The sequence below is a fragment of the Coffea arabica genome, chromosome 1e (genome assembly GCF_036785885.1).
Source record: "Coffea arabica cultivar ET-39 chromosome 1e, Coffea Arabica ET-39 HiFi, whole genome shotgun sequence".
NCBI classification, from domain to species: Eukaryota; Viridiplantae; Streptophyta; class Magnoliopsida; order Gentianales; family Rubiaceae; genus Coffea; species Coffea arabica.
The window spans coordinates 2,340,191-2,473,376 of NC_092311.1; the positions used below are offsets into that span (position 1 = coordinate 2,340,191).

The 133,186-nt window shown below is 36.8% G+C and overlaps 4 protein-coding genes, 2 long non-coding RNA genes and 7 other non-coding genes across 17 annotated transcripts; 10 read left to right on the forward strand and 3 right to left on the reverse strand.

Moving 5' to 3' along the window:
- Positions 1–4,326: 4,326 nt before the first annotated feature.
- On the forward strand, positions 4,327–4,849 carry LOC113696564 (uncharacterized). The gene is made up of 3 exons (XR_003449735.2): positions 4,327–4,424; positions 4,527–4,599; positions 4,706–4,849. It is a non-coding gene; the product is annotated as an uncharacterized lncRNA (long non-coding RNA).
- A 7,429-nt stretch (positions 4,850–12,278) lies between these two features.
- Positions 12,279–14,819, reverse strand: LOC113690613 (protein FAR1-RELATED SEQUENCE 5-like). The gene is made up of 6 exons (XM_027208609.2): positions 13,521–14,819; positions 13,173–13,253; positions 12,934–13,005; positions 12,661–12,768; positions 12,479–12,547; positions 12,279–12,350 (listed from the first exon to the last, which is right to left on the reverse strand). The coding sequence occupies exons 1-6, from the start codon at positions 14,817–14,819 to the stop codon at positions 12,279–12,281; spliced, it is 1,701 nt and encodes a 566-aa protein (XP_027064410.2).
- A 159-nt stretch (positions 14,820–14,978) lies between these two features.
- Positions 14,979–15,493, reverse strand: LOC140007049 (uncharacterized). The gene is made up of 2 exons (XM_072049745.1): positions 15,423–15,493; positions 14,979–15,330 (listed from the first exon to the last, which is right to left on the reverse strand). The coding sequence occupies exons 1-2, from the start codon at positions 15,491–15,493 to the stop codon at positions 14,979–14,981; spliced, it is 423 nt and encodes a 140-aa protein (XP_071905846.1).
- Positions 15,494–21,922: 6,429 nt separating this feature from the next.
- On the forward strand, positions 21,923–21,996 carry TRNAV-AAC (transfer RNA valine (anticodon AAC)). The gene has a single exon. It is a non-coding gene; the product is annotated as a tRNA-Val (tRNA).
- A 251-nt stretch (positions 21,997–22,247) lies between these two features.
- On the forward strand, positions 22,248–24,377 carry LOC140007053 (F-box protein At4g22280-like). The gene is made up of 3 exons (XM_072049749.1): positions 22,248–22,801; positions 24,033–24,151; positions 24,241–24,377. Exons 1-3 carry the CDS (start codon positions 22,248–22,250, stop codon positions 24,375–24,377), a joined length of 810 nt encoding a protein of 269 aa, XP_071905850.1.
- A 9,801-nt stretch (positions 24,378–34,178) lies between these two features.
- Positions 34,179–34,252, forward strand: TRNAV-AAC (transfer RNA valine (anticodon AAC)). The gene has a single exon. It is a non-coding gene; the product is annotated as a tRNA-Val (tRNA).
- A 12,063-nt stretch (positions 34,253–46,315) lies between these two features.
- Positions 46,316–46,389, forward strand: TRNAV-AAC (transfer RNA valine (anticodon AAC)). Its single transcript has one exon. It is a non-coding gene; the product is annotated as a tRNA-Val (tRNA).
- An 18,768-nt stretch (positions 46,390–65,157) lies between these two features.
- TRNAV-AAC (transfer RNA valine (anticodon AAC)) lies at positions 65,158–65,231 on the forward strand. The gene has a single exon. It is a non-coding gene; the product is annotated as a tRNA-Val (tRNA).
- An 8,124-nt stretch (positions 65,232–73,355) lies between these two features.
- On the reverse strand, positions 73,356–73,462 carry LOC113719270 (small nucleolar RNA R71). Its single transcript, XR_003454808.1, has one exon. It is a non-coding gene; the product is annotated as a small nucleolar RNA R71 (small nucleolar RNA).
- Positions 73,463–84,519: 11,057 nt separating this feature from the next.
- Positions 84,520–87,415, forward strand: LOC140007784 (uncharacterized). Of its 5 annotated transcripts, none has more exons than XR_011815243.1 (4): positions 84,520–84,682; positions 84,789–84,922; positions 85,367–86,832; positions 86,938–87,415. It is a non-coding gene; the product is annotated as an uncharacterized lncRNA (long non-coding RNA). The 5 variants fall into 5 exon arrangements; XR_011815245.1 differs by having other exon boundaries at positions 86,086–86,832; XR_011815244.1 differs by having other exon boundaries at positions 86,117–86,832.
- Positions 87,416–93,419: 6,004 nt separating this feature from the next.
- Positions 93,420–94,220, forward strand: LOC140007057 (uncharacterized). Its single transcript, XM_072049756.1, has one exon. The coding sequence runs from the start codon at positions 93,420–93,422 to the stop codon at positions 94,218–94,220; it is 801 nt and encodes a 266-aa protein (XP_071905857.1).
- A 3,743-nt stretch (positions 94,221–97,963) lies between these two features.
- TRNAV-AAC (transfer RNA valine (anticodon AAC)) lies at positions 97,964–98,037 on the forward strand. Its single transcript has one exon. It is a non-coding gene; the product is annotated as a tRNA-Val (tRNA).
- Positions 98,038–123,561: 25,524 nt separating this feature from the next.
- On the forward strand, positions 123,562–123,635 carry TRNAV-AAC (transfer RNA valine (anticodon AAC)). The gene has a single exon. It is a non-coding gene; the product is annotated as a tRNA-Val (tRNA).
- Positions 123,636–133,186: the final 9,551 nt, after the last annotated feature.

Sequence of the window (133,186 nt, forward strand, 5' to 3'; positions counted from 1 at the left end):
TAGGACATACAAATGGAATGAGCTCCCAAATGAGTTGGTAGCCATGAATGCAGAGGAAGAATTCTTAAGACTATTCGTGGCATTTTGTTGTGGATGTCTACTGGCTCCAACCACTAGAGCCGAGCACAAAATAAAGCTTTGGAACTGTACGCAATTGGTTGATAGGGTAGCCAGATTGAACTGGACTGAGTATGTGAGGATCGTACTATGCAATAAGGTGCTAGAGGTGCAAAAGAAAAGTGAAAAGCAGCACCAATACGTTGGCGGTTGTATCTTCGTTCTGCTGGTAAGATTAGACAGTTGTAGTCATGACGAAAATATGCTGTAATTGTTACACAGTGCACCAGAGAGTCAATTAGTTTTGCGTGCCTTCATAACTACTGTCTGTATTTCCACATTTTATCGAATTCAGTGCGATGGATTGATTAGATTATGCTCAAATGAATGCGTCTACGATGATGTTTTAACAGTGTGGTCAAGTTTATCTACAGTTGAATTAATTGCTGTATTGTATTGCAGATTCATTATCTTGATCGGGTACAAATACTGAAGCATAAAGTGTCGAGGACTACTCCGCGAGCTAAGGCATGGACAGATGCTCTGATCTCTGAAAGGGATGCACTTGAGATTAAAAATCTTGGAGCTTATGGAAAAGGAAAACTGGTAAAATGTTATATATTGTTGACCTCATTTCATATAAAAGGTAGTGGTCTATGTAGTGCATGGCTTTGCTATTGAAATGGTTGGTTTAATTTGTTGTTAAAGATTGGACAATATGATCCGGAAGATAATGAATATGATGGGCAGAGTACTGAACTACCCCCTGATTTGGTAGGGATGCTGATGAACAGCGGGCACGCCGATATCGGTGTAAGTGGGTCTGTTCCATGATTTAATGAAATTTGTTGTTTGATTAGACGTAATTACTGCATATTGTAAGAAACATTATTGGTTATTGATAGGCCTATCAACTTCATTCATGTTGTAGTATCATGTTAATATGTGATACCAATCCCAATATTACATCCCTGTCCAGAGAGTTATTAAAAATTAAGTCACATGAATGGAAATACAGAAATATAGTGATGTCTTGGCCAATCATGTTATAAATGTATGAAGTTTCAATGATCCCGGGTGACCATTTTATTTTTTAGTATATAAGTTATAGTTATAGAACCTATGGCCGCAATTCAAATGTTAAATTAAGAACCTTTGCGTAAATGTACTATTGTATATGCCTGTATTGTATTCCATTGTTGAGAGCATGTGGCTCATTTATGGATTGATAATTTCATCATCTAACTGCAGGCTGAGCTAAATGAGCTGTATAACATTGCTGTTAGTAGCCAACGAAGGATATTGAAGATTGCAGAAATCCTCTCCTCTCAGCCGAGAGCAAAAGCTTCCACTTCTGGGCCTGAAGCATTGGACAAAGGAAAAAAACCTGTACAGGAGGACTATACAATGCACAAGAGTCCTGATACCGAAGAAGAGCTGGAATTTCAATCTGCCGAAGAAGGGGCCAACGACGAGGATGATGATGCTGAAGAAATTGATGCGGAAGGGTCTGATGAAGACGAGCATAATGCAGAGCAGGCCGAGAAAGACGATGCCAATACGAGGACAAATATTGAAGGTATCCCAGACCCAGAGCTGAATGAAGATGTAATGGACGTGGAGAATCCAATTCCTACCTCATCAGTCGTACCCGATAACATCAGTCGCGGATTGGAACAAGGGACCACCATGACAACAACTGCGCAGGGAAGCATTATACAGCTTCAAGAGCAAGAGCAGGAGCAATACAGGTCAAACGTCATAGAACCTGCCGAAGAGGGTCAATGTACGGTGCAACCACCTTTGCACGCTACTGCATCGACGTCACATCTGCTTGAGCAAGAAATACCACGAAGGTTGCGATCATATGGTCGAAAGCGGAAAGGTTGGTATACTGTTATTATTCATAAGGTTCTAATTCAAGTAGTATGACTGTAACATCTATTATCATATACGGTAACTGTGTTTATACCATCATGATGGTCTGAACTCTCGCTTGTCATCATCAAAAACTTGTTAGGCATACTGTCATACCCTGTCCGATGTGAAACACATATGAAGTTGATGTAACAAACGTAATTAGGCATATTATGAAAGTATGACTTTATTCATGTTAAGAAGTTAGTGTGTTTCGAAAAATGGTAGTTACATTGCGGTGGAAAAATGTTACAAAATAGTTATTGAAAAGTTACAGTGTGTTTAAAAATTGTTACCAAAAAATTTGGTAACTTATAGATTAAAAATTAGTATGTTTGAAGAATGTTTACAGTGTGCTTGAAGTTTGTCACAAAATAGTTACCTGAAAGTTACAGTTTGCTCTATTGAATACAAAACTCCATATTCGGGGATCGTTAGTCTCGGAATTTATTTTACATTATTGTACAATAGTTACCGGAAAGTTATACTGTGTTCGAAAGCTGTTACGAAATAGTTAATGGGGAAGATGCTATTTCATAATTAATGCAAAGTCCGTAATTCAAGAATGTTAGTTACGAAGTGTTTGTAACTTGTTACATTAGTGATTATTTAGACGAAAGTTGAATGTTATTGAAGACTGTTAGTCATTATAATTAATAGATAAGTTACAGTTTCTAAAATTAAAACATAACTCCATATTAAATGATGGCTGTTTAAATGTGTGTTTGTAGGTTGATACTCACTTATTTATTGGTCAAAGTGCATTTGAAAACTCTTAGAAACAGTTAATTTAGCATACTGTTATGGTGTGATTGAAGCCTGTTACAAATTAGTTATTGAGAAGTTATAGTGTGTTTGAAAATTTATCACAACTGTTTGAAAAGTGTTAGTTACAGTGTGTTTGAAGAGTCGTACAAATAGTTCTTAGGACAGTTACATTGCATTTGAAAAATAATCGATTGGTGTTTGATGACTGCTAATTGCATTGTGTCTGAAGAATGAAGCAAAATACCTTATAATTTGTTAGACGACAACAAATGAATGTCATATGAAATGCATGTTATTTGCCTTTTGTAGGAGGCCTTGACGTTGAGGTGAAGCACAAGTCTACACGTGCAACAAAGAAGAGCACCGTTCTGCGGTCAGCAGAGTTCATTCTACCAGCACCTGTGACAGTTAGCCTATACGAAAAAAATGTGGCTGCATATGCATGGGATCCGGACCAAAATCCCAAGTAAGATTCTTGACAAAACTATTAATTCGATCTTGTGATCCATTCACTACAATAAGTACGCGTGTGGTTCATAATAAGATGGCATAGAAAAACAGATTGAATATGGATGAGATTCGAGTTCATATACATTAGTCAGATTTTCGTGTTTTGGAGTAGGAGTAATAATTATTAGTAAATCGTTTAATTGTGTCTTGGATGTGATAGGGACATACTTGTTCAAATGTATCAATTTTCGCTGACTCGGCTTGACTTGAAGACACTGGAAAATGGCATGCATGTGTCTAATCGGGTCAGTAGTTCATTACTTTTAGTGAAAAAGTTTGATTATGTATCTATTGATTGGAATAGTCATACGTAAACTCACCCAAGCAACACTCAATTATATGTTTTGATCACCATTTGCCATTGATTAGGTGATTGATATGTTTGCCCGTCTCATGAATTGGGGTGGAAGAACTGCCAAAATTAGAAGCTTGAACGCTACATCGTAGAACCTGTTGCAGTTGTGAGTTTGAAATTTGGACTGCATCCTACAGTTGTGTTAAAGTTTTTCATCATCATATCTGAATTGGTATTACGATCCAACGCACCATTATTAATGTCTTCTATGCACCTTTCACTCGGCTATGTTATTGGTTGCAGGAAGGAATTTTAAAAATGGGAAAATTCGACAAGCTCTCTGATGCCAGCTTATCAGCTAAGCTTCTAAAGCTCTTCAAGGTTCGCAATAACAATACGGGGGTTGATCCTGCAAATTGTGATTGGGTATGCAATTATCAGTTTTAATCCAAAACTTCTTATGTGACTGTTGAACATTCAAAACATGTGTGAACTCGGTTATGTAGAATGACCTGTCTGACCTTTTTCATACCTCATTTGGCGCAGATACTTGTGCCAGTATGCATAGAGGGGTCTTGGTTTGTGTACAGCTTTGGTGTCTCAGAGAAAGAAGTGCACGTGCTAGACCCTGATAGCAATCAAGCAAAGAGCAAAGACATTAGTGTACTGAATCGACTGGTATGTTGGACAAATTGCTAAATGCATTACACGATATGACAGTGACACATTAGTGGATTGTAATCAGTTTTACATAATCTTTGGTGATATAGAAACGTGCACTGGGTTTGGTCGTGGCGGCAAAGTTTGGCAAGGAAATTGACTTCTCCAGTTTCGGATTTTCTGTTGCCGATGTCCCTCATCACTCACCCAACAAAGTGTAAATAGTTTGACTTCTCCCGTCATTATTGTTAGAGCGTGTACTAAGTTTTTTGTCCAACATATATACCATAACTGACTAATGAGAAGACAACGTGAACAGGTGTGACAGTGGTGTTTTCGTTATGACATTCCTAGAGCATTGGAGCGGAAGGTTGGCTGTTCGGCTTACAGAGGTATTACAATTGATATCCCTTTTCTCCCTACAATCCATCTGAAATTGATTTAATGCTTGTTACCTCGACACTCAACTATACTAATTCCTACCTCTTGTGCTGATAGGAAAATGTTGGCAAGTATCGAGTGCTATACACAGCTCGATTGTGTAACTCAGCGGAGAACTCAAAGTTTCCGGACAGCTTCGCAAACCTGCAAGTACCTAAACGGGCGCAGTTGAATGTTGGTAATGCCTGATTTATAAGTATTGATGACTGGGAGAGAAGGAAGTTCACAAAATTGCATTTGACATGTTTTTGTATATTATTACGTGTATATGACAGCTTTTGGATTGCTGTAACTAATTTTATTTTGGAGTCTACTTAGAAGGACCTTTCTTTTGAGACAGTAGTTTTGTTTTTCTGGAGACATTAGCATCAATACTGATTAGCAATTTGTATCGTGGTGCTGTTTATTTATCATTTGTGGCCATAAATTATGAATTTAATTCAGGTTTTCTGTTGACACTAGAATAATGTCAGTAATAACATTAACGGAGCATTAATTGGTTCAAATGTGTCGTGACTCTATGGTTCAAAGATGCTCGTCGTGACTCTGTGCCAACTATACTGGAACCTACCATGAACAATGTGTAATTATAGAACAAGCGCCCAATTGTAAGGCTATTTGTTCGTTATGCAATTGGATGTAACTTGTCAGTAAATAATTGACATATGAACAAGTCAGTAAATAATGCAACGATTCATTTGACATGGGTATATACAAGTTGATGGGTATATACACCAAATACTTTAAATTTGACAAGTTGTACGCTGAAAATAATAAAGGGATTGACCCTCATCCAAAGGGAGAAAAGGCAGGGACGGTTACCCTCTGTGACAGTTAATGGCCAAGATTTGGCTAACAAAATTTGTTAGGGTCAGAATTTAACGTGTGCTACTCTTGTAACTGATTACCAACAAGGGGCCACCATGACAACAACTACACAAGGAAGCATTATACAGCTTCAAGAGCAAGAGCAGGAGCAATATGGGTCAAATGTCATAGAACTTGCCGAAAAAGGTCAATCAACGGTGCAACCACCTTTGAGCGTCAGTGCATCGACGTCACATCTACATGAGCCAGAAATACCACGTATGTTGCGGTCATATGGTCGAAAGCGGAAAGGTTGGTATAGTTATATTATTCATAAGGTTCTAATTCAAGTAACATGACTGTAACAGCTATATACACACACGGTAACTCTGTTTATACCATTATGCTGCTACCTATATGGGTCTGAATTCTCGCTAGTCATCATCGAAAACTTGTAGGTATACTGTCATAACACACCAATGTCAGCTGCATATAAAGCGGACCTGACAAACTGAATTGAGCATAATAATTAAGTATGATTTTATTCCAACCACATCCAGATAAGGCTAATGTCATATTAAGCTAATTGGGAAGTTACAGTATGTTTGAAAAACCGTTAGTTACATCGTGTTTGAAGATTGTTATAAAATAGTTATTGGGAAATTACAGTGTGTTTAAAGATTGTTACGAAAAAAATTATTTTGGAAGTTACAGATTAAAAATTAATACTGATACTCCGTATTTGAAGACTTTTTACAGTGAATTTGTAGTTTGTTGCAAAATTAGTTATTGAAAAGTTACAATTTGAAAATTAATACAAATTTTCATACATGAAAGCTGGTAGTTACAAAGTGTTTGTAGGTTGTTACAAAATAATTATTGGAAAGTTACAGGGTGTTCAAATACTGTTACAAAATAGTTATTTGGGAAGTCACAGTTTCAAAATTAATACAAAACTTGATATTTGAAAACTGTTAGTTACGATGTGTTTGGACGTTGTTACAAAATAGTTTGATTATCAATTTATTTATTGGATTAGTGATACGTAAACCCAATTGTAACAGTCAATTACATGTTTTGGAAACTATTGGATATTGATTAGGTGATTGACATGTTTAGTCGTCCCATGAATTGGGGTGGAAGAACTGCCAAAAGTAGGAAGCTGGAACGCTACATCGTTGAACCTCTAGCAGTTGTGAGTCTGAAGTTTGGACTGCATCCTATTATGTGCTAAATTTTTTCAGCATCATATTTAAATTGGTATTACGAACCAACACCAACACACTATTACTGACGTCTTCTACACTACTCCCACTCGGGATACCCAAACACATAACCTAACAAATTGGGAGTTACTCGCAAAATTTGTATTAATTACCATAAAAGTACACCCAAAAAAATGTATTCATTATGTGTACTTCGGGTTTTGTGTTTGTTTTCAAAAAACATGTTACTTATTCTATACTTACTAATTCTCCAGAATTATGTTACTACTAGCTAGCTTATATCGTTTCTTGCCACATATAAACTCCCACCTGTGTGTTGGTCCGTGTTAGCTCCTGATCGACACACAACCACTACTTCAACAGAAGGTTAAAACACAAAAGCTTATGTGGCCCAAAAGGAGTTTTAGATCGTTGAAATGTCTTCATCGAGCAATTTTGGTGGCGGATCTACTGAGTTAAGGTACCAATATCGGTACTGTCACTGTGGAAAAAGGGCTGGGCTGAAGATCGTGGAGTCACAGAAACCAACGAAGGGGTTGCTGTACTTCGTCTGTGAAGGAAAAACTTGTGCTTTTTTCGCTTGGTGTCATCCAATAGGGAGGAATCATGAGCAAGTTCAGGCTAACTACTGCCCTCCCTCACCTAATCGACAAGCAATAAGTAGAGAAAGCTCCTTCGACAGTCCCGGAACAGTGCAAAATGAACCAAACTCTTTCCCGTATCATGTGCACCGAATCGAACAAGATATTCGACAAATGAAAACCTTCATGACGATATCGGTAGACGGTCGTCTTTCTGTTGCTCCTAATAGCAATTTTTCGCTGACAGCACTTTTAATTTTTCGACCCATATGATATGAACTTCGCCTGTAGTTTGTCGGAGATGTATCCTCTATAGGCAAAGTTACACTGACGTCCTTGTACTGTTGACTTTTCATTTTGGCAGTTGATCTAGAAGATAGAGTTAACAGTAGATGCAGTCGTATAGTTGAATGAAACTGGTGAAGTCACATTGAAAGTTTTTTGTGAAGTTATATGATTGCTCTTTTATCTGAAATCACCTGTGTTGTTCAATTGTTTTGTGTTAATGACTCCAACTAATTGAAACTATGAATTGTATAATGATGCACAAATGGTTACCTTAATTGTAAATTGTTACAATTCGTACGTTCTTACTTACAGCTTTGTTCGTCCTAAGTTACAACATTCAAGGAAATTAGTTGTCAAATTGAAAATCTTTAATAAAGCATCAGGAGCAGAAGGAGGTGCTTATTCAGGTACTATCACATTGTGGGTCATTGAATGACCAAGGCCATTCAGTTTTACACATCTGACTCTGGGCCAAAAAACTGACATTCATTGTGAGATTTTATGCACAATGTTTTACGTATTACTGTGTATGCACATTGTCGAAATTAAGGTCACTGATGTGTAACTCTGTATTCACATCGGTACCCTTAATGTTGCAATACAGGTCTTACCATGATAAAAACTGTAAAATTTATTTTATTTTCTGATGCTGATTAGTGACACGACGTAACACTTATTAAGAGTATCGATACTAAAAATATAGTTCAACATTTTGTCCATACGATTGACAAACTGTTCATATATTGTTACAATTTATAAGTTCTTATTTACCTCTTTGTTCGTTCTGAGTTACAACATATATAAAATTTCTAGTCGAATTTGAAATCCCCTATAGAGCATTGGAGCAGAAGGAGGTACGAACCGCTCATAGAGGTAGTAAATTTGGGTCATACACTGACCAAGGCCATAGAGTGTTACACATCTGACTCTTGGCTAAGAAACTGTTGTTTTGGGCTGTCATACCTCCCTGTGACAGTGTAACTGTGTATGCACACAGTGAAACGTACATGAATCTAATGTGTAACTCTGTATATAGGTGCTCTCTTAAAAGATGGTGTACAGGACCAAAACATGATAAAAGCTGCAAACATGTGTTGAAGTCTGTAAACGATTAGCAACAGCACGTAACACGTATATTCACTGTCGGTACTACAAATCTGGCGCTTTGTACGTAACAAAACTTATCCGACATGGTTCAGGCACTGCATGTGGGTCTACAGTCTCTTCTCCCGTGATGTACTAGTTGCCCTCATATGCGTTCGGGAAGATCTCACTATTTTAATGAGATGTTCGAGAAGGTCTCGCTACGCAATGTTTTGGGGTTCAAAACGATCATCGTAACTATTCTCAATAGATACTTAATAAAGTGTCTAAGAAATTTAATGTGTCAGTGGGAGGAATTATCGTTTCTGCCAAGGGCAATAGCACAAACAAGAGAAGAGAAAAGGTTCATCGAATATTAACTAGTTGTATTATCACTAGTTGTAATATCGGGGAATATCTAGTTGGAATATTATTCAGTTTTAAATAGAGCAGACGAAAAGCTGCTGATTGCAAATTCATTAGTTATAATAAATTGTAACATACAGCTAACTGGTTGTAACGCAATCCGTACATAGTGAAATGTACAGGTCACTGATGTGTAACTGTTTATCCACATGACCCTTAATATTGGTGTACAGGTCATTTCATGACAAAAGCTGCATAATTTGTTTTATTGTCTGAACAGATGTGACACAGTTCAATGGCATGCATAGAACTCTACAACTTCCACTGCCATGACAAAATTGTTTGCCCTGGAATGCATTGTCCAGTGATATTTTAGCACATTGTTCGGGTCCGACGGACTATAAAAGGGCGCGAGTGCAGTAGTATATCCCTCAACAACAAAAATTTTTCCGTCCACCTTTCATTTTAAATTACTTCACACTTCCCATATCATTCTACTGAAGGGTGGCAATGAACCCTGCCTGAAATTTATTATTAATATTCTTCAACCCGCCTCTAACTTCAATTGCAGTGTCATCAATAGAGGGTTCACACAAAAATCAAGTTCTTGGGTGCCAAATAGCAGCCAGTAGGTTGTATGATGTTCGAGAAGATCTCGCTAATTTAATGAGATGTTCGAGAAGGTCTCGCTACATCAATTGTTTTGGGGTTCGAATCGACCATCTTTATGTTCTCATTAGACACTTACTAAAGTGTCTAATAAAATTTTATGTGTTGGGGGGAGGACTTGTTGTTTGTGCCAAGTGCAATTGCACAAACAAGAGAAGAGGAAAGGTTAATCGGATATTAACTAGTTGTAGTATCACTAGTTGTAATATCAGAAAATTTCTAGTTGTAATATCACTAGTTTTAACTAGATAAGACGAAAAACTGCCGATTGCAAATTCATTAGTTGTAATGAATTGTAACATATATATAACTAGTTGTAATTCAAAATGGTACATGGCGTAATCAAAATTTGTAGTATTTTAAATATTAGTTACCCTACTTTCAAATTACTTGTCCCAACGAAATATCATGTTCTTCTGCGAAACTGTTACTTATTATGTGGTCACGTTGAACCAAGTCGAGCCGCCAATTGTAAGTTCATTTCTGTACTGAAGGAGTACTACCTATTGAAGTGCCTGCAATACTATCTGTAATACTTATCATTAATACAATTATAAACAAATTGTCTAAGTTTTAACATACAAGCAAATGACAAGGTGCCTGTACAAACACATCAATAAGCAGTAACAGCTTATTAATTTCTTGTAATATACATATGCTGGTTGTAACTTCTTGTTACACTTGAAAAGTAAGGTGACTGACGTATAACTGGGTATTCACGACCCAATTGTTGTTGGAGTACAGGTCATGATCCAATCGAATTGAACCATTATTTCATCCACACACTATACATTTGACCAAACCTTGAGTCTATTCTCTCGTTAATAGGTGGTTGCCATGCCTTCATCTACTCACCCAGGAGTACTATCCCGTAGAGAACAGCATGAAAAGACGCAGCAAGCAGTTGGTCAAGTTGTCAGAGGAAACCATTTACTATGCATGATCTGAAACAGGTGCTCCGTTAAAAATTACTATCTCTTTTTTTCTCCCACCTATTTCTTTATCAGTAGATCCTTTCTTTCATACAACCAAAAAGTAGTAGGTATCAGCATAGTCATGCAATCCACAAACGAAGGATCTCATACAAGCTCACCATCAAATGTTCGGCAAAAAAGACGAAAAGTATCGTTGGGTCCAACAAATGCCATCGGCAAGTACGAAACACCAGATGGGAGGATTTTATATGGTACCAAACGCGAGTTCAAGAACGCTCCACTTAACACCAACAATTCTCTGGGACTAGCTGGTCACATTTTTAAAAATACCGTCAATAATCATCTACAGTCTGGCTATTCCGTTATGGACCATGAACCCATATGGGAGCCTGTTCGTGAGCGAAGAATGGAATTAGAGGTATTTTGTCGCTGGCATGGCCTCCGCGTCCCGAGAACAAGGTCGGCGGATCTTGTTATAGGACCACAAGCCAATGATGCAAGCGTATTACATAGACTACAGCGAGAAGTTATGCAGATGGAGCGTAGGCTTCACAGGTTTCACGAGATCCAAGCCGCAAAAAGACATGGTATTGGAAAACATTTTGATGTTCAGCACATTTTAGCAGATCCCATGCTTATATCCGATCCGGACCTATCTGATTTTACTGAATCAAGCGACGATGACTTTCAAAGGTACATACCCCATTGTCTAATGCATGACGGCGTTCCCAGGTGTTGTATGGGATACAACTGATAACAAGGGATGTAGTTCAATGTTTGTTTGGGTAGCGGTAAAACTATACTCATTATAATCTCTACTCAAACAAATTGCTTACCATATTTGGATATTAATCATGCCTGTTACTCAGTCGTAACTAGTTGAAACGTAACAGTAACAGATCCCTAACTGGTTGTAACCCATTGTGTACTGTTCGTTCCTCCTTTTTGTTGCATTGTAAAACTTCATTTTAACGTTACAAATTAGTTCTCCAAGGAATCATTTTCTTATGCGCACCTATTACCAACATGTGGTCGTGACCTGATTTGACCATAATTTAATTAACCTAAAAACTTGCAATACCAATTGATGTGCCTGTGATATATCATGTCAATGGTGCACTAAATTCGTCAAGCGATGCAAAACAAATCGCCTAAATGATAATGTTTTATAAAAATAGCCCAATAATAATTCGAATTTATCATCATAACAAAATCAAGACAATTTAGACTTTAGATTGTGTTATCTTATACATCGTACCTTTGACGGTGCGATCTATGCCAATAAATATGTTATTAAGGTATGCAATTGAATGTAGTAGAATGATATACATATCACGACAATCATTCAACTGTTATGGTCGATTTAGTGAAAAATATCCGATCACAAAAAATACGTTCAATTCTATTGTAAAATTGTTACTTCAATTTTCTACCAACTTTATAATTTTCTAACAATTTTATACAACCCAATACAAACTATTGATGACTACTAATACTAGATGCGATTACAATTGTAATCCACTTGTCTAAATTTGAAAAGAGTGAAACATCAATGGTGCCTGTATAACCTCGTCAATAAGTTGTAACAGTTTATTAACTGCTTGTAACGTACATATGCAACATTCTCAGGTTGGGACAACCACTTAATGTCTCGTTCAAAATGTATAGTTACACATCATTCACCAACCTCATTCTGGGGGGAGGCGACGTCAACGCGTAGTTGCAATCCCTGTGTGTTATTTCTTCCCTGAAATGCGTAACGATGGCAAATCAGCAAATATTATTAATAAAACATACGATTAATGATATACGATGTCCAAGTCTCCAATTAATAACATTACATAAATATGTGCTGTAACGATAAAAGTTTGTCACCTGAGGTGATGGTGCAAATACATGATATGCATCAACATCACAGTATGTTGAAATTGCCCCACGCTCCTCCTACATTATATAGTATAAGTAATCGACTGTCAACAAATCATTACCAGTGCCTATATTGCTCACTTATAAAGTTAAATTGGACTAGACATTATAACAAAAATGATATATCAGACCATTAAGACATTTCTGATGGAGTTATGCTTGAAAAAAATAGAAAATCTGGGATGCATCCATTCTATAGGGACACTTGCAGGAGGCCCCTGATTAGCCAAACGGTGGACCTTGGAATAATAAAAAATAATACGTTATTAAAGCGAGCATACGTTAACTACATAATTTGCATGATTTGACAGCCTTCGGGAGCCCACCGTTACAATTAAAGAAAAAAAGGTAGCTCTACTACATGAACAAGAAGGTTTTATTTTAACTACTAAATGTATGCATACCGTTTGACTTTCATCGATATCGGGAGCAACAACATTTGGAGGGCCATTCACTGTCTGACTCATTGAATGCATCTACAAGTTTCGTATGGGCCAAATCATTGTATAAGACAAACAAAATACGTATATCAGGAGGGATGACGGCCGTAACAACATTATCACACAATGTAACATCAATGTAACTATTTATACTGTTAGAAACATCCAAATAAAAGTAAGAGTCATGTCCATTTTATACTAACCGAAACAGAGTCAGTAGATGAACGGCATCTCATAAACATGTATTCCTCAAATGAAACCGATGTCGGCTCCGATTCTGAAACCTACAGTATTGACACGGCAATAATATTATTTCATAATGAATGTTACCTAAACTTTAGTTAATAGTATAACAATAACTTAATTTTAGCATAAATGTTCCCCAAGTACCAAAATTTGATCCATACTGTAGTCTGTGTAGTTCTTGATAATCTAGATTTTCTTTTTACTCTATCAAATTTATCGACCCAACTTCGCATCACTCTACTTTTCTTCCCACCGCCTCATTTTTTAATGCCTCTTGCGACTACTGCCTCCCCCATTTCATTTACAATTTCAATTTTATCTCGTTCCTCCATATTCAGATTTTTTTGATTTTGCAAAGGTTGCTCTTCGCTTTTTGAGAGGAGGAGCTCAACTCTCTTTGACAAATCGGATATGACAGTGATTGCTACTTTGCTTGTGTCCTCCGACATTGCTGCTCGAGTTGCGACCTTAATCATGGCTGGAGCGAGCTCCCGATAACGAGTTGAAATCATTACTTTAGGATCAGCCACAACTTCCTGTCCTCGCCGATCAAAACAGTCTCCAGCCCGAGCTCTTTTTGTCCATCGCCTCTTAATGTATTCAGGAGGAATTATTTTTATGCCCACGGTATCAAACACCTTCAACGCGTGCCCACATAAAATGCTTTCATTCTCGTATTTTTTGCAACTGCAATGTACACTTAGATCATTCCGATTGAATACTACTATTCTTTCAGGTCCTCCATCATACCTCATGACCGCAAACTCCACAAACATCGCTGCATCTTGTTGTCTCAATATAACCATAGCTGTTGACTCGCCATATTTATTTTGGAATGCAACAAATACGGTTGGTGAATACGTCTCTGATACATGCACAAGCATAGGTGTTTGCCTTAACCCTACTATGGGGAGCTTTTGCCTCATTTCATATTCTACAATCAGTTCATTATGTCTCTTTTCATCAACTACCCGATTGAAATGTCTAAAGAACTGCACAAGGTCATGATCCAGTTTCAAATGATTTTTAATTGCTGCATTTAGGCTTTCGCTGAGTTGGGTGTTTCGCATTCCCGCGGTCCATTTTTTTTTCATCATGCACCTTGCCCATTTATCACGAATTTTATACAACCCGGAGAGCCATTCATTATTTTCAAGATTGTGTTTCTTCACCATCGCCTCCCACACCCTATTGAATTGTTCCATTTCTTCAAACTCATACATGCAGGCACCAAACATGTATGGAAGATCACTATTTTCCTTGTAGTGATTGCCAAGATGTATCATAAAATTACGCCTCATGTGAAACGTACATAGACCGTGAAATGTTTCAGGCATAACAACTGAAAGAGCGGCTGCCATGGCATGATCTTGGTCGGTTAGTATGGTACTTGGACGCTTTCCGCACATTGCTTCTAGAAATGTACCAAACACCCATTTGAAAGAATCTATAGTCTCATCATACATAAGGGCAACACCGAATATCACAATTTGCCTATGTTGGTTAAAACCCACAAACACTCCAAGTGGTCGGTATTCTTTATTTGTTTTGTAGGTTGTGTCGAATGTGACTACGTCTCCAAAAAATTTGTAGTCAATTAACATTCCTGCATCAGTCCAAAAGATATTCGTTATCTGCTCTTCACAGTCCAGCTGTACGGCATGAAAAAACTATGGATTCTCGAGTGTTTGCTCTTGAAAATAATTCAGCATGCTACCTGCTTCTCCATATTTCAAACTCCTTTCCCGTCGAGTACGAAGATATCATTTCAGGTCTTCCCGAGTATATCCCACATTTCCCATCCCACCTGCCTCCTTTCCCATAAGCTCATGGCTCTGTTTCAATGAAAGCCCAGCGTCCTCGCTTATTTCAGTTTGGAATCCTTGAGCCTCGCTCACTTTTCTTTGTGATGGCATCATGTGCGCACATTGAGCAATGTGCAACTCATGTTTATGCTCTAAAACAAGATCATGCACACGGTACTTCATTGTTCCTCTAAACAACACAATAACCATTTTAGCTCCACACCTTGTTTTCATCGGAGCTCGTGTCCTCTTTGGCATCACATCACCTTCGTACTTGCGTTTCACACCTTCCTTGCAGCAACTATATCTTCTAGACGTGGTCACGCCGTCTTTGTCTTTATTCAGATAGTCTTTATGTAACTAAAACCCATTTTAAACGCATATTTGTTGTAAAACTTGTACGCATCCTCTTCGCTGTTGAACTCCATTCCTAACTCAGGGGTCCCATCTTCTGCCAATTTGCTGCAATCCATTACTTCTGATCCTGCCAATTATGCATCAAACACCCTAATTTGCAACACTTCATGAATTGTATGTACATAAACGACAACATAAATGTATATTACCATTCATAATGTGTTATGAATCATACATTACTCGTATACCAAATTCTATTATTACGCTATCAATATGATTAATGATTCACATCATCTTACTTTTACTCTAAGACAATCTGTGTACAAATACAACTCCATGTACACTAACTTATACGGATTGTAATGTATTGGTCACACGATGTAAGTCTATTTTAACTGTATGTACATCCACGCTGGTGATTATATTTTGATTCTAGATTCTTTAGCTCACTGGACCTTATGTCATTCGTTAATGACAACCGCATAAGCCAACTCCGCATTTTCTACTATTTCTATATTTTGAGGGCCAAACAATCACTTTCTACTCATTGTAATATATTTTTTACATCATGTAATTTACTTACAATACAAGGTTCACCCATTTATTATTCACATATATGTCTTTTCCTCAGTTTCACCTCATTCAACTCTATACCTCTATTTTATACACACTACACGGTCAATAGAGGGACAAACTAATATTACTCCATGAGCATGGACCAATTACTAGATGCACAATGATTCATATCAATTGTAATACGGTGGCTATAACATGTAACTAATTTACAACAAGATGTACATTCATTCACTTGTTAAATGTGACTTTGTTTCTCTCATCTTTCCCTAATTCTGTTCGATGGTTTACTTGAATACATACCCCTAGGTCTTCCAAAAACTACTATCCCTTTACAGTTCATCACTGAAAAACTAAATGGTCACACACACAGATACGGTACATATATTTAATATAGTACAACTTCACTATTCTTGTATCATCTTCATATTATGTCTTCAGTGACTCTAATTTCATCCTTCATTTAACAGATGTGCATTTGGGTGACAAATTATTGGCCACAGTTACTGACATGGTTCAGTCATGTTACCTTGGTCTGCTAATACGCTTCACGTTTCACCGAAGTCGGAGAGCGTAGCTGCATCTGCTATTAAGTTGAAGGACAAAATCTGGCTTCGTGAGATTTTGTCCTTCCTCTGTTTGCTTCTACCTTACCGCCTGCCTTGTGCGTATTCAAAATAGATACAATACTCTTATACCCAGTTGAAAACCACAGCTGCTTCTGCTATTCAGTTTTCCGTCCAAACTTTGGCTTCATCTCTATTTGCTTCTACCTTGCCGCCTGCCTTTCCACTCACTTTTCTGTCAATTGCTATTTTCATCAGAGTAGACTACACTCACTTCACCTAGAAAGAGCTAGTAAGTCGAATTTCACTCGAACTTCAGCTTTCTACCTTCAGTGAGCGGTCGGTCAGACTGTCAGAGTAGAGCTCCTTCAGAAGCACGCCAAGACTCTTCCCTCAGTTTTGTTTTCTGCGGCTAATTCAAAATTTCAACTTGAATTTCAAAATCTACTTCTCTTCCGTTTGCTCCGTTTGCTCACGTTTGAAAGTCAACATTTTTTTATTTGGAACGGTGCCGTTTTTCTGCCCTGCTTCAGCCTTGCTGACTTGGCTTATTTGTCTCCTCACGTTTTTTATTGTGAGGAGACCGTTCAGGAGCGATCGTCTGAGGACCGCTCCTGCCCCGTATTCCCTTTCTAGCGTTCTTAACTAATTTGAGTGGAGGACGAAGATCATCAGAAATTCGTCATCAACTTGAGAAGCCTGATGAAATGGGGCTGATAATCCGGTGGTCTTGTCTTCTCAATTAGCTGACCCCAGATGCAATGGCCAGTTAGCCACCAGTCTACAAACTCTTGCAGGTTCTTCTGTGTTTTTTTTGTAATTCATACATTTTTCTTTTAAACTTGCTAATTTAGCTTTATGCATCGATACTTTGATGTTTAATGCCCTGGATCCCTGAGCTATTTTGAGAAATTTGGATAGAAAAGAATCCCATTTGGTTAGTTTGAGGAAACAATCAGTCAAACAATGACTTGTGGAGACAAAAAATCTAGTAAAAGAAGAATTGGAAAAATTGAAACGCCAAATCAAGAAAATGATGATGGTATTGATTGGTTGAGTGCCCTTCCAGATGATTCTCCATCACATTATGTCCTTTCTGTACACGAAGGATGCTGCAGCCACTTGTATTTTGAGGTTCCTATCCTTTGTCTCCATATTAATGGACTACCAGAGCCTCATAGGGCTGAGGATGATAGTGCCAAGTGAATTGATGATAGTGCCAAGTGAATTATGCAAGCAAAAAACAGTTGAATCAGAGGTCCAACAGGGTGCCACCAATCATACCACAAGTGAGTCATCTGCACATCTCCTACTACGATTTGAATGCATTTCCTGGCAATGGACCTCAACTTTTAACATCTTCCAGGAGAAAGAGGAACAATTGGTAGTTGGAGCTGGTGTAAAATTACGAACTTGGTAAATTCGTAATTTTACCTACAATAAACAATGTTTCCATATTTATGAACAGCCACCAATAACACATCTACAACTTCTCTGAAACTTCCACCCTACTTTTTGCAGAATGGTAATTCTTTGAAGAAGGTGTCTCTTTCTAGACAATGGCAATGTTTGAAATCCTTGTCAGAGGATTGGAATAGGATATTGTCGTTCAAGAAAGCCTCAAAGCTTTGATAGGTTTACCAGATTGTGCTCAACAAAAGAATTTGGAGGAGAAGTTGATGAATTCCATATGCAGTCATGAAAATCTCCTAGTAAATTATATCCATCTCTCTTACATGTCCTGCACCTTTTCATCCTCCTGATAACCAAGAGGAAGAAAAAAAAAAAAAGAGTCTCCAACAAATAGTTTTGGATTTTGTGTCTATCTTTTAAAGATTTTGTGTTAGGGGAGGTTTCCTGGTTGTTGTTTCTAACGATTGTGTCTTGAGATCATTTACATATGACCAGTTATTTCAGAATTTTATTGTTAAAAATTGAAAGATGTTTGAACTTGTGACAAGGATCAAATGTCATCTGATGTTATTGCTTATGCTTTTTCAGGTGGCTTGGTACATCACTTGGAAGCGGAACTGGAATTTCTTGTAATATATACAATTTTTAGCTGAACTGGATCATTTGTACCTGGAAAATAAAGAATAACATGGTTATATCTGCTAGTGTTATTCGAGATGATAGGTTTTAGCTTATTTCTATTTTCAATGAAAAACATGTTCCTGGATAAGATCTTCATCATTTGGAAACTACTTGACAAGTATAGTGGAAGTGAATACCCTCACAATTTATTGGCAATGTTAAATTGGCACTGTTGGATTGGATGATGGATACTGCAGCAAGGTCACAAGGCTCAATTCAAGATGTATTGTTTGTAATAGATATCAATAGCCAGAATTTTTGTGAGAAAAGGACTCATTTCTTTCTTTAACAAACAAAAGACATAGATTAGTAAAAAAAATTTCAACCGATGAGTTTACAAGGGCTCAATGATATACAATTTCTTAGGTTCTTCACTTCTTCTCCATGGAGTTAAGAACTTTAGTTGATCCTATAATTTCTATAATTACATCAAATCAAAGAGCCAAAAAATCATTAATCCTCAAAAAGTTTGAGAGCTAAGAACTTTAGCTGATGCTAATCAATCAAATTTCAACAACAAAAAAATTCATGATTAAAAAAAATTCAAGATTAAAATAATAATTGCCACCAAATCATTGTCGCAACCCAAAAGATAGTAGTAAATCTGTTTTAGTTTTATCATGAAGATTAGTCAAACTCTGCAGCAGATTAGAAAAAAAATTAGTGAAACACACAAGTTACCAAAATCAATCCAAAGATTACTTGAAAAGGAATGAGTTCAGTTGACTAAAGTGGTTTACTATTTGTTTTTCTACACACATTCATTAATGAGGATGGAGAAAGATGGAAAAAAATTAAGTAGATTGAGGATGAATAGTTTGTCTTTTTTGTTCTTTGTCCCCCCTTCTTAAAAAATAATTGCCAATTTTGGTTTAACTATTTCAAGCTTGGATTAAATATTTATCAAGACTGAACTAAAACAAACATTTTTCAGACAAACTCGAATTGTTTGAATTTTTTACATATAAATTTATACAACAATGTTAATTGAGCCAAAGTTCAAACAGAATAGAGTTAATTCTATTTTGCGTCTTTCAACTATATCCAAATTCTCTCTTTAGTACTTAAATTTTAAAATGAGATATTTTAGTTTTCAAACTATAAAATTGGTCTAATTTAGGCATACAATTTGTCCTGCAATATAAGATGAGATACTTTAGTCCCGTTTTAGCTTCAAACGGGATAAATTTTATATTTCAATTTTAGAGTTTAAAGAGTTCCATCTCAGTACAGTTGAAAAATGCACATCACAATTAAACAAAAACAAGTCACGCTATTCATGCTTTGTTTAATTAATTTCCAAACCAAGTTCAAACGAAATTCGACCAAGTCAAGTTAAATCCAACTTCGAGCATCAAGTACATTGGCTCGACTTTCAACTATAAAAAAACTATGATAAATGGTGCAAATTTAGGGGGGGAAATGTGACTACACCCATAGTGATATGTTGCATTTTTTTCATTAATTTTATGGTTATTTCCCTCTTTTAGTTTACCAAATATTGCATTAATTGATAGATTCTACTTATATTTGGTATTTTATACTTATTTCAAGAGCGGGAATGAAAAGTGCATAAATGAAGATTTTCTAGTGAAAAATATCTGATGGTTGCACATGGGCACGCCTAAGTTCACTGTTCAAAGCCGGAAAGTCGGGATTGATATTGGGCAATCTCCAAATCCGAATCAATTTCCTAATTTGATAGCTATCAGGACCTTCTTGATTTTGCGGGATCATCCTTCAATGATTGGGAGAATTTTTAGGAAATTAAATTGTGATAGGAATCTTTTTAGGAAGTTGATTGGTATCAAGATACCAACCAATTAGGAGAAAAAATAGGGGTTATTATTCAGCAGACATTAGCTCTCTTTTGAAAGGCTAGAGACGGAAAAGAGAAGCAACAATTCCTGTCTTTTTATTTTACCCTTGTGGCTGACCTTTGGGAGACACAATTGAAAAGCTCTTCTCAATTATTTCGCACGGCTGGTTCTCCATTAATGGAGAACTAACTTCTTAATTCTAGTCAAGGGACATCTGAAGATTTGGTTCGACACTTACTGTGAGATCTAAACTATTTTAACTGTTTCCTTCATTTATTGGTATTTATATATTTTCTGCTTTTAATTGTTATAGTTATTGTGTATGATTGAATAGTGCGCAATATTTAATTATTAACGTAGTCTATTTTGCTAATTGGGGGTAGTTGAATCCGTAATTGTTCGATTACTTCCATCCCGGTAGCAACTGGTGTAATTGGATTTATGTCAGAAAAACATACGATCTCACTTAAACAAACCTTCGTAGCGTATTTGTTAGTTAGGATTGGATTTTTCTAAATCTTAATGCAAACCAAAAATTAAATCCTACGGTCGTACCTAGGGTTGTTTCCGGATTAGAGAAATAGTTACGGTCGTATCTTAATTATCAAGAAATTAAGGAAAGACTGGTTGTTTACCGCGTGTATGTCAACTATAACCAATCTATCGATAATTGTTGGAATTATATTTGCATCGATGATCAGTTGCATGAGCCATTTCTGAAGTGTACATGTGGCTAGAGTTTTCCCAATTATTTCTGTAAATTAGTTATTTTTCGCATTTAATTTATTTAGTTAGTATTTAATTCTAAAACCCCCTTATTTGTCTTGACTCGAAAGGAAACAAACTTTTCTCCAGTCCCTGAGGAGACGACCCTGCTTGCCACTGTCTACAAGTTAGTAAATTTTGTCAGCTAATTAATTCTGGTATATCGGATTAAACAAATTCTTCGGGAACAGAGTGAATCAAGTAACCCATTGCATACCTAGGGTCCCTGTTTCAGTACCTAGAATTGATTATTGACTGCTTTTGGTGGTAGTTAGGTTTTATTATTATTATTGCACAGGCTCAACAACCTGTCACATAGAATACGGGGAATAAAGTGCAATAAACCTTTTATAACTTCAAGTCTTCAACAAGTCAGACGGCCTGATGAAATGGGGTCTGTTTTCTCAATTAGCTAATCCCAAAAGCATTACCCACAGTCAATTACAGGTTCTCACTTTTTTTTGGTTAAATTTTTTCCCGTGGTGTAGTTGTTAAATAATATGCAGGTTTGCTTCTCCCTACCTGGAAATCAAACTGACAAAGTCAACGCATCATATTACACAAGACTAATATACTAATAAATTTCTCGGTAATTAAGTTACTTGACCAAAAACACGCTTTTGTTATCTCAATTATGATTCCTTAAGAAAGTACTAATTCCGTTTGTTGAAAAAAAAAAAAAAAAATTATGATTCCTTAAGAGGATAGGACTGCCGTTCAAACGTCTGGTGTCGTGGTGTAGTTGGTTATCACGTCAGTCTAACACACTGAAGGTCTCCGGTTCGAGTCCGGGCGACGCCATGTCTAACAACATTTAGCCCAAACTACTTTTGTTTTGGATCCCTTCCTGACAGAAGGACCAACTATTTGTGACCTTGCCGAGTGATTAAACCTAAACCTTTTTATTCCCTTTGTGGCAAATAGTAAAATTGATCGTTTGAAATCTTTGAAAATACACCATTATGCCATGTGAATTGTGATTCAATTTGGCCCAAGAAAATGATGGTATTGATAGGTTGGGTGCCCTTCCAGATGATGTTCTCCAACACATCATGTCCTTTGTTGACACAAAAGATGCTGCAGCCACCTGTGTGCTATCCACTAGATGGAGAAATCTTTTCAGCTGGTGGAAAGATTTCAGATGGAGAATTCCTGTTCTCCATCTCAATATTAATGGACCACCAGACCCAGTTCTTGCATTGGATGATAGTGATGGAGAGTTCTCTGAATCTTTGAGTATCGGTTACAAGGTGATTCTACAAAGAAACAGGTCTCCTATTAGAAAATTGAGTGTCTGTGCCGAAGATAGGCTGGTGGAAAGATTTCAGATGGCGCTGGAATTCTTTATATCTGCTGCACTTCAGTTTGACGTTCAAGAACTTGATATTGTTGTGTCCCACAGTGCTACAGGACGATTGTTTCCTATAGAAATATTCATTTGCAAAACTCTGGTAACCGTCAAACTATCATGGCAAGTGAATCTTCTTGTTCCCAGTTCAGTTTTTTTGCCAAATCTCAAGGTGTTGCACTTGACAGGACCTGTGGGATTAATAGATGAAAATTACTTTCCAAGACTTATTCGTGGTTGCCCATCTCTTGAAGAATTGTATTTAGTTTTCCATAGTTTTGTCTGTTATAATTGAAGTGGTTGATTTATCTAGTCCTTCATTGAAAAAACTTAAGACTTGCTAGTTTGGGAGGACGCTACAACTATGTAATTGAGTGTAACAGTCTTGAATATCTTGAAGTCAGCGGTTTTGGAAATCATAAGTTTATGCTAAATGTCCCGAGACTGAAAAGATTTGGTGTATGAAATTGATGCTCAAAGAGTAGCGTTCATTCAAGAACTGAAGTCTCTTGTTAGAGCCACAATTTCATTGTCGCATCACGACGCAGAAGGAACTGAAAGTGGCTTGTTATTTCGTAGTCAGCAGGCTTTTGAGCTTATTAATTGGTTACAAAGTGTGAAGTCACTTGACTTATATCACCACTCCCTGCAGGTATGTATGCCTTCATTTTACTTCTTTCTATGTCTCTTCTTCTACACATTCTGTTGTTTTTCCCTACCAAAAGTGCTGCAGCCAGCCATGTCAATCCTGTCCAGCAAATGGAGATTTCTTTTCACTTCACTTTCCGATATATATCTCATGTTATATAATTAGTATAAAGGCACCAAACATGACTGTGATTGGATGGTTCTATAATCCTTTAGATTTTGGGATAGAGTTATTCAACCATGAAAAGGGGCTTCTTTTAGAAAATTTTGTCTGTACCTGGCAAAATTAGATGAAATTCATAGATTCCAAATTGACCGGTTAATTGCTTCTGTGCTTCAAATTAATGTCAAAGAACTTGAGATTTTGGTGGGAGACTAGAATAGTGGAAACTACCGTAGTTTTCCGTGCCGAGCACTAGTTAGTTTGAAAACAAATAGGAGTTTGGATTTGATTATTGCTGAATTGGTTTCTTTACCAAGTGTCAAGGTTATGCACTTGGAGGGCTTTGGATTTGTTGATTAAGGCACTGTTAATAGGCTTATTCAGGGGTGTCATTTGCTTGAAGAATTGTTTCTGTTGGTCTCTTCACCGTACCCAAAATCTTTATTTCTTGACTCCTCCTCTGAAAACTTTTTCCTCTCTGCCTTTCTGGTGTCCTTAGTATAGTAGAGATGTTTGCTATTACTGCAAAGTCATCCAATCCTGAACATTCATCCTATTATGTGAGTGGAAAGCATGAAGTTGGTATAGATGCTGCAAATCTTAAAAATTTTGACTAGAATAGTGAATCGTGTAGATTTTATTTGAAAACTCAAGTCTTTCTATGCAAAAGTATTGCAGGTTGGATCTCCCAGTTGTCTTGGGAGGAAAATTGATTAACTTCATCAGCATGCTCTTAAATTTGTTGGGGCGCATGCAGGTCGTGAAACCTCTATTTTTGTCTGAAAACATTCTCAAAGGTCTGAAAACACACAAGGTTTCCTTATATCTTGTTCATGTAATTTGGCTTTGATTCTAAGCTTTAGAGAATTTTCCTCTCATGAGTCAGACATTGTTAGAAGCTTTATACTTGACATTACTTCTTGTTCGCATGCAAGCTCTCTACTTTTTGCAGCGGTTGGCCATTTTTGCATTCAAGCTTTAGTGCTTGAAGCTTCTGATTATGATATTGCAGATATTCTCTGAATTTGTCTCCTCCAAAATCTAATCCAATATCATAATCTGGATTGTTCACTTAATTGTGTTAGATTCTAGAGATGGCTCGTACGGATTTTAGAGGTGACTCGTATAGACTCTAGTGACGTAGCACTTAACTCTACACGAGATTTAATTCTTCCACTTTCTTGTGTAGTCCAACCCAATATCATTGACTTAATTTCACTCTGTGCAAAGACTACATGAGATTCGCTTTAATATCATAATATCAGGCCTAGGGCCTAGGGCCTACAGGCTCAAAATGCAATCAAAGTCTCAACAATTAACTCCAACTTGGGATATCCATTTTAGGCTAGCAAGGATGGAGTCTAAATAGTTGGATTTGACTGTTAAAACTCCGGTGACTTCTTGCCCTGTGCATCCAGGGTGTGACATATATAGATCTCAATAAATGTACTTAAATGGTAGGAATCAATTGTTGTGGAGCGTAGGCCGGTCAATTTGATACTCAAGAGTTGCATTGGAATGTGAGTTTTGCTGCTAGATTGGTTCTCTTCATTTATTTATTCTTTGTCAAATTACAATAACTGCCTTGATAGTAAAATTTATTTCACAATCTAACAGGGCACAAATTGTATACAGGCATTTTCTTTTGGCCACTGGGTGCACCTGTACCCACTTGCCAAGACGTACGCCCCCACTGATCAAGAGTATATTGTAAATTCATTACTGAATCTAAGCAAAATATCTACCATGATCATTGCTTGTAGGCGGTTGAAGGAAACTAATATACGGTGTTTGATCATTTATTGGAGTATCAATAAAAGGAATGACAATGCATATTGAGAAAAAAGGATTATATATAAAGAAAAAGATACAATGTTCTGTATTTTTGCTCAATCACACAAATAATCAGCCATGAGAGGTCTCTATGATTTTTTCCTTGCCAACTTTTCAAAAAATTACCATTTGATGGAGTTTAAGCATAACGCAGGCAGGCTCCAGTAATTCAGTAACTACTCTGCTAGTCTCCTCGCACTTCAAACAGTAAAAAAAAAATTATGTACTGAATACTTAGACAGATATCTGAACCTAGCATTGCTAGCAAGCAAGCAGCTAAGGACGATCTTTGGCAACAAATAGGCTGAAATGCCCAGTGAGAGATCAAATCTGACCACAAAATCTCTCCATATTGACCATTTACATGAGTAGGAGAAACTAGGCTCAAATCTCGCTATATGTAAGTTTCTACTTGTAGTTAATCTTATCCTAAAAAACAAAAAACAAATTGAAATCCGGTGAGTTTTTATGCCTGTTTTTGTAGGCTACATGTAATCTTATAAAACCCTAGGTTGAGGATTATCAAAGACTTCAGGAGGGTGTTAATCAGAGGGAGGAATATGGGAAAACATCATAGGAGTAATTGCAAAGGAGGATAATAATTGTAGTATATAAATGCAAAGGAGGACAATAGGAAAAGTATATAAATGCAAGGGAGGTTGATAATTGTTAGTATATGTATATACATGATAGATTAGGTGAATTTTATATGTATACATTTCAATAGGCACTCGTTAATTAATGATCTGTGTAATGAGTGTCCAATGGGCACTTATTAATATGGACTTCGTGTGTTCATATTTTGAAAAAATAATATTAATTAGGGAAAGCATAGAAATGCAGTATAGGATAATAATTTGTCAATGTATAAATTCATATGGTAAGTTAGATGTGATTAAAATGTACTAACAAGTACACATTAGGCCCCCATTAGAAAAAAACCTTTTATTTTACATCAATGGACAAATATATCACTATCCACAAAATCTCACCCCGTTAATCGTGCGCTTCATCCAGTTTCTCGACTCCGGAGTTTAGGGTTTAGGGTTTAATCATCAGCTTTTAATCATCATTGCAATTTAATCATCAGCTTTTTATTTTTGTATATTGTACATTGCCTGATCTGAATAATGGATTATTGAACAAAAGAAAATAAAAAGTTTTAGTAGATTTTTTTCAAACTCTGATGGGCAATGGTCCAGGCGACACTCCCAGAAGAACTGCAGAATGCATGCAGAGGGAGAAGATAGTTAAAAAGATCTCTTGAGACTGCAGAAGGCATGGACGAGTAATGGATAAACATGGGATGTCTGTGGCATCATGGAAAAGTCCAAATAATCAAGTACCAAAATATCAACATATCACCAAATTATTATTCATTATAATTTCACAATTGAAACTTATAAAAACAATCAAACAAAAGTTATTTGAATACAATCCAACATGATGAAATAAATACAACTAAAGTAGTCAAGTTTTCACTTTTGGCATAAATACAATCACTAATTTATTATTGTGCTTGTGCTTTTTTTTTTTTAAAAGAAAAAAATGTTATTGTATTAAGTGTAATTAGGGACTTAGTATATATGTATTAGTAAATTTAGTATAACCAATTAATAATTTGTATTAGTACACATATATAATTATTAGTATAATTGATAATATCAATTATATTACATATATTAATATACATTATATAATATATATATAACTAATAATATCATTATCATAAGTTTGTAACTAATTAAATTACATATTAAATATATACATATATATTTTATATATTTATTTTTTTAATGCGGGTGGCGGGGCAAGAGATGAGGCGGGGGTACACTCCCCTGCCCCTGCCCCATTTCTAAGTGGGGGGAAATCGCCCCCTCCCCCTACATTAGTCCCCCGCGGGGCGGGTGACCGCCATCCTTTGCTAAATTGTTAACAACAAATGTACCGCTCAGTAACTGGCGATCGAAGCCAGGAATATTGAAGAGATATATATATATGCATAGGGGTTCAGTTCTAGATACTTGCTCTTATATACCGAGGAAGAATATCTAAAGATAAATAGAAACTTTACCTGAAACACACACTCACTTTCATTAAAGAGGGAAAAGATGTGTAGCCAATTTTAAATCTTACTATTGGAGGCGGCCATCTTCCTAGTTCATTGGATTGAATGATAAACGGAAAGAAATAGCATTGGTTTACTTTTATGTATTGGAGCGATATGTAGTTTACAATGAAGAAAAACTTGCCAAGGGCTTTAAACAGGAATGGCGCTTCAAAATAAATTAATGATATCATACCAACGGAAAAGCTCTTTGGTTGTTGCGTTTTGTGAAGTATATTTAAGGAATAGAACCATGGAACGGGAACTAGTTGTCAATCTGGTGTTTGGTGTTGGTCTTAGTACAATATTAGTTGAAGTGCCAATTTTCACAAATTTGTTCATATGGTCAAGTATCCGGGATGATTTAGTATTTCAGTCATAATTCACATTTTGAGACTATTACTTTAGCTAACTAATCTACCATTCTTACATTCATCCACCATTTCGAAGGTTTTGTAGAGCAATTCTGACAAAGATATGGTGCCTTTAGCGTTAGGCAATCGAGCAAGAATGTCAAAAACAAAAGCTTCTTTTGCCATGCTCAAGAAATTTAAGGAATCCTCGTTGGAGGTTTTCCATAGACATTCAAACCTTTTGACGATTAAGATTTACCAATTTGATGAGTACTAGCTTTTACTTCAATTTCTTTTTGGTTACTAATGGTGATTTGGCAGCAATCGACCTTCTCTTAAAGCCTGCATTTCCATCCTCAATAATACCAGCACTTATTTAACCCCAATAGCCATACATACATCTAGCACATTTCTTTTGGTACCATTGAAGCGTTTCCCAGAAACACATTAGAACTAGTGAAAGAAAAAGAAAACAAATGCGTCCCACATCCAAGAAATTCTATCTTTTCGTCACATAATAACCAGATGCCTAGGTGCAACTTGCCGCCGAGCTTGGTAGCGCAAGCTTGTGACCCGAGGGGGGGCATTAATGTGTTGGAACATTGGATTGGCCCAGATGGTAGGCCTTGTGGAGCTACTCACCGGCCTGCCCATTCCAAGCGGAGAGCTGAGCCACGTAGTCTGAGCGGAGGCTTGGACCACTTGGCTCCTAAAGTGGAGGGCACTGCGTGAGGCTGGCGTTGACAGAGCAACGAGAACTTCCCGCTCCTCGCAGTGGAAGGATAACGGGCTAGAGCTGCACAAGTCCACTAATTGGACCAACACTTTTTGAAATTTTTTTTTTGAAATTTTCTAAAGGAAAAGTTGCTAGATTCTGCAGTTTGTCAATGCAATTAGCATTATTACACTTCTGCAATTTTATTTTTCTCTTACATGTTAGTGTCGCGAATCTTGGGTCAACCTAAACATGAAGAAAATAGCTGTGTCACAGATACAGGGCATGGATAGTGCAGTTTTGGCATTAGAACTTACTGCTCTTTAGGCTTTTTCTTTTGTATCTTGGTCTTATGGATAAGCTTTTTCCTCAAGAAATAGTGTGGAATTTCAGCTTGAGTTTACAGGACATCAGATAAGATTTCAGAAATTTAGCCCCTGTTTGTATATCCACTTGCTGATCTGCTAACACAGAGAGTTGGCTACTTTGCAAGGTTCTATGTCTTGGCTTCTTTTCCTGTTTCCGTCATTTTAGTTGTATTCTTTTGGTTGAAACCTGTAACTGCAGAAATCTAGAAAATCTGGATGCCGACTGCAGAATGACGACTTTGTAACTAATTAGGGCAAGCAAAGCATGGGGGGGGGGGGTTATGAAAAGTAAGAAAATGGAAAATGTTTAGCATGACAATCCTTCTGTGATGGTATTGTGACGCATGGATGCTGCTCACTGCCTTCTTCTTGAACAGAATGAAGTAATGTGCATCTAAAATGGATGCAGTCTAATAGTTCCTTAAAGGGGCCCAAATGTTTAATCATGATAGTAACGGGCATTGAAAGATTGGTTCTATGAGATCATAGCATTAGGTGGTTTTCATTTGAATTTCTCCTCTAGAGAAGTTGAAGGGTATTTGAGGTGGATATGTTGCAGAATAAGCATTTCTTGATTTTTTGTACTAGCTATAACATTTTGTGTTCAAGTCTTATTATCTTCTATCAATTATGGCCGATAGTTCATTATGGGGTTGCTAGTGCTTGTCTATCACTTCTATTTTCATTCTAGGAATAGAAAGCATGGGGCCTCAAGGATCGGAAAGCAATTAATGTTGCTCAAAACTGTGAATGATACTCAAGGAATAAAGGCTTTTAGAAGGTTAACCTAATATGAATGTGACATTATTGATACTAGAAGTTGGGTCTCTAGAGCTTGTATTGCTCCACATAGTGAATCTATCTTGTGAAAGATCAACTAGATAACTGGGATTTTGGAATTCCTTAAGAAGAAGGTGGCTTGCATTATGTGCATTTTCCAATTTCATTGCATTTTAACCTTGAGGACATTAGTGCGCAATTAAGGACAACAAAGTGGATAATTGATTGTTGTTAACAAAAATACTAGTGAAAAAGTTTGGGATTGGTTGTTGTTAATAAAAATAAAATAATTTAAACCTAATCAAATAAATAAGACATTATGTACACATGATAAAAATGTAAGATGTCGACTTGACAGAACATAAGAATATCGAACTCAGCAAATCTATTATATAGGGAACTAAATAGCATTTTATTATATATAGTAGTGCACGGGTCCTGTTTATCTTCAAGATTTTGTTTTTAGATGAACATGGATACAAAAGAACCAAATAACAAATTTTATTAAATATTTTAAAATACTAAATATTAGACAAACATTGGAAACTAAATGATAAGAAATAGTTACTTCTACAAAATATATTGATTAGTTCTCAACAAATCTTACCTCGATTGTTTTGTAATTTATACAAATAGTTACTTCCAAATGGTAACTATTTGATTAGGCATAATAAATACAAATGGCGGAAACTAATAAAATGATTGAAAATTGTTATAAATAAAGAGGTGAAAAAGGAAAGGGATTAATTATGGATTTTTCTAAGGGGTGTCCACCCTTAGGGTACTGGTTAGCACACTTAACATTTATCTAACCTACCATATATGTATACATATATTAATAATTATTATCCTCTCTTGCATTCATATACTTTTTCAATTTAATTTTTCCTATCCTCCTTTGTATTTATTTACTTTTTTCAATTAATCTTATATTTTCAAAAAAATAACACCTAAAATATATTTTAACGAGTGCTCTATGGACACCCATTAGACAGACCGATTAATTATAACCAAAAAAAAAAAAGAATCAAAAGCATTAAAAAAAACTAATATTAAATATGTCCACATGGCAAATAGATATATAATGCACTTGGCAAAGGTTAGAGTAGCCAAATCTACAACCTTCCAAAATCGTAATTAAACATCCTTATATATATGTGTGTGTATGTGCATGTATATATGTACATATGTATGTATGTATATGTATATACGTATGCATGTATCATATGATATAATATGTGATATATGATAATACAAGTAATTTGGTTTGACTTTCAAATCGTACAGTTTCTTTAATACTGTATTTTTTATGGTTGTGGGATTCATCTACAGAGAAAGTATGGGGAATAATGTGCAAGTAACCTTTCGTATGTTGAAGAAATCAAAGGCCTTTCTAGGTATTAACTCTATACGGAAAAGAAGTGAAGTGAAGACGGGAATATTCCATTACTCCTTTCTAGCGTTCTTAACTAATTTGAGTGGAGGACGAAGATCATCAGAAATTCATCATCAACTCGAGAAGCCTGATGAAATGGGGCTGATAATCTGGTGGTCTTGATTTCTCAACTAGCTAACCCCAGATGCAATAGCCAGTTGGCCACCAGTCTACAAACACTTGCAGGTTCTTCTGTGTTTTTTTGTAATTCATACGTTTTCTTGTAAAATTGCTTATTTAGCTTTATGCATCGATACTTTGATGTTTAATGCCCTAGATCCCTGAGCTATTTTGAGACATTTGGATAGGAAAAGGACATACGGCCATTGCAGCTCCTCATTTCAGCCTTTTGGGTGCCTGTTGATCATGCATTTCCTTTGCACGGCCAGATGGAGGCTGAAAAAGGACATAGAAAAAGTATGTGCCCAATGGATTCATCAGCAGCTGAACGCAAAGTACATCAAGCATCCACTGGCATCCCCCATGTCAACAGTCCTTAGTGGCTAATCTGTTCTTACAGGCCAGCCACAATACGAAAGTATGTCTCAGAACGTGCTTTTCTCCCCGCACCATTTTGCTCCAAAAAACAGAAGAGTCAGGATTAGTAAACTGCTTGTGTGCAGATCTAGCAGTATAGCATCCTTTAGAATCAACAATCCAAGTAGCAGCATCAAGTTGGCCTGGCACAGGAACCAGTGAAGGCGGGGTAGCAGTTACCAACTGCACTACTTCCCCTGTGTACCTTCTACCTGTGGGCCAAGCCCATGCACCATTGTGAATAATAGAGGATGCTTTGGCATTTTCAGAGCTTCTGAACAAGTGAATTATGCAAGCAAAAAACACTTGAATCAGAGGTCCAACAGGGTGCCACCAATCATGCCGCAAGTGAGTCATCTGCCCATCTCCTACTACGATTTGAATGCATTTCCTTCCAATGGACCTCAACTTTAACATCTTCCACCAGTTCCAGGAGGAAGAGGAACAATTGGTACTAGGAGATAGTGTAAATTTACGAACTTGGTAAATTCGTAATTTGACCTGCAATAAGAAATGTTTCCATAATTTATGAACAGCGACCCATAACACATCTACAACTTCTCTGAAACTGCCACCCTACTTTTTGCAGATTGCTAATTCTTTGAAGAAGGTGTCTCTTTCTGGACAATGGCAACGGTTGAAGTCCTAGTCAGAGGATTGGAATAGGACATTGTCGTTCATGAAAGCCTCAAAGGTTTGCCAGGTTTACCAGATTGTGCTCAACAAAAGGATTTGGAGGAGAAGTTGACGAATCCCATAGGCACTTGTGAAAATTTCCCGGTAATTTATATCGATCTCTCTACATGTCCTAGGCATTTTCATCCTCCTGATAACCAAGAGGTTTCCTGGTTGTTGTTTCTAACGATTGTGTCTCAAGATCATTTACATATGACCAGTTATTTCAAATTTTTATTGTTAAAAATTGAAAGGTGTTTGAACTTGTGACAAGGATCAAATGTCGTCTGATGTGATCATGCTTTTTCAGGTGGCTTGGTACATCACTTGGTAGTAGAACTGGAATTTCTAGTAATATATACAATTTTCAGCTGAACTGGATCATTTGCACCTGGAAAATAAAGCATGACCTCTGTTTGACTGACATGGTTATATCTGCTAGTATTATTCGATATGATAGGTTTTAGCTTATTTCTATTTTTTAATGAAAAACATGTTCCTGGATAAGATCTTCATTATTTGGAAAAATAACACCCTGTTTGGTAGCTACTAGACAAGCATAGTGGAACTGAGTACCCTAACAATTTATTGGCACTGTTGGATTGGATGATGGATACTACAGCAAGGTCACAAGGCTCAATTCAAAATGTATTGTTTGTAATAGATATCAATAGCCATAATTTTTGTGAGAAAAGTAGCCATTTCTTTCTTTAACAAACAAAAGAAACAGATTAGTAAAAAAATTTCAACCGATGAGTTTACAAGGGCTCATCAATGATATACAATTTCTTAGGTTCTTCTCCATGGAGTTAAGAACTTTAGTTGATCCGATAATTTCTATAATTACATCAAATCAAATCGCCAAAAAATCATTAATCCTCAAAAAGTTTCAGAGCTAAGAACTTTAGTTGATGCTAATCAATCAAATTTCAACAACAAAAAAATTCAAGATTAAAATAACGATTGCCACCAAATCATTGTCACAACCCAAAAGATAGTAGTAAATCTGTTTCAGTTTTATCATGAAGGTTAGTCAAACTCTGCAACAGATTAGAAAAAAAAAATTAGTGAAACACACAAGTTACCACAATCAATCCAAATATTACTTGAAAAGGAATGAGTTTATTTGTTTTTCTACACACATTCATTAATGAGGATGGAGAAAGATGGAAAAAATTAAGTAGATTGAGGATGAATAGTTTGTCTTTTTTGTTCTTTGTCCCCCCTTCTTAAAAAAAAATTGCCAATTTTGGTTTAACTATTTCAAGCTTGGATTAAATATTTATCAAGACTGAACTAAAACAAACATTTTTCAGACAAACTCAAATTGTTTGAATTTTTTCCATATAAATTTTAAAAACAATGATAATTGAGCCAAAGTTCAAACAGAATAGAGTTAATTCCATTTTGCGCCTTTCAACTATAACCAAATTCTCTCTTTAGTACTTAAATTTTAAAATGAGATATTTTAGTTTTCAAACTATAAAATTGGTCTAACTTAGGCATACAATTTTTCTTGCAATATAAGATGAGATACTTTAGTCCCGTTTTAGCTTCAAACAGGATAAATTTTATATTTCAATTTTAGGGTTTAAAGAGTTCCATCTCAATATAGATGAAAAATGCACAGCACAATTAACCAAAAACAAGTCACGCTATTCATGCTTTGTTTAATTAATTTCCAAATCAAGTTCAAATGAAATTCGACCAAATCAAGTTAAATCCGACTTCGAGTATCAAGTAGATCGGGCCCTCGACTTTCAACTATAAAAAATTATGATAAATGGTGCAATATTAGGAGGGGAAATGTGACTACACCCAAAGAGTACGGGGAATAAAGTGCAATAAACCTTTTATATTTCTCCCTACCTGGTAAGCAAACTGACGAAGTCAACTCATCATATTACACAAGACTAATATACTAATACATTTCTCGGTAATTAAGTTACTCGATCAAAAACACGCTTTTGTTATCTCAATTGGTTATTCCTTAGGAGAATAAGACAGCCGTTCAAATGTCTGGTGTCGTGGTGTAGTTGGTTATCACGTCAGTCTAACACACTGAAGGTCTCCGGTTCGAGTCCGGGCGACGCCATGTGGAACAACACTTAGCGCTCAAACTACTTTTGTTTTAGAAAATTGAGTGTCTGTGTCGATAGGCCGGTGGAAAGATTTCAGATGGCGCTGGAATTCTTTATATCTGCTGCACTTCAGTGTGACGATTGTTTCCTATAGAAATATTCATTTGCAAACTATCATGGCAAGTGAATCTTCTTGTTCCCACTTCAGTTTTTTTGCCAAATCTCAAGGTGTTGCACTTGACAGGACCTGTGGGATTAGTAGATGAAAATTACTTTCCAAGACTTATTCGTGGTTGCCCATCTCTTGAAGAATTGTATTTAGTTTTCCATAGTTTTGTCTGTTATAATTGAAGTGGTTGATTTATCTAGTCCTTCATTGAAAAAACTTAGACTTACTAGTTTGGGAGGACGCTACAACTATGTAATTGAGCGTAACAGATCTTGAAGTCAGCGGATTTGGAAATCATAAGTTTATGCTAAATGTCCCGAGACTGAAAAGATTTGGTGTATGAAATTGATGCTCAAAGAGTAGAGTTCATTCAAGAACTGAAGTCTCTTGTTAGAGCCACAATTTCATCGTCGCATCACGACGCAGAAGGAACTGAAAGTGGCTTGTTATTTCGTAGTCAGCTGGCTTTTGAGCTTATTAATTGGTTACAAAGTGTGAAGTCACTTGACTGATGTCACCACTCCCTGCAGGTATGTATGCCTTCATTTTACTTCTTTCTATGCCTCATCGCCAAATAGGTGGTATTGATAGTTTGGGTGTTCTACCCAACTCTCTTCTTCTACACATTCTGTTGTTTTTCCCTACCAAAAGTGCTGCAGCCAAACATGACTGTGATTGGATGGTTCTATAATCCTTTAGATTTTGGGATAGAGTTATTCAACCATGAAAAGGGGCTTCTTTTAGAAAATTTTGTCTGTACCTGGCAAAATTAGATGAAATTCATAGATTCCAAATTGACCGGTTAATTGCTTCTGTGCTTCAAATTAATGTCAAAGAACTTGAGATTTTGGTGGGAGACTATAATAGTGGAAGCTACTGTAGTTTCCCAGTATTTGATATCTATTCCTAGGATGTTTCCGTGCCGAGCACTAGTTAGTTTGAAAACAAATAGGAATTTGGATTTGATTATTCCTGATTTGGTTTCTTTACCAAGTGTTAAGGTTATGCACTTGGAGGGCTTTGGATTTGTTGATTAAGGCACTGTTAATAGGCTTATTCAGGGGTGTCATTGGCTTGAAGAATTGTTTCTGTTGGGCTCTTCACCACAACCAAAATCTTTATTTCTTGACTCCTCCTCTGCAAACTTTTTCCTCTGTGCCTTTCTGGCGTCCTTAGTATAGTAGAGATGTTTGCTATTACTGCAAAGTCATCCAATCCTGAACATTCATCCTATTATGTGAGTGGAAAGCATGAAGTTGGTATAGATGCTGCAAATCTTAAAAATTTTGACTAGAATAGTGAATCGTGTAGATTTTATTTGAAAACTCAAGTCTTTCTATGCAAAAGTATTGCAGGTTGGATCTCCCAGTTGTCTTGGGAGGAAAATTGATTAACTTCATCAGCATGCTCTTAAATTTCTTGGGCGCATGCAGATTGTGAAATCTCTCTTTTTTTCTGAAAACATTCTCAAGGTACAGCATGGTTTCCTTATATCTTGTTCATGTACTTTTGGCTTTGATTCTAAGCTTTAGAGAATTTTCCTCTCATGAGTCGGACATTGTTAGAAGCTTTATACTTGACATTACTTCTTGTTCGCATGCAAGCTCTCTACTTTTTGCAGCGGTTGGCCATTTTCGCATTCAAGCTTTAGTGCTTGAAGCTTCTGATTATGATATTGCAGATATTCTCTGAATTTGTATGTGGAAAATTTTGCTGAGCTTACTTGAAAGTGCCCCAAACCCTGAAGTACTTTTCTTCATAAAAATGAGTTATCGTGATTCGTGAGCCTTACTTTTGATTTTGCTTGCTCTATGGTTTAAAGATGATGTCTAGAGCTAGAAACATTTTCCAGTGGGTGCACAAAATTAACAAGAATGTTTATTTAATCCTTCTAAAGATATAGATGTCACGCTCACTCCCTGGACTTGTGGGTCCAAGATGTGATCAGAGTTTCAATAGTCAAGTTCAACTATTTGGGTTTCATCTTCGCTAAATCAAAATGAATATCCTTAGTTAGATTTGACTGTTGATGCTTTACTTAAGTATTGGTGTACAACACTTTATTTTTTAGATATGGAATGGGATATTATATTCACCCCTCCATTTTAGAGTTTGTCTCCTCCAAAATCTAATCCAATATCATCATCTGGATTGTCCACTTAATTGTGTTGGATTCTAGAGATGGCTCGTACGGATTCTAGAGGTGCCTCGTACAGACTCTAATGACGTAGCACTTAACTCTACACGAGATTTAATTCCTCCACTTTCTTGTGTAGTCCAACCCAATATCATTGACTTAATTTCACCCTCTGCAGAGACCATATGAGATTCGCTTTAATATCATAATATCACGCCTAGGGCCTAGGGCCTATAGGCTCAACATGCAATCAAAGTCTCAACAATTAACTCCAACTTGGGATATCCATTTTAGGCTAGCAAGGATGGAGTCTAAATAGTTGGATTTGACTGTTAAAACTCCGGTGACTTCTTGCCCTGTGCATCCAGGGTGTGACATATAAATCTCAATAAATGTACTTAAATGGTAGGAATCAATTGTTGTGGAGCGTAGGCCGGTCAATTTGATACTCAAGAGTTGCATTGGAATGTGAGTTTTGCTGCTAGATTGGTTCTCTTCATTTATTTATTCTTTGTCAAATTACAATAACTGCCATGATAGTAAAATTTACTTCACAATCTAACAGGGCACAAATTGTATACAGGCATTTTCTTTTGGCCACTGGGTGCACCTGTACCCACTTGCCAAGACGTACGCCCCCACTGATCAAGAGTATATTGTAAATTCATTACTGAATCTAAGCAAAATATCTACCACGATCATCGTTTGTAGGCGGTTGAAGGAAACTAATATACGGTGTTTGATCATTTATTGGAGTATCAATAAAAGGAATGACAATGCATATTGAGAAAAAAGGATTATATATAAAGAAAAAGATACAATGTTCTGAATTTTTGCTCAATCACACAAATAATCAGCCATGAGAGGTCTCTATGAATTTTTCCTTGCCAACTTGTCAAAAAATTTCCATCTGCTGGAGTTTAAGCATAACGCAGGCAGGCTCCAGTAATTCAGTAACTACTCTGCTAGTCTCCTCGCACTTCAAACAGTAAAAAAAAATTATGTACTGAATACTGAGACAGATATCTGAACCTAGCATTGCTAGCAAGCAAGCAGCTAAGGACGATCTTTTGCAACAAATAGGCTGAAATGCCCAGTGAGAGATCAAATCTGACCACAAAATCTCTCCACATTGACCATTTACATGAGTAGGAGAAACTAGGCTCAAATCTCGCTATACGTACGTTTCTACTTGTAGTTAATCTTATCCTAAAAAACAAAAACAAATTGAAATCCGGTGAGTTTTTATGCCTGTTTTTGTAGGCTACTTGTAATCTTATAAAACCCAAGGTTGAGGATTATCAAAGACTTCAGGAGGGTGTTAATCAGAGGGAAGAATATGGGAAAACATCATAGGAGTAATTGCAAAGGAGGATAGTAATTGTAGTATATAAATGCAAAGGAGGACAATAGAAAAAGTATATAAATGCAAGGGAGGTTAATAATTGTTAGCATATGTATATATATGATAGATTAGGTGAATTTTATACGTATACATTTCAATGGGCACTCGTTAATTAATGATCTGTCTAATGAGTGTCCAATGGGCACTTGTTAATATGGACTTCGTGTGTTCATATTTTGAAGAAATAATATTAATTAGGGAAAGCATATAAATGCAGTATAGGATAATAATTTGTCAATGTATAAATTCATATGGTAAGTTAGATGTGATTTAAATGTACTAACAAGTACACATTAGGCCCCCATTAGAAAAAAAACCTTTTATTTTATATCAATGGACAAATATATCACTATCCACAAAATCTCACCCTGTTAATCGCACGCTTCATCCAGTTTCTCGACTCCGGAGTTTAGGATTTAGGGTTTAATCATCAGCTTTTAATCATCATTGCAATTTAATCATCAGCTTTTTATTTTTGTATATTGTACATTGCCTGATCTGAATAATGGATTATTGAACAAAAGAAAATAAAAAGTTTTAGTAGATTTTTTTCAAACTCTGATGGGCAATGGTCCAGGCGACACTCCCAGAAGAACTGCAGAATGCATGCAGAGGGAGAAGATAGTTAAAAAGATCTCTTGAGACTGCAGAAGGCATGGACGAGTAATGGATAAACATGGGATGTCTGTGGCATCATGGAAAAGTCCAAATAATCAAGTACCAAAATATCAACATATCACCAAATTATTATTCATTATAATTTCACAATTGAAACTTATAAAAACAATCAAACAAAAGTTATTTGAATACAATCCAACATGATGAAATAAATACAACTAAAGTAGTCAAGTTTTCACTTTTGGCATAAATACAATCACTAATTTATTATTGTGCTTGTGCTTTTTTTTTTTAAAAGAAAAAAATGTTATTGTATTAAGTGTAATTAGGGACTTAGTATATATGTATTAGTAAATTTAGTATAACCAATTAATAATTTGTATTAGTACACATATATAATTATTAGTATAATTGATAATATCAATTATATTACATATATTAATATACATTATATAATATATATATAACTAATAATATCATTATCATAAGTTTGTAACTAATTAAATTACATATTAAATATATACATATATATTTTATATATTTATTTTTTTAATGCGGGTGGCGGGGCAAGAGATGAGGCGGGGGTACACTCCCCTGCCCCTGCCCCATTTCTAAGTGGGGGGAAATCGCCCCCTCCCCCTACATTAGTCCCCCGCGGGGCGGGTGACCGCCATCCTTTGCTAAATTGTTAACAACAAATGTACCGCTCAGTAACTGGCGATCGAAGCCAGGAATATTGAAGAGATATATATATATGCATAGGGGTTCAGTTCTAGATACTTGCTCTTATATACCGAGGAAGAATATCTAAAGATAAATAGAAACTTTACCTGAAACACACACTCACTTTCATTAAAGAGGGAAAAGATGTGTAGCCAATTTTAAATCTTACTATTGGAGGCGGCCATCTTCCTAGTTCATTGGATTGAATGATAAACGGAAAGAAATAGCATTGGTTTACTTTTATGTATTGGAGCGATATGTAGTTTACAATGAAGAAAAACTTGCCAAGGGCTTTAAACAGGAATGGCGCTTCAAAATAAATTAATGATATCATACCAACGGAAAAGCTCTTTGGTTGTTGCGTTTTGTGAAGTATATTTAAGGAATAGAACCATGGAACGGGAACTAGTTGTCAATCTGGTGTTTGGTGTTGGTCTTAGTACAATATTAGTTGAAGTGCCAATTTTCACAAATTTGTTCATATGGTCAAGTATCCGGGATGATTTAGTATTTCAGTCATAATTCACATTTTGAGACTATTACTTTAGCTAACTAATCTACCATTCTTACATTCATCCACCATTTCGAAGGTTTTGTAGAGCAATTCTGACAAAGATATGGTGCCTTTAGCGTTAGGCAATCGAGCAAGAATGTCAAAAACAAAAGCTTCTTTTGCCATGCTCAAGAAATTTAAGGAATCCTCGTTGGAGGTTTTCCATAGACATTCAAACCTTTTGACGATTAAGATTTACCAATTTGATGAGTACTAGCTTTTACTTCAATTTCTTTTTGGTTACTAATGGTGATTTGGCAGCAATCGACCTTCTCTTAAAGCCTGCATTTCCATCCTCAATAATACCAGCACTTATTTAACCCCAATAGCCATACATACATCTAGCACATTTCTTTTGGTACCATTGAAGCGTTTCCCAGAAACACATTAGAACTAGTGAAAGAAAAAGAAAACAAATGCGTCCCACATCCAAGAAATTCTATCTTTTCGTCACATAATAACCAGATGCCTAGGTGCAACTTGCCGCCGAGCTTGGTAGCGCAAGCTTGTGACCCGAGGGGGGGCATTAATGTGTTGGAACATTGGATTGGCCCAGATGGTAGGCCTTGTGGAGCTACTCACCGGCCTGCCCATTCCAAGCGGAGAGCTGAGCCACGTAGTCTGAGCGGAGGCTTGGACCACTTGGCTCCTAAAGTGGAGGGCACTGCGTGAGGCTGGCGTTGACAGAGCAACGAGAACTTCCCGCTCCTCGCAGTGGAAGGATAACGGGCTAGAGCTGCACAAGTCCACTAATTGGACCAACACTTTTTGAAATTTTTTTTTTGAAATTTTCTAAAGGAAAAGTTGCTAGATTCTGCAGTTTGTCAATGCAATTAGCATTATTACACTTCTGCAATTTTATTTTTCTCTTACATGTTAGTGTCGCGAATCTTGGGTCAACCTAAACATGAAGAAAATAGCTGTGTCACAGATACAGGGCATGGATAGTGCAGTTTTGGCATTAGAACTTACTGCTCTTTAGGCTTTTTCTTTTGTATCTTGGTCTTATGGATAAGCTTTTTCCTCAAGAAATAGTGTGGAATTTCAGCTTGAGTTTACAGGACATCAGATAAGATTTCAGAAATTTAGCCCCTGTTTGTATATCCACTTGCTGATCTGCTAACACAGAGAGTTGGCTACTTTGCAAGGTTCTATGTCTTGGCTTCTTTTCCTGTTTCCGTCATTTTAGTTGTATTCTTTTGGTTGAAACCTGTAACTGCAGAAATCTAGAAAATCTGGATGCCGACTGCAGAATGACGACTTTGTAACTAATTAGGGCAAGCAAAGCATGGGGGGGGGGGGGTTATGAAAAGTAAGAAAATGGAAAATGTTTAGCATGACAATCCTTCTGTGATGGTATTGTGACGCATGGATGCTGCTCACTGCCTTCTTCTTGAACAGAATGAAGTAATGTGCATCTAAAATGGATGCAGTCTAATAGTTCCTTAAAGGGGCCCAAATGTTTAATCATGATAGTAACGGGCATTGAAAGATTGGTTCTATGAGATCATAGCATTAGGTGGTTTTCATTTGAATTTCTCCTCTAGAGAAGTTGAAGGGTATTTGAGGTGGATATGTTGCAGAATAAGCATTTCTTGATTTTTTGTACTAGCTATAACATTTTGTGTTCAAGTCTTATTATCTTCTATCAATTATGGCCGATAGTTCATTATGGGGTTGCTAGTGCTTGTCTATCACTTCTATTTTCATTCTAGGAATAGAAAGCATGGGGCCTCAAGGATCGGAAAGCAATTAATGTTGCTCAAAACTGTGAATGATACTCAAGGAATAAAGGCTTTTAGAAGGTTAACCTAATATGAATGTGACATTATTGATACTAGAAGTTGGGTCTCTAGAGCTTGTATTGCTCCACATAGTGAATCTATCTTGTGAAAGATCAACTAGATAACTGGGATTTTGGAATTCCTTAAGAAGAAGGTGGCTTGCATTATGTGCATTTTCCAATTTCATTGCATTTTAACCTTGAGGACATTAGTGCGCAATTAAGGACAACAAAGTGGATAATTGATTGTTGTTAACAAAAATACTAGTGAAAAAGTTTGGGATTGGTTGTTGTTAATAAAAATAAAATAATTTAAACCTAATCAAATAAATAAGACATTATGTACACATGATAAAAATGTAAGATGTCGACTTGACAGAACATAAGAATATCGAACTCAGCAAATCTATTATATAGGGAACTAAATAGCATTTTATTATATATAGTAGTGCACGGGTCCTGTTTATCTTCAAGATTTTGTTTTTAGATGAACATGGATACAAAAGAACCAAATAACAAATTTTATTAAATATTTTAAAATACTAAATATTAGACAAACATTGGAAACTAAATGATAAGAAATAGTTACTTCTACAAAATATATTGATTAGTTCTCAACAAATCTTACCTCGATTGTTTTGTAATTTATACAAATAGTTACTTCCAAATGGTAACTATTTGATTAGGCATAATAAATACAAATGGCGGAAACTAATAAAATGATTGAAAATTGTTATAAATAAAGAGGTGAAAAAGGAAAGGGATTAATTATGGATTTTTCTAAGGGGTGTCCACCCTTAGGGTACTGGTTAGCACACTTAACATTTATCTAACCTACCATATATGTATACATATATTAATAATTATTATCCTCTCTTGCATTCATATACTTTTTCAATTTAATTTTTCCTATCCTCCTTTGTATTTATTTACTTTTTTCAATTAATCTTATATTTTCAAAAAAATAACACCTAAAATATATTTTAACGAGTGCTCTATGGACACCCATTAGACAGACCGATTAATTATAACCAAAAAAAAAAAAGAATCAAAAGCATTAAAAAAAACTAATATTAAATATGTCCACATGGCAAATAGATATATAATGCACTTGGCAAAGGTTAGAGTAGCCAAATCTACAACCTTCCAAAATCGTAATTAAACATCCTTATATATATGTGTGTGTATGTGCATGTATATATGTACATATGTATGTATGTATATGTATATACGTATGCATGTATCATATGATATAATATGTGATATATGATAATACAAGTAATTTGGTTTGACTTTCAAATCGTACAGTTTCTTTAATACTGTATTTTTTATGGTTGTGGGATTCATCTACAGAGAAAGTATGGGGAATAATGTGCAAGTAACCTTTCGTATGTTGAAGAAATCAAAGGCCTTTCTAGGTATTAACTCTATACGGAAAAGAAGTGAAGTGAAGACGGGAATATTCCATTACTCCTTTCTAGCGTTCTTAACTAATTTGAGTGGAGGACGAAGATCATCAGAAATTCATCATCAACTCGAGAAGCCTGATGAAATGGGGCTGATAATCTGGTGGTCTTGATTTCTCAACTAGCTAACCCCAGATGCAATAGCCAGTTGGCCACCAGTCTACAAACACTTGCAGGTTCTTCTGTGTTTTTTTGTAATTCATACGTTTTCTTGTAAAATTGCTTATTTAGCTTTATGCATCGATACTTTGATGTTTAATGCCCTAGATCCCTGAGCTATTTTGAGACATTTGGATAGGAAAAGGACATACGGCCATTGCAGCTCCTCATTTCAGCCTTTTGGGTGCCTGTTGATCATGCATTTCCTTTGCACGGCCAGATGGAGGCTGAAAAAGGACATAGAAAAAGTATGTGCCCAATGGATTCATCAGCAGCTGAACGCAAAGTACATCAAGCATCCACTGGCATCCCCCATGTCAACAGTCCTTAGTGGCTAATCTGTTCTTACAGGCCAGCCACAATACGAAAGTATGTCTCAGAACGTGCTTTTCTCCCCGCACCATTTTGCTCCAAAAAACAGAAGAGTCAGGATTAGTAAACTGCTTGTGTGCAGATCTAGCAGTATAGCATCCTTTAGAATCAACAATCCAAGTAGCAGCATCAAGTTGGCCTGGCACAGGAACCAGTGAAGGCGGGGTAGCAGTTACCAACTGCACTACTTCCCCTGTGTACCTTCTACCTGTGGGCCAAGCCCATGCACCATTGTGAATAATAGAGGATGCTTTGGCATTTTCAGAGCTTCTGAACAAGTGAATTATGCAAGCAAAAAACACTTGAATCAGAGGTCCAACAGGGTGCCACCAATCATGCCGCAAGTGAGTCATCTGCCCATCTCCTACTACGATTTGAATGCATTTCCTTCCAATGGACCTCAACTTTAACATCTTCCACCAGTTCCAGGAGGAAGAGGAACAATTGGTACTAGGAGATAGTGTAAATTTACGAACTTGGTAAATTCGTAATTTGACCTGCAATAAGAAATGTTTCCATAATTTATGAACAGCGACCCATAACACATCTACAACTTCTCTGAAACTGCCACCCTACTTTTTGCAGATTGCTAATTCTTTGAAGAAGGTGTCTCTTTCTGGACAATGGCAACGGTTGAAGTCCTAGTCAGAGGATTGGAATAGGACATTGTCGTTCATGAAAGCCTCAAAGGTTTGCCAGGTTTACCAGATTGTGCTCAACAAAAGGATTTGGAGGAGAAGTTGACGAATCCCATAGGCACTTGTGAAAATTTCCCGGTAATTTATATCGATCTCTCTACATGTCCTAGGCATTTTCATCCTCCTGATAACCAAGAGGTTTCCTGGTTGTTGTTTCTAACGATTGTGTCTCAAGATCATTTACATATGACCAGTTATTTCAAATTTTTATTGTTAAAAATTGAAAGGTGTTTGAACTTGTGACAAGGATCAAATGTCGTCTGATGTGATCATGCTTTTTCAGGTGGCTTGGTACATCACTTGGTAGTAGAACTGGAATTTCTAGTAATATATACAATTTTCAGCTGAACTGGATCATTTGCACCTGGAAAATAAAGCATGACCTCTGTTTGACTGACATGGTTATATCTGCTAGTATTATTCGATATGATAGGTTTTAGCTTATTTCTATTTTTTAATGAAAAACATGTTCCTGGATAAGATCTTCATTATTTGGAAAAATAACACCCTGTTTGGTAGCTACTAGACAAGCATAGTGGAACTGAGTACCCTAACAATTTATTGGCACTGTTGGATTGGATGATGGATACTACAGCAAGGTCACAAGGCTCAATTCAAAATGTATTGTTTGTAATAGATATCAATAGCCATAATTTTTGTGAGAAAAGTAGCCATTTCTTTCTTTAACAAACAAAAGAAACAGATTAGTAAAAAAATTTCAACCGATGAGTTTACAAGGGCTCATCAATGATATACAATTTCTTAGGTTCTTCTCCATGGAGTTAAGAACTTTAGTTGATCCGATAATTTCTATAATTACATCAAATCAAATCGCCAAAAAATCATTAATCCTCAAAAAGTTTCAGAGCTAAGAACTTTAGTTGATGCTAATCAATCAAATTTCAACAACAAAAAAATTCAAGATTAAAATAACGATTGCCACCAAATCATTGTCACAACCCAAAAGATAGTAGTAAATCTGTTTCAGTTTTATCATGAAGGTTAGTCAAACTCTGCAACAGATTAGAAAAAAAAAATTAGTGAAACACACAAGTTACCACAATCAATCCAAATATTACTTGAAAAGGAATGAGTTTATTTGTTTTTCTACACACATTCATTAATGAGGATGGAGAAAGATGGAAAAAATTAAGTAGATTGAGGATGAATAGTTTGTCTTTTTTGTTCTTTGTCCCCCCTTCTTAAAAAAAAATTGCCAATTTTGGTTTAACTATTTCAAGCTTGGATTAAATATTTATCAAGACTGAACTAAAACAAACATTTTTCAGACAAACTCAAATTGTTTGAATTTTTTCCATATAAATTTTAAAAACAATGATAATTGAGCCAAAGTTCAAACAGAATAGAGTTAATTCCATTTTGCGCCTTTCAACTATAACCAAATTCTCTCTTTAGTACTTAAATTTTAAAATGAGATATTTTAGTTTTCAAACTATAAAATTGGTCTAACTTAGGCATACAATTTTTCTTGCAATATAAGATGAGATACTTTAGTCCCGTTTTAGCTTCAAACAGGATAAATTTTATATTTCAATTTTAGGGTTTAAAGAGTTCCATCTCAATATAGATGAAAAATGCACAGCACAATTAACCAAAAACAAGTCACGCTATTCATGCTTTGTTTAATTAATTTCCAAATCAAGTTCAAATGAAATTCGACCAAATCAAGTTAAATCCGACTTCGAGTATCAAGTAGATCGGGCCCTCGACTTTCAACTATAAAAAATTATGATAAATGGTGCAATATTAGGAGGGGAAATGTGACTACACCCAAAGAGTACGGGGAATAAAGTGCAATAAACCTTTTATATTTCTCCCTACCTGGTAAGCAAACTGACGAAGTCAACTCATCATATTACACAAGACTAATATACTAATACATTTCTCGGTAATTAAGTTACTCGATCAAAAACACGCTTTTGTTATCTCAATTGGTTATTCCTTAGGAGAATAAGACAGCCGTTCAAATGTCTGGTGTCGTGGTGTAGTTGGTTATCACGTCAGTCTAACACACTGAAGGTCTCCGGTTCGAGTCCGGGCGACGCCATGTGGAACAACACTTAGCGCTCAAACTACTTTTGTTTTAGAAAATTGAGTGTCTGTGTCGATAGGCCGGTGGAAAGATTTCAGATGGCGCTGGAATTCTTTATATCTGCTGCACTTCAGTGTGACGATTGTTTCCTATAGAAATATTCATTTGCAAACTATCATGGCAAGTGAATCTTCTTGTTCCCACTTCAGTTTTTTTGCCAAATCTCAAGGTGTTGCACTTGACAGGACCTGTGGGATTAGTAGATGAAAATTACTTTCCAAGACTTATTCGTGGTTGCCCATCTCTTGAAGAATTGTATTTAGTTTTCCATAGTTTTGTCTGTTATAATTGAAGTGGTTGATTTATCTAGTCCTTCATTGAAAAAACTTAGACTTACTAGTTTGGGAGGACGCTACAACTATGTAATTGAGCGTAACAGATCTTGAAGTCAGCGGATTTGGAAATCATAAGTTTATGCTAAATGTCCCGAGACTGAAAAGATTTGGTGTATGAAATTGATGCTCAAAGAGTAGAGTTCATTCAAGAACTGAAGTCTCTTGTTAGAGCCACAATTTCATCGTCGCATCACGACGCAGAAGGAACTGAAAGTGGCTTGTTATTTCGTAGTCAGCTGGCTTTTGAGCTTATTAATTGGTTACAAAGTGTGAAGTCACTTGACTGATGTCACCACTCCCTGCAGGTATGTATGCCTTCATTTTACTTCTTTCTATGCCTCATCGCCAAATAGGTGGTATTGATAGTTTGGGTGTTCTACCCAACTCTCTTCTTCTACACATTCTGTTGTTTTTCCCTACCAAAAGTGCTGCAGCCAAACATGACTGTGATTGGATGGTTCTATAATCCTTTAGATTTTGGGATAGAGTTATTCAACCATGAAAAGGGGCTTCTTTTAGAAAATTTTGTCTGTACCTGGCAAAATTAGATGAAATTCATAGATTCCAAATTGACCGGTTAATTGCTTCTGTGCTTCAAATTAATGTCAAAGAACTTGAGATTTTGGTGGGAGACTATAATAGTGGAAGCTACTGTAGTTTCCCAGTATTTGATATCTATTCCTAGGATGTTTCCGTGCCGAGCACTAGTTAGTTTGAAAACAAATAGGAATTTGGATTTGATTATTCCTGATTTGGTTTCTTTACCAAGTGTTAAGGTTATGCACTTGGAGGGCTTTGGATTTGTTGATTAAGGCACTGTTAATAGGCTTATTCAGGGGTGTCATTGGCTTGAAGAATTGTTTCTGTTGGGCTCTTCACCACAACCAAAATCTTTATTTCTTGACTCCTCCTCTGCAAACTTTTTCCTCTGTGCCTTTCTGGCGTCCTTAGTATAGTAGAGATGTTTGCTATTACTGCAAAGTCATCCAATCCTGAACATTCATCCTATTATGTGAGTGGAAAGCATGAAGTTGGTATAGATGCTGCAAATCTTAAAAATTTTGACTAGAATAGTGAATCGTGTAGATTTTATTTGAAAACTCAAGTCTTTCTATGCAAAAGTATTGCAGGTTGGATCTCCCAGTTGTCTTGGGAGGAAAATTGATTAACTTCATCAGCATGCTCTTAAATTTCTTGGGCGCATGCAGATTGTGAAATCTCTCTTTTTTTCTGAAAACATTCTCAAGGTACAGCATGGTTTCCTTATATCTTGTTCATGTACTTTTGGCTTTGATTCTAAGCTTTAGAGAATTTTCCTCTCATGAGTCGGACATTGTTAGAAGCTTTATACTTGACATTACTTCTTGTTCGCATGCAAGCTCTCTACTTTTTGCAGCGGTTGGCCATTTTCGCATTCAAGCTTTAGTGCTTGAAGCTTCTGATTATGATATTGCAGATATTCTCTGAATTTGTATGTGGAAAATTTTGCTGAGCTTACTTGAAAGTGCCCCAAACCCTGAAGTACTTTTCTTCATAAAAATGAGTTATCGTGATTCGTGAGCCTTACTTTTGATTTTGCTTGCTCTATGGTTTAAAGATGATGTCTAGAGCTAGAAACATTTTCCAGTGGGTGCACAAAATTAACAAGAATGTTTATTTAATCCTTCTAAAGATATAGATGTCACGCTCACTCCCTGGACTTGTGGGTCCAAGATGTGATCAGAGTTTCAATAGTCAAGTTCAACTATTTGGGTTTCATCTTCGCTAAATCAAAATGAATATCCTTAGTTAGATTTGACTGTTGATGCTTTACTTAAGTATTGGTGTACAACACTTTATTTTTTAGATATGGAATGGGATATTATATTCACCCCTCCATTTTAGAGTTTGTCTCCTCCAAAATCTAATCCAATATCATCATCTGGATTGTCCACTTAATTGTGTTGGATTCTAGAGATGGCTCGTACGGATTCTAGAGGTGCCTCGTACAGACTCTAATGACGTAGCACTTAACTCTACACGAGATTTAATTCCTCCACTTTCTTGTGTAGTCCAACCCAATATCATTGACTTAATTTCACCCTCTGCAGAGACCATATGAGATTCGCTTTAATATCATAATATCACGCCTAGGGCCTAGGGCCTATAGGCTCAACATGCAATCAAAGTCTCAACAATTAACTCCAACTTGGGATATCCATTTTAGGCTAGCAAGGATGGAGTCTAAATAGTTGGATTTGACTGTTAAAACTCCGGTGACTTCTTGCCCTGTGCATCCAGGGTGTGACATATAAATCTCAATAAATGTACTTAAATGGTAGGAATCAATTGTTGTGGAGCGTAGGCCGGTCAATTTGATACTCAAGAGTTGCATTGGAATGTGAGTTTTGCTGCTAGATTGGTTCTCTTCATTTATTTATTCTTTGTCAAATTACAATAACTGCCATGATAGTAAAATTTACTTCACAATCTAACAGGGCACAAATTGTATACAGGCATTTTCTTTTGGCCACTGGGTGCACCTGTACCCACTTGCCAAGACGTACGCCCCCACTGATCAAGAGTATATTGTAAATTCATTACTGAATCTAAGCAAAATATCTACCACGATCATCGTTTGTAGGCGGTTGAAGGAAACTAATATACGGTGTTTGATCATTTATTGGAGTATCAATAAAAGGAATGACAATGCATATTGAGAAAAAAGGATTATATATAAAGAAAAAGATACAATGTTCTGAATTTTTGCTCAATCACACAAATAATCAGCCATGAGAGGTCTCTATGAATTTTTCCTTGCCAACTTGTCAAAAAATTTCCATCTGCTGGAGTTTAAGCATAACGCAGGCAGGCTCCAGTAATTCAGTAACTACTCTGCTAGTCTCCTCGCACTTCAAACAGTAAAAAAAAATTATGTACTGAATACTGAGACAGATATCTGAACCTAGCATTGCTAGCAAGCAAGCAGCTAAGGACGATCTTTTGCAACAAATAGGCTGAAATGCCCAGTGAGAGATCAAATCTGACCACAAAATCTCTCCACATTGACCATTTACATGAGTAGGAGAAACTAGGCTCAAATCTCGCTATACGTACGTTTCTACTTGTAGTTAATCTTATCCTAAAAAACAAAAACAAATTGAAATCCGGTGAGTTTTTATGCCTGTTTTTGTAGGCTACTTGTAATCTTATAAAACCCAAGGTTGAGGATTATCAAAGACTTCAGGAGGGTGTTAATCAGAGGGAAGAATATGGGAAAACATCATAGGAGTAATTGCAAAGGAGGATAGTAATTGTAGTATATAAATGCAAAGGAGGACAATAGAAAAAGTATATAAATGCAAGGGAGGTTAATAATTGTTAGCATATGTATATATATGATAGATTAGGTGAATTTTATACGTATACATTTCAATGGGCACTCGTTAATTAATGATCTGTCTAATGAGTGTCCAATGGGCACTTGTTAATATGGACTTCGTGTGTTCATATTTTGAAGAAATAATATTAATTAGGGAAAGCATATAAATGCAGTATAGGATAATAATTTGTCAATGTATAAATTCATATGGTAAGTTAGATGTGATTTAAATGTACTAACAAGTACACATTAGGCCCCCATTAGAAAAAAAACCTTTTATTTTATATCAATGGACAAATATATCACTATCCACAAAATCTCACCCTGTTAATCGCACGCTTCATCCAGTTTCTCGACTCCGGAGTTTAGGATTTAGGGTTTAATCATCAGCTTTTAATCATCATTGCAATTTAATCATCAGCTTTTTATTTTTGTATATTGTACATTGCCTGATCTGAATAATGGATTATTGAACAAAAGAAAATAAAAAGTTTTAGTAGATTTTTTTCAAACTCTGATGGGCAATGGTCCAGGCGACACTCCCAGAAGAACTGCAGAATGCATGCAGAGGGAGAAGATAGTTAAAAAGATCTCTTGAGACTGCAGAAGGCATGGACGAGTAATGGATAAACATGGGATGTCTGTGGCATCATGGAAAAGTCCAAATAATCAAGTACCAAAATATCAACATATCACCAAATTATTATTCATTATAATTTCACAATTGAAACTTATAAAAACAATCAAACAAAAGTTATTTGAATACAATCCAACATGATGAAATAAATACAACTAAAGTAGTCAAGTTTTCACTTTTGGCATAAATACAATCACTAATTTATTATTGTGCTTGTGCTTTTTTTTTTTAAAAGAAAAAAATGTTATTGTATTAAGTGTAATTAGGGACTTAGTATATATGTATTAGTAAATTTAGTATAACCAATTAATAATTTGTATTAGTACACATATATAATTATTAGTATAATTGATAATATCAATTATATTACATATATTAATATACATTATATAATATATATATAACTAATAATATCATTATCATAAGTTTGTAACTAATTAAATTACATATTAAATATATACATATATATTTTATATATTTATTTTTTTAATGCGGGTGGCGGGGCAAGAGATGAGGCGGGGGTACACTCCCCTGCCCCTGCCCCATTTCTAAGTGGGGGGAAATCGCCCCCTCCCCCTACATTAGTCCCCCGCGGGGCGGGTGACCGCCATCCTTTGCTAAATTGTTAACAACAAATGTACCGCTCAGTAACTGGCGATCGAAGCCAGGAATATTGAAGAGATATATATATATGCATAGGGGTTCAGTTCTAGATACTTGCTCTTATATACCGAGGAAGAATATCTAAAGATAAATAGAAACTTTACCTGAAACACACACTCACTTTCATTAAAGAGGGAAAAGATGTGTAGCCAATTTTAAATCTTACTATTGGAGGCGGCCATCTTCCTAGTTCATTGGATTGAATGATAAACGGAAAGAAATAGCATTGGTTTACTTTTATGTATTGGAGCGATATGTAGTTTACAATGAAGAAAAACTTGCCAAGGGCTTTAAACAGGAATGGCGCTTCAAAATAAATTAATGATATCATACCAACGGAAAAGCTCTTTGGTTGTTGCGTTTTGTGAAGTATATTTAAGGAATAGAACCATGGAACGGGAACTAGTTGTCAATCTGGTGTTTGGTGTTGGTCTTAGTACAATATTAGTTGAAGTGCCAATTTTCACAAATTTGTTCATATGGTCAAGTATCCGGGATGATTTAGTATTTCAGTCATAATTCACATTTTGAGACTATTACTTTAGCTAACTAATCTACCATTCTTACATTCATCCACCATTTCGAAGGTTTTGTAGAGCAATTCTGACAAAGATATGGTGCCTTTAGCGTTAGGCAATCGAGCAAGAATGTCAAAAACAAAAGCTTCTTTTGCCATGCTCAAGAAATTTAAGGAATCCTCGTTGGAGGTTTTCCATAGACATTCAAACCTTTTGACGATTAAGATTTACCAATTTGATGAGTACTAGCTTTTACTTCAATTTCTTTTTGGTTACTAATGGTGATTTGGCAGCAATCGACCTTCTCTTAAAGCCTGCATTTCCATCCTCAATAATACCAGCACTTATTTAACCCCAATAGCCATACATACATCTAGCACATTTCTTTTGGTACCATTGAAGCGTTTCCCAGAAACACATTAGAACTAGTGAAAGAAAAAGAAAACAAATGCGTCCCACATCCAAGAAATTCTATCTTTTCGTCACATAATAACCAGATGCCTAGGTGCAACTTGCCGCCGAGCTTGGTAGCGCAAGCTTGTGACCCGAGGGGGGGCATTAATGTGTTGGAACATTGGATTGGCCCAGATGGTAGGCCTTGTGGAGCTACTCACCGGCCTGCCCATTCCAAGCGGAGAGCTGAGCCACGTAGTCTGAGCGGAGGCTTGGACCACTTGGCTCCTAAAGTGGAGGGCACTGCGTGAGGCTGGCGTTGACAGAGCAACGAGAACTTCCCGCTCCTCGCAGTGGAAGGATAACGGGCTAGAGCTGCACAAGTCCACTAATTGGACCAACACTTTTTGAAATTTTTTTTTTGAAATTTTCTAAAGGAAAAGTTGCTAGATTCTGCAGTTTGTCAATGCAATTAGCATTATTACACTTCTGCAATTTTATTTTTCTCTTACATGTTAGTGTCGCGAATCTTGGGTCAACCTAAACATGAAGAAAATAGCTGTGTCACAGATACAGGGCATGGATAGTGCAGTTTTGGCATTAGAACTTACTGCTCTTTAGGCTTTTTCTTTTGTATCTTGGTCTTATGGATAAGCTTTTTCCTCAAGAAATAGTGTGGAATTTCAGCTTGAGTTTACAGGACATCAGATAAGATTTCAGAAATTTAGCCCCTGTTTGTATATCCACTTGCTGATCTGCTAACACAGAGAGTTGGCTACTTTGCAAGGTTCTATGTCTTGGCTTCTTTTCCTGTTTCCGTCATTTTAGTTGTATTCTTTTGGTTGAAACCTGTAACTGCAGAAATCTAGAAAATCTGGATGCCGACTGCAGAATGACGACTTTGTAACTAATTAGGGCAAGCAAAGCATGGGGGGGGGGGGTTATGAAAAGTAAGAAAATGGAAAATGTTTAGCATGACAATCCTTCTGTGATGGTATTGTGACGCATGGATGCTGCTCACTGCCTTCTTCTTGAACAGAATGAAGTAATGTGCATCTAAAATGGATGCAGTCTAATAGTTCCTTAAAGGGGCCCAAATGTTTAATCATGATAGTAACGGGCATTGAAAGATTGGTTCTATGAGATCATAGCATTAGGTGGTTTTCATTTGAATTTCTCCTCTAGAGAAGTTGAAGGGTATTTGAGGTGGATATGTTGCAGAATAAGCATTTCTTGATTTTTTGTACTAGCTATAACATTTTGTGTTCAAGTCTTATTATCTTCTATCAATTATGGCCGATAGTTCATTATGGGGTTGCTAGTGCTTGTCTATCACTTCTATTTTCATTCTAGGAAAAGAAAGCACGGGGCCTCAAGGATCGGAAAGCAATTAATGTTGCTCAAAACTGTGAATGATACTCAAGTAATAAAGGCTTTTAGAAGGTTAACCTAATATGAATGTGACATTATTGATACTAGAAGTTGGGTCTCTAGAGCTTGTATTGCTCCACATAGTGAGCCTATCTTGTGAAAGATCAACTAGATAACTGGGATTTTGGAATTCCTTAAGAAGAAGGTGGCTTGCATTATGTGCATTTTCCAATTTCATTGTATTTTAACCTTGAGGACATTGGTGCGCAATTAAGGATAACAAACTGGATAATTGATTGTTGTTAACAAAAATACTAGTGAAAAAGTTTCGGATTGGTTGTTATTAATAAAAATAAAACAATTTAAACCTAATCAAATAAATAAGACAATATGTACACAGGATAAAAATGTAAGACGTCGACTTGACAGAACGTAAGAATATCGAACTCAGCAAATCTATTATATAGGGAACTGAATAGCATTTTATTATATATAGTAGTGCACGGGTCCTCTTTATTATCTTCAAGATTTTGCTTTTAGATGAACATGGATACAAAAGAACTAAATAACAAATTTTATTAAATATTTTAAAATACTAAATATTAGACAAACATTGGAAACTAAATGATAAGAAATAGTTACTTCTACAAAATACATTGATTAGTTCTCAACAAATCTTACCTTGATTGAAAGTTAGAAAAAAAAAAGATTGTTTTGTAATTTATACAAATAGTTACTTCCAAATGGTAACTATTTGATTAGGCGTAATAAATACAAATGGCTGAAACTAATAAAATGATTGAAAGTTGTTATACATAAAGAAGTGAAAAAGGAAAGGGATTAATTATGGATTTTTCTAAGGGGTGTCCGCCCTTAGGGTACTGGTTAGCACACTTAACATTTATCTAACCTACCATATATGTATACATATATTAATAATTATTATCCTCTCTTGCATTTATATACTTTTTCAATTTAATTTCTCCTATCATCCTTTGTATTTATTTACTTTTTTCAATTAATCTTATATTTTAAAAACATAACACCTAAAATTTATTTTAACGAGTGCTCTATGAACACCCATTAGACTGACCGATTAATTATAACCAAAAAAAAATCAAAAGCATTAAAAAAACTAATATTAAATATGTCCACATGGCGAATAGATATATAATGCATTTGGCAAAGGTTAGAGTAGCCAAATGTACAACCTTTCAAAATTGAAATTAAACATCATTATATATATATATATATATATATATATATACACATGTCTGTGTGTATGTGCATGTATATATGTACATATGTATGTATGTATATGTATATACGTATGCAAAAACTTGACGTGCGCGGAGTATACATATACAATTAAGCTCATCCTAATCAAGTTTTACATTTATAAACTCCTAAACACCCCACACGCGATTTATCGCAAGTATACGAATCGTGAGCGAGTATAGGGTATTAAGGGTCGATCCCACAAGGAAGATTGCAATTACCGGTACTACTAAAGCTTCTCTATTATTTAGACTATCAATGAATTATAACAAATTTTACCTACTCAAATTATACAAAATAACAAATGAAAGCTCCTTGGGTTGTGGTATCCCTAACTACTCATGCAAGTGCTATATTTGGATCATTGAATACTACATCTAGGCTAATTATGGTGTAATTTCCTTATGCATTTGAATCCTACTTTCGTAGTGAATCAATTATACTCATAACTAATCCATACCTATTTTCATAGTTATGAAATTAGCTACAAGTTCATTTCTTCAATGAAATTACATGAAATGAATCACTAAAAACCACATAAGTGCACCTCTACTTTCGTGAGTGTACTCCCTATGTTTAGCACTTCTTGAACTAGTGTTAAATCTCAATTTTCATTGCAGAAACAACACCTTAGATAATCACAATTAATGGTACCAGATTAATCATGATTTCAAGAGCTAAAGTGCTAAATAACTTGCTCAAATCATAGCAGTCAAATAACCAAATAATAAACACTAACAATTATAGAAAGTTCAACCAAACCCAAGGTATAAACTTTAGAAACACATAATGAACACAAAATCCAGAACTTGTATATTAACTAAACTTGGAATCAAATACAAAAGATAAAGAGTTTGGAAGGAATACAACCCTTGTCACATGAGCTTTCTTCCTTGCCTTCTTCATCCTCCATCTTCATCCTAATCTAGATAATAAACAAGAATGGAAAAGCTACACTACTCTATACTAAGCTAAACTAACATTAGGGAGATGAAAGAGCTACATTTCTGCAGCTTCAAGCTTTCTCCCGTAGCTCTCTCTATTTTTCTGCTATGAACTCCCCCCTCTATTTTTGCAATGCATTTTGGCTCTTTTATGATGAAAGGTGGTCAAGAAATGAGGATTACATCTCCCTTTTACAGCTGGGAATGTTTCTCACATGTCTAGCATCCAATGTGAGTTGGTGGAGGTGAAATTGATTTTTTACGCGTACAGAGCAGCCTTTTCTGACCAGTGATCCGAGCTGCTACAGTACCTCGGATCCGTATGGATCCGAGCTCGGATCCACTAACCCAGAAACAACCGAGGGTTCGGATGAATAGTGGATCCGAGTGTGGATCACTTGCTCTGTTTTTGGCCCAACTTCAACCAATCTTTTCTTGATGTTAGAGGCTGAACCAGCTCTTGACCAAAACATAAAACTTGTAGCCCTTTGAGTTAGCTTTCCAATGCATCAAGAATCACCTCATTTGGATCTGTGTAGGCTGAGAAATGACCGAAATACCCTTGCCTGCTCATTGCCCTGTTCCAGTTTCGACCAGTAGAAATTTGCTATTGTAATTCGGCATTTTGACCTGGAAAACCTTCAAACTGGATTTAGATGTCTTAACCAAAGTTGTAGATCTATCTCTTATCTTCAAATGGGTTCAAGAATCATCCCAATCCGATCATTGTAACTCAAGTTATAGCCGAAATACGAAAATGTGTCAAAACTGTCAAAATACACAAAATCCAAGTAAAAAGTGATAAAAACCTCATTTAATCACTTAAAAACATTTATTCACCAATTATAGCCAAAATGATTCATATTCTTCCAATAATATAACCAAAGTGACTAAAAATAATATAAAATGTCATACAATTATTACGTAAATTAGTCACTTATCAAACTCCCCCACACTTAAATCATTGCTTGTCCTCAAGCAATTCACACATAATCAAATGCAATGATTCAAGAGGTGAAACAATATATGCACTTTGTCCAATTTAATTCCTCAAGACTTGGAAAATAATTATTATATAATTATTCAATTTACACTAAATACTCATAATATCAAGTAAAGGAAAGATAATTATACCCTAAATTCAACAAGTTAAACTTAATCTCTTACCCTAACCTAATTTCACAAATAAGCAACCCACATAGTCGATTTATAGCATTCCTCCTCCTATAATCATCCTTTTCTCAAAATTTTACATCTAAGAGGGATTTATTCATACTAATTTTACTTAATTAGTGAGAATGCCTTTTTACGCGAAAATCGACACTTTTAGGTGAAGATTCCCGGTTACTCAACATTTCACTTATTCAAGTTGCAATGCATACTCTTAATTCAAGTACCTTTTTACGCGAAAATCGACATTTGTAGATGCCAACCCCCGGTTACTCGGTACAAAAATCATTGGAGTAGAATAATTTTTTCTTTCTTTTCTTCTTTTTTTTTTTTTTTTTTTTTTACTAAAGGACAATAAATAGATATTCCCTCTTAGAAAATATATAAGACTAATCAAAGGAGGAGTATAACCTTTTATCAACTATGTCAATCACTTACTTGCAAAATTAAGTAAAGAGAAGAAATCTCATTAAACATGTAAAATTATAGGCATAATTTTCCTCACTTTACCAAATATACTTTCTAAAATGTAAAAATTCTAATTGCATAATAACTATTTCCAAGTTAAATGAGGACTAAACCTTCCAAAATACACATAAAGTTTCAACAATTGGAAGAATAAAAACATTTAAAGTTGGAACAAATTAGCCCTTTTTGAATGAAAATGCAAAAATTTGAAGAACTTTTGGGCCATAGTGACATATTGGACAAGATGTTAGACAAATTTTGACGGAGTTTCCCCATATAAATGGAAGAAAACTCCCTGCCAACAAACCCAATTTCAGGCAAATTATCCACATGGCAAATAATTCAAACACAATTCCAATATTTCTAAGCATTTAAATCCACAAAATATCATCACATAGCATTAGAATGCAAGTTCACATATTTCCTCCCCCACACTTAAACTTCACATTGTCCTCAATGTGAGAAAAGGAAAATAAAGAAAGAGTAAAAGAAAATACTCCCCTTATGACTTGCGCAATCCGAATCCATGTCCAAGTGATGAATTTCCAACTTTACTTGAAAGAATGGAGACTTCAATTAATGCACCTTGAAAAAAAAAACAAAAATACAATTCTTAAGAATAAAAGCTTGCAACCAACAAGAAGAAAAGTGGAGTTGAAGGAGGAAAAAGAGGGAAGAATGAAGAAAAGTGGTCCGAGGCTTCGTTTGGAAAGGATCCGAGGTCGTTTTTGAAAGGATCCGAGGTCGGATCATGATAAGTGAGCTCGGATCAAGAAGCTCAAATTTTTTCTGATTGCAGAAGTGGATCCGAGGCCTCGGATCCATATGGATCCGAGCTCGGATCAAGAAGCTCGAAGTTTTTCTCTGATTGCAGAAGTGGATCCGAGGCCTTGGATCCATATGGATCCGAGGCCTTGGATCCATTGAATCTGCACTTATTGCAGAATTTTTGCAATTTTCAGTTTGACCTCAATTCTTCAAAATACACCCTAGATCATTTCTATGTCAAAATAAATCATTCACGCACATGTAAAATGATCTAAACATGCATTCTAAACCTCTTTAATGCATCAAAATTCACAATTACTGAAATTGAGGTATTGAGATCTTTGATCAAACTTCGCCTTTTTCACCTCATTTGGTCACTTTTGCATCTTTTTCCAAAACCTACAAATGAAAAATAACAAAATAACTCAAACTTATACTTTAAACATAAAATCACTCCAAAGTAACACCAACTTAAACAAGCATTGGGTTGCCTCCCAATAAGCGCTTCTTTAAAGTCAATAGCTTGACTATATCACCTCATTTTTCAAGGAGGCTTAGTTAACGAATAATCCACCATTTTAGGCCTTGGTGGATCATTGTAAGGTGACTTAATAGAAAAAGCCACATGAACTAATGATCTGAGAGATGGAAGTGACTTACATATTCCAAGTGTTCCATAGATATTACCTTGAATATGCACCACTTGAGAACTTACCAAAGGAAATGTCATGAGAGTATCTTGGGCAGGAATACCTTTAGAACCTATACTTTCAATGCACTCCTCAAGAGGGGTGAAAAATGAGTCATTAAAACTCACCTCTTGAGGCTCAAAGTTAGTTCCAAAGATATTATCATGTGAAATGGACATTTGCTCATTGAAACACAATTGAGATTCATCATTTTCATCAAAATGCAACCCATTTTCACATACAACATTCCCATCATTCATGCTAGGATCATTTTGCACATTATTAGAGGAAATAACTTCACACAATGCATTCAATTGCTCATGTATTCGACCAAAGTGAGAAGCTAATTCATCTATTCTTTCCTCAATCCTATCAAAACGATCGGAAGTTGCATTTGCTAGCTTTTCTATTGCTAAATCAAATTGATTAGAAAAATTTTCTACAGCTAGCTCCCAAGATGCATTAGAATCATTAGCTAATGGTTCACTTTCTAACTCCCAAGGTAGAGGTGTATTAGCTAACTTCTCTATTGCCAACTCCCAAGATGGTTTTGATTCATATTGGACACTTTCAGGTTGGTGATCATAAAAATATGAATTATCACTATAAGTACATTGATTATTCCAACCATAAGCAGGAGAATTGCTCCAATTAGCACTATATTGATCAAAACAAGGATTGTAATGCTCTAATTCATCATAATAATCCACATTTTGTGCTTGCATACATGTATTAGTAGCATGATAACCTCCACACAAGTCACAAATCACATGATAAGAATTAAAAGCATTAACATTCCTTCTCTGCTCAATTTCATGCATCATGGTGTCCATTTGAACTTGTAACTTAATTACATCAAATTTTGCCTTTAAGCACCTTAAACCATCTTCAAAAGACATACATTCAGTAAATTCTTGGTTACCTCTATTAAAGGAGCTTTGCACTTGGTAACCATCCATTACCAATCTTCCACTTCTCAAGCATTGTCCTCCAAATTGTCCTACCCTTCTCATCACCTAAAATTGCTTTTAAACAACTTAAGAGCAAAATTAGTAAGAAGAATAGGTGATAAAACACATACACATAAAAAATTCTAAAATGACAGAAAATAACATTCACACAATAACTAATAAAATGTCTAAACTAATAAAGTTACTCTTCACACCGATATTGCCAAATCTTCCCCGGCAACGGCGCCAAAAACTTGACGTGCGCGGAGTATACATATACAATTAAGCTCATCCTAATCAAGTTTTACATTTATAAACTCCTAAACACCCCACACGCGATTTATCGCAAGTATACGAATCGTGAGCGAGTATAGGGTATTAAGGGTCGATCCCACAAGGAAGATTGCAATTACCGGTACTACTAAAGCTTCTCTATTATTTAGACTATCAATGAATTATAACAAATTTTACCTACTCAAATTATACAAAATAACAAATGAAAGCTCCTTGGGTTGTGGTATCCCTAACTACTCATGCAAGTGCTATATTTGGATCATTGAATACTACATCTAGGCTAATTATGGTGTAATTTCCTTATGCATTTGAATCCTACTTTCGTAGTGAATCAATTATACTCATAACTAATCCATACCTATTTTCATAGTTATGAAATTAGCTACAAGTTCATTTCTTCAATGAAATTACATGAAATGAATCACTAAAAACCACATAAGTGCACCTCTACTTTCGTGAGTGTACTCCCTATGTTTAGCACTTCTTGAACTAGTGTTAAATCTCAATTTTCATTGCAGAAACAACACCTTAGATAATCACAATTAATGGTACCAGATTAATCATGATTTCAAGAGCTAAAGTGCTAAATAACTTGCTCAAATCATAGCAGTCAAATAACCAAATAATAAACACTAACAATTATAGAAAGTTCAACCAAACCCAAGGTATAAACTTTAGAAACACATAATGAACACAAAATCCAGAACTTGTATATTAACTAAACTTGGAATCAAATACAAAAGATAAAGAGTTTGGAAGGAATACAACCCTTGTCACATGAGCTTTCTTCCTTGCCTTCTTCATCCTCCATCTTCATCCTAATCTAGATAATAAACAAGAATGGAAAAGCTACACTACTCTATACTAAGCTAAACTAACATTAGGGAGATGAAAGAGCTACATTTCTGCAGCTTCAAGCTTTCTCCCGTAGCTCTCTCTATTTTTCTGCTATGAACTCCCCCCTCTATTTTTGCAATGCATTTTGGCTCTTTTATGATGAAAGGTGGTCAAGAAATGAGGATTACATCTCCCTTTTACAGCTGGGAATGTTTCTCACATGTCTAGCATCCAATGTGAGTTGGTGGAGGTGAAATTGATTTTTTACGCGTACAGAGCAGCCTTTTCTGACCAGTGATCCGAGCTGCTACAGTACCTCGGATCCGTATGGATCCGAGCTCGGATCCACTAACCCAGAAACAACCGAGGGTTCGGATGAATAGTGGATCCGAGTGTGGATCACTTGCTCTGTTTTTGGCCCAACTTCAACCAATCTTTTCTTGATGTTAGAGGCTGAACCAGCTCTTGACCAAAACATAAAACTTGTAGCCCTTTGAGTTAGCTTTCCAATGCATCAAGAATCACCTCATTTGGATCTGTGTAGGCTGAGAAATGACCGAAATACCCTTGCCTGCTCATTGCCCTGTTCCAGTTTCGACCAGTAGAAATTTGCTATTGTAATTCGGCATTTTGACCTGGAAAACCTTCAAACTGGATTTAGATGTCTTAACCAAAGTTGTAGATCTATCTCTTATCTTCAAATGGGTTCAAGAATCATCCCAATCCGATCATTGTAACTCAAGTTATAGCCGAAATACGAAAATGTGTCAAAACTGTCAAAATACACAAAATCCAAGTAAAAAGTGATAAAAACCTCATTTAATCACTTAAAAACATTTATTCACCAATTATAGCCAAAATGATTCATATTCTTCCAATAATATAACCAAAGTGACTAAAAATAATATAAAATGTCATACAATTATTACGTAAATTAGTCACTTATCACATGTGTCATATGATATAATATGTCATATATGATAATACAAGTAATTTGGTTTGACTTTCAAATCATACAGTTTCTTTAGTATTTTTTTATGGCTGTGGGATTCGTTTACACCTATGTTTTTAAACTCAGACCGGACTTGCCGGTTCGACCGATCGAATCGGGAACCGGCCAAGTGTTCGGTCCGAGTTATGCTAAAAAATCGGGTAAGTAAAAATCCGGTCAAATCGGGTTTGACCGGGTTTTCCGGTTCAATCATCATTTAAAAAAAATAACTCAAAGTTTTTTAATATTATGTTTTGGCCCCTAGATTGTTAAAAATTATTAATATACCTAATATTTTATACTTTATCAATGTTTTCTTAAAGCTTGGTTTTATTTTTCAATTAAGTCCATAATTTTAATTCTAAACTTGTTAATGATCATTAAATAATATAAATTGCTACTTGATTATTCTAGTTTCTTTGTATTTTCTTGTTAAATATATTTGAAACATCAAATATATATGAATATACCATTATTAATATTAACGTGTTATTAAATATTTTACATATAATATTTTAATTTTTAAATAATTTTTATTTATGACATCATCCGGTTCAATCCCTATCGAACCCGATTGAACCCATTAATTCCTAACCGAGTCGATACCCGGTCCGGTTCTGAAAACATAGGTCTACACAGAAAGTATGGGGAATAATGTGCAATTAACCTTTCGTATGTTGAATTATCAAAAAAAAAAAAAACCTTTCGTATGTTGAAGAAGTCAAAGGCCTTTCTAGGTATTAACTCTATAAGGAAAAGAAGTGAAGTGAAGAAGGGAATATTCCATTACTCCTTTCTAGCGTTCTTAACTAATTTGAGTGGAGGACGAAGATCATCAGAAATTCGTCATCAACTTGAGAAGCCTGATGAAATGGGGCTGATAATCCGGTGGTCTTGTCTTCTCAATTAGCTGACCCCAGATGCAATGGCCAGTTAGCCACCAGTCTACAAACTCTTGCAGGTTCTTCTGTGTTTTTTTTGTAATTCATACCTTTTTCTTTTAAACTTGCTAATTTAGCTTTATGCATCGATACTTTGATGTTTAATGCCCTGGATCCCTGAGCTATTTTGAGAAATTTGGATAGAAAAGAATCCCATTTGGTTAGTTTGAGGAAACAATCAGTCAAACAATGACTTGTGGAGACAAAAAATCTAGTAAAAGAAGAATTGGAAAAATTGAAACGCCAAATCAAGAAAATGATGATGGTATTGATTGGTTGAGTGCCCTTCCAGACGATTCTCCATCACATTATGTCCTTTCTGTACACGAAGGATGCTGCAGCCACTTGTATTTTGAGGTTCCTATCCTTTGTCTCCATATTAATGGACTACCAGAGCCTCATAGGGCTGAGGATGATAGTGCCAAGTGAATTATGCAAGCAAAAAACAGTTGAATCAGAGGTCCAACAGGGTGCCACCAATCATACCACAAGTGAGTCATCTGCACATCTCCTACTACGATTTGAATGCATTTCCTGGCAATGGACCTCAACTTTTAACATCTTCCAGGAGAAAGAGGAACAATTGGTAGTTGGAGCTGGTGTAAAATTACGAACTTGGTAAATTCGTAATTTTACCAACAATAAACAATGTTTCCATAATTTATGAACAGCCACCCATAACATATCTACAACTTCTCTGAAACTTCCACCCTACTTTTTGCAGAATGGTAATTCTTTGAAGAAGGTGTCTCTTTCTGGACAATGGCAATGTTTGAAGTCCTTGTCAGAGGATTGGAATAGGATATTGTCGTTCAAGAAAGCCTCAAAGCTTTGATAGGTTTACCAGATTGTGCTCGACAAAAGAATTTGGAGGAGAAGTTGATGAATTCCATATGCAGTTATGAAAATCTCCTAGTAAATTATATCCATCTCTCTTACATGTCCTACGCCTTTTCATCCTCCTGATAACCAAGAGGAAGAACAAAAAAAAAAAAAAAAAGAGTCTCCAACAAATAGTTTTGGATTTTGTGTCTGTCTTTTAAAGAATTTGTGTAAGGGGAGGTTTCCTGGTTGTTGTTTCTAACGATTGTGTCTTGAGATCATTTACATATGACCAGTTATTTCAGAATTTTATTGTTAAAAATTGAAAGATGTTTGAACTTGTGACAAGGATCAAATGTCATCTGATGTGATTGCTTATGCCTTTTCAGGTGGCTTGGTACATCACTTGGAAGCGGAACTGGAATTTCTTGCAATATATACAATTTTCAGCTGAACTGGATCATTTGCACCTGGAAAATAAAGCATAACATGGTTATATCTGCTAGTGTTATTCGAGATGATAGGTTTTAGCTTATTTCTATTTTCAATGAAAAACATGTTCCTGGATAAGATCTTCATCATTTGGAAACTACTTGACAAGTATAGTGGAAGTGAGTACCCTCACAATTTATTGGCAATGTTAAATTGGCTTTGTTTAATTAATTTCCAAACCAAGTTCAAACGAAATTCGACCAAGTCAAGTTAAATCCGACTTCGAGTATCAAGTAGATCGGGCCCTCGACTTTCAACTATAAAAAACTATGATAAATGGTGCAATATTAGGAGGGGAAATGTGACTACACTCCAAGAGTACGGGGAATAAAGTGCAATAAACCTTTTATATTTCTTCAAGTCTTCAACCTTTTATATACCTTTGAAGTTTTAACTCTGCTAGTCTGTAGACGATTTCGAGAAGAGAAGTGAAGTGAGGAGAGGGAATATTCAATGACGCCTTTCCAGGGTTCTCAACTAATTTGGGGAGACCGAAGAAGATCTATCAAAAGATTCATCGTCAACTTGAGAAGCCTGATGAAATGGGACTGATAAATCAGGCGGTGTGTTTTCTCGATTAGCTAATCGCAAATGCATTACCCACCAGTCTACAGATACTTGCAGGTTCTCACTTTCTTTGGTTAAACTTTCTTTGCTTCTCCCTACCTGGAAATCAAACTGACGAAGTCAACTCATCATATTACACAAGACTAATATATAATTAAGTTACTTGATCAAAAACACGCTTTTGTTATCTCAATTATGATTCCTTAGGAGGATAAGACAGCCGTTCAAACGTCTGGTGTCGTGGTGTAGTTGGTTATCACGTCAGTCTAACACACTGAAGGTCTCCGGTTCGAGTCCGGGCGACGCCATGTGTAACAACACTTAGCTCAAACTACTTTTGTTTTAGAAAATTGAGTGTCTGTGTCGATAGGCTGGTGGAAAGATTTCAGATGGCGCTGGAATTCTTTATATCTGCTGCTCTTCAGTGTGACGATTGTTTCCTATAGAAATATTCATTTGCAAAACTCTGGTAACTGTGAAACTATCATGGCAAGTGAATCTTCTTGTTCCCACTTCAGTTTTTTTGCCAAATCTCAAGGTGTTGCACTTGACAGGACGTGTGGGATTAGTAGATGAAAAATACTTTCCAAGACTTATTCGTGGTTGCCCATCTCTTGAAGAATTGTATTTAGTTTTCCATAGTTTTGTATTTATCTAGTCCTTCATTGAAAAAACTTAAGACTTACTAGTTTGGGAGGACGCTACAACTATGTAATTGAGCGTAACAGCCTAAAAATATCTTGAAGTCAGCGGTTTTGGAAATCCTAATTTATGCTAAATGTCCCGAGACTGAAAATATTTGGTGTATGAAATTGATGCTCAAAGAGTAGCGTTCATTCAAGAACTGAAGTCTCTTGTTAGAGCCACAATTTCATTGTCGCATCACGACGCAGAAGGAACTGAAAGTGGCTTGTTATTTCGTAGTCAGCAGGCTTTTGAGCTTATTAATTGGTTACAAAGTGTGAAGTCACTTGACTTATATCACCACTCCCTGCAGGTATGTATGCCTTCATTTTACTTCTTTCTATGTCTCTTCTTCTACACATTCTGTTGTTTTTCCCTACCAAAAGTGCTGCAGCCAGCCATGTCAATCCTGTCCAGCAAATGGAGATTTCTTTTCACTTCACTGTCCAATATATATCTTATGTTATATAATTACCATAAAGGCACCAAACATGACTGTGATTGGATGGTTCTATAATCCTTTAGATTTTGGGATAGAGTTATTCAACCATGAAAAGGGGCTTCTTTTAGAAAATTTTGTCTGTACCTGGCAAAATTAGATGAAATTCATAGATTCCAAATTGACCGGTTAATTGCTTCTGTGCTTCAAATTAATGTCAAAGAACTTGAGATTTTGGTGGGAGACTAGAATAGTGGAAACTACCGTAGTTTCCCAGCATTTGATATCTACTCCTAGGATGTTTCCGTGCCGAGCACTAGTTAGTTTGAAAACAAATAGGAGTTTGGATTTGATTATTCCTGAATTGGTTTCTTTACCAAGTGTTAAGGTTATGCACTTGGAGGGCTTTGGATTTGTTGATTAAGGCACTGTTAATAGGCTTATTCAGGGATGTCATTTGCTTGAAGAATTGGTTCTGTTGGGTTCTTCACCATACCCAAAATCTTTATTTCTTGACTCCTCTGCAAACTTTTTCCTCTGTGCCTTTCTGGCGTCCTTAGTATAGTAGAGATGTTTGCTATTACTGCAAAGTCATCCAATCCTGAACATTCATCCTATTATGTGAGTGGAAAGCATGAAGTTGGTATAGATGCTGCAAATCTTAAAAATTTTGACTAGAATAGTGAATCGTGTAGATTTTATTTGAAAACTCAAGTCTTTCTATGCAAAAGTATTGCAGGTTGGATCTCCCAGTTGTCTTGGGAGGAAAATTGATTAACTTCATCAGCATGCTCTTAAATTTGTTGGGGCGCATGCAGGTCGTGAAACCTCTCTTTTTGTCTGAAAACATTCTCAAAGGTGTAGCATGGTTTCCTTATATCTTGTTCATGTAATTTGGCTTTGATTCTAAGCTTTAGAGAATTTTCCTCTCATGAGTCAGACATTGTTAGAAGCTTTATACTTGATCTTACTTCTTGTTCGCATGGAAGCTCTCTACTTTTTGCAGCGGTTGGCCATTGTCGAAAATTTGACCACTTTAGAGCTTGAAGCTTCTGATTATGATAGTCCAGATACTCTCTGTACCTGTACGTGGAAAATTTTGCTGAGCTTACTTGAAAGTGCCACCTACCCTGAAGTGCTTTTCTTCATAAAAATGAGTTATCGTGATTCGTGAGCCTTACTTTTTGATTTTGCTTGCTCTATGGTTTAAAGATGATGTCTAGAGCTAGAAACATTTTCCAGTGGGTGCACAAAATTAACAAGAATGTTTATTTAATCCTTCTAAAGATATAGATGTCACGCTCACTCCCCAGGCTTGTGGGCTCAAGATGTGATCAGAATTTCAATAGTCAAGTTCACCTATTTGGGTTCCATCCTCACTAGTCCAGAATGAGTATTCTTAGTTAGATTTGATTACTTATACTTTACTTAAGTATTGGTGTATAGCACTTTACTTTTTCGATTAAGAATGGGATATTATATTCACCCCTCCATTTTAGAGTTTGTCTCCTCCAAAATATAATCCAATATCATCATCTGGATTGTCCACTTAATTGTGTTAGATTCTAGAGATGGCTCGTACGGATTTTAGAAGTGACTCGTACAGACTCTAGTGACGTAGCACGTAACCCTACAACACGAGATTTAATTCTTTCACTTTCTTGTGTAGTCTAACCAATATCATTGACTTAATTTCACTCTGTGCAAAGACTACATGAGATTCACTTTAATATCATAATATCACGCCTAGGGCCTACAGGCTCAAACTGCAATCAAAGTCTCAACAATTAACTCCAACTTGGGATATCTATTTTAGGCTAGCAAGGATGGAGTCTAAATAGTTGGATTTGACTGTTAAAACTCCGGTGACTTCTTGCCCTATGCATCCAGGGTGTGACATATAAATCTCAATAAATGTACTTAAATGGTAGGAATCAATTGTTGTGGAGCGTAGGCCGGTCAATTTGATACTCAAGAGTTGCATTGGAATGTGAGTTTTGCTGCTAGATTGGTTCTCTTCATTTATTTATTCTTTGTCAAATTACAATAACTGCCATGATAGTAAAATTTACTTCACAATCTAACAGGGCACAAATTGTATACAGGCATTTTCTTTTGGCCACTGGGTGCACCTGTACCCACTTGCCAAGACGTACGCCCCCACTGATCAAGAGTATATTGTAAATTCATTACTGAATCTAAGCAAAATATCTACCACGATCATCGTTTGTAGGCGGTTGAAGGAAACTAATATACGGTGTTTGATCATTTATTGGAGTATCAATAAAAGGAATGACAATGCATATTGAGAAAAAAGGATTATATATAAAGAAAAAGATACAATGTTCTGAATTTTTGCTCAATCACACAAATAATCAGCCATGAGAGGTCTCTATGAATTTTTCCTTGCCAACTTGTCAAAAAATTTCCATCTGCTGGAGTTTAAGCATAACGCAGGCAGGCTCCAGTAATTCAGTAACTACTCTGCTAGTCTCCTCGCACTTCAAACAGTAAAAAAAAATTATGTACTGAATACTGAGACAGATATCTGAACCTAGCATTGCTAGCAAGCAAGCAGCTAAGGACGATCTTTTGCAACAAATAGGCTGAAATGCCCAGTGAGAGATCAAATCTGACCACAAAATCTCTCCACATTGACCATTTACATGAGTAGGAGAAACTAGGCTCAAATCTCGCTATACGTACGTTTCTACTTGTAGTTAATCTTATCCTAAAAAACAAAAACAAATTGAAATCCGGTGAGTTTTTATGCCTGTTTTTGTAGGCTACTTGTAATCTTATAAAACCCAAGGTTGAGGATTATCAAAGACTTCAGGAGGGTGTTAATCAGAGGGAAGAATATGGGAAAACATCATAGGAGTAATTGCAAAGGAGGATAGTAATTGTAGTATATAAATGCAAAGGAGGACAATAGAAAAAGTATATAAATGCAAGGGAGGTTAATAATTGTTAGCATATGTATATATATGATAGATTAGGTGAATTTTATATGTATACATTTCAATGGGCACTCGTTAATTAATGATCTGTCTAATGAGTGTCCAATGGTCACTTGTTAATATGGACTTCGTGTGTTCATATTTTGAAAAAATAATATTAATTAGGGAAAGCATGTAAATGCAGTATAGGATAATAATTTGTCAATGTATAAATTCATATGGTAAGTTAGATGTGATTAAAATGTACTAACAAGTACACATTAGGCCCCATTAGAAAAACCTTTTATTTTATATCAATGGACAAATATATCACTATCCACAAAATCTCACCCCGTTAATCGTGCGCTTCATCCAGTTTCTCGACTCCGAAGTTTAGGGTTTAGGGTTTAATCATCAGCTTTTAATCATCGTTGCAATTTAATCATTAGCTTTTTATTTTTGTATATTGTACATTGCCTGATCTGAATAATGGATTATTGAACAAAAGAAAATAAAAAGTTTTAGTAGATTTTTTTCAAACTCTGATGGGCAATGGTCCAAGCGAGACTCCCAGAAGAACTGCAGAATGCATGCAGAGGGAGAAGATAGTTAAATGGATCTCTTGAGACTGCAGAAGGCATGGACGAGTAATGGATAAACATGGGAAGTCTGTGGCATCATGGAAAAGTCCAAACAATCAAATACCAAAATATCAACATAGGGAAAATGATAGATTTCATTCTTCACATTTCACAAAAATATTCTTTTCATCCCTCACTTTTAAAATGAAGCAATTTCGTCCTTGACATTTAAAAACTGAAGTTATTACATCCCTGAACCCAAATTTCAATCTGAATCAAACCACCAATCAACCTGATTACAAATTTTGGGGGTGTAATTGGTAGATCACTTGGTTAACTCAACTTGATATTCATGTGAAATTTAATGAACCTAAAAATAAAAAATAAAAAATTATAACATAAAAAAGAAAAATTAATCTTTCCTACATTATTATTGTATACATTGACGGTTTTATGTACCGTCATATCATTTTAATTTTAATTTAAACATCAAATTTTATATTTATGATACAGATCTAGATTCACAAACGGATATACTAATAGTGCATGAAAAGATTTACCAAAAAAAAAACTCTACTATTCCAAGACAAAGAATGGCCTTTTATGTTATAATTTTTATTTTTTTGGTTTAATAAATGCCATGTAAATATGATGAAGTTAATCGAGTAATCTGTCAATTCTATTTTTGAAATTTATTACTGGATTATTGGATGGTTTGATTCAAATTGAAAATTAGGTTCAAGGATGTAATAGTTTTAATTTTTAAATGTCAGGGACAAATTTGCTTCATTTTAAAAGTGAGGGACGGAAAGAATATTTTTACGAAATGTGAGGGATGAAACGGGTCATTTTCCCTACCAACATATCACCAAATTATTATTCATTATAATTTCACAATTGAAACTTATAAAAACAATCAAATAAAAGTTATTTGAATAAAATCCAACATGATGAAATAAATACAATTAAAGTAGCCAAGTTTTCACTTTTGGCATAAATACAATCACTAATTCATTATTGTGCTTGTGCTTTTTTTTTGAGAAAAAAATGTTATTGTATTAATTGTAATTAGCGACTTAGTATAAATGTATTAGTAAATTTAGTATAACCAATTAATAATTTGTATTAGTACACATATATAATTATTAGTATAATTGATAATATCAATAATATTACATATATTAATATACATTATATAATATATATATAACTAATAATATCATTATCATAAGTTTGTAACTAATTAAATTATATATTTTATGCATATATATTTTATATATAGGAGGTGGCCATCTTCCTAGTTCATTGGATTGAATGATAACCGGAAAGAAATAGCATTGGTTTACTTTTATATGTTGGAGCGATATGTAGTTTACAATGAAGAAAAACTTGCCAAGAGCTTTAAACAGGAATGGTTCTTCAAAATAAATTAATGATATCATACCTACGGAAAAGCTTTTTGCCTGTTGCGTTTTGTGAAGTATATTTAAGGAATAGAACCATGGAAGGGGAACTAGTTGTCAATCTGGTCTTAGTACAATAGTTGAAGTGCCAATTTTCGCAAATTTTGTTCATATGGTCAAGTATCTGATAAGGTGTTAATTGTTAGTAATTTTATTATTAATTTTTCCCTGTTTCCATGCCAAATATTATTTTAATTGTCAACATATACTTATATTTGGCATCTGGACTCAATTTCAGGAAGTGGAGCAGAAAAGAGAGATTTTCTTACAACAAATACTCCACACGTGGGAAGTTTCTAAAGAACATACAAGCTAGGTTCCACGGGTGTATTTGTGCTGGAATTGATGATTATAGTGGACTCCTCCGTTTTGATAATTGCAGAGGAATTGATGATTGTGCTGGAATTAATTGGAATGATGTTTTCTTTCATTATCTAACGGGGACCACGTAGAAAGTCTGTCCTTATGGTGGGAGATGTACTCATTAGCCAAGATGTTGGCTTTGATGATTGTAGTTTTTCCAATTGCTCCCTACGTAAAGTAGTGGGCTCAAGGAGAAAAGACTATGAAAAAGCTATGAAGACTAAGGCTTGCCTTATATATATCGAACGATGGCAGAAGACAAGAGGCTAGTGAGTTGTAGTTTTCTTTCAAAATTAAGCTCCGTAGGAGGATAGAGGAGTTTGTAGTTTTTCTCTCCGAGGGATGTTCCAGAGGAGAGAATAGGGAGTTGTTTTGGTTTGTTGAATTCTATTGTGCAATTTTCTTATTTTCTTCCGAGAGCTTTGTTATTCACTCTCTCAATTATCGAAGAAAGATGATGTCTTTAAATTCAATTGAATTGTGTGAAGATTTTCGTATGAGGCGTGGCTAATTTTCTCATCTAGTCAAGGATCAACGCGAAGACGCAGTCCCAAATATCTGTGAGATCTAATTAATTTTACGTGTTCCTTAATTTGTTAATATTTGCATGTTTTCTATTTTAATTTCCATGGGATTATTTTGTTAATTGGATATCAAGGGCCCGATGTGCAATTTGACTTATTAATCTCCTGTCAAATTAATCAATTAAATCCGTAATTGTTTAGTTGGTTAATATTGGTGACAACTAGTATTTTCACATACTAGGAGAACATGCAATCTGATTTAAATAACCCTCGTAGCGTGTTATTAATTTGGGTTAGGCTTTTCTAGTTTTTAATGCAATTAGGAAATTAATTCCTACGGTCGTACCTAGGAGTATTTCCTGGTTAGAGGTAATCAACGGTCGTACATTGGTTATCAATAAATTAAGGAAAAGCTGGTCGTTAGAGTTTATCGGCGACTATAACTAGCCTGTTAATAAAATTAAGTGAACTTTCTTTGCATCAATGATCGGATGAATGGACTGTGTTTGCGTAGTTGTATCCTTGGCTAGAATTTATTTATCATTTATTTAATTGCTATTTACAATTGTATTAATTAATTATTTATTTTTGGTTAAATTATTTAATTATTTTTAGTTAAATTGTTTAATTATTTTTAGTTTATTTCTGATAAAAATCCCCCGTGTCCCGAACTTGAAAGGAATCAAATTTTTCCCAGTCCCTGTGGATTCGACCCTACTCACTACTGTACACAGAAAATTTATTTTTCTCGAGTAGGTATTTATTATTGCACAGGCTCGACACCTGTCAATTTTCGGCGCCGTTGCCGGGGACTGGCGTTAATCATTTGTTTCTTTTTAAATTCATTTTTTTTTCTGGTATTTTTCTAGTTTATGCCTCGCTCTTCTCGTACAGGCGAATTAATTTTCGACCCTGAAGTAGAGAAGACCGCGCGTAGAACGAGGAAAGAAACCAGGCGGCTCAGGGAGGAGCAATACGATATTGCACCTCAGGAACTTGATCCAGAGGTTGAGCCGACAAATTTGTCTGGTGACAATTCAAGTGATTCAGACCAAGAGGAAGTCACTATGGCAAATGCACGAACACTAAGGGAGTTGGCTGCTCCTGATTTAAATCAGCAGCCCTTGTGCATTACTTTTCCACATTTAAATGATGACACTCCCTTTGAACTAAAATCTGGTCTAATTCATCTCTTGCCATCTTTTCATGGTCTACCAGGTGAGGAGCCCTACAAGCACTTGCAAGAGTTTGACGTCGTTTGCAACAGTATGAAACCTCCGGGAATTACTGAAGAGCAAATAAAGATGAGGGCCTTCCCCTTCTCTTTGAAGGATTCCGCAAAAGACTGGCTCTACTACCTACCGCCTGGTAGTATCACCACGTGGGATCAACTGAAGAAAAAATTCTTGGACAAGTACTTTCCGGCATCTCGAGCTGCAAGCCTAAGGAAGGAGATATGTGGCATCAAACAACACCCAGGCGAGTCACTCTATGAGTACTGGGAGAGGTTTAAGAAACTGTGCACCAAATGCCCTCAGCATCAGATAAGTGAGCAACTGCTCATTCAATATTTCTATGAGGGGTTGCTTTTCAGGGACAGAAGCATAATCGATGCTGCAAGTGGAGGGGCATTGGTGAACAAAACCCCTCGAGGAGCATGGGAGTTGATTGAAGGGATGGCTGAGAACTCACAGCAGTTTGGTTCAAGAGAGGACATCCCGACGCGTAGGGTGAATGAGGTGGAAACGTCCTCTATCCAACAGCAGATCTCCGAATTAACATCTTTCGTAAGACAATTAGCTGTGGGGAGTAATTCACAAGTCAAAGTGTGTGGGGTGTGCACTGCCGTGGGTCATCCTACGGAAATGTGTCCACTGGTTCAAGAAGAAACTGCAGAACAGGTGAACATGGCTGGCCACGCGCCCGCGCCAAGAAAGCAGTACGACCCGTACTCAAACACCTACAATCCTGGTTGGAGGGATCACCCCAACCTTAGCTATGGAGGAAATAGGCAGTCTAACTTTGTGCCAAATAGACAGCAAGGGCACCAACAGCAGTATCATCCTCGCCTACCACCACCACCACCCCCTTCAAACTCAAGTCCGTCCATGGAAGAGATGATGAAGCAATTACTTGCTAATCAACAAAAGACGGATTCAGACCTACAAAGCATGAGAAATCAACTGGGACAGGTGCAATCATTGCAAAATCAAATGAATTAAATGGCTATAACAATCAACCGTTTGGAGTCTCAAGTTCAAGGAAAGTTGCCATCTCAACCTGAGGCGAATCCAAAGAATGTAAGCGCAATGACCTTAAGGAGTGGGAAGGAAGTTCAAGGACCCGAACCCGTGATTCCTAAAGATAAGGACGAGGAACGGATTGAGAAAGAATTGGAAGAGGAGGGCACAGACAACAAAAATGCAAAGGTAACCTCGAACCCAATTCCTACAACTAAAACTAATCCACCTCCCTTTCCTAGCAGGTTAGAGAAACCAAAGAAGCAAGACAAGGAAAAAGAGGTCTTGGAGATTTTTCGCAAGGTGGAGATCAACATACCCCTGCTGGATGCGATTAAACAAGTACCCAGGTACGCAAAATTTTTGAGGGACTTGTGTGCCAACCGCAAGCGGTTGAAGGGGGATGAACGAGTTATAGTTGGGGAGAATGTTTCAGCAATTCTACAAAGGAAACTTCCACCAAAATGCGGAGATCCAGGTATGTTTACTATTCCTTGTAGGATAGGTAATACTTTGATTGGGAAGGCCATGTTAGACCTGGGAGCCTCAATTAATGTCATGCCAAAGTCCATTTATGCTTCCTTAAACTTAGGCCCTTTGAAAGAGACTGGGATAATAATTCAATTAGCTGACAGGACCAATGCATACCCTGACGGGTTGATTGAAGATGTTTTGGTAAAAATTAATGAATTGGTTTTTCCAGCTGATTTTTATGTGCTCGACATGGAGGATGAACACTCCCGTGATCCGTCACCTTTGTTGTTAGGTAGACCCTTTTTGAGCACAGCCCGAACCAAAATTGATGTTAATAAGGGTACTTTGTCTATGGAATTTGATGGTGAGATTGTTCACTTTAACATCTTTGAGACCATGAAATATCCATCCGATTCAAATATTGGCTCTGTTTTCTCGGTAAATGTTATTGACCCTGCTATACAGGAGGTTTTTGAAATTGAAGGCAGGGATGAACTAGAGGTCGTCCTGACCAGGCACTTTGAATCCGAAACGACCTCTAGGGTAGAGTTGAGTGAAGAGCTTAAATGCGTGATTGGATCGTTGCAAACGTTACCAACCACGAAGACAAGGTATGATCTTGCACCGATTTTCATACCCGAACCTCACCAAAGGTTACTTCCATCTGTGGTGCAGGCACCTGTCTTGGAACTAAAACCACTGCCGAAACACCTAAAGTATGTATACTTAGGTGAAGGGGAGACACTTCCAGTGATCATCTCCGCGGGTTTATCAAAGGTTCAAGAAGAGAAACTACTTCGAGTTCTTAGGGAACATAAGCAGGCGATAGGATGGACCATCGCCGACATCAAGGGAATTAGCCCTGCGGTGTGTATGCACCGAATTCGACTCGAGGAGAATGCTAAACCCGTACGGCAAGCTCAACGGAGATTAAATCCTCTCATGATGGAGGTCGTAAAGAAAGAGATTTTAAAACTGCTGGACGTTGGAATTATATTTGCAATATCAGATAGCCCGTGGGTAAGTCCAGTACAGGTGGTCCCGAAGAAGGCAGGGGTGACAGTGGAATCAAACCAAGAGGGTGAGCTCGTACCAATTCGAAAGCCCACCGGATGGCGACAGTGTATCGATTACCGAAAGCTAAATGCCGTCACGAAAAAGGACCATTTTCCCCTCCCTTTCATTGACCAGATGGTGGAGCGATTAGCATGTCGAGCTTACTATTGTTTCTTGGATGGATTTTCAGGTTATTTTCAAATTGCCATCGCACCCGAGGACCAAGAGAAGACTACTTTCACCTGCCCATTTGGAACATTTGCATACCGAAGGATGCCATTTGGATTGTGTAATGCACCTGCTACCTTTCAAAGATGCATGGTAAGTATCTTTTCAGAATATGTTGAGAAGATTATTGAGGTTTTCATGGACGATTTTAGTGTATATGGTGAAAGTTTTGAAAACTGTCTAGATAACCTGAAATTGATCTTAGTAAGGTGTATAGAAACTAATCTCGTGCTTAATTGGGAAAAATGTCATTTTATGGTTGAACACGGGATAGTTTTGGGTCATGTTGTATCATCTACAGGTATTGAGGTTGATAAGGCAAAAATAGATGTTATATCTACTTTACCTTACCCAGCGAGTGTGCGGGAAGTTCGTTCTTTCTTGGGTCACGCAGGTTTCTATAGAAGATTCATCAAGGATTTCTCGAAAATTGGAGCACCCTTGTTCCAACTTTTGCAAAAAGATGTATCCTTCGAATTTGATGAAACATGTAAGGGGGCATTCAATAAGTTAAAGGAGTTATTGATCACCTCACCTATTATCCAACCCCCTGACTGGAACCTCCCATTCGAGATCATGTGCGACGCCAGTGACTATGCAGTTGGTGCGGTATTGGGTCAAAGAGTAGGAAAAGCAGCTCATGCTATCTACTACGCATCTCGAGCCTTGAACGGAGCTCAATTGAACTATTCAACCACCGAAAAGGAGCTTTTAGCAGTTGTTTTTGCCTTAGAAAAATTTCGGTCTTATTTACTTGGTGCTAAAGTTATTATTTTTTCTGATCATGCAGCTTTGCGGTATTTGTTGACCAAAAAAGAGGCAAAACCGCGATTGATACGGTGGATATTATTGCTACAGGAGTTCAACCTGGAGATCCGAGATAAGAAAGGGGCGGAGAATCTGGTAGCAGATCACTTGAGTCGAGTACAAGTCGTCGAAGATGACATCCCATTGAGAGAAGCATTCCCCGAGGAGCATTTATTTTCTATTAACTCATCTTTGCCTTGGTATGCAGATATTGTTAATTTTCTAGTCACTGACAAATTTCCTACAGGATGGCCTAAGGCAAAGAGAGACAAGTTGAGAAGCGATGCAAAGTTCTACATTTGGGATGATCCTTACCTCTGGAAGCGGGGTGCTGATCAAATCATCCGTAGATGTGTAAGTGAAGTTGAATTTCAATCTATTCTAGCCTATTGTCACTCTTTTGCATGTGGAGGTCACTTTGGACCGAAGAGAACGGCTCGTAAGGTGCTAGAGAGTGGATTCTATTGGCCAACTCTATTCAAGGATGCCTACTCATTTTGTAAGTCATGTGATAAGTGTCAAAGAGTGGGTAATATCTCTCGTAGGGATCAAATGACTCAAACCCCAATGATTTTTGTTGAAATTTTTGACGTTTGGGGCATTGATTTTATGGGTCCTTTTCCTTCATCCTTTGGTTTTTTGTATATATTGCTTGCTGTAGATTATGTTTCGAAGTGGGTAGAAGCAAAGGCCACCCGCACTAATGATTCCAAAGTAGTTGCAGAATTCGTTAAGTCTAATATTTTTGTTCGCTTTGGGATGCCGCGAGCAATTGTAAGTGATCGGGGTACTCATTTCTGCAACAAAACGATCGCTGCAATTTTTAGGAGGTACGGTGTCTTGCACAAAGTCTCCACTTCTTACCATCCTCAGACAAACGGTCAGGCGGAGGCATCGAACCGAGAGATCAAGTCAATTTTGGAGAAGATGGTTCGACCCGATAGGAAGGATTGGAGTATAAGACTTGAAGATGCCTTGTGGGCATATAGAACGGCGTACAAGACGCCAATCGGCATGTCCCCTTACCGTTTGGTATTTGGGAAGCCATGCCACCTCCCTGTCGAGTTCGAGCATAGAGCATTTTGGGCGGTCAAGCAATGCAACATGGATATCGAAGAGGGCGGAATTCAAAGGAAACTGCAGTTACAAGAATTGGAGGAGATTCGCAATGAAGCCTACGAGAATGCTGTGATTTATAAGGAGAAAAACAAGATTTTTCATGACCAGCAGGTCTCTAGGAAGACGTTTGAATGTGGACAAAAAGTTCTACTGTATCACTCCAAATTGAAGTTATTTCCAGGTAAGCTACGTTCTCGTTGGATTGGTCCCTTTGTGGTAACTAATGTCTTTGATTATGGTGCAGTGGAGATCCAGAGTCTAAGGACAGAGAAGAAATTTGTGGTGAATGGACATCGTCTTAAGCCGTATTATGAAGGGGTTCCAGTTGAGCGGGTAGAGATGATGCATTTGGAGGACCCAATTTGCTTAGTTTAAGCAAATTACGGGTTATGTCTAGCCAAAGACACTAAAGAAAGGCGCTAGTTTGGGAGGCAACCCGAATATTAGTCTTGTTATTTTTAGTTGTCTTGTTATTTCTAGTTGTTCTTCTTTTGCATTGGGTCATTTACTCGTTGGGTAGTATCTGTATTAATATTTCCTTCACTGCAATCAGGAAGTGAAATCTTGGCGTGCCCGCGCGGTGTTTGAGTTTTCTGAGACCTGAGACCAGAGGACGAAAACCAATCTTGGCGTGCCCGCGCGGTGTTTGAGTTTTCTGAGACCAGAGGACGAAGACTAATCTTGGCGTGCCCACGCGGTGTTGGACGACCCAAACCATGTTTTTGCAATAAAAAAAAAAAAAAAAAAAACCAACTTTTATTATTATTATTATTATTATTATTACTATTCCTATTCTTATGAGTATTATTATTATTATTCTTATTATTCCTATCTTTAACAGAAAAAGAAAAGATTATTTTCTTTCTACAAAAAAATATAAAAAATTAAATATAAAAAAAAAATTAAATAAAAAAAAAAATTTCCTCTTCTCTTTTCTTTTTCTTCTTTCTTTCTTTCTTTTCTTCTTTCTTTCTTTCTTTCTTTTTCTTTCTTCTTCGGCTGCGAACCTCACCCCACCGCCGCCCACCCCAGCTCTTCTCGCCGCTGCCTCGGCTCTCCTCACCAAGGGTGACCACCAGCTCATCTGACCTCCTTCACCCTTGCCATAGCCACCGCCTCCAAGATCCGCCTGAAGCCCCGAAAGCCGCGCACCACCAGATCCAGCTGCCGCAAACTCTTCTCTCTCACAGCCACCACCTTCATCGCACCACTGGCTTCGTATGCACGCGCCTGCCTCAATCTTTTTCTATTATTATTTTTTATTTTCTTATTTTATTATTGCAGTATGTTTTTATTATTTTTATTACAGTACGTTTTTGAAAATTTTGCGTGTTTGGACAACCTGACATTTCTATTCCTCCTTAGTTGGGTACTTCTGTGTTACTTTGCTTGTTTCTTTTTACTTTGCTTGATTTTTATTTATTTAGTAGATTGACTTGTGGTTAGTCGTGTGATTTTTAGAATTGAATGTCCAATCGTCAATCATTATATATATATATATATTTTAGGTCGAATTGTGTTTAATCTGCTGTACTTTGTGTCTAACTGTGGGTAATTTGCTACAGTTGTTTGTTCAATTGGGAGGTGCCTTTAACACTTATATTTACTTATTGAAGTAGATTGCCTTCAACTGCCTTATATGAGAACTTTTTTTGTCTGTTTGCATTTCAATTACTACATTGATTGGGGTGATTATGAGGTGCATTATTATTACATTTGGCTAAGTTTGGAACCACGAGTGTTTATTGATTGCATTTGTTATAAGTGTTGAGATATCTGTATAACTTGTGAGTGAATGCAGTGTGCATTTTGTTCATTGAATTGATTTTTCATTTGTTAGTGCTTTGAATTTCTTGTTTCCATTATTCGTTAGCAACTGTTGTCTATTGTGGTACGGAATGCAATTTGGAAAGAATGGTGAAACCACGATCCCGACCCTTTGACCTCCGATCCGCCTCCTCCAACTACAGGTGCTAATAGCTGGCACCAGCTTCAGGGGAGTTTCGTTGTCCATCTTCTTATTTTTACTAATTAATTATCACATTGAGGGCAATGTGTACTTTAAGTGTGGGGGGATTTGGATTTGATTGGAGTTTCTTTAAATTGTTGCTTTTCTTATTGTTGTCTTGATGAATAAATGTGGCAACTCACTCTTCTATTGCTGGTTGTGATTTATCCTATGAATTTTGTTTAGATGGCAAGTAAAAGCATATTATCTTGGTGAATATTATGAGTTTAATGACTTGGTGCAAATTGTGGTTAAATTGTTTAGGCAATATAAATATTTTACTAGCAATTGTTGTGTGAATTGGGCAATTGTTGATCTTAGTTCTCCATATTAGGAGATGACGTGGGTCATGATCTTTAATTATATGGTATTCTGATGCTTTAATTATGGTTAATAAATGACTCTACTCCGCTAGTGCCGTCACCCAGTAACCGGGAGTTTTCACCACAAGTGTCGACTCTCGCGTCAAAAAGTGGCGATATCTATGAGTAGTTAGTCCTGAAGCTGTGAAAAGTTGAGTAACTAGGCTCTTTCATCTAAAAATGTCAGAATTCACGTCAAAAGACTTGAATAGCTTGGGACTGAGCATTTCGTAAAAAAAAAAAAAAAAAAAAAAAAGAAAAAAAAGAAAAGAAAATAATAAGTAAGCTTATGATCATGTTGGCCTGCCGATCCTTGTTCTTCAATGTTGAGATTTTGATTTTCAGTTGACCCAATTGCTAACTTTTGCTAGTTTAATATTTTGATTTCTTAGACGAGTTAGCTATGAATTGGACGAGTCTATGATTTCAGGAGCTAACCGGGAGAAATATGTCTTGACACTTAGTCACTAAAACTTGATTTTGGGATAAGCGTAGCTTGGCAGTAAATGAAATGAGAGTTAGCCATTGTTGAATTTAGTTGTTCCCATGCTTGAGGACAAGCATGATTTAAGTGTGGGGGGAATTGATAAGGTGTTAATTGTTAGTAATTTTATTATTAATTTTTCCCTGTTTCCATGCCAAATATTATTTTAATTGTCAACATATACTTATATTTGGCATCTGGACTCAATTTCAGGAAGTGGAGCAGAAAAGAGAGATTTTCTTACAACAAATACTCCACACGTGGGAAGTTTCTAAAGAACATACAAGCTAGGTTCCACGGGTGTATTTGTGCTGGAATTGATGATTATAGTGGACTCCTCCGTTTTGATAATTGCAGAGGAATTGATGATTGTGCTGGAATTAATTGGAATGATGTTTTCTTTCATTATCTAACGGGGACCACGTAGAAAGTCTGTCCTTATGGTGGGAGATGTACTCATTAGCCAAGATGTTGGCTTTGATGATTGTAGTTTTTCCAATTGCTCCCTACGTAGAGTAGTGGGCTCAAGGAGAAAAGACTATGAAAAAGCTATGAAGACTAAGGCTTGCCTTATATATATCGAACGATGGCAGAAGACAAGAGGCTAGTGAGTTGTAGTTTTCTTTCAAAATTAAGCTCCGTAGGAGGATAGAGGAGTTTGTAGTTTTTCTCTCCGAGGGATGTTCCAGAGGAGAGAATAGGGAGTTGTTTTGGTTTGTTGAATTCTATTGTGCAATTTTCTTATTTTCTTCCGAGAGCTTTGTTATTCACTCTCTCAATTATCGAAGAAAGATGATGTCTTTAAATTCAATTGAATTGTGTGAAGATTTTCGTATGAGGCGTGGCTAATTTTCTCATCTAGTCAAGGATCAACGCGAAGACGCAGTCCCAAATATCTGTGAGATCTAATTAATTTTACGTGTTCCTTAATTTGTTAATATTTGCATGTTTTCTATTTTAATTTCCATGGGATTATTTTGTTAATTGGATATCAAGGGCCCGATGTGCAATTTGACTTATTAATCTCCTGTCAAATTAATCAATTAAATCCGTAATTGTTTAGTTGGTTAATATTGGTGACAACTAGTATTTTCACATACTAGGAGAACATGCAATCTGATTTAAATAACCCTCGTAGCGTGTTATTAATTTGGGTTAGGCTTTTCTAGTTTTTAATGCAATTAGGAAATTAATTCCTACGGTCGTACCTAGGAGTATTTCCTGGTTAGAGGTAATCAACGGTCGTACCTTGGTTATCAATAAATTAAGGAAAAGCTGGTCGTTAGAGTTTATCGGCGACTATAACTAGCCTGTTAATAAAATTAAGTGAACTTTCTTTGCATCAATGATCGGATGAATGGACTGTGTTTGCGTAGTTGTATCCTTGGCTAGAATTTATTTATCATTTATTTAATTGCCATTTACAATTGTATTAATTAATTATTTATTTTTGGTTAAATTATTTAATTATTTTTAGTTAAATTGTTTAATTATTTTTAGTTTATTTCTGATAAAAATCCCCCGTGTCCCGAACTTGAAAGGAATCAAATTTTTCCCAGTCCCTGTGGATTCGACCCTACTCACTACTGTACACAGAAAATTTATTTTTCTCGAGTAGGTATTTATTATTGCACAGGCTCGACACCTGTCAGTATCCGGGATGATTTAGTATTTCAGCCATAATTAACATTTTGTTATCTATGACCAAGTTTTATTTCAGAATGCTCATTCTCAAGCATCAGTACATCCAATTTTGGTGTGCTTCAGTGAACATAATCTGGTGTAATCAGCTGGTGTTTTGAGCTCGAATGTGGTCATTCTTTTCTTTTCTTTTTTTTTATGCTTTTGAAGACTATTACTTTGGTGAGACTATTACTTTGGTTAACTAATCTACCATTCTTACATTCATCCACCATTTCGAAGGTTTAGTAGAGTAATTCTGACAAAGATAAGGTGCCCTTAGCGTTAGGCAATCGAGCAAGAATGTCAAAAACAAAAGCTTCTTTTGCCATACTCAAGAAATTTAAGGAATCCTCGTTGGAGGTTTTCCATAGACATTCAAACCTTTTGACGATTAAGATTTACCAATTTGATGAGTACTAGTTTTACTTCAATTTCTTTTTAGTTACTAATGGTAATTTGGCAGCAATCAACCTTCTCTTAAAGCCTGCATTTCCATCCTCAATAATACCAGCACTTATTGAACTCCAATAGCCACACACACATCCAGCACATTTCTTTTGGTTCCATTGAAGCGTTTCCCAGAAACACATAAGAACTGGTGAAAGAAAAAGAAAATAAATACGTCCCACATCGAAGAAATTCCATCTTTTCGTCACTTAATAAACAGATGCCTAGGAGCAGCCCATCGCTGAGCTTGGTCGCGCGAGCTTGTGACCCGAGTGGGGGTATTAAAGTGTTGGAACGTTGGATTGGCCCAGATGGTAGGCCTTGTGGAGCTAGTCACCGGCCTGCCCATTCCAAGCGGAGAGCTGAGCCATGTGGTTTGAGCGGAGGCCTGGACCACTTGGCCCCTAAAGTGGAGGATACTGCGTGAGGCTGGCTTGACAGAGCAACGAGAACTTCCCGCTCCTCGCAGTGGAAGGAAAACAGGCTAGAGCTGCACGAGTCCACTATTGCCAAATGGGTCATCCTAATTGGACCAACACTTTTAAAAAAATTTTTTAAAAAAATTTTCTAAAGGAAAAGTTGTGCAGTACAAACTTTTTTTGCAATAAAGAAAAAGAAATGGTGAATCTCCAAAGATAATAAAGCGTTGAGTTATCCCAATACTTGCAATCAAAAGAAAATCTCCAAAAAAAATAAATAAAGGAACGGTAAGCACCAAGTTTTTCCAATTTTCAAATACTGTTTCACCAAAATTCTCTTCACATTTGGTTTTTGAGCGATTAAAAGTCTAATACCTACCCACATTTTCAAGTTTACTCATTCTTTATCAGCCAATCATTCTTTATCAGCCCTATTAAATGAAATGCCAAATATATGCTTGGAGTTTTATATCATTGTTTACTAAAAATAACTCTTATTGCATTTTAGAGAAGACATTAACCCTCTAAAAAATCAATTTAATGGCTGCAAAAAAATGCACAACATGACCTACCAACTTACATTGTAGAAGTAGTGGTAAAGAGACATCCAAAAAAAAAAGATTTGATTTAACGAAAGTTTTTACTTTTCAAATAAAATCGACCTCAATACATAAAACGAAAAAAAGAACCAAAAATAAAACATTGCATAAGATAATTTGGAAAAGACATGGATTGAAAGAAGGGATGATTTAAGTGGCATGAGAAGGATATATAATTAAAATAGGGTTACAAACGAATTGAGCCGCTCGCGAGTCGCTCGAGTCGAGCTCGAGCTGGTTCTAGTCGAAATCGAGCTCAAAATATTAAGCTCGTTAGCTCACGAGCTCGAGTATATATATATAATATTATTTATTTTTTTATTTTAAGTATATATATTTCTTATTTTAATAGTAAAATTACATATATATCTTTAATATTTTATTATTTATTAAGAAAAAATATTATTTTATTTATTTTTTAAAAAATAAAATAATTATTTTTTATTTTTTTCGAGCTCGAGCTCGGTTCGAATTGATTTGAGTCGAGCTTGAGATTTAAATTGCCGGCTCATCGAGCTCGAGCTCGAGTTCGAACTTGGTAAAATTTAGTTGAGACTCGGCTCGATTAGCTTAAAGTTTGACTTGATTCGGCTCGTTTGCAGCCCTAAATTAAAAGACGAGACTGTCCACTTTTATTTAAGAAAAAAAAAAAGATGGCTTTTAATGGGCCAAAAAATTGTTGCAGGAGTGTCACAGCCCGAATGGTTCTCTCTTAGTCTTATGGCTTGCAACAGCACCTCTCCTGAGCTCAGCGGGACAGCAGGGAACCTTGTAACTTCACAAACGTAAAAATTATCGTCCCAAGATCAGAATTATCTCCAAATCCGCTGTTCTTGCAAGGTAATCTCTCTTCCCTTTGCCTTTATTCGTTCAAGTTTCAGTCACTTTGTTTAGGATAATTCCTTTACCTCTTTCTGAGGCTCGAGTTTATGTTGCTTTTCGCAAGGCAGGGTGGAATTCTTGATGATGCAATTTACCCCTCAAGAAATTGAAATCTATGAGAAATATAGATTTTTTCTTCCTTTGATGGTCCAGCAGAAAACAAAACATTAGGTCACGGACTGTTCTGTAATTAATCTGGTAAGGAAAATGTTCTGAATTTAATTATATCTTTCACTTGGTGTTGGTATTTCGATGGCAAATTGAATCTTGATACTTAAGCTATAGATACAACACAAGTATATTAGGCTATTGTTGCTCTTTCAGAATGTAAGTTAGTCATTTATTTTGGGTATTTAACTGTAAAGTCTATGCATTGGTGGGAGCATTTGTTTTGAATATGAGTGATAAAAATTAAAAAAAGTGAATGACTGAGATTGCACATTTGTTGGGACAAAGAAAAATTGAGGAATTGGAAATAGTTATCATCAGTCCAGTAGCTGCCCGCTGCTAGACTTGCTGTGATTTTTAATCCCAAGGTTTTAAATGGAATTTGGTTAATGATGGCTTCTTGCTCAAGATAAGTTTGTCAATGCAATTAGTATTATTACACATCTGCAATTTTATTTTTCTCTTACATGTCAGTGTCGCGAATCTTGGGTCAACCTAAACATGAAGAAAATAGCCGTGTCACAGATATAGGGCGTGGATAGTGCAGTTTTGGCCTTAGAACTTACTGCTCTTTAGGCTTTTTCTTTTGTATCTTGGTCTTATGGATAAGCTTTTTCCTCAAGAAATAGTGTGGAATTTCAGCTTGAGTTTACAGGACATCATAAGATTTCAGAAATTTAGCCCCTGTTTGTATATCTACTTGCTGATCTGCTAACACATAGAGTTGGCTACTTTGCAAGGTTCTATGTCTTGGCTTCTTTTCCTGTTTCTGTCATTTTAGTTGTATTCTTTTGGTTGAAACCTGTACCTGCCGAAATCTAGAAAATCTGGACACTGACTGCAGAATGACGACTTTGTAACTAATTAGGGCAAGCAAAGCATGGGGGGATTATGAAAAGTAAGAAAATGGAAAATGTTTAGCATGACAATCCTTCTGTGATGGTATTGTGAGACATGGATGCTGCTCACTACCTTCGTCTTGAACAGAATGAAGTAATGTGCATCTAAAATGTTATAATTGTATTTGTTGTGACAATCATGGAAGAGCCTCTAATGTGATGAATGTTGCCTATTCCTAACAGGAATGCACAGTCTAATAGTTCCTTAAAGGGGCCTAAATGTTTAATCACGTTTTTCTTGTAAACTTGCTTATTTAGCTTTATGCATCGATACTTTGATGTTTAATGCCCTAGATCCCTGAGCTATTTTGAGAAATTTGGATAGAAAAAGGACATACGGCCATTGCGGCTCCTCATTTCAGCCTTGTGGGTGCCTGTTGATCATGCATTTCCGTTGCACACACAGCCAGATGGAGGCTGAAAAGGGACATAGAAAAAGTATGTGCTCAATGGATTCATCAGCAGCTGAACGCAGAGTACATCAAGCATCCACTGGCATCCCCCATGTCAACAGTCCTTAGTGGCTAATCTGTTCTTACAAGCCAGCCACAATATGAAAGTATGTCTCAGAACATGCTTTTGTCCCCGTTCCATTTTGCTCCGAAAAACAGAAGAGCCAGGAGTAGTAAACTGCTTGTGCGCAGATCTAGCGGTATAACATCCTTTAGAATCAACAATCCAAGTAGCAGCATCAAGTTGGCCTGGCACAGGAACCAGTGAAGGCGGGGTAGCAGTTACCAACTGCACTACTTCCCCTGTGTACCTTCTACCTGTGGGCCAAGCCCATGCACCATTGTGAATAACAGAGGATGCTTTGGCATTTTCAGAGCTTCTGAACAAGTGAATTATGCAAGCAAAAAACACTTGAATCAGAGGTCCAACTGGGTGCCACCAATCATGCCACAAGTGAGTCATCTGCCCATCTCCTACTACGATTTGAATGCATTTCCTGGCAATGGACCTCAACTTTAACATCTTGCTCCAGTTCCAGGAGGAAGAGGAACAATTGGTACTAGGAGATGGTGTGAAATTACGAACTCGGTAAATTCATAATTTTGCCTACAATAAAAATTTTTTCCATAATTTATGAACATCGACCCATAACACATCTACAAGTTCACTGAAACTTCCATCCTACTTTTGTAGAATGGTAATTCTTTGAAGAAGGTGTCTCTTTCTAGACAACAGCAATGTTTGAAGTCCTTGTCAGAGGATTGGAATAGGATATTGTCGTTGAAGAAAGCCTCAAAGCTTTGCGAGGTTTACCAGATTGTGCTCAACAAAAGAATTTGGAGGAGAAGTTGATGAATTCCATATGCAGTTATGAAAATCTCCCGGTAAATTATATCCATCTCTATGTGTCCTAGGCCTTTTCATTCTCCTGACAACCAAGAGGAAGCACAAAAAAAAAAAAAGGGTCTCCTGCAAACAGTTTTGGATTTTGTGTCTGTCTTTTAAAGATTTTGTGTAAGGGGAGGTTTCCTGGTTGTTGTTTCTAACGATTGTGTCTCGAGATCATTTACATATGACCAGTTATTTCAGAATTTTATTGTTAAATATTTTGAAAGGTGTTTGACCTTGTGACAAGGATTGAATGTCATCTCATGTGATTGCTTATGCTTTCTTCTGCTTTCCAAATCAGAAATATGTTTCATCGTCATCCTCCAAGAATTCCTCCTTCACGTGTAACCATGGTTCAAAGTCGCGGTCGCAGTTACGGTCGCGGCCTGGACCGTTCCATATCGGTCGCGGTCTCGGCGAGACGCCAATTTTTGAAATATTTAATATTCTAAAAATTGTAAAATTTATGATAAACAAAAATAATTAAAAAATTAGTAAAAATAATAAAAATTTGAGTTGACTCAGGATGACTCGGAGTGATTCGGTGAGACTCGGCCGTTTCAACCCTTCACGGTGACGTCTCGGCGAATCACGTATCTCGGTCTTTGATAACGACTCGGCCGAGTCTTTGAACCATGCGTGCAACCCAAGCTGTTTTAAAGGGTTCACAATGCTGCAATTCTTCAGGACTCTCAGCATATGACCTTGTGACAAGGATCGAATGTCATCACATGTGATTGCCTATGCTTTCTTCTGCTTTCCAAATCAGAAATATGTTTCATCGTCATCCTCCAAGAATTCCTCCTTCACATGCAACCCGAGCTGTTCTAAAGGGTTCACAATGCTGCCATTCTTCAGGACTCTCAGCACCATGACAGGTTAATACCTGCGGAGGACATAGGTGAGAGAACATCCGCTTAACATCTCGAGTTCCTTGAGAATCATCAGATTGTCCTCGAGCTCGAGCTCTACTTTCCTTTTCATCATCTCCAAAGTAACCCTGGCAGCTTCCATCTCTCTCTCCCCCTCTCTCTTTCCACCAATTTAGCCTCTTTCTTTAACTGCTCTACGTCCCTCTCCCTCCTTGGTGCAGCCTTCTCCTCTTCAGAGTTTAGTGTTTTCATTCTTCCCTTTCTTGCTGGAGATCAACCCTGTCAGATTCTGCTTTTGAGATAATATTTGCACATCGGCTGGTTTTTATCACGGAGCATAAAGCGTCCTTGAGAGTCTGCTGACCGGAGATAGCTTTTGTAACCATGGTTGGCGTCATCCTCCGTAGATTTCCAAAGTCAGGACATGAGCTTTTTTTGCTCAAATCTGAATTATTAACCTCAGCACTAATCCAATCAATTCCAGTTCTTGAAATTGCAGTAATCTTCATAGTATTATTGTGACGCTTCAATTTAGTTTCTATCGCTCTCCATCTACTCTGTGCATCCATTGCTCTCTTCTTCCTCTTTTGTACTTGCGTGGCTTTTCCTATCTTGCTGTTGCAGCCATGAACAATCCTGGATTTTGATTCCCTTTTCGTTCTTGATTTATTGCTCTTAGCTTGTAGTCAATTATTATAGTCAGATGCCATTGGTCTTCAACTTCTGAGTTCCAGTTTATGTTTTTTCTGCAAAAGAACTGAAGCCCAGGTAGTGGGAGGCAAAACAATAGCAAATTACAAAATCCAACCAAGAAGAAGAAAGAATAGAGAACGAACCCTAAATCGAAGCGTTGCTAATGTCTCTTCAATGTTGATGATGATTGGAGAATGCGATTGATTGAATTCGACTATTTCAAGAAGGAATGGGAATGAGAAAATCCTACTTTTTAGAGTTCAGAAATCCTTTCTTTTTTTCCCGCTATTTTCTTCCTCGGCCGTGGGAAATTCAAACAGCCATTGTATTGGGTTTCCATTAACAGGTCGGATCGGGATTCAATTAATTGGGCTCAACTTGATGTACTGGCCTTGCAGCAACGTAAAATTGGACTTTTGTATCCCTCCAATATTGATAACATTATTTATGCTTATTTTTTGTGTAATTAAAAAGTTGGGTTAATTATAATTTATTCATTTAAGGTATACTCTAATTATTTTTTGTCAGTGGAACCCTAAAAGACAAAAATACCCTCTACTATGCTAAATTTTTTTGTCTCCATTCTCTTTTTTTTTTTTGGAGCACATTTAGTACGCTTGAAGGATTTTTCCCAAATTACTATTGAAAAAATTTATGTCATAGTCATATGTCCAACAATTATTGTATAAAAAATGCTAGAAAAAATGTAAAATATTCTTCTGGCACTAAGTGTTACGCAAAATATCCTTCTGACATTAAGTACTAAGTTAAGGACTAATGATTTTATCAAGTAAAATATCCTTGTGACAGAACTAATAATTTAATCAAAATTATATTTTACATTTTTTTGACAATTTTTTATTAATAGTTACTAGACATGTGACTATCACATGAGTCTTTCAAATAGCAATTTAGAAAAAAACTATCAAGAGTACTAAATATGCACAAAAGTTGAAAGTTTCGGTACCAGATTTATTTTCTTCCAAAGTTTAAAGATTAAAACTGCTCATCTAAGTTTGGATACCAAAACTACATTTTTCTCAAAATAACAACGTGTTTGGTACATAGCTACTTGACGAGTATAGTGGAAGTGAGTACCCTAACAATTTATTACTTAATTTGGGCTTTCCGATTGCAGTGTTAAAATTGCCACTGTTGGATTGGATGATGGATAGTGGGATACTACAGTAAGGTCACAAGGCTCAATTCAAAGATGTATTGTTTGTGATAGATATCAATAGCCACAATTTTTGTGAGAGAAGGACTCATTTCTTTCTTTAACAAACAAAAGAAACAGATTAGTAAAAAAATTTCAGCTGACGAGTTTACAAGGGCTCATCAATGATATACAATTTCTTAGGTTCTTCTCCATGGAGTTAAGAACTTTAGTTGATCGTATAATTTCTATAATTACATCAAATCAAAGCGCCAAAAAATCATTAATCCTCAAAAAGTTTTAGAGCTAAGAACTTTAGTTGATGCTAATCAATCAAATTTCAACAACAAAAAAAATTCAAGATTAAAATAACGATTGCCACCAAATCATTGTCACAACCCAAAAGATAGTAGTAAATCTGTTTCAGTTTTATCATGAAGATTAGTCAAACTCTGCAACAGATTAGAAAAAGAAAATTAGTGAAACACACAAGTTACCAAAATCAATCCAAAGATTACTTGAAAAGGAATGAGTTCAGTTGATTAAAGTGGCTTACTATTTGTTTTTCTACACACATTCATTAATGAGGACGGAGAAAGACGCAAAAAAATTAAGTAGATTGAGGATGAATAGTTTGTCTTTTTTGTTCTTTGTCCCCTTATCTTAAAAAAATTGCCAATTTTGGTTAATTATTTCAAGCTTGGATTAAATATTAATCAAGACTGAACTAAAACAAACATTTTTCAAGACAAATTTGAATTGTTTGAATTTTTTACACATAAATTTTAAACAATGTTAATTGAGCCAAAGTTCAAACAGAATAGAGTTAATTCTATTTTGCGTCTTTCAACTATAACCAAATTCTCTCTTTACTACTTAAATTTTAAAATGAGATATTTTAGTTTTTAAACTATAAAATCGGTCTAACTTAGGCATACAATTTGTCCTGAAATATAAGATTAGATACTTTAGTCCCTTTTTAACTTCAAACAGTATAAATTTTACTTATATTTTAATTTTAGGGTTTAAAAAGTTCCATCTCAGTATAGTTGAAAAATGCACAGCACAATTAACCAAAAACAAGTCACGCTATTCATGCTTTGTTTAATTAATTTCCAAACCAGGTCAAAACGAAATTCGACAAGGTCAAGTTAAATCCGACTTCGAGTATCAAGTAGATTGGCTCGACTTTCAACTATGAAAAACTATGATAAATGGTGCAATATTAGGAGGGGAAATGTGACTACACCCATAGAATACAGGGAATAAAGGGCAATAAACCTTTTATATTTCTTCAAGTCTTCAACAAATCAGACGGCCTTTGAAGTTTTAACTAGTAGTCTGTACTGTAGACTATTTCCGGAAGAGAAGTGAAGTGAGGAAGGAATATTCCATCGCGCCTTTCCATGGTTCTCCAACTAATTCGGGGAGACCGAAGAAGATCTATCAAGCGACTTCTCTCACATGAGAGCTCTTTCTCTCTCTGCGAGAGCTTTTCCCCCCAATAGTGGGAGCCAAAACTTTCCAACTCTGCAAACTTTCCAAACTTTTCAAACTTTCAAAAATCCAAAAACAGAGATTCAGACCAGGAACTAATAATCAAATTCTTGTAACCAATCAACGTGGATCTGTCCGCAAATCCAAACAAGATCAGGTGCTAATGTTGGTGGGTGTCGGAACAAAAGGTGCCAGGGTCCAGGAGCTTCGGACATACTATTTATAGCTGGTCGGAGCTAAGAAGTTGGACCGGCGCTGAACAGGTTTTACAGCCATAAATGCATGCTTTAATGTCTGAGGTTCTCTTAGGTTTTATCCCTTAACTTTTTCCTCTGCATTAGTTACTTTTATCGTTTCCTTTCTTCTTCTTTGGTGTCTTCCGTGTATGTGTTTCTCCCAGAAAGGCATTTACCTAGTGGAAGTTTGCAGATTTGAGTGCGCATCTGTATAAGCTTGGTTAGATCCTTTTCATATTTCAGAGAGTGTGGGTTTCCATCTAAATATCATATTACTACAATGGCTGAAGAGTTGACTGAAATCATGCAAAAGTTTGCTTTAAATAGCCATGAATACAGTGTGACTGATCTGGATGCAGGGGATGCCCGCACAGGTAGGCAGGAATGTCATACCAATTTGTTGGGAAGAATCAGGGGTGATAAGATAGCTAACTACACTGGGGTTAAAAATTTTGTGGCAAGTGCTTGGGGTTATCCGAAAGAGCTCAAAGTAACTGAACTAGGGCCAAATTTCTTCCAATTCGGAATTCAAGGGGAGGATATTAGAGAAAGGATAATCAATGGAGGGCCTTGGATTTTAGATAACCAGATACTTGTGCTGAGTAGGTGGTATGAGGGGATTGAGGACGATCCTAATGCCTTCAGTATAGCACCACTTTGGGTTCAAATGTGGAATCTTCCCTTACATTGCATCTCCAAGGAGGTAGGAAGAAAGTAGGTGTAGTGTTTAAGGAAGTCAGGGAAGTAGTTATCCCACAGAATGGAGGCAAAGAAGGAAAGCATATGAAGGCCTTGGTCATGGCTGACATATTCCACCCTCTGCTTCGTGGAACAACAATCAAAATGAATGGTCAAAAAAGATAGATTAAGTTCAAATATGAAAGGTGTCCTGATTTCTGCTACACATGTGGGATTATAGGCCACAGTGAAAAGGGATGTCAGTCTAAGATACTAGTAGGGAATGATCAGCAAGAGAATCAGTATGGACCATGGATGAGAGTACAATTTGGAAAATCATCACCCCAAAAGGAGAAGAACTATTACAAATCTCCATCTAAGAGGCAATACTAGGGGGTGGAAAACGGAGAACTGGTGAGGAAAGAATCAAAAAGGCAGGAAGAGGAATATGAGTCCACAACTCCAATGGGAAAGGAATTTCTGGAAGAAAGGGACAAGGGAATAAATAAACTAAAGGAGAGAGTGGAACATAGTCCAAGTAATTTGAATGTGGAACTACAGGTCCAGGCTTTGGTTAGCAAGGAAAAGAGAGTAGAAAACCAGGCAGATAGGGACAATGTGGAGGAAATAACTTTGGAGAAAGTCTAGGCAGGAGCTCAACAATCCAGCAGTAACAAGATGATGGAGCTTCTAAAAGAGATGGAAAGATGCAAAAAAACCAGAACTCCAAGAAATTAATGGAGATGATGAGGTAATGATGGATAGGGAGCTGCTAGAACCAGTGCAAAAAGCTGATATGAATATCCAAGAAGATGGCAGTTACCGTACTATGCCTAGTGAGGTACAAGGTAAACAAGAGGGCCAAAACAGCAAAGGCCCTCAAGGAGAACATCCTCAGAGACAAGAAAGAAAAACAAGAAAAACAGCAAGGGTATCAATGGGAAGAGGAAGGAAGGCTTTGCAGCAGATTGACAGTAATTGTCTGAGCCAAGTAGGAACGGCCAAAAGGAAATTGGCTGTGGAAGATGAAGATATGACAGAATCTTGAGCAAGCGAACACATCCTGAAAAAAAGCAAAGGGGGAGACCAAGTAATGGAAACAGAAGTTTTAAAGGAAGGGGTGGGTGCCAGCCTTCACTGGACCCCAAGTGATCCATGAAGGTTATGGTGTGGAACTGCCAAGGTGCAGGGAGCCCCTTGACAGTTCCCCACTTGAAGGAGTACAAGCGACTCCTCTCCCCAGAAGTGATGTTTCTTTGTGAAACTAAGAATAGGAAACGATATATGGAAAAGGTCCAGAGGATCCTAAATTATGAGCACAGCTATATAGTGGAATCGATGGACAAAGCAGGAGGTATGGTCCTATACTGGAGTGCACACACCAAACTACTGCAGGTACAACACACGGCCTTCACTCTAGAGGCTCATGTAGAGGACCAAAGCAGCAATAGTGACTGGTGGATAGTTGGGATCTATGCCAGCTGTGATGACTCAATAAGGAAACAACAGTGGTCGGTCATTCAAAGAAGGAAACATTTATGGGGTAACAAATGGATAATTGTAGGAGATTTCAATGATATCTGCTCCAATGAGGAAAAGTCGGGAGGAAGAATAAGAGAAGAATGGACCTCCACTGACTTCAGGAACTTTATCCATGAAAATCAGCTGATCGACATTGGCTATGAAGGACAGCCTTGGACATGGAGTAATAATTGGGAAGGGGATGGTGAGATTAAACAGAGGCTTGATAGAACACCGAGCAGTGTAGAATGGAATCTGAACTTTGGAAAGGCAAAATGCACTCACCTGAAGTCCCATGCGTCTGATCACAGTGCTTTAATTCTGGATACTAACCCCATGGAAAGGAACAGGAAAAAAGATTCTTTTTTGACAAAAGGTGGCTTCAAAGAGAAGGTATACTTCAAGTTATCAAGGAAGTTTGGGACAAGAAGGTAGAGGGGTCCAGGATGTTTCAGGTTAAGACAAAAGTGAGGAATTGTAGAATTGCCTTACTTAGATGGAGCAACAATAATAATAGGAACTCTAGGGAAAGGATTGAGAGGATAAAGGAAAAGTTGGATCAGATTCAAGGATCTTCACTGGTAAGTATCAGAAAGGAAAGGGCTTCGCTCAAGATGCAACTGAAGGAAGCTTACAGGGATGAGGAAATGTTTTGGAGCCAGAAAGCCAGACTCAAATGGCTACAAGAAGGAGACAAGAATACTCAAATTTTCCATGCACAGGTAAACAGTAGAAGAAAGGTTAACAGAATGCAGAAACTACAAAAGGAAGATGGGACATGGACAGAAAATGAGGATGAATTGGGAACTGAAATTGGTAGCTACTACAGGCAACTCTTCACCAAATCTACTGAGAGTAGTAATCATGAGATTATAGATGGAATCCCAAAATCCATTTCTGAGGCTATGAACCAGGATTTAACTAAGGTAGTAACAGAAGAGGAAATCAAATCTGCAATCTTCTCTATAGATAGCAACAAGGCTCCTGGCATAGATGGGATGTCCCCCCTTTTTTTCCAAAAATTCTGGGATATAATCAAAGGAGACCTGGTAAATGCTATTAAAAGCTTTTTTCATTCCGGCAATATGCTAAAGGCTATTAACCATACCATCATTTCCTTGATCCCAAAGGTCCCATGTCCCATTAATATCAAGCAATACAGACCCATTAGCCTTTGTAGTGTGATTTATAAAGTTATTGCCAAGATCCTTGTCAATAGGCTCAAACCTATTCTGCATCATTGCATTAGCATTAATCAATCTGCTTTCATCCCTGGGAGACACATTCTAGATAACATCATTACCTCTCATGAGTACTTGCATCATCTCAAAAATAAAAGATATGATAAGGATGCATTTATGGCTGTGAAGCTTGATATGTCTAAGGCTTATGACAGAGTTGAATGGCAATTTTTGCAAGATATTATGGGAAAAATGGGATTCTGTGAGAAATGGATAACTTGGATAATGAAGTGCATAAATACAGTCTCCTTTTCTTTTAACATCAATGGAGAGTGTAAGGAATACATTGTACCTGAAAGAGGATTAAGGCAAGGTGATCCTCTGTCACCTTATTTATTCCTCATATGCTCAGAAGGCTTCTCCAGTCTACTGAAGAAAGCAACGCAGACAAGAAGCATGGCAGGCATGAAGATAAGCAGACATGGCCCCTCTATAACCCACCTTTTCTTCGCTGATGACTCCCTGATTTTTTGCAAAGCTAACTCTCAAGAAGCAAAGGAGCTGAAGAGGATACTAGAGGTATATGAACAAGAATCTGGGCAGATGGTTAACTTAGACAAGTCCAGTGTGTTTTTTAGCAAAAATGTGGATGTGGCAACTAAGGAGGAAGTGTGTATGGAACTAGGAGGGATCCAACCAGTATCGCAAGGGAAATACTTAGGGCTGCCTATGGTGATTTCAAGGTCTAAGGGACAGCTGTTTGGTTACATAAAGGATAACATCAAAAGAAGAATGCTAAGTTGGAAAAACAAGCTTCTAAGCTCAGCTGGGAAAGAAATTCTGATCAAAGCTGTGGCTATGGCAATGCCTAATTACACAATGGCTTGTTTCAAACTACCTTGCAGGTTGTGCAAAGAGATAAGCTCTATGCTTTCCAATTTCTGGTGGGGAGAAAAAGACAACAAGAATAAGGTGCACTGGGTAGCTTGGAAGCAGCTGACAAGGGAGAAAAAACGAGGTGGTATGGGATTCCAGGACATTCAAAGTTTCAATAGAGCTCTGCTGGCTAAACAGATTTGGAGAATCATCAGAAATCCAAATCTGTTATCCAGCAGAATTCTGAAAAGTAAGTATTTCCCAAATTGTAGTGTCTTGGATTCCAGAACCCCCAACAATGCCTCATGGTTTTGGCAAAGCATTATGAGTGCAAGAGAAGAGCTTCAATGGGGAATTCGAAAAGGATAGGGAATGGCCTTTCTACTAGAATCTGGGATGATCAATGGATCCCAAACCAACATTTAGGGAGGCCAATCACAACTAAGCCAGGAGACTGCCAAGTTCAGAAAGTTGCTGATTTGATAGAAGGCTACAGGTGGAACAGAAACCTCATTTTCAAAAACTTCAAAAAGGAGGATGCTGAAAACATTCTCAAGATTCCCATAAGCATCACAGGAAGAGAGGACAATATCTTCTGGACAGAAAATCAGAAAGGGGAATATACGGTGCAATCAGGCTACAAGGTAATCCAAGCTAAGAATGAACAGGAGGGTAGAGGGGAAAGAGAAAGAATTGAGGCTAGCTATAGACCAAGGAGGACTGACATGTGGAGAGTGCTGTGGAAACTAAAAATCAGTCACAAAGTTAAGATTTTCATATGGAAAAGCCTGAAAGAAGCAATTCTAATCAAGGAATTAATCTGGAGGAAAATGTCTAAAGGAGACCCTATATGCTCAGGCTGTGGGGAGGAGCTAGAAACGTTGGAACATCTTCTTCTGAAGTGCAAGAAAGCTAAGGAGGTCTGGAAAGTTGCACCAGTACAATGGGATGGGATCCAGGAGCTGACTGGGAATTTCAACAGATGGTGGATGGCATTATCTGAAGCAATCGAAAGAGATCAAGGGATAGACCATATATCTCTCACAGCTTACATTCTGTGGCATATCTGGAAAAGTAGGAATGATAAAGAGTTTAACAACAAAACACATGAGCCAGGACAAGTAATCACCAAAGCCTGGAATGCATGGATGGAGTTCAACGATGGGACCAAAAAGACAAGGAGCTGTAGTACTGAATCAACAACAGCTTCACTTCACAGGAATGAACAAGAACCGACCCAAACTCCAGACAACAGAATAGCAGGAATGCAGTTAAGAATAGCAACCAAGTGGAACAAGGCATCAAAATCCATTGGATATGGTATTGTAGCAGCTGATTGTAGAGGGCAGGATGTGATGGGATGGAAAATGAGAGAAAGAGAAAGCTCAAACCAAGTTCAACATGAAGCTGAAGGTGTTAAATGGGCCCTGATCAAAGCAACAGAACAAGGATGGAGGCTGGTATGTATTGGAGTTCCTAATATGGACCTGCTGCAGCAAATACATGGAACAAAAACAGTTGGCTTGTGGTTAGCTACCCTAATAGAGGACATCCGCGAGCTAAGTAAAATGTTTTACAAATGCTCCTTTTGCATAGGAAAATATAGAAGGAATGATCTAAGTTGTTTGTTTAGTGCTCAAGCCTTGAGCAATTATTTTGATGTAGAATGGGTTAACCCCAATCTATAGTGCAAAATGCACTTTGTATAGCATCGAGCTAGTCTCGCCTGTGTATAATCCTTTTCCAATCAATATATTCCTATCGTTTCGACAAAAAAAAAAAAAAAAAAAAAAAGATCTATCAAAAGATTCATCGTCAACATGAGAAGCCTGCTGAAATGGGGTCTGTTTTCTCAATTAGCTAATCCCAAATGCATTACCCACCAGTCAATTACAGGTTCTCACTTTTTTTGGTTAAAATTTTCCTCGTGGTGTAGTTGTTAAATAATATGCAGGTTTGCTTCTCCCTACCTGGAAATCAAACTGACAAAGTCTACTCATCATATTACACAAGACTAATATACTAATACATTTCTCGGTAATTAAGTTACTTGATCAAAAACACGCTTTTGTTGTCTCAATTATAATTCCTTAGGAGGACAAGACAACCGTTCAAACGTCTGGTGTCGTGGTGTAGTTGGTTATCACTTCAGTCTAACACACTGAAGGTCTCCGGTTCGAGTCCGGGCGACGCCATGTGTAACAACACTCAGCTCAAACTACTTTTGTTTTAGAAAATTGAGTGTCTGTGTCGATAGGCTGGTGGAAAGATTTTAGATGGGGCTGGAATTCTTTATATCTGCTGCACTTCAGTGTGACGATTGTTTCCTATCGAAATATTCATTTGCAAAACTCTGGTAACCATGAAACTATCAAGGCAAGTGAATCTTCTTGTTCCCACTTCAGTTTTTTTGCCAAATCTCAAGGTGTTGCACTTGACAGGACCTGTGGGATTAGTAGATGAAAATTACTTTCCAAGACTTATTCGTGGATGCCCATCTCTTGGAGAATTGTATTTAGTTTTCCATAGTTTGTCTGTTATAATTGAAGTGGTTGATTTATCTAGTCCTTCATTGAAAAAACTTAAGACTTACTAGTTTGGGAGGACGCTACAACCATGTAATTGAGCGTAACAGCCTAAAAATATCTTGAAGTCAGTGGATTTGGAAATCATAAGTTTATGCTAAATGTCCCGAGACTGAAAAGATTTGGTGTATGAAATTGATGCTCAAAGAGTAGCGTTCATTCAAGAACTGAAGTCTCTTGTTAGAGCCACAATTTCATTGTCGCATCACAACGCAGAAGGAACTGAAAGTGGCTTGTTGTTTCGTAGTCAGCAGGCTTTTGAGCTTATTCATTGGTTACAAAGTGTGATGTCACTTGACGTACGTCACCACTCCCTGCAGGTATGTATGCCTTCATTTTACTTCTTTCTATGTCTCTTCTTCTACACATTCTGTTGTTTTTCCCTACCAAAAGTGCTGCAGTCAGCCATGTCAATCTTGTCCAGCAAATGGAGATTTCTTTTCACTTCACTGTCCAATATATATCTTATGTTATATAATTACTATAAAGGCACCAAACATGACTATGATTGGATGGTTCTATAATCCTTTAGATTTTGGGATCGAGTTATTCATCCATGAAAAGGGGCTTCTTTTAAAAAATTTTGTCTGTACCTGGCAAAATTAGATGAAATTCATAGATTCCAAATTGACCCGTTAATTGCTTCTGTGCTTCAAATTAATGTCAAAGAACTTGTGATTTTGGTGGGAGACTATATAATAGTGAAAACTACTGTAGTTTCCCAGTATTTAATATCTACTCCTAGGATGTTTCCGTGCCAAGCACTAGTTAGTTTGAAAACAAATAGGAATTTGGATTTGATTATTCCTGAATTGGTTTCTTTACCAAGTGTTAAGGTCATGCACTTGGAGGGCTTTGGATTTGTTGATTAAGGCACTGTTAATAGGCTTATTCAGGGGTGTCATTGGCCTGAAGAATTGTTTCTGTTGGGCTCTTCTCCATACCCAAAATCTTTATTTCTTGACTCCTCCTCTGAAAACTTTTTCCTCTCTGCCTTTCTGGTGTCCTTAGTATAGTAGAGATGTTTTGCTATTACTGCAAAGTCATCCAATCCTGAACATTCATCCTATTATGTGAGTTGAAAGCATGAAGTTGGTGTAGATGCTGCAAATCTTAAAAATTTCAACTAGAATTGAATCGTGTAGATTTTATTTGAAAACTCAAGTCTTTATATGCAAAAGTATTGCACGTTGGATCTCCCAGTTATCTTGGAAGGAAAATTGATTTACTTCATCAGCATGCTCTTAAATTTGTTGGGCGCATGCAGATTGTGAAATCTCTCTTTTTGTCTGAAAACATTCTCAAGGTATAGCATGGTTTCCTTATATCTTGTTCATGTACATTTTGGCATTGATTCTAAGCTTTAGAGAATTTTCCTCTCATGAGTCGGACATTGTTAGAAGCTTTATACTTGACATTACTTCTTGTTCGCATGCAAGCTCTCTACTTTTTGCAGCCGTTGGCCATTTTCGCATTCAAGCTTTAGTGCTTGAAGCTTCTGATTATGATATTGCAGATATTCTCTGAATTTGTACGTGGGAAATTTTGCTGAGCTTACTTGAAAGTGCCCCAAACCCTGAAGTACTTTTCTTCATAAAAATGGTTTAAAGATGATGTCTAGAACTAGAAACATTTTCCAGTGGGTGCACAAGATTAACAAGAATATTTATTTAATCCTTCTAAAGATATAATGTCACGCTCACTCCCTGGACTTGTGGGTCCAAGATGTGATCAGAGTTTCAATAGTCAAGTTTAACTATTTGGGTTTCATCTTCGCTAATTCAAAATGAATATCCTTAGTCAGATTTGACTGTTGATACTTTTCTTAATGATAGGGTACATTTTAGTGGGTATTTTGGGCATTATTGCACAATGAATTGACTAAGTATTTTCATTAATTGGGTGGATTCTACTAATATTTTGTTTTGATGCTAATTGCAGGAATGGATGCTGAAAAGTGTTTAAATTCAGCTTTTGGAAGATTCATCGTACGTGGGGCCCGCTTGAGAAGCTGAAGAAATCTAATTGTAATAGATTTTATTTTATTATATTTTGAGGGAGTCTTGTTTTAATTTTAAAAACAAATAACAATTTCCAAAAAGGGAAAAAATCCTCTCCTTGAACTGGGGACCACAATTGAGGGAGAATTTAGTATTCTCGCGTGGCTTAGGTTTTGGAGTGTCAGGCCTTTCGTAGAGGGGCGGTAGCTTTGTAACGGAGGGAGGAGACGAGAGCCAGGATCCTTTTACCTAGACTCGGTATTACCTTGCCTCTGTGGTTGACTTTGAAAAATTTGGTGAGTTTTGTTTAGGCTTGACAAAATTGAGACATCAAAGAATTGAATCCTTTCTCTCGAATACATTGCTGACAAAGGAAGGAAAGGCTAGCCGCAATTGTGGACCTACCAACTGTTTGTGAATTTGTCTTTGACCGAAATCAATCAATTGGAGAACCTTTCTCTCGTATGTCTTGCTAGCAATTGGGAGAAGAAACCAAGAGCCGCCGTTGTTGACTTTTCTTGGCTTTGGTTTTCACTCTTGCTGACCACAACTACAGTGAACAATCTGCCTTTCATACACTTGGGCTTTTGGAGACAAGTGCAAGAAATCAAAATTTCTTGTTCTAGTCTTCTGCTCTTGACCAAAAGAAAAAGGTCCGATACAGCGACGTATCCCGATTTCCCCCGCGTAGCTTGTCCTTCATTAATGGAGGGCTAATTCTCTGATTCTATTCAGGGGGGCAATTGACGAATTGGTTCGGCATTCACTGTGAAATCTAAACCGTTTTTAATTATTTTCTTCATTAATTGATATTCATATATTCCCTGATTTTAGTTGTTATAGTCTTGGGTATGATTGATTAGTGCGCAATAATTAATTATTCACATAGGCTATTTTGCTATATAGGAGTAATTGAATCCGTAATTGTTCGTTATCTCTATCCCAGTAGCAACTGGCATAATTGGATTTGTGTCAGGGGAATATTTGATCTAACTTAAATAAACCCTCGTAGCGTGTTTGTTAGCTAGGATTGAGCCTTTCTAATTAATAATGCAATCTAAAAATTAAATCCTACGGTCGTACCTAGGGTTGTTTTTGGGTTAGAGAAATAGTTAACGGTCGTACCTTAACTATCGAAAAAGTAAGGAAAGGTTGGTTGTTTATCGTGTGCATGACAACTATAACTAATTTATTAATAAATGTTGGAATTATATTTGAATCGATGATCAGTTGCATGAACCATTTCTGATGTGTACCCTTGGCTAGAGTTTCTCTAAGTATTTCTGTTATTTAATTATTTTCTGCATTTAATTTGTTTAGTTGGCAGTTGATACCAAAACCCCCCCATTAAATCTTGATTTGAAAAGAAACAAAATATCTTGCTAGTCCCTGAGGAGACGACCCTGCTTACCACTGTCTACTAGTTAGGGAATTCAGTTAAATAATTAATTCAGGTATATCGGATTAAGCAAACTCTTCGGGAACAGGGTGAATCAAGTAACCCATTGCACACCTAGAGTCCCTGCTCCAGTACTCGAATTGATTATTAACTATCTTAGGTGGTAGTTAGGTTTTATTTATTATTATTGCACAGGTTCGACACCTGTCAATTTTTGGCACCATTGCCGGGGACTGGCGGCTGATTTATTTGTTTCTTTTTTAATTCAGTTTTTTTATTGTTTTATTTTATTATTATTATTTTTTTTCTTTCCTTTATTTTTCTCTTGGTATTTTTGCTAGTTTTTGCCCCGTTCGTCTCGCACAGGTGTGTTAGTATACGATCCTGAGGTTGAGAAGGTAGCGCGTAGGCGAAGGCAAGAGACCAAGAGACGAAAAGGGGGGCACTTATTTTCTGCAAACGAGTCAATAGAAGACGAATTTAGTATGACCAACACCCATACATTACGGGAGTTGGCTACCCCTGAGCTGACTCACCAGCCCTTGTGCATCACGTTCCCAACTCTGGCGGAGAATACCTCATTCGAGTTGAAATCGGGGTTGATTCACCTCCTACCTTCGTTCCATGGTCTTTCTGGTGAGGAACCCCACAAACATGTCAAGGAGTTCGAAATAGTTTGCTCTAGCATGAAACCTCCTGGGGTCACTGAGGAGCAAATAAGACTTAGAACTTTCCCATTCTCTCTCAAGGATGCAGCGAAAGATTGGCTATACTACCTACCTGCAGGTAGTATCACCACGTGGGTACAATTGAAAAAGAAATTTTTAGAAAAATTCTTCCCCGCATCCCGGGCTGCTAGTTTAAGAAAGGAAATATGCAGCATCAAGCAGTATTCCGGAGAGTCATTGTACGATTATTGGGAAAGGTTCAACAAATTGTGCACTAGATGCCCACAGCATTAGATTAGTGAACAACTGTTGATCCAGTACTTTTATGAGGGGCTCCAGTCAACTGACAGGAATATCATTGATGCTGCGAGTGGAGGAGCCCTGACGAACAAGACACCAAGGGAAGCGTGGGAGCTTATTGAATCCATGGCAGAGAACTCTCAGCAATTCGGCTTCCGTGAAAGCAATCCTACCCGTAGAATCAATGAGGCAGAGACGTCATCCATCCAGCAGCAACTGTCAGAGTTGACATCTGCTGTCAGGCAATTGGCCATGAGAGACACGCCGCGAGCGAAAGTATGTGGAATCTGCACGAGTATGGACCACTGTACGGATACGTGCCCCATTCTGCAAGAGGACGGGGCGGAACAGGTAAATATGGCTGGAGGCGTGCCCGCGCCCGGCAGGCAGTATGACCCATATTCCAACACGTACAACCCGGGCTGGAGGGACCATCCCAATCTCAGTTATGGGAACAGACAACAAAGTTCATTCCTGAATCATCCACCAGGATTCCACCAGCCTTGCCAACCAAAATCTCAACCCTCATCCTCCAATTCAGGAAGCTTCTTGGAGGACCTAGTCAAAAGCCTGGCCACGACTACTACTCAGTTTCACCAGGAGATCAGATCCTTAGCAGCAAATACCGCGCAGCTCCAGCAGGACACCAAAGCGGACAAGAAGGACCAGGAAGCTCGAATAAGCCAACTGGCAACTGCCATTAACCGCTTGGAGTCCCACGTTTATGGGAAACTGCCATCGCAACCTAAGGTAAATCCCAGGAATGTAAGTGCCATGACGCTGAGGAGTGGCAAGGAACTGGAAGGGCCTAAAGTGAGAAATTCAAAAAGCAAAAGTGAGGAGGAGATAGAAAAGGAAATTGAGGAGGAAGGACGTGTTCGTGAGGATCCTAAGGTAACCTCCACCTCTCCACTCACTACTAACTCTAACTTACCCCTTTTCCTTGCAGGTTGGAAAAGACAAAGAAGGTGGAGAAGGAAAAAGAGCTCTTGGATGTGTTTCGGAAAGTGGAGATCAACATTCCTCTGTTGGATGCAATCAAGCAGATACCGAAATATGCTAAATTTTTGAAGGACTTGTGCACCCACAAGAGGAAGTTAAGGGGAGATGAACGAGTGGCGGTGGGAGAGAACGTGTCAGGTATACTTCAAAGGAAACTCCCACCAAAATGTGGAGACCCAGGTATGTTCACCATCCCCTGCAAGATAGGAGGTACCCCAATTAGGAAAGCAATGTTGTATTTGGGGGCGTCAATTAATGTTATGCCTAAAACAATCTATGCTTCTCTTAATCTTGGCCCATTAAAAGGCACATGCATTATAATCCAACTTGCAGACCGTACCAATGCTTATTCAGAGGGGTTAGTTGAAGATGTTTTGGTACAGGTCAATGAGTTAGTTTTTCCTGCAGACTTCTATGTCTTAGATATGGGAGATGAAAAGGCATTAAATACGTCACCTATTTTGTTAGGTAAACCATTTTTAAGCACTGTTAGAACGAAAATAGATGTGAATGAGGGTACTTTGTCGATGGAGTTTGATGGTGAAATTGTAAATTTCAATATCTTTGATGCGATGAAATACCCGGATGAGGCTAACTCTATTTTTTCTTTGAGCATTATTGAACCTCTTGTACAGGACACATTTGAATTGAATAGGGGCGATGCACTGGAAGTGGCATTGGCCAAACATCTCGAGTTGAGAGCAACTCTTGATGTAGAAATAAGTGATGAGCTATACCATACAGTTGAAACACTGCATTCGCTCCCACCACTCTCCCCAAGGTATGAGCTTACTTCTCTCTTTGTACCAGAAACTCAGGCAAAATTGTTGCCTTCTATTGTGCAGGCACCTGAGTTGGGGCTCAAGCCTTTCCCGAAGCACTTGAAGTATGCATTTCTCGGAGACAATGAGACGTTACTAGTCATCATATCTGCTCACCTGTCACCAAGACAAGAAGATGACCTTATTCATCTTCTTCGAGACTATAAGGAAGCGATTGGGTGGAGCGTAGCAGATATCAAGGGAATTAGCCCCTCTTTATGCATGCATCGGATCCGGCTTGAGGAGGATGCAAAACCAGTGAGGCAGGCGCAACGGAGATTGAACCCACTGATGATGGAAGTGGTGAAGAAAGAGATACTTAAACTCCTAGAAGTGGGGATCATCTTCGCCATCTCAGATAGTTCTTGGGTAAGTCCAGTGCAAGTAGTCCCGAAAAAAGCGGGAGTAACCGTTGAAGAGAATCAAGAGGGTGAGATGGTCCCGGTGAGAAAACCCACAGGATGGCGCCAGTGCATTGACTACCGGCGTCTGAATGCTGTAACGAAGAAGGACCACTTCCCTCTACCTTTTATTGATCAGATGATAGAGAGGTTAGCTGGTCGTGTCTACTACTGTTTTCTTGATGGTTTCTCAGGTTATTTCCAGATCGCGATAGCACCAGAGGATCAGGAGAAAACTACATTCACTTGCCCCTTTGGTACTTTTGCATACCGGATGATGCCTTTCGGCCTTTGCAATGCTCCAGCTACTTTTTAGAGGTGTATGGTAAGTATATTTTCTGAGTATGTAGAAAAGATTATTGAGGTGTTTATGGGTGATTTTAGTGTGTATGGGGATAATTTTGATGAATGCCTGGATAATCTAGCTTTAATTTTGAAGAGATGCATTGAGACGAATTTAGTTCTAAATTGGGAAAAATGTCATTTCATGGTGGATCATGGCATTGTTTTAGGGCATGTAGTTTCGGCCAGGGGTATAGAAGTGGATAAAGCAAAGGTCGATATTATTTTTGCTTTGCCTTACCCCATAAGTGTACGGGAGGTACGTTCCTTTTTGGGTCATGCAGGATTCTACAGGAGATTCATAAAAGATTTCTCAAAAATTGGAGCGCCCCTGTTCAAACTGTTGCAGAAGGATGTGGCATTTGACTTCACCGAAGAGTGCAAGGTGGCATTTGACAGGTTGAGGGAGTCATTGACATCACCACCTGTTATCCAACCTCCAGACTGGAACCTCCCATTTGAGATAATGTGTGACGCGAGTGATTATGCGGTGGGAGCGGTGCTGGGGCAACGGATTGGCAGAGCTGCACATGCAATCTACTATGCATCAAAGGCGTTGAATGGAGTTCAGCTCAACTACTCTATAACAGAGAAAGAATTGCTAGCTGTGGTTTTTGCATTAGAAAAATTTAGACCTTATTTGTTAGGTGCAAAAATAACAGTTTTTTCTGATCATGCAGCCTTGAGATACTTGATGACGAAGAAGGATGCTAAACCAAGACTCATCAGATGGATCCTGCTCCTTCAGGAGTTCAACTTGGAGATTAAGGATAAAAGTGGGGCAGAAAACTTAGTCGCTGATCACTTGAGCCGCTTGCTTGCTCATAAGGAGGAGCCACCATTGAGGGAGGCATTTCCAGAGGAGCAACTACTTGCCATTAACTCGTCTACACCCTGGTATGCTGATATAGTAAATTTCTTGGTGACTAATCAATTACCTGCAGGGTGGCCAAAGGCTAAGAGAGACAAGTTGAAGAGTGATGCCAAATACTACATTTGGAACGACCCCTACCTTTGAAAACAATGTTCGGATCAAGTGCTAAGGAGATGTGTAAGTGCAGGTGAATTTCACTCCATTTTAAATTTCTGTCATTCGTTTGCATGTGGGGGGGCATTTTGGGCCCAAACGAACAGCTCGCAAAGTGTTAGAGAGTGGCTTTTACTGGCCTACCCTTTTTAAAAATTCGTATTTATTTTGCAAATCCTGTGATAGGTGTCAAAGGATGGGAAATATTTTTCGTAGGGACCAAATGCCTCAAACCCCCATGTTGTTTGTTGAAATTTTTGATGTTTGGGGGATAGATTTTATGGGTCCTTTTCCCTCATCTTTTGGGTTCCTACACATTCTACTTGCGGTTGATTATGTTTCTAAATGGGTGGAGACCAAAGCCACCCGTACTAATGATTCTAGAGTGGTTGCAGAGTTCTTAAAATCTAATATCTTTGTCCGTTTTGGAATGGCAAGAGCTGTGGTAAGTGATAGGGGGACACATTTTTATAATAAAACTATCACTGCCCTGTTCCGAAAATATGACGTGCTCCACAAGGTATCCACTCCGTATCACCCGCAGGCGAACGGTCACGCCGAAGTGTCAAACAGGGAAATCAAGTCGATCTTGGAGAAGATGGTGCGTCCGGATAGGAAGGATTGGAGTTTAAAGGTAGAAGACGCCGATGAGAACCGCGTATAAGACGCCGATTGGGATGTCTCCGTATAGACTTGTCTTCGGTAAGGCTTGCCATCTTCCCGTGGAGTTCGAACATAAGGCGTTTTGGGCAGTGAAGCAGTGTAACATGGGATTAGACGAAGCAGGGGTCCAAAGGAAATTGCAGTTACAAGAGTTAGAGGAGATAAGAAATGAAGCGTATGAGAATGCCACGATCTATAAGGAAAAGAGTAAAATCTTTCATGATTAGCAGGTTTCTAGGAAAACTTTTGTAGTGGGGCAAAAAGTCCTCTTGTATCACTCGAGACTTAAACTTTTTCCCGGTAAGTTGTGTTCTCGTTGGATTGGTCCATTTGTCGTTTCTAATGTGTTTCATTATGGTGCAGTGGAGATCCAAAGTTTAAAAACGGAGAAAAGGTTCGTGGTGAATGGCCATCGTCTCAAGCCTTATTATGAGGGATTCGCTGTTGAGGAAGTAGAAGTTGTACACCTCCAAGATCCACTTTATCTTGCTTGAGGGTTTTGGCCATGTCTAGCCAAAGACATTAAAGAAAGGCGCTACTTGGGAGGCAACCCAAGACTATTTGTTTCAGTTTTCATACATTTTTTTTAGTTTTAATTAAGTGTTAGTGTCAATTAATAGTTTGATGTTTGGTGACAGGAAATTGGCAGTTTAGCGTGCCCACGCCAGGTGGTCACGCCTGACGGAACTCAATTTCCAAGGAATGATCTGGGGACTCTATGGCAGTTGAGCGTGCCCACGCTAAAGAATCAAAAATTTTCGACGGATGGTCAAATGACTAAGGACAGTTAGGCGTGCTCACGCCTAAGCCAAAGGTTCCTTGACAAAAAGAAAAAAAAAATTTGAAAAAACCAAATTGCCTCTGAACGACAAAAAGAAAATTTTTTTTTTCAAGGACCCGTAGCCCTACTTCCCTTCGTTTTTTCTTTTTCTTTTTCTTACTTCTTCTTTCTTATTTCTTCTTCCTTCTTTTCTTTCTTCTTCCCTGCACGCCGCACGATCGCCGCCGCCCATTCGCGCTGCCGCCACCGTCCATCGAGCCGCTGCCCAGCCGCGCCTCGCCCCCTGCAGCCCGCGCAAACCCCTGTGCGCAACCAGGACAGCCTCTGTCCACCAACTGCATCGCCCACCAGCTCCTCCTCGCGCAAGCCCAGCAGCAACCAACAGCGGCCGACAGCGTAGTCGCAGCCCGCAGTCCGCGCACACGCAGAGCTAGCTACTGCCTCGTGCACGCGCAGCTCACCTCCTCTGCGCGCCCTGCAGCCTAGCTACTCCAGTCCACCAGCAGCTTCCATCGCGCACATCCCCAGTGCCAGTCCAGCCTAGGATTGCGCAAGGCACCAAACGGGCAACATCCTTGCTTTCCAGCCCCGCGCGCCTGCCCTAGCGCGTGCGACGCACGCGCCTTCCTCCACTCCGGTGACCCCTTCTTTAATTTTCTATTATTAATTAGCTGATGCCAGATTTTAATTTCTTAGCTGAGGCCAGATTTCTTTTAATTTGCTAGCTGAGGACAGATTTTTTTTTTTTGGTTGATTTGAGTGCTGTGATATCATCTGTGGTTGGTTGACGAGCATTTGTCCAATTTTGGGGTAGCATCTGAAGTAATTGGGGAAATTTTTATTGTTTCCATGATTAATTAGTTTTTGGGTGATGTTTTTATGTGTTTATCTACTTAATTGATTTTTGGGCTGTTTAGTTTCTATTTGTTCAATTGTTGGTGTTTGGAGCTGTGTTCGGGGACCCCTTACTTTGTTGATTAACCACCACTCCATCTTACCCAACTTCACCTTGTCTTTGCCCTCTTTTCCAATTCCCAATGACCAAACCCAAAACTAAAGGCAAGAACAAGCCATCCACATCCACCTCACAGCCTACAGTCCCCTTGAGTGGACCTGCCCCATCGACTGGTCCGGGTGGACCCAGGACTCGCCTTGGACGGAATAGGGAGGTTCATATTTCCTCTCCGGCCCACTTTGGCGGCAATTTGACTTTCACCCGGGCTGCCGACAAGGAGCGGTATGCCTCGGCTTGCACAAGGAAGATAATTCCTTGTAAATACATCCATGGCCCTACACTTGATATGCTAAACCTGAGGGATGAGGTCACGTAGCACTTGACTGACGTAGGTTGGACTCGCTATGCTTCTATCAATCTACCTGCTTTTACTGAACTCACGTGGGAATTCTATGCTACTTTTGAATTTAATATTCCTGATGAATTCTCCGTTACCACTCCTGGGGTAGTGAGGTTTCGATTAATGGGTAGAGAGTTCAACCAATCTATCACTGAGTTTAATTTGGCTCTTGGGTTTATTGATGTTCCCTACTCCCAGAGTGAGGAATATATGCACAGTGCGTGCGAGTACACGGAGCCATTTTTCTCTCATTACATTGGTTATTGGAGAGATTTGTCGGTTGACCGACACTGCTATGACAGTCAGTCTAAGGCTTCTTATCTTAAGAGCGCCGCCTACCGTTATTTACATAGATTCATGGCCTATAGTTTCTCAGGTAGGAAGGATAGCTCGGGTACTCTGACCAAACCCGAGTTCTTTTTCATTTGGTGCATGGTCACTCAGACTAAGGTCAATTTGGGTAGTTGGTTTGCCCTCCACATCCGAACTGTGCTAAGTAAGAAAAATAAACCATTAATCTTAGGCTCATTTATCACTTAGTTGGCTGTAAATCTTGGGGTTTTGGACTTGAATAATCATAATTTGCATCGCGCTTGTACTATGGAACCCCTCGATTTGGTTTGTTTGGAGAAAATGGGTCTTGTGCGACAGGTGAATGGCGCTTTCCAGTTTGCTCCCCCGGGGCCAATCTCTGTTCCTCCGAAGCGCAGCGCTTCTAAATCCACTGCCCCGGAGGCGGGTGGTCCTTCCACGGATGCCCCCGGGCCGTCCTCTTCGGCGCCTCCACCATCTTCCTCCGCTGATAGCCAGCTTGCAGCCCTTCGGTTTCAGATGCAGCACATGGACACTCGTATGGATCGGTTGGGGCGCCAAATGGGAGGGATGGCCCAGAATTTGGCACAGTATCTCCACCACGTGGGTTTCCGCCCGCCTTTCCCTCCGCAGCCGTGATTCATTTCTGCCCTCCTCCGTTTTAAGAGAAGTGTCGTTGCCCCAATACCTCTGATTTGGTCTTTTTTTGCTTACATTGAGGACAATGTAAGGTTTAGGTGTGGGGGAGGGTTAACTATGCTTTGGTTGTGTTTTTAGTTGTCTGATTAAATTTTTCCTTGCCTTAGTAGTCCCTTTCTTTAAACTGTGATGAATGCAATTGAGATATGAGTATACATAGCAAGTTCATGCCATGGGGTGCTCTATTTTCCTCGATGCTGAATTGATTGATTAATATGCTGAACTTGACATCAATTTGATCACTTGTGCAATTCTTGAGCCTAATTTTTCGTTTGTTGAGTGATTAGTGCACATGGTTTGTCATTCTAGAACTTGCTCGGTTATGCATGTCAAGACCACATTTAAATGAGTTTAATGCATTGAAATGATAGGGCACCTAGGAATGAGCCATTTTTGGACTTTTTTGAAACCAAGCCTTGGATTATTTATCACTAGGGAGCCAAGTTGAGCCTTAACTCTTATTCTTCGTTTGAGACCCTAGTTTTAGCCGTAAAACCTCTTTTTAGACTTTCTTTTTGAATCTCGTGTGAAGAAGTGCTTTGATTTCATTATACAGAATTTTGGAGTATTATTCGAGAGGCATTACACCTATTTATGTAAAAAAAAAAAAATGGGGATGTGAAAAGAAGACAAAGTGCAGGAAATCAGCAAGTAAAGTTGATTTTTATGGTGCTGGTTGGGAGTTATTGAAGAAAAAAAAAAGCAAAAAAAAAAAAAAAGAGGGGAAGTAGATGAATGAAAAGAGGAGAAAAGGCGAAGGTTGTGGCAAGTGCTAATTCACTTCACTTGTGTGATGGTTGAGATGCCTTTAAGTTTCAAATGTGCAAGAATCTATGTAATGAATTTTTGGGCACTTTCTTTATACTTTTACACCCTTTTGACTCCTTTTTATCCTACATTCTCACCCTAACCCCATTACAACCTTTTAAAGCCCCTTGATTGCTGCATTTAAATTCATAAGTAAGTGGTGGAGATATGATATATGAGCAAGCTTATGGTAGTGTCTTTCTATTGTGTTGATCTGAGAGTTATCTTATATACATCTCATATACATTTTGGAGTGATTGAGTGCACTTTAAACGGTGAGAATTGTTGATTTGGTATACTCTGATTTCGATGAGGTTATTGGGGAATTTGGAATGCCATTCTTGGTATGAACTGCTGTGGTTTGCTTAGTATCTTTATTGCATTTCTGAGTTAATTATGTTTGAGGGCAAGCATAGTTCAGGTGTGGGGGAGATTGATAGGGTGCATTTTAGTGGGTATTTTGGGCATTATTGCACAATGAATTGACTAAGTATTTTCATTAATTGGGTGGATTTTACTAATATTTTGTTTTGATACTAATTGCAGGAATGGATGCTGAAAAGTGTTTAAATTCAGCTTTTAGAAGATTCATCGTACGTGGGGCCCGCTTGAGAAGCTGAAGAAATCTAATTGTAATAGATTTTATTTTATTATATTTTGAGGGAGTGTTGTTTTAATTTTAAAAACAAATAACAATTTCCAAAAAGGGAAAAAAATCCTCTCCTTGAACTGGGGACCACAACTGAGGGAGAATTTAGTATTCTCGCGTGGCTTAGGTTTTAGGGTGTCAGGCCTTTCGTAGAGGGGCGGTAGCTTTGTAACGGAGGGAGGAGACGAGAGCCAGGATCATTTTTCCTAGACTCGGTATTACCTTGCCTCTGTGGTTGACTTTGAAAAATTTGGTGAGTTTTGTTTAGCCTTGACAAAATTGAGAAATCAAAGAATTGAATCCTTTCTCTCGAATACATTGCTGACAAAGGAAGGAAAGGCCAGCCGCAATTGTGGACCTACCAACTGTTTGTGAATTTGTCTTTGACCGAAATCAATCAATTGGAGAACCTTTCTCTCGTATGTCTTGCTAGCAATTGGGAGAAGAAACCAAGAGCCGCCGTTGTTGACTTTTCTTGGCTTTGGTTTTCACTCTTGCTGACCACAACTACAGTGAACAATCTGCCTTTCATACGCTTGGGCTTTTGGAGACAAGTGCAAGAAATCAAAATTTCTTGTTCTGGTCTTCTGCTCTTGACCAAAAGAAAAAGGTCCGATATAGCGACGTATCCCGATTCCCCCCGCGTAGCTTGTCCTTCATTAATGGAGGGCTAATTCGCTGATTCTAGTCAGGGGGGCAACTGACGAATTGGTTCGGCATTCACTGTGAGATCTAAACTGTTTTTAATTATTTTCTTCATTAATTGATATTCATATGTTCCCTGATTTTAGTTGTTATAGTCTTGGGTATGATTGATTAGTGTGCAATAATTAATTATTCACATGGGCTATTTTGCTATATAGGGGTAACTGAATCCGTAATTGTTCGTTATCTCTATCCCAGTAGCAACTGGCATAATTGGATTTGTGTCAGGGGAATATTTGATCTAGCTTAAATAAACCCTCGTAGCGTGTTTGTTAGCTAGGATTGAGCCTTTCTAATTAATAATGCAATCTAAAAATTAAATCCTACGATCGTACCTAGGGTTGTTTTTGGGTTAGAGAAATAGTTAACGGTCGTACCTTAACTATCGAAAAAGTAAGGAAAGGTTGGTTGTTTATCGCGTGCATGACAACTATAACTAATCTATTAATAAATGTTGGAATTATATTTGAATCGATGATCAGTTGCATGAACCATTTCTGATGTGTACCCTTGGCCAGAGTTTCTCTAAGTATTTCTGTTATTTAATTATTTTCTGCATTTAATTTGTTTAGTTGGCAGTTGATACCAAAACCCCCCCATTAATCTTGATTTGAAAAGAAACAAAATATCTTGCTAGTCCCTGAGGAGACGACTCTGCTTACCACTGTCTACTAGTTAGGGAATTCAGTTAAATAATTAATTCAGGTATATCGGATTAAGCAAACTCTTCGGGAACAGGGTGAATCAAGTAACCCATTGCACACCTAGAGTCCCTGCTCCAGTACTCGAATTGATTATTAACTGTCTTAGGTGGTAGTTAGGTTTTATTTATTATTATTGCACAGGTTCGGCACCTGTCACTTAAGTATTGGTATACATCACTTTACTTTTTAGATATGGAATGGGATATTATATTCACCCCTCCATTTTAGAGTTTGTATCCTCCAAAATCTAATCCAATATCATAATCTGGATTGTCCACTTAATTGTGTTAGATTCTAGAGATAACTCGTACGGATTTTAGAGGTGACTCGTACAGACTCTAATGACGTAGCACTTAACTCTACACGAGATTTAATTCTTCCACTTTCTTGTGTAGTCCAACCCAATATCATTGACTTAATTTCACTCTGTGCAAAGACTACATGAGTCTCACTCTAATATCATAATATCATGCCTAGGGCCTAGGGCCTACAGGCTCAAAATGCAATCAAAGTCTCAACAATTAACTCCAACTTGGGATATCCATTTTAGGCTAGTAAGGATGGAGTCTAAACAGTTGGATTTGACTGTTAAAACTCCGGCGACTTCTTGCCCTGTGCATCCAGGGTGTGACATATAAATCTCAATAAATGTACTTAAATGGTAGGAATCAATTGTTGTGGAGCGTAGGCCGGTCAATTTGACACTCAAGAGTTGCATTGGAATGTGAATTTTGTTGCTAGATTGGTTCTCTTCATTTATTTATTCTTTGTCAAATTACAATAACCGCTACTCCCTCCGTTCCACTTTGATAGTTTTGTTTCTTTTTTTACATAGTTTAAGAAAAAATAGTTAACTTTGTTGGAAAAGTAAATTTAGATTGTTATTTTCCTAAAATACCCTCACATTAAATATGGTACAACTTTATGGGAACTTGAATTGATGGTAAAAAAAGAATCAACTCTCATTAAATAGGGTAGGTTTATAGTAACAACTACTAACATTGAATAAGGGTATTTTAGGAAAATTAAAACATAACTACATTCGTCAATTGAAAAGTGGACTATAATTTGGGACAGATGAAAAAGGAATACATGACTATCAAAGTGGGACGGAGGGAGTATGATAGTAAAATTTATTTCACAATCTAACAGGGCACAAATTCTATACAAGCATTTTCTTTTGGCCAGTGGGTGCACCTGTACCCCCTTGCCAAGACGTACACCCCCACTGATCAGGAGTATATTGTAAATTCATTACTGAATCTAAGCAAAATATCTACCATGATCATTGCTTGTAGGCGGTTGAAGGAAACTAATATACGGTGTTTGATCATTTATTGGAGTATCAATAAAAGGAATGACAATGCATATTGAGAAAAAAGGAATATATATATATAAATAAATAAATAATACAATGTTCTGTATTTTTTGAGAGGTCTCTATGAATTTTTCCTTACCAACTTTTCAAAAAATTTCCATCTGCTGGAGTTTAAGCATAACGCAGGCAGGCTCCAGTACTTCAGTAACTACTCTGCTGGTCTCCTCGCACTTCAAACAGTAAAAAGAAATTATGTGCTGAATACTGAGACAGATATCTGAACCTAGCATTGCTAGCAAGCAAGCAGCTAAGGACGATCTTTGGCAACAAATAGGCTGAAATGCCCAGTGAGAGATCAAATCTGACCACAAAATCTCTCCACATTGACCATTTACATGAGTAGAAGCAAGCAGTTTCTACTTGAAGTTAATCTTATCCTAAAAAACAAAAAACAAATTGAAATCCGGTGAGTTTTTATGCCTGTATATGTAGGCTACTTGTAATCTTATAAAACCCAAGGTTGAGGATTATCAAAGACTTCAGGAGGGTGTTAATCAGAGGGAGGAATATGGGAAAACATCATAGGAGTGATTGCAAAGGAGGATAATAATTGTAGTATATAAATGCAAAGGAGGGCAATAGGAAAAGTATATAAATGCAAGGGAGGTTAATAATTGTTAGTATATGTATATACATGATAGACTAGGTGAATTTTATATGTATACATTTCAATGGGCACTCGTTAATTAATGATCTGTCTAATGAGTGTCCAATGGGCACTTGTTAATATGGACTTTGTGTGTTCATATTTTGAAAAAATAATATTAATTAGGGAAAGTATATAAATGCAGTATAGGATAATAATTTGTCAATGTAAAAATTCATATGGCAAGTTAGATGTGATTAAAATGTACTAAAAAGTACACATTAGGCCCCCATTAGAAAAAAAAAACCTTTTATTTTATATCAATGGACATATATATCACTATCCACAAAATCTCACCCTGTTAATCGCACACTTCATCCAGTTTCTCGACTCCGGAGTTTAGGGTTTAGGGTTTAATCATTAGCTTTTAATCATCATTGCAATTTAATCATCAGCTTTTTATTTTTGTATATTGTACATTGCCTGATCTGAATAATGGATTATTGAACAAAAGAAAATAAAAAGTTTTAGTAGATTTTTTTCAAACTCTGATGGGCAATGGTCCAAGCGAGACTCCCAGAAGAACTGCAGAATGCATGCAGAGGGAGAAGATAATTAAAAAGATCTCTTGAGACTGCAGAAGGCATGGACAAGTAATGGATAAACATGGGATGTCTGTGGCATCATGGAAAAGTCGAAATAATCAAGTACCAAAATATCAACACATCACCAAATTATTATTCATTGTAATTTCATAATTGAAACTTATAAAAACAATCAAACAAAAGTTATTTGAATATAATCCAACATGATGAAATAAATACAACTAAAGTAGTCAAGTTTTCACTTTGGCATAAATACAATCACTAATTTATTATTGTGCTTGTGCTTTTTTTTTTTTAAAGAAAAAAATGTTATTGTTTTAAGTGTAATTAGGGACTTAGTATATATGTATTAGTAAATTTAGTATAACCAATTAATAATTTGTATTAGTACACATATATAATTATTAGTATAATTGATAATATCAATAATATTACATATATTAATATACATTATCATAAGTTTGTAACTAATTAAATTATATATTTTATACATATATATTTTATATATAGGAGGCGGCCATCTTCCTAGTTCATTGGATTGAATGATAACCGGAAAGAAATAGCATTGGTTTACTTTTATATATTGGAGCGATATGTAGTTTACAATGAAGAAAAACTTGCCAAGGGCTTTAAACAGGAATGGTTCTTCAAAATAAATTAATGATATCATACCAACGGAAAAGCTTTTTGCTTGTTGCGTTCTGTGAAGTATATTTAAGGAATAGAACCATGGAAGGGGAACTAGTTGTCAATCTGGTGTTTGGTGTTGGTCTTAGTACAATAGTTGAAGTGCCAATTTTCACAAATTTTGTTCATATGGTCAAGTATTTCAGTCATAATTAACATTTTGAGACTATTACTTTAGTTAACTAATCTACCATTCTTACATTCATCCACCATTTCGAAGGTTCTGTAGAGCAATTCTGACAAAGATATGGTGCCCTTAGTATTTGGCAATCGAGCAAGAATGTCAAAAACAAAAAGCTTTTTTTGCCATGCTCAAGAAATTTGAGGAATCCTCGTTGGAGGTTTTCCATAGACATTCAAACCTTTGGACGATTAAGATTTACCAATTTGATGAGTACTAGCTTTTACTTCAATTTCTTTTTAGTTACTAATGCTGATTTGGCAGCAATCAACCTTCTCTTAAAGCCTGCATTTCCATCCTCAATAATACCAGCACTTATTTAACCCCAATAGCCATGCATACATCTAGCACATTTCTTTTGGTTCCATTGAAGCGTTTCCCAGAAACACATTAGAACACAAATGCGTCCCACATCGAAGAAATTCCATCTTTTCGTCACTTAATAACCATATGCCTAGGAAATGCCTGCCGCTGAGCTCGGTAGCGCGAGCTTGTAACCCAAGCGGGGGTATTAATGTGTTGGAACATTGGATTGACCCAGATGGTAGGTCTTGTGGAGCTACTCACCGGCCTGCCCATTCCAAGCGGAGAGCTGAGCCATGTGGTTTGAGCGCAGGCCCGGACCACTTGGCTCCTAGAGTGGAGGATACTGCGTGAGGCTGGCTTGACAGAGCAACGAGAACTTCCCGCTCCTCGCAGTGGAAGGATAACAGGCTAGAGCTGCATGAGTCCACTATTACCAAATGGGTCATCCTAATTGGACCAACACTTTTCGAATTTTTTTTTGAAATTTTCTAAAGGAAAAGTTGCTAGATTCTGCAGTTTGTCAATGCAATTAGCATTATTACACTTATGCAATTTTATTTTTCTCTTACATGTTAGTGTCGCGAATCTTGGGTCAACCTAAACATGAAGAAAATAGCTGTGTCACAGATATAGGGCATGGATAGTGCAGTTTTGGCCTTAGAACTTACTGCTCTTTAGGCTTTTTCTTTTGTATCTTGGTCTTATGGATAAGCTTTTTCCCTCAAGAAATAGTGTGGAATTTCAGCTTGAGTTTACAGGACATCAGATAAGATTTCAGAAATTTAGCCCCTGTTTGTATATCTACTTGCTGATCTGCTAACACATAGAGTTGGCTACTTTGCAAGGTTCTATGTCTTGGCTTCTTTTCCTGTTTCCGTCATTTTAGTTGTATTCATTTGGTTGAAACCTGTAACTGCAGAAATCTAGAAAATCTGGATGCCGACTGCAGAATGACGACTTTGTAACTAATTAGGGCAAGCAAAGCATGGGGGGGTTATGAAAAGTAAGAAAATGGAAAATGTTTAGCATGACAATCCTTCTGTGATCGTATTGTGAGATATGGATGCTGCTCACTGCCTTCTTCTTGAACAGAATGAAGTAATGTGCATCTAAAATGTTATAATTGTATTTGTTGTGACAATCATGGAAGAGCCTCTAATGTGATGAATTTTGCCTAATCCTAACAGGAATGCACAGTCTAATAGTTCCTTAAAGGGGCCCAAATGTTTAATCATGATAGGAACAGGCATTGAAAGATTGGTTCTATGAGATCACAGCATTAGGTGGTTTTCATTTGAATTTCTCCTCTAGAGAAGTTGAAGGGTATTTGTGGTGGATATGTTGCAGAATAAGCATTTCATGATTTTTTGTACTAGCCATAAGATTTTGTGTTCAAGTCTTATTATCTTCTATCAATTATGGCCGGTAGTTCATTAGGGGGTTGCTAGTGCTTGTCTATCACTTCTATTTTCATTCTAGGAATAGAAAGCATGGGGCCTCAAGGATTGGAAAGCAATTAATGTTGCTGAAAACTGTGAATGATACTCAAGTAATAAAGGCTTTTAGAAGGTTAACCTAATATGAATGTGACATTATTGATACTAGAAGTTGGGTCTCTAGAGCTTGCATTGCTCCACATAGTGAACCTATCTTGTGAAAGATCAACTAGATAACTGGGATTTTGGAATTCCTTAAGAAGAAGGTGGCTTGCATTATGTGCATTTTCCAATTTCATTGCATTTTAACCTTGAGGACATTAGTGCGCAATTAAGGATAACAAAGTGGATAATCGATTGTTGTTAACAAAAATACTAGTGAAAAAGTTTCGGATTGGTTGTTGTTAATAAAAATAAAACAATTTAAACCTAATCAAATAAATAAGACAATATGTACACATGATAAAACTGTAAGATGTCGACCTGACAGAACATAAGAATATCGAACTCAGCAAATCTATTATATAGGGAACTAAATAGCATTTTATTATATATAGTAGTGCACGGGTCCTCTTTATCTTCAAGATTTTGCTTTTAGATGAACATGGATACAAAAGAACTAAAACAACAAAATTTATTAAATATTTTAAAATACTAAATATTGGACAAACATTGAAACTAAATGATAAGAAATAGTTACTTCTACAAAATACATTGATTAGTTCTCAACAAATCTAACCTCGATTGTTTTGTAATTTATACTATAGTTACTTCCAAATGGTAACTATTTGATTAGGCATAATAAATAAAAATGGCGGAAACTAATAAAATGATTGAAAGTTGTTACAAATAAAGAAGTGAAAAAGGAAATGGATTAATTATGGATTTTCTAAGGGGTGTCCGCCCTTAGGGTACTGGTTAGCACACTTAACATTTAGCTAACCTACCATATATGTATACATATATTAATAATTATTATCCTCTCTTGCATTTATATACTTTTTCAATTTAATTTCTCCTATCATCCTTTGTATTTATTTACTTTTTCAATTAATCTTATATTTTCAAAAAACATAACACCTAAAATTTATTTTAACGAGTGCTCTATGAACACCCATTAGACAGACCGATTAATTATAACCAAAAAAAAAAATCAAAAGCATTAAAAAAACTAATATTAAATATGTCCACATGGCGAATAGATATATAATGCATTTGGCAAAGGTTAGAGTAGCCAAATCTACAACCTTTCAAAATCCAAATTAAACATCATTATATATATATATATATATATATATATATATATATATATATACATGTCTGTGTGTATGTGCATGTATATATGTACATATGTATGTATGTATATGTATATACGTATGCATGTATCATATGATATAATATGTGATATATGATAATACAAGCAATTTGGTTTGACTTTCAAATCATACAGTTTCTTTAGTATTTTTTTATGGTTGTGGGATTCGTCTACACCTGTGTTTTAAAACTCGGACCGGACTAGCCGGTTCGATCAGCCAAGTGTCCGGTCCGAGTTATGCTAAAAAACCGGGTAAGTAAAAATCCGGTCAAATCGGGTTTGACCGGGTTTTCCGGTTCAATCAGCATTTTAAAAAAAAAAAAAACTCAAAGTTTTTTAATATTATGTTTTGGCCCTTAGATTGTTAAAAATTATTAATATACCTAATATTTTATACTTTATCAATGTTTTCTTAAAGCTTGGTTTTATTTTTCAATTAAGTCCATAATTTTAATTCTAAACTTGTTAATGATCATTAAATAATATAAATTGCTACTTGATTATTCTAGTTTCTTTGTATTTTTTTGTTAAATATATTTGAAACATCAAATATATATGAATATACCTTTATTAATATTAACATGTTATTAGGTATTTTACATATAATATTTTAATTTTTAAATAATTTTTATTTATAACATCATCCGGTTCAACTCCTATCGAATCCGGTTGAACCCATTGGCCTCTGACCAAGTCGATACCCGGTCCGATTTTGAAAACATAGGTCTACACAGAAAGGATGGGGAATAATGTGCAATTAACCTTTCGTATGTTGAATTTAAAAAAAAAAAAAAAAAAAACCTTTCGTATGTTGAAGAAGTCAAAGGCCTTTCTAGGTATTAACTCTATACGGAAAAGAAGTGAAGTGAAGAAGGGAATATTCCATTACTCCTTTCTAGCGTTCTTAACTAATTTGAGTGGAGACGAAGATCATCAGAAATTCGTCATCAACTTGAGAAGTCTGATGAAATGGGGCTGATAATCCGGTGGTCTTGTCTTCTCAATTAGCTGACCCCAGATGCAATGGCCAGTTTGCCACCAGTTTGTAATTCATACCTTTTTCTTTTAAACTTGCTAATTTAGCTTTATGCATCGATACTTTGATGTTTAATGCCCTGGATCCCTGAGCTATTTTGAGAAATTTGGATAGAAAAGAATCCCATTTGGTTAGTTTGAGGAAACAATCAGTCAAACAATGACTTGTGGAGACAAAAAATCTAGTAAAAGAAGAATTGGAAAAATTGAAACGCCAAATCAAGAAAATGATGATGGTATTGATTGGTTGAGTGCCCTTCCAGACGATTCTCCATCACATTATGTCCTTTCTGTACACGAAGGATGCTGCAGCCACTTGTATTTTGAGGTTCCTATCCTTTGTCTCCATATTAATGGACTACCAGAGCCTCATAGGGCTGAGGATGATAGTGCCAAGTGAATTATGCAAGCAAAAAACAACTGAATCAGAGGTCCAACAGGGTGCCACCAATCATACCACAAGTGAGTCATCTGCACATCTCCTACCACGATTTGAATGCATTTCCTGGCAATGGACCTCAACTTTTAACATCTTCCAGGAGGAAGAGGAACAATTCGTAGTTGGAGCTGGTGTAAAATTACGAACTTGGTAAATTCGTAATTTTACCTACAATAAACAATGTTTCCATAATTTATGAACAGCCACCCATAACACATCTACAACTTCTCTGAAACTTCCACCCTACTTTTTGCAGAATGGTAATTCTTTGGAGAAGGTGTCTCTTTCTGGACAATGGCAATGTTTGAAGTCCTTGTCAGAGGATTGGAATAGGATATTGTCGTTCAAGAAAGCCTCAAAGCTTTGATAGGTTTACCAGATTGTGCTCAACAAAAGAATTTGGAGGAGAAGTTGATGAAGTCCATATGCAGTTATGAAAATCTCCTAGTAAATTATATCCATCTCTCTTACATGTCCTACGCCTTTTCATCCTCCTGATAACCAAGAGGAAGAACAAAAAGTCTCCAACAAATAGTTTTGGATTTTGTGTCTGTCTTTTAAAGATTTTGTGTAAGGGGAGGGTTCCTGGTTGTTGTTTCTAACGATTGTGTCTTGAGATCATTTACATATGACCAGTTATTTCAGAATTTTATTGTTAAAAATTGAAAGATGTTTGAACTTGTGACAGGGATCAAATGTCATCTGATGTGATTGCTTATGCTTTTTCAGGTGGCTTGGTACATCACTTGGAAGCGGAACTGGAATTTCTTGTAATATATACAATTTTCAGCTGGAAAATAAAGCATAACATGGTTATATCTGCTAGTGTTATTCGAGATGATTGGTTTTAGCTTATTTCTTTTTTCAATGAAAAACATTTTCCTGGATAAGATCTTCATCATTTGGAAACTACTTGACAAGTATAGTGGAAGTGAGTACCCTCACAATTTATTGGCGCTGTTAAATTGGCACTGTTGGATTGGATGATGGATACTGCAGCAAGTCACAAGGCTCAATTCAAGATGTATTGTTTGTAATAGATATCAATAGCCAGAATTTTTGTGAGAAAAGGACTCATTTCTTTCTTTAACAAACAAAAGAAACAGATTAGTAAAAAAATTTCAACCGACGAGTTTACAAGGGCTCTTAGCTTGTAGTAAATTATTATAGTCAGATGCCATATCAATTTGGTCTTCAACTTCTGAGTTCCTGTTTATGTTTTTTCTGCAAAAGAACTAAAGCCAGGCAGTGGGAGGCAAAACAAAAGCAAATCACAAAATCGAACGAAGAAGGAAGAAAAAACAAGCCAAGAAGAAGGAAGAATAGAGAACGAACCCTAAATCGAAGCGTTGCTAATGTCTCTTCAATGTCGATGATGATTGGAGAATGCGATTGATTGAATTCGCAATATGCCTTGAACCACAAATTCGAACCATACTTGAGGATTTAAAATAATTGCTTCTTTTTTATTTTTCTTTCAATTTATCTAATTTTTAATATTCATTTTTAAGATTTAAAATAATTATTGATTCAAAACTATTTATGGAAGCAAAGATAAGGTTTTTATAAAATAATAAGCAAAAATTTTTTTCTATTTTTTTTGGATTGCTTCAAGGTTAATAAAATAAAAATATGTTCTTTTTTTAATGCAACATGACCTCAATAAGGGCATTTTCGGCATTAAGGGGGTTTTTGTTAAATGTTTGATCATTCAAAGGGTGAGACCGTTATTTGGACAAATTACAGGAATTGATTGGTAATATGATCAAACCTCAGGGGAGGTAAATGTAATTAACCCAAAAAATTAAGTAGATTGAGGATGAATAGTTTGTCTTTTTTGTTCTTTGTCCCCTCTTCTTAAAAAAAATTGCCAATTTTGGTTTAACTATTTCAAGCTTGGATTAAATATTTATCAAGGCTGAACTAAAACAAACATTTTTCAGACAAACTCGAATTGTTTTAATTTTTTACATATAAATTTTAAAAACAATGATAATTGAGCCAAAGTTCAAACAGAATAGAGTTAATTCCATTTTGCTCCTTTCAACTATAACCAAATTCTCTCTTTAGTACTTAAATTTTAAAATGAGATATTTTAGTTTTCAAACTATAAAATTGGTCTTATTTAGCATACAATTTGTCCTGCAATATAAGATGCAACTAATATGGGGAGACCGAAGAAGATCTATCAAAAGATTCATCGTCAACTTGAGAAGCCTGATGAAATGGGACTGATAAATCCGGTGGTCTGTTTTCTCAATTAGCTAATCCCAAATGCATTACCCACCAGTCTACAGTACTTACAGGTTCTCACTTTTTTTGGTTAAATTTTTTCCCGTGGTGTTGTTGTTAAATAATATGTAGGTTTGCTTCTCCCTACCTGGAAATCAAACTGACGAAGCCAACTCATCATATTACACAAGACTAATATACTAATACATTTCTCGGTAATTAAGTTACTTGATCATAAACACGCTTTTGTTATCTCAATTATGATTCCTTAGGAGGATAAGACAGCCGTTCAAACGTCTGGTGTCGTGGTGTAGTTGGTTATCACGTCAGTCTAACACACTGAAGGTCTCCGGTTCGAGTCCCGGCGACGCCATGTGTAACAACACTCAGCTCAAACTACTTTTGTTTTAGAAAATTGAGTGTCTGTGTCGATAGGCTGGTGGAAAGATTTCAGATGGGGCTGGAATTTCTTTATATCTGCTGCACTTCAGTGTGACGATTGTTTTCTATAGAAATATTCATTTGTAAAACTCTGGTAACTGTGAAACTATCATGGCTAGTGAATCTTCTTGTTCCCACTTCAGTTTTTTTGCCAAATCTCAAGGTGTTGCACTTGACAGGACCTGTGGGATTAGTAGATGAAAATTACTTTCCTCCACTTATTCGTGGTTGCCCATCTCTTGAAGAATTGTATTTACTTTTCCATAGTTTTGTCTGTTATAATTGAAGTGGTTGATTTATCTAGTCCTTCATTGAAAAAACTTAAGACTTACTAGTTTGGGAGGACGCTACAACTATGTAATTGAGCGTAACAGCCTAAAAATATCTTGAAGTCAGCGGATTTGGAAATCATAAGTTTATGCTAAATGTCCCGAGACTGAAAAGATTTGGTGTATGAAATTGATGCTCAAAGAGTAGCGTTCATTCAAGAACTGAAGTCTCTAGTTAGAGCCACAATTTCATTGTCGCATCACGACGCAGAAGGAACTGAAAGTGGCTTGTTATTTCGTAGTCAGCAGGCTTTTGAGCTTATTAATTGGTTACAAAGTGTGAAGTCACTTGACTTATGTCACCACTCCCTGCAGGTATGTATGCCTTCATTTTACTTCTTTCTATGCCTCATCGCCAAATAGGTGGTATTGATAGTTTGGGTGTTCTACCCAACTCTCTTCTTCTACACATTCTGTTGTTTTTCCCTACCAAAAGTGCTGCAGCCAAACATGACTGTGATTGGATGGTTCTATAATCCTTTCGGTTTTGGGATCTAGTTATTCAACCATGAAAAGGGGCTTCTTTTAGAAAATTTTGTCTGTACATGGCAAAATTTAGATGAAATTCATAGATTGCAAATTGACCCGTTAATAGCTCCTGTGTTTCAAATTAATGTCAAAGAACTTGATATTTTGGTGGGTGACTATAATAGTGAAAACTACTGTAGTTTCCCAGTATTTAATATCTACTCCTAGGATGTTTCCGTTCCCAGCACTAGTTAGTTTGAAAACAAATAGGAATTTGGATTTGATTATTCCAGAATTGGTTTCTTTACCAAGGTGTCTAGGTTATGCACTTGGAGGGCTTTGGATTTGTTGATTAAGGCACTGTTAATAGGTTTATTCAGGGGTGTTATTTGCTTGAAGAATTGTTTCTGTTGGGCTCTTCAGCATACCCAAGAATTGTGTCCTTGGTATAGTAGAGATGTTTGCTATAACTGCAAAGTCATCCAATCCTGAACATTCATCCTATTATGTGAGTGGAAAGCATGAAGTTGGTGTACATGCTGCAAATCTTAAAAATTTCGACTAGAATTGTGAATCGTGTAGATTTTAGTTGAAAAATCAAGTCTTTCTATGCAAAAGTATTGCAAGTTGGATCTCCCAGTTATTTTGGGAGGAAAATTGATTTACTTCATCAGCATGCTCTTAAATTTGTTGGGAGCATGCAGATTGTGAAATCTCTCTTTTTGTCTGAAAACATTCTCAAGGTATAGCATGGTTTCCTTATATCTTGTTCATGTACTTGTTGTTATTAAAATTAGGCCGGTGCAATATAGGAAAGAATAAACATAAACTGAAATTAGGTGGAGATTGAAAATAATAATCCGAGACTTGTGAGCATAATTTCCTTAAAACAGATTCGCCCCCCTACAGGTAGAGTGCTCGAGGTTAAGTAGACGTCTGTCTCCCAGGATACAACGGATTAAAGGTGAATATGTTAGCACCAAACTTCTTCACCACAGTGAACTCGAACTAAAGCAATATGGAACACGATAAAAGATGAAGATGCAAAAGGAAAAAACAAATTGGAGAGAGAGCTCCGTTTTTTTTTTAAAAAACAAACAAAATAAAAAGAGAGTTATTTATAGATGCTGGCCAAGGGTGATTGTAGAAATTGGAAACAAATGTTAAATTTCATTTAATTATCTTCACATTTATCAAAGTACCACATTCACGTACATACATGTATTCTCGATAAGAAAACTCCAAATTCATGTATTAACAATTATGTACATAAATACTTAATTCCTAAGTACATGAATCCTTGGTACATGAATCTTCAGGTATATGAATGATAGATAATTATCCTTGAATTCTATCAAGAGTGCCATTATGAGAACGATTTTCTTATTCACTCTACAATGGATTTTTCCATTTTTCCAACACTTTTGGCTTTAGAGAATTTTCCCCTCATGAGAAGGTTTGTTTGGATTGCTTCATATTTCCCCAATTTTATTTGCTTACATCATCTTTACAATTTCCAATACACCTTTTTATCTTCCCAATATCTTTTTATCTCACATACATCACATCACAAAAAGTGCTACAGTAAAAATATTCCAAATAATCCCAAATAACTTACAATCCAAACAGACCAAGTTAGAAGCTTTATACTTGACATTACTTCTTGTTCGCATGCAAGCTCTCTACTTTTTGCAGCGGTTTTCGCATTCAAGCTTTAGTGCTTGAAGCTTCTGATTATGATATTGCAGATATTCTCTGAATTTGTATGTGGAAAATTTTGCTGAGCTTATTTGAAAGTGCCCCAAACCCTGAAGTACTTTTCTTCATAAAAATGAGTTATCGTGATTCGTGAGCCTTACTTTTGATTTTGCTTGCTCTATGGTTTAAAGAAGATGTCTAGATCTAGAAACATTTTCCAGTGGGTGCACAAAATTAACAAGAATATTTATTTAATCGTTTTAAAGATATAGATGTCACGCTCACTCCCTGGACTTGTGGGTCCAAGATGTGATCAGAGTTTCAATAGTCTAAGTTCAACTATTTGGGTTTCATCTTCACTAATTCAAAATGAATATCCTTAGTTAGATTTGACTGTTGATACTTTACTTAAGTACTAGTTTTTTAGCCCTGACGCCATGCGTCAGGCGTCAGGCAGTTGAGACTCATTATTTTGCGGTTATGTTTGTGTGTTTTTTTTTTTTCTTTGTTAGATACAGTAGTCATGTGTGTGAGTGTATGTTTTTCCTAATTGCACAAATAAACATGACTTTGAAATCAGGTTATCTTACATTCTTAATATAGCATTAATCAATAAGTAATGCCTAAAATTAGGTAGAACTAAAAGACATGGTTATACATGTAATGTATACATGTATAGCCTTGCTTATTAGTCACGTTACTTCTCTAAGACAAGCAATTTGACAATTTCCATTTTTTTGGCACTTTCTATTTGCTAGTACTTCACACTTAACAATCTTTTGAGAGAAAGTAATAAAGAAAGACAATTATAAAATGGGTTTGTCATTTTCTTTTGTTTGCTAGACTTGAATGAGCATTCAAACATATTTAAAAATATTTTCAAACCAATGTAAAATTGAATTAATATTTTTGTATATTCAGTGGCTTTTTTGTTTTACATTAATAGGTCTATATTCATGACACATAATTTTTATTCAACTCTATCCCACCATGACCTCGGTTTATATATACTACCATGTCTTCTAATCAGGGTTTCATATTGGATCCAATTCTTTCTGTTGCAATTTAGATGATTGTTTGATTGATAGATTAAAAGTGTTTAAGAATGGAGGGAGCAACAATGGTTTCTTTGAACAGGACATCATCGATTGAAAATGAGCATGGGACTCTCAATATTGAACAAGTTTAACTTGCAACGTGAATATACATATTTTCTTATTTTTCTCTCTTTCTTCCCTTTTTTAGGCTGTCTATATCTTCTTCTTTTTTTGGAGATTTTGATGATTTTGGTTTTGATAATTTGTATTTATTGAATCATTTTTTCATGCTCAAAAGAAAAAAAATGGACCTACTATAAAAGTTCAAAAACTATAATCCATTTCTTAAATTGCATTTTTTTTAAAGAAAGTTTATCCTGTTGCCAAAAACAGAATGAACAAAACGAAGAATAGAATGAGAGTAAATTGCTGATCGCCAAAATGTTCCCATCCAAGAGGCCTACGCGGACATAAGAGCAGGAGAGAAAGTGGTACTTAGAAGAGAGCAATGATTGAAATTGAGAGCAAGGAAGAGAGACAGAAGGCAAAGCAAAGAGCGTCCACCGATTCAATAAGGCTATCTACACCCACGTTTCCCCAAGCCGCCCAAAAATCATGCAACCAACAAACACCCCCAGAGTTCATGAAAATTACAGAGTAACCAGACCATTTGCCCATGCGGACAGGAGTGAATTTCCAACAAACCACGCCACCCATCAGCAAAAGACCAAAATGCCCCTCAAAGTCACAAAAATGCCCCTTGAAGTGATTGTTGAAGATTCAGTTTTGATTTCCAAGGCATCTATGGAGGATAAAAGAAACTCACTTATGGATAAGAGAATGACTGATTTAGAAGAATCCTACAAAGAGTTGAAAGATGGATGTAAAGTGGTCTGTGAGTCAGTGATTGCCTTGTCACGATCATTGAAGTGTATGCAAGGAGTAATTGTTAGTGAAATAAGAAGGCTAATAGAGAAATTTGATAATGAAAAGCCTTGTGATTATAGAAACAAGGTGAAATTAAATATTCCGAATTGTCGAATACCCCTACGATGATTGAACATTTTTCTGGTGATGCTCAAAGCAATGGGGTACCAATGCCATTATGCGGAGATGACAAGGAGGCATCAATAGATGTAACTTTTCCGATTAAGTCGGCAAGTGTTGAGATAATAGCTGATGAACCAGCTCCAGATATGAAGAAGAGAAAGGGTAGCTCATTCTCTACCAAAAAATGCATTAGAAAACCTTTTAGACTTCCAAAAGCTGACTCAGATGTAGCATCTAATGGGTCGGCAAAACTTAGACTTTTAAGTATTGCTTGCCAATGTCTTGCATCCAAGCACAAAAGTCCTGGAGCAATGGACAAGAGAACATTAATGAAGAAGAAGGTTGGTCAGAAGCAAAAACATAAGGTATTATCATTTGTTGGAGCATTATTTGCATTAATGAGTTGTGATTTTTCTAAACCATCATATTGACTAATAATTACATTTGTTGCAATGACTTGAACATGAGGAAGCCCATTGATAGATGCCTAGGCCTCACTCTTGATCAGCCAATTGAAATTGTAAGTCAATATTTAAAGACGTTGATAACATGAGAGCTTTCTGCCTCACTAAACTAACCCAATTAGTTTAACCATGACCCTAAACATATGGCAACATGGTAATCCTAGCGTCTCCATTTATTCACACGAACACTACATAACTTGTGACTCTCGATTGTATAGGACTCTCCATCGTCTATTTGAAGAGGCATGAGCAATGAAGTGGATGCACTGGACTCCATCATCCATCACGTTGTACCTAAAATACATACCTTGGCTCTTCATCTCTTTCCTAACCTTTATAAATATGCGCCTTGTAGAGATTTCTGTAGCATGCCGTTCTAAGTAATGCATATCAGTAGTGGGTAAGAGGGAGGTGTGCTCTGTCTTCGTGTCCAACCTCGCCTCCTCATGTTGAAGCCATGCCATTGCTAGGTCAAATGCCCTAACTGACTTAAATAGTCTTTTCTCTTTGTGTAGGTATATCTTTAAAACATCGTTCATCTTCTCTGAATGTTGTGTGCTCCTCATGCCATCAAAAAAGTTTCCTCGGAGATATGCTAATACCCATCTTTCTCTTTTCTTGTAGATGTACTTAATCCAATTGTGGTTCTGGAGATTGCATAAGGTGACTAACAACTGGTCAATGGAGCAGTTTCTATACATGCAATTTTTGAACCCTTCCCTAAACTCCTCATTAGCAATATTTGAGATGTGATTTTACTGTATGTGCCATGAACAAAGGCGATGCTTTGCATTCAGAAAGAACCTCTTGATTGCTTTCCTCATTTGAGGCGCCCATCCGTCACAACTGATAATGGTTGTTTGCCATCCATTACCTCAAGAAAGTTGTTAAGGATCCATTCATAAGTTTCAACTTCCTTGTCAGGAACAGTAGAGCATGCAAAAACAAACGTGCAAAAATGATTATTAATGCCACACATCACAACCAGTGGATGCGCATATCTATTTGTGTTAAAGGTACTATAAAAAACTATGACATCACCATAATATTTGTAGTCTACCCTAGAGCGAGAATCCGACCAAAACAAATCTCCCCAACCGGCCATCGTAGGTAACGGTAAAGTTAAAGTACACTTCAGGATCAGCATCCTTCTTTGCAAATAGATATGCAATTGCATCCTTTGCATCCCTATATGCAATTTCCTCCATCCGACTGGCATTCATTCTATTATATAGATCCTTCATAGTGAATGGGACGTTTTGATATCCACCACACTGTAGAACAAATAGTTTCATAATTTGGCTAGTCTTCATCCCCACGCGACGTAGTGTTTGTGCTTGGGCATAGTCAGTATCGGAGACCTTACGGTGACATTTCAAAAATATCGTGGTATTTGGGCATGCTAATTTGTGGGTATGGAGCCTCACAAATTCGCTAACAACATATTTATCTTCCTCGGGTGCGTATCTTATCTTGAGAGTTGCTTGACAGTCAACTCTAGTATTTGGCCGAGGTTCCCTTCATCTGTCATCTCTATTCATGTGTTTTGGATCTCTCCGACCTTCTCGACTGCATACCCATTGCCTATAACGCACCCTTCCATTGTCATCTACAAATTTATAGCCCTTTCGAACACTGAAACAAGTTGCCCTAGCAAATAATAGATAAAAAAGTCTCTGCTTCTTCCATGGTGGCAAACGTCATGGACATACATCATTTTCATCCAGGGTTGCATGGTTGATGGATACATTGCCTTCTCGTTGATTGCCATTCTTACCCAGCTGCTCTCCTCGGATAGACAAGTCATTACCTTCAATGTGGTAGTATTCTGATGGTGGCACAAGGTTGGTATCCAATATCAAAAAATTTTGCTGATAATACTCAACGGGTCTCTTTCCTTTGGGATCATCCGCCTCGATTGCCTTTGGAATGTTGATCTCAAACCCTAAACTAGAATAAAAATAGCGATATTTTAGCCTGTGATGTCTTCTTCGTTGGAGCACATACATGCTCAATGTTAGTCAGAAAACAAATTTTCTGGTCATCCAAATAACCAATGTGCATTTTTTTTTACTTACTTTTTTGGCCCATTACCATGTTGCTTCAACTCTCCAAAGGCCAAGTAAGCCCAATATTATTTTATATATCACAGAAAATAATAAAATAATATACATACTACTAGAATTTATTCAATGTACTTAGTCAACTTCAAATTCTAAATTCTCTAGCTCATGTTACATACAAGAATTAGAGAATGCACGCAAAAAAAAATTAAAATCAACTAAGTATGCTATTATTTTATATATCGTGCAAAAGTGGACTTAACTTAACCCATTGCTCCAGTTTTCAAAATATACTACTGACTTCTTGTAATTGGCTTCAAATACTAAATTTTAAAAAAAAAAACTCAACACTATGTAACATAAAAACAAGGTATGGATGCACAAAAAAAAAAAAGACATTTGCTTGTTACCTTTCTTTAGACTGTTCCACGGTACATCTGCCGATTCCTTTGCCAATCCTTCACTACAGGCATTGATCTCACATTCATAGCCCCCTCCCCCCAACACTTGCCTTCTTCCTAGTAACAACTACAATTTATAATGGGGATTCAATGTCACTACACCTAGTTGTTAGGCTTTTTTCACTCCCTTGTTAACTCATGGTCTTTAAAAATTTATTTTCTACCAGCTTTAATATAGAAAAGTAACCAATTCTAGCACGAAATCCCTACTATTCCCATTTTGGGACAATCATTTATTTCGGACTTTCCTTTACACATAAATTTTCGTCTTTTTGCCCTCTGACCGAATTTATTTATCATTCATTCACATTTACTCTATCGTGCATATTTTGGAATGGAGATAGGAAGACTTTAAACTTTTTGAACATTACACAGCACAATTTTATTTATTACACCATTTACTACCTGCTTTATAATCGCCTTAATTATCTCCATACCCACGCCTCATCCCTATTTGAGAAATTCATTCATAATGACTTTTGGTCTTGACATTACATTTCACCATTGTGCTATCTGCCAAAATTTATTGCACTTCTAGCTTACATTTACTCATATTCATATATGTTTTTGGATTGTGCAAAGCTATATATTTCTAGAATTTTGTGCGATTACATTGATTTCAATTTTCAAAATTTGAATGATTAACACAAATATGAGCACCACCTCATAATTTTCCAAGATGCTTAACATACAATGAAACCACATTGATTTTTTTTTTCTAGACATAATAAATTTTATTTCACATCTACTTCTACTCTATACTAAGAGAAAGTGGTGGACCCAAGAGAATCAATGCGGAATTTGGAGGGCGCCGAATGAACCACCACCGAACCAGACGAGTGCCTTTATACTCACTAGTGAAATTATAATTAGCATTATGCTCCTATACTTAGCAATATTAAATTGGGCACCAAAAACTCTCTAATTATAATTGGCATTGTACTCCTATAATTATGGTTGTACAAGATATATGACAATCACATTTCATTTCATAGCTTTGAAATCGGAATTGATATTGTAGATGAGAAATCACAAATATAATTGAAAATTTTGTTTTAAAAACAAAACTAAATTTGTCGGTGCCTAATTATAAACATAATTGACATAGAGGACTTGAATATATATTTGAGGGAGAAAATAAATTGTTCTTTTCAATATGAGCAAAAATTGTAATTGACATAGTGAACTTGAAATTGAAAGAGATATTGGATATGTTCAATACACGTGTTAAGATAAGATGTTGTCACTCAATCAGAAATTGACATTAAAATCGATGATAATTAACGAATATAAGTTTAATTTTGTTTACAATAAAGATCGAACAATTGTAATAGTCTTAATTAAATTGGAATTGAAAAACTGCTATTGCAAAGTGTAAATTAGACTCCAGATTGATTTTCAATATTGGCTTAAAAGTCATTATGTCAACTATACAATTATGTTTGTGAATCAAATTCACTATGTTAATTATGATTGTGATTAATTATCCACAACCACAAATTTTGATTTCTTCAAATAATGTGTTAATTATGTTTATGATTGCTCATCTAAAATTTTGATTCCTGTTGAAGCGAAGGGGGTCAATTATGTATATATTCACTCATTTGCATCAACTAACAATTTAATTTAAATCAACATAATTCTTTCTTTAAGTAAACATTTACTGCTTAATAATCTTGATTTATGATCATATGTATGGTTTATATATAAAATTTCGGTTCTTTTTTTTTTTTTTGAACAACTTTGATCCTATTGTTTCTACTCTTCCCACTATTTTTTACTTCTCTTCGCGCCAATTTATAGTCAATGATCTACTCCCGCATATTCCAAAATGGGGGGACATGCCCGCAACTTGTTTTGGGGTTCATAAAACATGCCCACAACTTTTCCGGGGTGCATGTTTATTTACAATA

What these genes read in the sequence shown, in the direction of transcription:
- LOC113690613 (XM_027208609.2), bottom strand. Translation starts at nt 14,819, where the DNA reads ATGTTAATTGACTACAAATTTTTTGGAGACGTAGTCACATTCGACACA. An exon ending in CATCTACTGACTCTGTTTCG is followed by an intron (nt 13,006 to 13,172) that starts GTTAGTATAAAA and finishes CGAAACTTGTAG; the next exon opens with ATGCATTCAATGAGTCAGAC. An exon ending in CCATCAGAAATGTCTTAATG is followed by an intron (nt 12,548 to 12,660) that starts GTCTGATATATC and finishes TATATAATGTAG; the next exon opens with GAGGAGCGTGGGGCAATTTC.
- LOC140007049 (XM_072049745.1), bottom strand. Translation starts at nt 15,493, where the DNA reads ATGGATTGCAGCAAATTGGCAGAAGATGGGACCCCTGAGTTAGGAATG. An exon ending in TTCAACAGCGAAGAGGATGC is followed by an intron (nt 15,331 to 15,422) that starts GTACAAGTTTTA and finishes GACCACGTCTAG; the next exon opens with AAGATATAGTTGCTGCAAGG.
- LOC140007053 (XM_072049749.1), top strand. Translation starts at nt 22,248, where the DNA reads ATGTCCTTTGTTGACACAAAAGATGCTGCAGCCACCTGTGTGCTATCC. An exon ending in TGCCCATCTCTTGAAGAATT is followed by an intron (nt 22,802 to 24,032) that starts GTATTTAGTTTT and finishes AAAGTATTGCAG; the next exon opens with GTTGGATCTCCCAGTTGTCT. An exon ending in GTCTGAAAACATTCTCAAAG is followed by an intron (nt 24,152 to 24,240) that starts GTCTGAAAACAC and finishes CTCATGAGTCAG; the next exon opens with ACATTGTTAGAAGCTTTATA.
- LOC140007057 (XM_072049756.1), top strand. Translation starts at nt 93,420, where the DNA reads ATGAAGGTTATGGTGTGGAACTGCCAAGGTGCAGGGAGCCCCTTGACA.